The sequence below is a fragment of the Cinclus cinclus genome, chromosome 4, assembly GCF_963662255.1.
Source record: "Cinclus cinclus chromosome 4, bCinCin1.1, whole genome shotgun sequence".
NCBI lineage: Eukaryota > Metazoa > Chordata > Aves > Passeriformes > Cinclidae > Cinclus > Cinclus cinclus.
In genome coordinates, this window is record NC_085049.1 from 2,753,414 (window position 1) to 2,897,592 (window position 144,179).

General features: G+C 41.1%; 2 protein-coding genes across 2 annotated transcripts; one reads left to right on the forward strand and one right to left on the reverse strand.

Annotated features, from left to right (window-relative positions):
- Window positions 1-10,826: 10,826 nt before the first annotated feature.
- Window positions 10,827-18,978, forward strand: LOC134043872 (aldo-keto reductase family 1 member B10-like). Its single transcript, XM_062492614.1, has 10 exons — window positions 10,827-10,904; window positions 12,277-12,444; window positions 13,471-13,587; window positions 14,241-14,318; window positions 14,784-14,906; window positions 16,202-16,308; window positions 16,499-16,580; window positions 17,559-17,642; window positions 18,528-18,610; window positions 18,936-18,978. Exons 1-10 carry the CDS (start codon window positions 10,836-10,838, stop codon window positions 18,976-18,978), a joined length of 954 nt encoding a protein of 317 aa, XP_062348598.1. The 5' UTR covers window positions 10,827-10,835.
- Window positions 18,979-20,395: 1,417 nt separating this feature from the next.
- CALD1 (caldesmon 1) lies at window positions 20,396-104,449 on the reverse strand. Its single transcript, XM_062492616.1, has 15 exons — window positions 103,607-104,449; window positions 47,892-48,038; window positions 45,962-46,910; window positions 45,263-45,337; window positions 40,543-40,685; window positions 36,546-36,588; window positions 36,339-36,482; window positions 35,055-35,195; window positions 28,503-28,546; window positions 28,263-28,341; window positions 26,800-26,931; window positions 26,031-26,126; window positions 23,512-23,592; window positions 22,894-22,927; window positions 20,396-21,783 (listed from the first exon to the last, which is right to left on the reverse strand). The coding sequence occupies exons 1-15, from the start codon at window positions 103,675-103,677 to the stop codon at window positions 21,755-21,757; spliced, it is 2,208 nt and encodes a 735-aa protein (XP_062348600.1). The 5' UTR covers window positions 103,678-104,449; the 3' UTR covers window positions 20,396-21,754.
- Between the last annotated feature and the right edge of the window lie 39,730 nt (window positions 104,450-144,179).

A 144,179-nucleotide genomic window follows, 5' to 3' on the forward strand; every position in this document is an offset into this window, starting at 1 on the left:
ATAATTGTACATTGAACTTCTCCACTCAGGCCAGGCTTAAAATTCTGGCCTGGAGCTGTACCCAGCTGAGGTGTCAGCATCCCAGCACCTCCCAGAGCAGCTGGCAGGTCCATGCCAGGCTTCTGTGTGCCACCAGCCACCCCACTCACACCTGGGGCACCAAGAAAAGAAAGCCCTGGCTGCTCAGGGAGGTGATTTTCCCATAGCCATGCAGGTAAATAAAGCTAAGGGTTTATTCATCATTTATTCTTCAGGTGCAGCTCTGCCTGGGCTGTGCAGAGGCTCTCTCGTGCACTCTCATGTATTTTGGATTAGTTAACAAGGAAGGCTGCAAAATCATTCCCTGATCCTGAGGTCTCCATCACCCAATGGATTGCAATAATCAGTGTTTCCTCTGCCCCACGCCTTGCCTTGTGAGGAGCTGAACATTTTTACACCTGGGAGCCCTCACCTTTCCCACCCTGCCCAAAGAGCAGGCAGCTACTCACACACCTCTCTGTAAATTATTAAAATATAAATATCACTGCTTTATAGCACAGCTGCAGATGGGTACATAATAGGCCCCAAGCTCTTAATCTTTCATTTGTGAAGAGTGGTGCTTCTCTTCCCTACCAAATTATATAATGATGCTGTGTTCCTGCTTGCAGGTCTAAACCTTGCAATTCTTGGAATCAAAGAAGACAACAAGATTACCATTATGATGTTAATGCAGCTACTGCAATACTGTCCTAATAATATCTTCAAATCCAACAATCTATTTACAATTAATCCTTTTCACCTTAGAAAATTGTGTGCCCAGACTTAATCAGAGTTATTAAAATCTCCAAATACAAATTACACTGCCTAAGCAATTGATTTTGAACATCCTGACCAAAAGACTTGCACTGGGTGGGTATCAGAGGCAAAATGAAATTTTCCTACTGTTTTTCAGCATGATCAGGACAAACCCCAAGGAGGTTTTTCTGTTCTCTCCAGTGTCACCACCATCTACAGCCACAGAGAACATGAGGGTCTGTGCTGAGCCTTGGCATAAGCACAGTCTTGTCTCTTGACATCCTTGGTTGATTTGAATTGATTTGAATTGATTTGAATTGATTTGATTTGAATTGATTTGAATTGATTTGATTTGATTTGATTTGATTTCTTTTGGTTGATTACTTTTTGGTTGTTTTTTTCCCCATCAACCCAAAGATGAGATATAAGCAGATCAATGCAAAAGAAGTTTTTGTTACAGTCAGAAAATTAAAGAGCCCCACAAAGAACTTTGACCAAATACAGAGACCTAGATTTGAGTGCCTATTCATTCCTACACAAAGGCTAATCATGTAAATCCTACCAATCTGAAAGGCTGCTGTACCTCCAGGAATATTGTAATCCAGCCCTTTCTCCATTCATATAAAGACTATGAATTCAAAATAAAACAAAACAGAACAAAACAAAACATAAATGAACAAAAACAAATTGGAAAAAAAAAATCCTTGTTATGAAACAAGAGAAGTCAGACAAGTTTTACCACCACACCCTAAAAACTTTCTCGTCCCTCCCTTTGGTGCTTCGGGTTTTAGCAAGGCATCACCTTGACTGGCATTTTAAGTTTGAGGGCTTATTTCCCTAATAGTACTGCTCTAACTGAGTGGTAGTGAAGCTTCTGTTTTGGTTTGCAGAACAGAATGGCTTTCTTTGAAAGCCGAAAAGCTTTATCCCAGAAACCCTATTGCTGTGACACTTTCTCCCATTGAAGACCTCTGCTAAATTAGTGGAAATAAATGAAGTGAAATCATAATAATGTCTCAGATATTTTATTCTGTTATTCTAGATACTGCTGAAATAATGTGAAAATAAAATGTGTAACCAAAGCCATGTAGTTCATCATTTACCTCCACTGTTTTCACGATATGAAAGAAACCACTTTAAGCTGGAAGCAAGAATTCCATCAGAAACCATTAGCCAGAAAAAATACCCAGATTAAAATCAAACAGAAAGCAGAAGAACAGAGATGATGAAGAGGAAAGCACACTATTATGGAAAGAGAGAAGATGACAACTGACCAAATTTCACTAGGCTCAAGAGAATCACTGAGCACCAGGTTCAGATACTGAAGAATTAAACACTTCTGCAAATTAAATGGCAACAGCCCTAATTGCAGTAATAAATGGTTTTATCTCCTTTTTTTTTGTTACAATGATATTTCTAGTGAGCGTCTTGGTGCCTGTGAAGCGTTGCTACAAGTTACCAGAGAAGCAAAAGATATCAGGAGAATGGAATAATTCTGCTTCTTCTATGCAATGTGGAGGTTTTGCACCCTCTGCAGGTCCAGGAAGAGATAAAGAAGGTAGAAATATACCCATCAAGTATAAATAATTGTATAAAGCAAAAATAAACATGAGCCTTCTTAAGACAATGTTCTTTTCTTCCTTATTGGAAATATTGAATGAAGGGGTTTTAAATGACCCAAGGCTATGGTACACTTAGCCTCAACTAAACATCATGTCCTTGTACTCCACTCTATATTGTCCTTTTTCTTCATGTGCTACTTCAGACTCTTTGTCCTTCTCTGCATGAGACACTTTTGACCACGTGCAGATAGAAAAAACAGCAGCCATCATACAATTATTTGCAGAAACAAAAAGCTTTCAGGTAGAGCACATCTTTTCCCAGTGTCACTTCAGAGAAGAAAATAAGAAAAAAAAAAAGAAAGGGATAATTTTAAAGTTAATATATGTCAGTTTAACCATGTAATGAATGTTTACTGCGTTAAAATCATCTAACCTAATACACCGTCACAAAATATCAATATAAATAGATATAAGAAATTAAATCAATGGACTTTGAACTTTATTTCCTGAAAAGAAAGTAACCCTCTAAAATATGAAAAGAGAAAAACCTTGACAGTGCCTGAGTAAAAAAGGAAAATAAATAACACTGTATTTAAGATGAAAGTGAATTTGATGGATTTGGTAAAGCCAGTTATTTATTACTGTGCTCCCTTATCTGATACAGCTGCTCTAGTACATGTCCCACTGCAGCAAATATAAACAAAGCCAGCCACTGATGATAAACATTTGTGATGAAAAGACACATTGGACTGCTGTCAAGTATATTCCAGGGAAAGACTCTACCACTGTTCCTGATGACTTCAACGTGCATTTGATGCAGACAGCTGCTTTCAATTGCTTTTGAAACCTCCATGGATGTCAATAAGAACACAATGTCAGCAAAAGATCTACGATAAAATGAGAGGAACTTTAAGAACAACTGTGCTTTTGGTTATTTACTTTTAAATATTTTGTTGCTTTCAGTGGGACTCAGATGAAAAACACATTTACATTTAAGAGTATGGCTTCCCTCTTTTTCTTGCCTCTCTCCTTTCTGGATCCCTCATGTCTAATTTCACACCCTGCACCTCCTACACAGAAGCCATTCCTAAGTCTTCCCCTGGTTTCCCCACCAGTTACAATTCCACTTTCCTTCCAATTTACCAAAGATCAGCAATAAATGGGTTCTCTTAAAGCACTGTTATCAGTCTTTATAGATTATCAGTCTAAGGGAGAACAAAGAAAACTTACAAAAGAATATGCACTAGGCTTAAACATTGCAATTTAATTTTCACAATCAAAATATATACAAGTATAATACTTTCTTATTAAAAGTCCCCAGCTGACATCCAGGTAATGATATTATTCTGTGGGGGATCACATAAATACATTAGGAAGGTTGGAACATATCTCCAGCCTTAAGATCAAGAACAACTATGCCAAAATTGAAGGATGAATGGCAGTACACCCTGCCCACAACCTAGGGATAAGTGGGGCCTGACATCTTCATTCTTTTATACCAGCAGACAGTTTTTCAAGCTTTCTTGTACTTCTAACAGTGAAAAGAAGGGGAAAACCCCATTTCCCCCCCTTTTTACTTAAAACATGGTTGTCTGTTTTTCCTAGAGGTATTTGAAAGTTGCACTCCTTGTAACATGATTGTTAGTATAGTCAGGCTTTGTTAAGAATTTGATTTTCTGGATCAAAGAAAATAAAATTGTCATCTTACCTGCCCTGAACTGGTTTCAGCACATAGTTGTCTTCTCTTGCCAAAGAATTTTGTAAAATTCCATTTGGAAGCTGGTGTGCAGACAGTTACATGACCCCACTTTTTTACCCATGTGCACAAACCGTACTGAAAACTCTGCTGTAAGATACAAATCTGTATATAAATGAAATATAAAAAAAAAAAATTAAAACAACATGAACTTGGAGTGTAACAGTGTAATAAAAACAAACAGCTCTGTTTAGATAAATGTGGTTACTCACCATTTCTGCATGTGTGAGTCAGCCCAGGCAGCTGGGACAGCCACAAACTGAACTAAATCACAAAGAGAACATTAATTAATTTCTGTCACTTCACCCAGCATGGGATGCCCGAAGCAGCACCTGGGCAGAGGCACAAGACAAAAAGGCAAAGGCACTGTTAGGCTCTGTCCATGCTGGAGGATCACTGGCCTGCTGTTCACACAGATTTATCAAGAGTTATTCCCAGCTGCAGGGTTACCTGAGCAAATTTACAATCACCTGTCTTCTGCTTTTAATTCATCCCTCCCGCTGATATATTAATAAACCTCTTTCCTGACACAAGAGCATCTATTTTAAAAAGGCCATTAAATAAAAGACTGGCAATTCTCTTGTAGCAGCAATGGCAGCAGTGAACCATCATCCACCCCATTTAAAAATCAACTATTCCCAGTTACTAAATATAAATATCTTCTCAGGTAGTTTGTTGGACACCACCCTGGCTTGTCTGTTTGTTCATGCTCAGAAACAAGGGCCTCTATCAACACTTGAGAGTGCAAAGAGCTGGATTGCTGCCAGGCCAGTACATTTCCTCATCCATCACAGCTCCTACACTCTTCTCCACGAGCAGCCACCTTCCTGTGCATGGCCAGTCTCAGCTGATCTAAGCTGTCAAGGTTCTTATCTGGATCAAAGCTGTTGTCTCAGCTCTTTTCTAAAAAACTTCAATGGAAGAACTCCAAAATTCAGAGGAGGAAAGGAAGAGGGGAAAGGCCCTTAAAGTCTTTTTATATTAATAAAAGGAATAAGCTGCAGTCACAACTGTTGAACTGGACAAAGAACTCACAGGATTTAACTCAAGGCTCTTCAAGTATGTGACAAATGAATGTGTTAGGCTGCTTAAGGATCACTGTCAAAGGTATTAGTGAAAGCAGGTTTTAACATAAATTTGTAAAGATGTAATTTAACAGAGTTCAGTGGCAAGATTGTCTCCATTACTCACTACACAGGTGAAGCACACAAAGGAAAACCAGGTTAGAATCAGTTCAGATTAATTTCTGAATGTGGAGACCAGGGATGAAAAAAAGTAAAGGTGCAAAGGGTAAGGTGCAAAAGGGTAAGGTGCAAAAGGGCTTAGTAGCACTTAATCACTGACCAATTTAATATTTATAAAGTGATTCAATAGGGTTTATTACAATTACCATAGTGACCCAAAAGCAGCATTCAAGATAGCACCATTGCTATTTTACTTGAGAGGGCATTTGAATCCATTCACGTGAATGCACACACAGAGACACAGAGATACCTGTATCTCTCTGTACAAAGGTACCTGGTAAAAATTCCCCCTGAGTGCACTGGGAGACTCACACTGGATGTCTTTGCATCTCTCAGTGGGTGGAGGAATGTGTCATCAGCTTTTGGCAGTAGCATTGCAGGAATCACAGACTTGAGGGCTCATGAGCTCCGAGAGGAATCCCACTTACAGCAAGGTGCTGGCACAGCCCACTGTGGTCCAGGAGAGCTCAAAAAGCCCCCTAGCAGGAATCCCTAAGGTTGTAGAGCAGCCCCAAAGAGAGGGGAGCAAAGGCACCACCACACTGGAGAAACAGAACATCGCTTGGGATTCAGTGGACATAGCTCTGGTGATTTTTTCCAGTGAATTTCTAACCCTGCTCTCAGAGTTTTGGTGAAAACTTTCACTTCAGTGTTACTAAAATTGGTGTCTTTCAACCCCTCCAAAGGCAGCTGCTGCAGAGAAATTATTTCAGTATGTACTGAAAATCCACAACTTGATCATAATTTTGAGTACTGTCCATTGCACTCATGGAGAGGGGATTCAATCAAAGCATTCTACAATTCTCACTTGAAAAATTTCTTCACTGCTGATGTACCACTTCCTACTGACATTGTCAGATCCATGGACATGATATTGTGCAAATAAGGCTGACAGAAGGAGTTCTGTCTCGGTAAGAGTAGACCTTTCCTGGTCTAAGTTACTGGGGCTTGTTTACTTTTGCTTTTAGAAACAGGCTGAGAGTATGCAGCACTTCAGAAACACACTGAAGACTGTGACAGGATACAGCCCAAAAGGGAAAAATTTGGGTGTGCTGACTGCCACAGGCATCCTCCAGGAAGGTCCCCTGCACGATGGTCACCTGCTGCACAGTGCCAGCCACACTTGGCACAGCACTGCCACATTTACCCTGCAGTTTGGGGGTGCACAGGGCTGGGTGCCCTGCCAGGACTGCCAGGCTGCCCCAAGGTGTGACAGGGAGGTGATCCAGCCAAAGCACAGGGATTAAATAAATTAATTATTAAGTGATTAAATCATCTCTCCTGTTAGGAGAGACTGAGAGATCTGAGGACCTGGAGATGAGAAGGTTCAATGGGGGTCTTGTCAATGTGCATCAATACCTGAAGGGAAGGTGCAAAGAGGACAGAGCCAGGCTCTTTTCAGTGGTGCCCAGTGCCAGGACCAGTGTAGAGGAGACAGATTCCTCTGCAGATCCCCCTTTGAGGCCCCCTTGGTATTCTCTTTGAGATAAGAAAAACTACTTGCTTAGAATGACTAATGCTAGAAAAAACGTTAGAACCCTTGATATCTTTTTAGAACATGGTTGGTTAGAACTGATTCTCTGTAACTGGTTATTGTACACAAAGAACTTTAATATAGTTGGACAGTGTTTCAATTTTGTACCCTATTGGTTTACTTTTGATCCCCCCCAAAGCCTATAAAAGTACCTGTAGTAACCCATGGATTTGGACTGCTGCTGGACCTCCCTTCACGGAAGAATAAAGCCTGTGGAAAAAGTCTGAGCTGCCTTCCTGGTCTTTTTCCATCAGCTGAAGAAGGTCCCTGTGAGTGAAGATGAAATCACAAAAGGCTGTCTGCCTAAGATAGGCAGTGCTCACAGACCTTGTGGCTGAAACCTGCCCGAGAAGGGCAGGGAGAAAGCCACAGACCAGAGTCAGTGGGCACAAACTGAAACAGGACCATTACAAAACACTTTTCCACTGCAAAGGTGGCTGAGCACTGGCAGTTTGCCCAGAGATGTTGTGGTGTCTCCCAGCTGGACACAGCTCTCAGCAGCCTGCTCTCAGTGGTCCTGCTTGAGCAGGGAAAGGGTTCAGGATGAATTTCAGAGGTCCATTCCCATCTCACCATTCTGTGATTCTGTGCTGTGTCTCAGTCTTCACCCAGTGCATATTCTGAAAAGGTGCCCAGTATGCTTTTAGACTCACAGGAAAAATAAAACAACCAAGCTTTACTAAAATACAAATAGCAATACTTACCTTCTCAACAGTTTAAAAAAAAATCACATTTGTTGTTTCACTATTTTTGCAATCAATACATTGCAATGTTTTGTCCCCTGTGCAGGAGCAGACACTTAGCTCAGGAAAATAATTTGCATTGTTTGTCCAAGAACCCTAACAGCTGGGTTGACTCATGCTGTGGCTTTCTACCTAAAAACTTTCATCTCTGAAAGTTGGACCTGATGGTCTTGGAGATCTTTTCCAACCTTAATGGTTCGATAATTCTGTCTGGACAAAACACTCCTAATGGCATTGGACTGTCCACGTAAGAGATTTGCATGTTTGTATTTCAGCAAAACGTGATCATGAAGAAGCACAATTACCCTCTAGAAAAGTCATGGGCATGATAACAAGGATATGGACAAGTCACCACCTGTACCTGCAGGCTCTGATTCATGAAACAGCAGGGCAGGGTGCCCCAGGGAGTCGCCAGGCTCTGCAGGGACTGAAATCACCATGACTCAGTTAAAAAGTCAAGGTGAATGGGCCTCAGTCACCACCCGTACTGCATCCAGAAAATAATAGCTGTTAAAAAGAATTAAAGCCTTTTAAACCCTCATAAAGTTTTTTTTTATATGGCTTTGAATGATGAGTTGCCTTCCTCCACACAGATAGATAAATCAGAACAAAAATGCTTGAACAGAAAAGCCTGTACACATGACAGAGTCCTTCCAGCAGTTCTCCTCTGCCAGCCTGTGCTGTGGCTGAATTGCCAAAATCTGTCCCTGCTCCTCCCTGACCTGCAGAAAGTTCACTCTAAAATCCTCAATGTCTTCAAATAAAGATTTACAGGGAGGAAAATTGTTGATGGTTCAGTTAAACAAATGGATAAAGAAAAAAGATAAAAAAGGCAATTATGTGGGCTTTATACCTTCCAGTCCAAGATTTGTTGCAATTAAAAGTCAGTTTAATAGCTCAATCTCAGCATTTCATAGTCTATTCTCTACATAATTTTAGTCAGCTCCTATTCCTGTAGCACCTAAACACTTTTCATAAAAAATTAAGTAATACAGATATGGCATAGTCTTGGTATAAAATCTTTTCAGTGTAATTAGAATTCAGTGTAAGAATAGTGTGGCCCTTTCTGGCCTTGAAAGAAAATGTACCATTACTAAATTTATAAAACCTCAATAGACTTTTCTCTTTTCTTTCTTTTTTTTTTTTTTTTTTAATATGTCTTTCTTTCCTGTCAAGTTCATCACATCTCACATAGTAGCTTTGTCTTTTTTTTTTTTTTTGGATGGGATTGTTTGATCTATGTGTCTTTCTATATTTGTTTTCAATAGAAGACACCTCCTAGTTTGACAATACTGGAGTTATCAGCCTTTTTGAAAACACTGATTGCCTTGTTCTCTGTCTCTACTTCATATCAATTTGTTTTTTTTTTTCCCATTCTGGAATGTGCGATGACATCCAAGGCAATGGAAAGATAACAATGAAGCTTGGTTAAGCCAATGGCTTAGAAACCAGGCCAAGGAGAGCAGGAAGACATTTTGTTTATATTTTAAACTCAGAACATGTATTTGCTAGCCAACTGAAAATGCTGTCCCATAAAAGCAGTTTAAATAATGCAAGGACATATAAATTTTAACAAATCACATCAAACATCACAGTCAGTGGCTCAATAATTCATGGCTGTTTCTATACTTTGATAAGCTAACATTAAAAGTCTAGGCATAAAGTATTTAATTTTTGCTTACTCTGTACAAGTCCCAAGATGACACCAGTGGAACTTCTGCAGCATTTAAACTGGTGTTTGGGGATCAGCAATGAGCAAGAAGGAGTTTATAGCAGTATAAGGAAAAGAAAAAATATACTCAAGCAGCAAAACATCCCTACTGTGATAACACCAAGTCTCTGTGACATGTGGGGTGCCTAAGGTAGGGTACTGAACTTGCATCAGCTTCATGGTGTGAAGCATCTTTTCTTCCAGACAGCTGCCAGCTAAGCAGCCCAGTCCAGGCAGGCTCTGCCTCTTGATTTCTGGGGCACTGCACTTGTACAGAGTCTCCTGGCACTGTCAAATATCACTTTTTACCCTATACAAAAGCAGGGGGGTTATTTGGACTAAAGCACTCTGTGTGAAAAAGTTGTGATCACAAATCCCTTGAGCAGCATCTGACATCCTTCCAGCACTGGCTGAAATTTTAATGGGAGGCCAGGAAGATTCCTTCACACAGAAGGAATGGCCCACCCTTCTGCAAAACAGGAAATACAGAAATCAGCTAAAAGGTGAAGCCACATTCCCCTTTAATGAATTCCTCAGTGAACAACAGGTGAGCCTAATATTTTATATTTTTGAGGAAAGACATGAAAAATTCAGTATAGTTGCCGCCACTGGAGAGTGAGAAAATCCTCCAATGGACACCCATTGCCTCAGGCAGAAAAATAATTACGATGGGAAAAGATTCCAAAGTTGTCGAGTCCAGGTGGTCCCCAGCACCACAGCATCTGCCACCAGCCTTGTCCTCAAGTGCCACATCCATGTCCCCATCCCTGCACCTTCCGAGCTCTCCCAGGGCTGGCGATTTCAGCGCTGCTGAGCCGCTCGCTCTCGGCTTGCTCCTCTCCAAACAAGCACTAAACCCCAACCAGGCTTTAGTGGCACTTAGATCCATTCCTCACCCAGGCTTTAGTGGTACTTAGATCCATTCCTCATCCAGGCTTTAGTGGCACTTGGATCCATTCCTCATCCAGTCTCTAGTGCCACTTAGATCCACTCCTCATCCAGGCTTTAGTGGCACTTAGATCCATTCCTCACCCAGGCTTTAGTGGTACTTAGATCCATTCCTCACCCAGGCTTTAGTGGCACTTAGATCCATTCCTCATCCAGGCTTTAGTGGCACTTGGATCCATTCCTCACCCAGGCTTTAGTGGTACTTAGATCCATTCCTCACCCAGGCTTTAGTGGCACTTAGATCCATTCCTCATCCAGGCTTTAGTGGCACTTGGATCCACTCCTCATCCAGGCTTTAGTGGCACTTGGATCCATTCCTCATCCAGTCTCTAGTGGCACTTAGATCCATTCCTCATCCAGGCTTTAGTGGCACTTGGATCCACTCCTCATCCAGGCTTTAGTGGCACTTGGATCCATTCCGCAGCCTCTCCGTGCCCTCGAGCATCCCGTGTGTGTCGCCTGTGACGAGGCGGGGAGGGACGAGGCGGGGCGGGGGCAGCTCCGCTCCTTATAGCAGCCCTGGGACCGACGGACAGACAGACAGACAGACAGACACCGGCACCATGGCCATCCCCTGCGTGGAGCTCAGCAATAAGATGAAGATCCCCGCTCTGGGGCTGGGCACCTGGCAGGTACCGGCGCAGGAGGAAGGCAGGGAGGGAGGGAGGGAGGGAGGGAGGGTGGGGATCCGAGATGCCGAGATGCGAATTAAAGTTAAGAAGGATAAAAACGGAGAAGGGAGCGCTCCTCTGGAAGCGGGATCCGTGCCCTGCGTGCAGCTCGGAGCGCCCGGTGTGGCCGCTTGTGTAACCGGGCTGGCTGCCAGGCAAGGGGGGGCAAGGGAGCCACGGGCAGCTGGGAAAAGGCAACGAAAATAAATATAAATTCAGGGCTGGAGGAGGTGGAAGGAGGCACAAAGAAGAGGGGAAGACAAAGAGACAGACCGGAAAGGGCGAGCGGCCGCGGGATGGGGTCGCGGTCCGAGGGGAGAGCCGGGCACGGACCCGTTCTCCAGGGAGGATTTGGGGAAGGTGAAGTGGCGAAGCTCCTTGGGCAACACAGGGAGCAAAGAGGGGAAATGAGAGCGGATATCGTGATGCTGGCAGCGGCAGAGCTGATAGTCTTACATAAACAAGCTCCGCTCTGCTCTGTGCCGCTTCCTGCAGAATTGCTGCTTTGCCGTCGGATTTCAGTCAAATGTGATGAGAGAACTCCAGGAGGAAAAAAAGGTGTCAGGATCCGCTAATACAGGCGGGGGTCGTGATGGTTGGTTTGATCTCGGGGTACAAAAGACACAGCAGGGAACTACTGTATGCTTCAGTATACTAACAGCAGAGCACTTTTATTTGGTGCTAACAACTCAGCTATGTGACAGAGGGGAAAGGTAAAGGAAACGAAGTAAATAGAGAGAGGAAAGAGGAGGTGGGGAATAGCTACCAACAGATGGGACCACGTCCTTGTAGTCTTCTGCCAATAGACGTGTCTTCCTTCCGTGGGGAGATCCCAAAAGGTTTCTCCGAAGAGTCACCTCTTACAGTCCTCTTCCCAAAGCGAGTGGTGTCTGGCCAAGAGGCAGGGAGAGTTATTGACACTGTGAGGTGCTCTGAGAAGCAGGTGCAGCACACTGTTCTTCAGCCAGTACCTGCACACGAGCAGGGTCCTGTAGCACAGCAAGCACCTGCAAACACTGGTAAGCATCCAGCTCTGACCGGGACAGAACCCCTGTCCAAAGCCAACTGGGATAGAACTCCTGTCCAAAGCTGACCAGGACAGAACCCCTGTCCAAAGCCAACTGGGATAGAACTCCTGTCCAAAGCTGACCAGGACAGAACTCCTGTCTGAAGCAAGTGGGGTCCAGCGGGGTCTTCTTGCGAAGGTCCTGAGGTAAATGAGGGAAACTTTGGACCTTCTTTTACAAAAGGGGAACTGTGTGCAGCTGCCGCAGCACTGAGCCCTGCCAGGGGGACATGGCAGAGCTCATGGTTGGCTTCTGTTCACTTCCAGGCTCCCCCAGGAAAGGTGGAAGAGGTGGTGAAGTTTGCTATTGATGCTGGCTACCGCCACTTCGACTGTGCCTATTTCTACCAGAATGAAAATGAAATAGGGAACGCGGTCCAGCAGAAGATCAAGGAGGGAGTTGTGAAACGGGAAGACCTCTTCATTGTCACAAAGGTACAAGGATGCAAGAATGCTGGGGCATTTAGCTTTTCTTGTAGAGAAACCCTTGTTGTACCTGCAAAGCAACGTAGGGACCTATTCCCCTTCTGGCATTCACTTCATGGTTTTCTGGTTGTGTCTTAAAAGTCCCATCCTTGTATAATACATCCTTGTATTGTCCTGTATTTGCAATTTGGACCTGGTTTTATCGGGAACTGCTGATAACTTAGGAAAAATATCACAGCTATTACTGAACTAATCATTTCCTCACATCGATTAAGTCAATTGTAATGGATGTTCACTTGGACACACCCAAGAAAGATATGGAAAAAAAAAAGACAGTTGTTTGTTGTCTGGATTCATCAGTGCTAAGCAAGACATTTGAAAACTGTCATGTACAAATGGTCCTGAAAGGGAACAGAAATAAAAGTATTTTATGTGTGTTTTCTTCATTCCTTTATCTCATCCACTTCTCCCAGAAGTGCTTCTTACCAAAAAGAACAGCTCAATTAATAAATTTATCACTTCAGATTTTCACCAGCAAAACAGGGAAACTTTGAGTACAACTACAATTTTCCACATTAAGCTCTATTTGTGTTGACGAACATGGTTTCATTTAATAATAATTATTCTTCTATTTAAACAACTCGAATTTTGATTTCAAAAATGAAGTAAACTGTTCTCAGTGTGGACAGTTAAAAGGGATAGAAAGAAGGAATCTATGAGCTGCTCAATATTCAAAACTTAGGTTGAAAAAAATAATTGCAATGCTAACAGATTTGCTGTGTCAGGTGCACTTTGCAGAGTAGCACATTTCTAACTGAGAATATCTTCTCCTGAGTGGGAACCCTGACTCCACCTTCATGACAGCAGGCTTTCTGGCATGCTTGTCCTGCCTTAACAGTGAAATGTTGCATCCTCATCTTCAGCATGTCCTGACTTAAGTGGGGAGGGAGTTTTCCTCCCAGACCTCCAAGTGAGAAGCTCCTGTCCCCTGTGGGAGCTGTAAAGTGGCATTTTGGGCTTGGTCTCTTCCCACAGCTATGGAACACATTCCATGAGAAGTCCATGGTTAAGGTAGGATTCAAGAAGAGCCTTGCTGCACTGCAACTGGACTACCTCGACCTCTACCTGATGCACTTCCCGATGGGATTCAAGGTAGTCCTGCTCTCCACACCTTCCCTCCTTACCTGCCCATGGCCAGGGTGCATTCTCTCATCTTTGCTGTCACCATCTTCATTAAACAGCATTTGGGGCTCGTTTGGCTCTTCCCTGATCCCACAGGGATCAAGAATTTGGTCACTGAAGTAGTGGTGAGTTTTAGCACAGGGCTCTGGCTTTTCGTGCCTTTTGGGATGAGATGTAGGTGTGAGCTCCTTGGTAACCAGCACAGGGTGGTGGTTACAGCATGGACATCTAGGTTTTTGGGGATGTTGGCTTGATCTGAAGTAACCAGTAGTGAAAAATAAGCCTAGCACAGAAGGAATGTGTTTCTTCCCCCAGTCTACATCTGTGATAAGTAAATAAGAAACTAGAATAAAGGGCCTGGGGGTGTCTGTTCCCTTCTCTCCAGATCTGCTAAAGTTACATTACTATTACTAATCCCCACGCTGTTTGCATGCAGGGACTGATTTTGTGAGATATGGCCCTCATCCAAAAGGGAATACCAATGGACACACATCATTTTTTGTTATGCAATATGTTTAAACAACCTGCTACCTTGCTGCCTGTAAATGCAGTCCAAAGTGCTAGTACACTGTAGGAAATTCAACACTTAAAAAGTGTGTGTATTATCTGCCTTGATTGAACAGGCTGGTGAAGAGCTGCATCCTCTGGATGATAAAGGTCACAGTATTCCCAGTGACACTGATTTTCTGGACACATGGGAGGTAAGTCAATATTTGCTCTTCAGAGCAGGATCAGCTCTAAAGATGGAGCAGAGATCTGTGTGCAAAATTAAATTGAGGGATGTGTTTGGGTATGAAGGACAGGCACACAAGACTGTGTTTCAACCAGATAGTTGCTTATATCTCATTTGGGGAGAAAGAAGGGGATGTTTTTAGCACAACTAAAGAGAAAGAAGCCATCAGCACTGTAGGTGCTGTTCCCAAAGTATTTGGATATACACAGTGGTAGAACCAACCCTTTAGATTAATCAAGATGTGGCTGTTTATTTACTGGGTGTTCATACAGTTAGGATTCTATTTTATTTTATTAACTGAAATACTTTTATGTAATCTAATCTAGCATGAGTTGCTTGTTCATTTGCCACAAGCTCGAGAGAAATAAAATAATGTCGTTTGATACTAATACCATCAACTCATTCTCACACCTTGCTTGTCCTTATTCATTAGGCCATGGAAGAGCTGGTGGATGCTGGTCTGGTAAAAGCCATTGGTGTCTCCAACTTTAATCATGAGCAGATTGAAAGAATCTTGAACAAGCCTGGACTGAAGCACAGGCCTGTAATGAACCAGGTGAGAATTTTGTTTCCATTCTTCCTCAGCTAACCTTGCAGTCTGGAATCACAGAATGGATTAGAATTGGAAGGTACTTTAAGGATTATCTAGATCCAATCCCTTTCCATGAGGCTGCAGCCTTCCACTTAGAAGTATTCCTAAATATATTTAGAATGTGTATATATATATATATATATATATATATATATATATATAGTATATATATATATATATATGTAATTAGAGTATACCTAAATTCATATAATATTAAAATATAACATACAGGTCCTATATAATTAATATATAATTTATATAGTATATATTTAAAGTAATATATCCAGCAAATACATATAATATATAAACATATAATTTAAATATATCCAGCAAAACCCTCACTGGGAGTTTCTGCATCAGCATGGAACTATACAGGGATGCACAGGACTTAGTCGTTTTTCAACATAGAATAAAACACTCAACTTCATCACAGAAAGGAGGTTGAAGAGTACAATTACATAACAAATTCTCACCACATAACTCAAGAATGTGAACACAGGATGGCAGCAGCTTAGGCACCTTCTGATGTTCTTCCCCTTCTTTGCACACAGCTGAGGGCGCTGAATGCCCACCTCTTCCAGATGGGGAATATCCAGGGAAATCCTCACACTAGCTCAGATGGAAGTTAACTTCTGTGCACATTTTTCATGTCACCATGCCTGACAGCAAAGCTCTAGAGCTCACAAAAAGCTGGGTACGTGCACAGGGCCAGGTGGAGCAGCACAGACACAGCCCTGTGGTCATGCCATAGACTCTGGCAGCTGAGCAGCATCCCCATGGAGCTCCTGCTGCTTTCAGGATACCATCTCACCCAAACATCTATTTGCAACATGAACCTGCCTCCTTAGGTTAGCTCAGATCATCCCCCCCAAGCTTCTTCAAAGGCTCTTTGAGGCAGGGAGATGTTGGGTGCATCAGGGTAGAAAATACACTTGAGCCATTCTGAGCTGCCCCTCTGACAGTGCAGACTTGCCCTGCAGCAGTCCAGGAATCTCGTTTCCCAGATTCCACACAGATAACACTTTCCCTCTTATCTATTTTTTGCTTTCTGTGGTAATATAATGTAGCATGAGAAAGCAATTCCCTGCTAGGCCTCTAGATACTGCTATGACATTAATAAGTTTTTCATAAGATAGACCTGAATTGTGGTACCGGGAGTCAAGCCTTCACATTTTCTGCCACCTGAAAGGATTTAAAATGTAATGCTCTGCAGCTCAGTGAAGTCTGCCCCTTTATCAACCATCTTTCTGTGCTTGCAGGTGGAATGCCATCCCTACCTGACCCAGGAGAAGTTGGTCAAGTACTGTAAATCCAAAGGGCTGGCTGTGACTGCGTACAGCCCCCTGGGCTCTCCTAACCGCCCCTGGTAAGAGAGCACTGCAGCTCAGCTATGGAAATCATTATTATTAGAAATCATTATTATTAGAACGTTAGGTAAAAGATGCAGGTAGAACGAGAAAAGTTCTGTTTTCTTGATGCAGATTATGTCACATGAGGTAAGGCTCCTGCAGGGAAGCTATCACCTTTCTACTAGCACCATCTCTGTTTTTTAACAGGGCTAAGCCAGGGGAACCCACGCTTATGGACGATCCCAAGATTAAAGACATTGCAGCTAGACATCATAAAAGCCCTGCCCAGGTAAGTTGTCAGAGAAAATTATTCCTCCTCCTCAGATGTTTTACAAGCCCATCCTAGCAGATGCTGCCTTCTCTAGGAATGCATTATAATGGGGTTGAACTTGACTCTTCATTCTGCCCCAGTTCTTAACTGCATTCATAAAAATTATCAGGTATTTTCAAGGAGATCTTGAGTGCCAAGTTTTGGGGTGGACTGATCAGAAATGGTACATGCCTTCCTCAGGTGTTCACCTTCCTAAATTTTTGTTCCTTTTTTCCAGCTAAGTTATTCTTCTGAACAGTCCTGCAGTTTGGAGACATATTTGATTGCCTCCAAACTGCTCGTGTTCACAAAGAACTATTGAAAGCTGCTTGATTATTTAAGATTTCTTCTTTTCTCTCTTAGTTTTGCAAGTCACACAAATGAGTGGTTGCCTGGGGTGTGCAGAACCTGTACTTCAGACAAAGCCACATGCTCACATGCAATCAAAGACAATCATATTTTAATACAGGCAGAGCAGGACTAAAACATTTTATGCAACAGTTCTTTCTTGGGGAGGGGATGACTTTAAAATTCTATAAATATGTTTTTCCTTTTATGGACTTCCAAAAGCTGAACCTTTTTTTAGGTACTTACCTGTGAGACCAAAATGATCTGTAGTATCATTATGCCCATGGGTCTGAGCACTCATATAATACAAGCCAGAGCATCGTCATTTTTTTCCCCCCGCTACTACCCCAAATAAAGCCAAAACAAATCCTGGTAAAGCCACAATGTACAAACAACAAAGGCCAGAAACAATTGCAGTTTGCTAGTGCATGGGCAAATTCTGGCATATCAAGCTCCTGTGTGCAAACTGGTACGCTTCCAAAGAGTGAATATGGTTGTAGAAGAATAAATTGGAGATTAAAAAAAAAAATAAAAAAATAAATCCACAAAATGTGTTTGAATAGATTTTTTGGGACCCCAGTGTTCATGCTCCTCCTTGTTTTTTCCTAGGTGCTGATCCGCTTTCTGATCCAAAGAGACATCATTGTCATTCCCAAGTCAGACAAACCACACCGTGTGGAGGAGAACATGAAGGTGAGCCATTTGGAAATGCTGCTACCTGGCTTTGTGCAGGACAGACACCCACACCCATAGCCCCTCTGTGTTTCCAAGCAGCACCTGAGTCACTGGCAGGGGGGTACAGAGCACTGGGGCTCAGCACTACCAAAACTTCTGGGGTGAAGAATTTTGTTCCTGTTAGGAGAGCAGTGGGTTACACCAGGGTTGTCTGAGCTCTGCTGCTGCAGAAAGGGAGCCCCAGGTTCGGACTTGACCTTGGGAAAATGCTTAGCAAGTCCTTAGGGTGTAAAGGAACAAGCTGTGAACGCCAGACCTGTTAGAGTTTGGCTCACTTTGAGGCTGTGGCTCCCCTTGGCAGTGAAGTTTTAGCTGGATGTTTGCTCATAAGGTGTCACATTTTATATAATACCTCTGTGTTGCTTTCAATCCATGGTGAGAGGGTTTGGAGTTATTTCTCCTGTGCAAGAACTCTTAGATGATACCCAGATGATGCCCTCTCTCCTAGCAGAAAATAGATGATACCCAGATGATGCCCTCTCTCCTAGCAGAAAATAGATGATACCCAGATGATGCCCTCTCTCCTAGCAGAAAATGCATCTCTAGTTCCAGTATTTCTGACACATCCTGAGCACCTAAAGTCTTCTCTGTGTGCACTACACCACCAAGTGCAGTGGTGTTGGCATTGAGCCACCCAGAAATGTAAGACCTTGCTATGAATAGCACCTCAGAAAGAAAAGGACTGTCTTGGTGACTTCAAGGGTTGTTATTTGCCTGAGCAATAAGAGGATTGCTTAACTATGCTTAATGCATTCCTACATCAACTCCTAAGTGCATGAAGCACACTTAGTAGCTATCTACTCATGAACCTGACTAAAAAGAGTTTTTCTCTTTTCCTGCTAGGTGTTTGACTTTGAGCTGTCTAAAAAGGAGATGGATGTCATCCTGAGCTTTAACAGGAACTGGAGGGCAGTTCCAGTGGTCCAGTATGTTCCTTATTATTCTTACTTGTCCTATTTCTGTCTCTGTTTTCATCCCCCCTATCTTGAAAGCATACATGACCAAAACCAGGGAGAGCTCCTGCTTTAAACTTTTAATGAGGCACATCCTGGAAGTCGAGGAGGGAGATTCATTTGGAGTGTTCCCTCCAGCACGTTGGTGTTCCAGGGGCTTTCTCACAAGCCTGTGTTCAATTTAATGACAGCTTCAGAACTTGAGCACACTGGCAGTGGGGAAGGGAGACTGCAATAAGGAAATGCTGTTCAAGATATTTTCTGCACTACTTGAATAACAATGTCTTTCTCTTTTCAGAGCTGCCAACCACAAGGACTACCCATTCAAAGCAGAGTATTAAATACATGACCTCCATTTAACTCCTTCCAGATTAGATGTACTCTGCAGCTTGATCTTTGTTTCTTCTTCATTGTGAGCAGTCACTTTTCCCTCCTTTTTTTATTTTTTTTGAGGAGGAGACCACTAACTAGTGTAAGAATGCAGTTGTAAGGGTTGGGTTTTTGTAAAGATGCTTAGGAGAAATATGATTTTGATTACTAGCAAAAAAGACAAAGTCTTTTCATTTCCTTTTTTTCTGGTGTTCCTTAATTAGAGACATGTTTAACAAAAAAACTAGTGACTTCCATGGGGTTTTTTATATGTTACTCCCAGTGTGGTCAGTCATGAGTCACTGTCAAAGAATGCTCTAATTGCATTGTTTTTTATATATCTGTGATTTTTATAGAGTGTATTTCTAATGTTTTAAAATTTTATATGAATAAAACTTTATTAACAACAAAAGTCGATCAGCGTAGTCCTTAAATTGTTTTATATAATTTGGCATGTTTTTCTAAAGTCTGGGGTTTTACAATTCTTCATACAGATAGAAATAAGTTTCTATAATTCCTGTACAAGGTCAGGGCATACAGATCACCTTGTGGCTTATTCTGCAAAACAGGATTGTGCTCTAGCTAAGACCTAAAGAACAAAGGTGCAATTTTTGCCTCACACAGCTCTCCCTCTGATACCTAGAAACTGAACTCCTGGGTGATCAGTGGGGAAAGCTGATGACAGCATCATGGGCAGGGATAATTCACAGTAAAACCCAGCCCTGCCTCCAACACCCGACTGGGAGTCTCAAATAGAAACTTAGATTTTTGCAACTCTGCTGTCAGCATCCAGATTATTATAGTCAGACACAGGCTGGCTTTACCTAAGGAAAACATGGAAAAAACTCTTCTTCAAAATCACCAAAGCAAACCCTGAGACAGTTAACACAGTTAACTGACAGCCTCACAGTTAATAGCTTTAAAATATTTTCAGATAGATTTTGCTAGGCCTAAGCCAAGCTGGTTTGTGGCATTCAGGAGAGGCATCTTAGGGGTTCTTCACCTTATCTCACCTTATCACAATTCCTATCCCACTTACAACAACTGGGCCATTCCTACTCATTAACAAACAGGGGGCTGCTGATGGAAATATTCCATTTATTGCAGATGCAGTTTCAGAATACATTGTTTGAACAAACTGTTTTTATTGCAGCTATCAGATATATTTGAAAGACTCAGAGGAGTGCTTACAAAAACTCCCAAACAGAAAACATGACAACTCACAGACAATGTCAGGCACAGTTTCACCCCCCTACAGACAAGTTCGTGCATCTCTCCATGTAAATAAGATGTTTCAGGCAAGCAGGGGAGCCCAGCTCTGGGTTGAAATATAACATCACACTTCTTTAGGAAGGAGTCAGATGCTGTAAGACATGGAAGTGGTGATAAGGGAGGTCCTGGGGGTTCCAATGCACAGCAGAGCTGTTAACAGCGTGCTCAGGGGCTGCTTGAGTTGCTCAGTTTATGCCACCCATACACTGTAGGATGCAAATGCTAAACTGTATGGCATGTAAATTCAAACCAAGCTGACGTCCTATAGCCAGGTATTTACTATATACAAATGAAAACATCTGTAAATAAGATATTCAGGAGAGAGAAGTAAAAAGAAGCATCATAGAGGTTTAGTTCATTTTGTGTGGACCTGGTGTACAGCACTGATGGATGGCAAGATTTAGTGTACAGTCGTTTGAAACAAGCTCCAACTCTGTTTACTTTTTTTTTTTTTAATTATGGTAGTTTTATATAAATTAAACTGCAACATTTTATACAAGTGACCTATTTTTGACCCTCTATACCCTTACCTTTCCTCTTTTAAAAACTATACTTTCTTTTTAATTACCCACTACTGGGCAAATGACATTTAATTTTTTTTTTAATACTTATCTCACCATACCTCTAATGGCAACTATGAAATCTTACTACAGAAAGGTGTGTGATTTTGTCTTTATTTTTTTTTAAGCTGTGATATTGGCTAATTATGTATGTTTATTGCTAAATATAATACTCTAGCACATATTAAAGCATTCTACCATTAGTAGTGCCTTTAAGCTAAACTTTGTAAAGCTATGTGTGTATATATATTCTAGATTGCATTCAATTACTAGTCACTAACAACAAAAAGAAATACCAGTACCGCTGTCAGCAAACATAATCATCCAAATTTAGGTATTAACTTAAACTAGAATGGAAAAACTGATACTTAAAAAAAGTATAAAACAAAAAAAAAAAAATTAAAACACATTATTGATGCAGTATTTCTCATGACATGGGCAACGTACAGAAAATATTACATTGTCAACTAAAGATATTTCTTCCATGCCTTAGTCTAAAGTGCAGAAAGAAAAAAGATTTCTGTATTACAAAAGTAACCATTGTTTTTATAGGTTTGCTGCACACCTTTCCCAAGCAACTTCACTTTCCATGAGTTTTAGGTTGACCTCTAATGCCAGCTGAAATCACTGTCCAGATACATATTTATGACTATCAGTAGGAGAGTATATATTTCACAGCATGGGTTTCTTTAGGAATAAAGGCTCTTGTGCAAAGGCAGTACTATTCTGATGAATGTCTAGACTGATTATTAAATACAGTGCTAATATACATGGTTTTAACTGGGATAATGCAAAAAAAAAAAAAAAAGACATTTTGGTAAATAAACATAAATATAAAAAGAACAATTTAGCACTTTTTCCTTTCCCACCCCCCCCCCTCCCCTAAACTGATTGGTCCAGCTTCTTTAGTGGTCCTCTATGGTTCTTTCTCAAATTGTCTCAAACCTGCTGAGAAAGAGACAGGTTAAATATGGCTTGAAACAACCCAAACACATCTCTATAACAGAAAAGGCACAGCTCTCTAGGTTAATATTTAAGAAGGCAGGACACGAGCTGGGTGCTGCCCTGCTCATGTACTGAGGTGGTCTCCAGGAGGACAAAAATCAGGATTTTAGCCTCTGAGGAGAGGCTCAGCAGTGCCCAAACCCCTCTGGGATTGTTCCTGTGGGTTTGGGTGGAGAGCACCTTCCGTGTGAGCATGGCTGCATTGACACTGAGCCAGCCCAAAAACCCCTCTCCTGACACTCTGGTTTAAAAAAGGACAAGAGAAGCTAAACAACTCTGCTTTGCACAACTCTAAACCAAAAAGAAAAGTTCACAGGTATGCCACATCACTGACTTTACACAAAACCACTAAAAATGTGCGTGCACATAATAGAGTGTAGAAAAAGAAGAGTTTATTGATATTTGATCATTTCACTCTTAGTAAAGAATCAAGGATTCGTTAAAGCATCCTTAAAGCTATTAAATTGGTCTGTGAATTTCCATTCCTCCCCGCTGGCTCTTAGCCAATTTGTTTCATTGACTTTATTTGGAGTGCTTTAGGTTAAAATAAAAATAAAAAGCTAAGAGGGCTATTTTGCTGATTCTTTTCTGTAAAACTAGGTTGTGTTTCACTAACCAGTGGTTTCAAAATGGCAATAGCATAACTACTTTTTGCCTTGAACAAACACCAGTGTTCAGCTCCAGCAAAAGCAGTTTCTCAACCATTCATATTTCAATGATATTGTAATGGAGTTTTCAAAAGGCAAAGGCATAAAGGGAGTTTTTTGGCATCAACGTGATGCCAAAATTTTAAATTCTAATATTTAAAACACAGGTACACCTATGCAAAAATGGGGCAATTTTTACATATAATAATAGGTGTTACAATATTTGCATAGTATTGTTATATGTACATCATCAAATATTGTATATATTATTTTATTAAGCATACATAAAAGAGTGTATATAAACATTATATGTATAATATGATTATATTCCATATATATATATGGAATAGTATGTATTAAACTATAGACACAAGTGCAATGCATGCATTAAGGCATTACTTACCATTAGTCTCTGATTTTTTCCCCATAGCTGATACCTGTTTGAAAAAGCAAAAAAAGCCATTATTAGAATCCCATATAGGAGAACACTGCTATTTACAACAGGGAAAAAAACCCCAAAACTCTGTGCAGAGGATATATGTTGACACATAACACAGCTCTGCCAAACAGGAATATAAAAAGCATAAATTTTATATATCTTATATCTGTATTATATATCTATATCTGTATATATCTATCTATCTCTATATCTATATCTATCTATCTCTATCTCTATCTCTATCTCTATCTCTATCTCTATCTCTATACCTATACCTATACCTATATCTATATCTATCTATATCATCTATGTCTATATATTTATATATATGTGTTTTTATATTCATATTATATACTAGCAAATTATATTTATACATGTTATTATTACAATAATAAATAAAAATGTAATACATATATAGTATAAATATATTTCTATATTTTATATTTATATATTTATTTTATATTTATATTAATTTTTATATGTATATATATTTCTGAACCTCATTGTGCTTTCTTTGATGGAGAAAAAGGTGGGTTAGTAAGAGAATATTATTCTCTAAACACTGTCCAGAAGTGTTTTTACCTTAGAGGAAGCAGCTGGCTTCTCCACTGACTGCTTCTCCCAGAGATTACGTTTGCCAGATACATCTCCTGGTCTTAAATCCTGTATTTTTAATGTCATAGAATAGAAACAAACATTAGTTCAGATTTATTTTCACTTGTAAAAGAAAAAGTTAGAATGCAATTTCCTCACAAGAGAAACTGAGGGGCATCCACCAGAGGTAAATATTACATTGTCCAGCATTATAAAGAATTATATTTCACTAAATAACTCCACACATATCCATGTTTTAAGAAAAAAAAAGAAAAACAGAACAATCCTGGTGCATCTATTCCATATGGCACAGACTGGTCTTAACTCAGTATGTTCAGCTTAGGGAGTACAGTGAAGAGTTACTGCACCATCAGATTTTTACAAAAAAACAAATCCAATTTTTGCAGGAAAAAAACCCCACTTTTTTTCAGGGACAGTATTTCTGCTAGGGAGGAATTCCAAAGTAGTTTTTCTTGGTTATTTTAGATCAAAATCAAAATATTTTATTAAGAAATGTGTAAAAAAACCAGAGTTGGAGTTTTAATGTAACAGAAAAGCAGATCCTACTCTGCATCCTTAAATACACACTTCAGCACTTCTCACTGTAGTCCTTCATAACCATTTTAATTTCCATTGCATCATTTGCAACCTTAGAATGTGCCAATCACTAGCCTGACAGAAAAAAAAAAATCCAAACAAAAACAAACACCAAAACAAATGAGGTAAAGTCATTAAAGAATAGCAGTTTTCTCTGAAAATAAGTGTATTATGGAGACTTTTATCAAAACTCCCTAAAATATCAATTTTTAGCTTCTTGGGAAAAAGGAGGGCTGCAAATGAAAATGACATCTGCTAGGCACATGGATTGATATCTACCCCTCTGCACGGCAAACAAGGGACTCCAAAAATTTTGGACATAAGGAATCTCCTTTTCAAGAAGTATTCAAGTCCTGCATGGCTTCCAGGATTTTGTGCTGGCCATCCATAGGGAGGTAGATTTTCTGCACGTGAGAATTTCTGCCTGTAAAAAGCTCAGTGATGAATGGAAATGGGATTCCTGCAAGGGTTATTTGCACCCAGCAGAGACCCTCTAGAACGGATCATAATTTTCAGCCACACAAGGTTGCTGATGATTAAAACTTGGAGGCAATTCTGCACTTTAAAAAGGGAGTTCAGTGGTAACAGAGGAAGGAAGAAAATAAGCAACTTCGATCTTATTGTGAAGCCACTTGCAGTGGACATAATCACACAAATCCTTTTCCACAGTCCTGGAATAATTTGGGATCTGTGATTTCAATTCTCCACAAAACTGAAATATTTGCACTGCCTTGAATTCAATGTTCTTCCAAAACCCACAAGAATCTTGATGGTCACAAAAACTTTTCTTTACTTTAGTGGAAGGTGATGGGGGTGAGAAGTTATTTGCTAAATAAGAAATTCTAGGCTTCCCTTCAATTTATCCTGACTAAAAAAAAAAAAAAAAAAAAGTAAAAACCACACATTATAGATGAATATAAACCTTCATAGTCAATTATAAACAGGTTTACCTGACCAACTTAGCAAACAGACCCCCAAAGAAGGAGAATAGGAGGAGGGCGTGTTCCTTCAAGCAGAGACATTGAAAGAAGAAAGAACAATCTATTGAGAAAGAGGGAAATTAAGACATAGATAGAAACAGCTGGCTGAGGGAAAAACAAGGGATTAGTTTTACATTATCTAAAAGATGCAACTTAAAAGAAAGAGAGAAAAATCTGGAGGTAGATTCTACATTGGACAATGCTGCAAATTTCAAACTCCTCTTTAGAACACATAGGAGTGTGAATTGAGAAAGTGTTTTTCAGGCTGCACTTTCTACAAAGGGCAGGTGAGCTGGCATAAAACACGAGGATACAGGAAGAAGCCAGTTCTTTAACAAAATCCTGAAGTTTAATCATTAACAGCACAAACGATTCTCCAATATGAACATTTAACTTCCAGTTCCTCATCCTTACCCTTCCCACCCCACAGTTAACCTCTTCCTGCTCCTTCACACACTGCTGCTTCCCACATTCCCACTTTATTACCTCAAAAGCATTTTCTGACTCTTGCTGAACTAATGGGTAGGCTAGAGGGCCTTCATTAGGAGTTATATTTAGGCTCATAAAGAACTAAATTATTTCAGTTTTGTTTTAAAATATACTTGGAAGATTTTTACCTTGCAAGGGCCAAACTCCAAGTGTGTGTAAGTGTGCAATCTGTGCTCTGTGGCTGATACTTTCTAAACTAATGGTAAGCCTTTTACAGGTGGTAAATTAGAATTATCCTCTACCAGAGAAGTGCTTCTCTGATCTTTAAGGTGAGAACTTCCCTGCTTCCTCTCCCCATTTTCTGACTACCAAGAAGTCAGCAGGCAGAGGGCTCTGTGATCTTCTGAGAGGACAAAAAGCAGAGTTCCTCCAAAGGCCATCACCCTCTGCCCCAGGAGAGAGGCCACCTACTGAAGAGATGGTTGTTCCAGCTTTACTTACAGAAGGTTTTGGAGCAGGAGATTTGTTGCTCTCTGGGGTCTTGGTCAACCACTCGTTGATACGACTGGAGACGCCAACCTTCAGTCCTGCAGTTTCCTGCAAAATGATCAAATCCAATCAGAAGACTTTCAGGATGGCTTTTGCTCTGTTTGCCACAGTTTAGATTTAAAAGCAAAGACAAAAAAAGTACACAATAGAGAAGGGGCCTAAAATTTTAAGCATTACATCTTTAAAAGGCTAGAACAAATTACTAAAATTTAACTATCTGTAATAGCCCACTTCAATCCATGGCTCACCTTTTTGCCTGTGATAAATGCTCAGCAACTCACATCAACTTATAGAAAGAAAATGTTGCCTTAAGGATTTACATAGAAAAGATAAAGGTCTCAAAAATACTTCTATGAATTATCTAGAAAACACTATCACTATCCTGCCTATTTCAAATCTCTTCTGCTCCCCAAAAGAATTTTGCCCTATTCAAAGAATTTCTTTGTACTCTGCTTGAATGACCCAGATGTGTTTTTCTAAGATATCTGATGGGGCTCTGGAATGTCTCATAACTGAGCTCAGTAGGTCACTAAATTCTTCCATTATACTCAATATTGCAGCCACACCATCTTGTGGATTTCTGAGGTCTTCAGGATCCTTTGGGATATTCTTCACCAGTGAAGTCAACAGGGGCAGACAGGCTGACTCAGAGGAACACGAGCAGCAAGGTCAGGTCCAGAGCACAATTCTTTATAATCACTAGGCTAAATTAAACACATACCTTATTTGGTGTTCCTGCCCCAGAAGGTGATGAGAAAACATTCCCTTTCTCCCACATGCTCTTGATATTACGGACACCCTCAGCTGGAACGTGAAGGTCAGAAGCTTTAGCTGGTCTTGAAGCCTTTGTGCCCTGGGGAAAAATGTGGGCCAGTTGGTGTTTGGCATTAAGAGCTGGGTTTGCAGGGTGCTTTGACTCCAGGGAATACAGAATTTCCATGTGGTTCTAGCACTGATCATGCACAGATGAGGAGGAGCACCCTGCTCCAGAAGTGCCACTGAGACTCTCTCCCCTTTTCCATTTGCAGCTGCACCCTTGATACAGTCAGCTGTGAAAATGGCACTCACTTCTTTTTGTGTTTGTTACCTTTCTAAAATCCATGGCAAACCACAGCTCTGCATAAAACTGCTCCAAGGCTTTAAAATCTTAGTGCTTGGATCCTGGAAGCCTGGCTCTTTTAGGGACCGAGCTTGGGAAATACTTTTTGCAGAGGCAGGGGGAAAAGCTGTTCTGTCATTCAGCATCAAATTGCTCCATCTCTCCCAGACTACTGAACCTCAGCATTCTAGGGGTAAACCTCAGCAGCTACAGTGTGTTTAAAACAAGGTGTTCTTTCAAAAAGTGGAGAATTGGGCGTGAGGTTTTTTTGGGGAAATGTGTCTTTTGCATGGTTACTAAAAACCCCAGGCCAAATTCTTCCTCTTTCTTCTTTCAAAAATTCTTGCCCATTTTGCATATCATAGATTTGATGAGAATAAGAACCTGTAAGAATGATGCTTTGCCTCTCTAATTGCAAAACAGGTCAGATTTGGCAACTTGTGGACAAATCAGAAACTCAGCAGAAGTGATATTTCAAGTCAGATGGCAGCTGGATACATTGGTGCCCAACTCCCAGTTTACCTTGGGCTATGGACAGAAAAGGCCCTCAGTTCTGGCTCTTAGGCACAGCTGTCAAAACCACCTAGGGTCAAATTCTACGCTTCAATGTGATTTTGATTTCCCTTTTGTCACTCTTTAACTAATTCTGTGCAGAGCGTGTCTTTGCCAAGGAATTTCACTGTGAGGTGGCAGCCAGCAGCACACAGCCAGCTCCTTGCTCTCCTAAATAAGATGCTAGGACAGCTTTGCTCAGGATGACCATCAGCTCTGTGCTAACAGGTCTCTCATCAGCCAAGCAGAGGATGTGACTCACTCAAGATGCTGACTGAACCCTCCAAAACTCCTGCAACCTTACAAAACAGAGCAAACTGCAGCATGGCAGGGAAGACACGAATCTGAGGTTTTCTTTAGATACATCTCTAGATGTTGGTTACAGATGTGCCTCAAGCATTTTGTTCTTCAAGTCACCTTAAAGAAGAGTTAGTGATCAAAAAAAATCCTGAAATTCTTGAACAGCAAAACAAAGGCTGATTAAAGCCCCCAAAGCCATTAGTAATTAGATCTATTTACTGGAATTAACTTACCTCAATTGCACTAGTGTATTGCTCAAGTCTACTGTCAATCTTTGAGACAACTGCTGTTGTCTGGGTGGGCTTCATACCACTATAGGAAGTAGGAAAAAAAACAAAACAAAACAAAACAAAACAAAACAAAAAAAAAAAAAAAAAAAAAAACAAAAACAAAAAACAAAACAAAACAATAATTATTATTCCCTCCATTTAAACACTGCTCTTTGAACTGAACTTACTGTTTATTTGCTTTACCTCTTTTGAGCAGATTTGTTCAAAAATTCTGTTCGCTCCTCTATCTAGAAAAGAGAGGAACAACAAAAGCTTTAAGTTTAAAGTTAATTAAGAGTCAGCCTGTACAAGGCCAGCCTGAAATGTCATTTCAAATGCCAGAAAAGTCAGCCTGACACAGATACATTCCGACAAGAATTTCATAGACACACACAAAGGTTTTATAAATAGGAGCCTATTATGCTACAGATTCAGAAAAGTGGATATATTTTCTGCATGAATGTTTGCATCCTACACATTTCTTCAGTGCCTCATGCAACAAGAGGATAAATGAACACAGAAAGAAGGAAAGGGAAGAATTCTATCTCATGGAAGGGAGTGACATGCATAAAAACCTATGTCATCCTCATATCTCCCACACAAGATCAAGTATGCATCTCTTGAGACAGACAGCAAATTTAATAAAGTTTTTCTGAGCTGAGACACCAGACTAGGCCAGGTTTGGAGCTCAGCCACAAAGCCTCCCTTACACATGTTTTTTGGAGGACACTAACAATTTAAATTTGAGCTCCAAAAATCCTATCAGTATAAACCCTGCTCATGTTCGGGCAGGGTGTCTGCTGAATCAGTATCTACCAGCTGTTATTATGCAAACTGGTATCTGACATTTCATCGTTATTTTCTACTCTTTAAATAGGAAAATATTTGTGAAATTTCCAGGGAGGAAGAGTCATGAAAACCCCATATGACTTCTGTCAAATCTCTTAATACTTCAAAACAAAAATCTCTATGCCTGAATAAAGTTTTAAAACATTTAACGTTGGAGGGTGGGGGAATGGTGACTATGTGCATCTATTTGTATTCTGGGTCAAGAAATATTTTCATCAAACCTCCTCAAGTCTTATCCACATCTCATTGTTCCACTTCTCATCCCAGGCTCTACAGTTTCACTTAAAAGTAAAATACAAGCAAGCAGCTCCAAGGGATTGAAATGATTAATAGTCAGCCTGGCTGGACTCCTGGGGACTCCCCAGCCTCAGCAGGGGCTCTCCACTTTCAATTTACTTTAACCTGACTGCTCTGGTGCTCGTGCCTTTAAAATAAGGCAATGACAGCCGTTCTCTTCAGTGCCTTTAGCATCCAGGGATATCCCAGAATACTATGTCCCACAGCAATCCCATCAAAGGGCATGCACAGTTTATTTCTCAAGCCCTTGCAAAGCAAAAACCCGGGCAGTTCACTTGAGTGCAGGATTTGCCAAACAAGCTCACTGGAGCAACTCCAGCTGCCACCCATCCAGCTCAAAGCACCTCTGAAGCTCTAAAATACACATACAACTTACAGAGTCATTTCCATCACCAGTTTCAGCTGCCAAAACACGAGCTAAAAGCAGTCCCGAGGGCAAAGGAGAAATCCCCAATTTCACTGGAGTGATGTCACAAGGTGGCAGCAAAAGACCAGCAGGAGCAGGAGCTCTGCACAGCCACAGAACGGGTTACAGACCTTTCACCCAGGGATGCAGCCAGCAATGCCACAAAACGAGCAAGTCCATGGATCAAAAGGGACCAGACAGAACAAGGATGGTCACTGAAAACACATCACCTCACATCTGCTATGGTACAGCAGAAGTTTCCCCCATTGCTGATTTCTGGGTAATAACCAGCAATGATTCAAGATGAGAAGTTATTCCAGCAAGAGCCTCTGGCTTGTCCCCAGTCTGTGCCCAGCTGCATCAGTGAAACCCTGCTGGGCAGCAAGGACAAATAATATGGACAATCTCAAAGAACCAGGACTCAAGGCATCCGCCCAATAATTCATTTACACACTCCTACGTGCACAGCCATAAAAACCAGAGTAGGCACTGGTAGAAGAGGAGGACAGGTGGGAGGGAAGATGGACATGATTCTTGTGGTTGTAGTAAAGACCACAGGAGTGGTCTTGTAAAATCTTTTTTAAAGATTCTTTACCCACTAGTAACAGCGGTTCTCAGAGCACCAGCTGTGGGATCAGGAAAAGGACAGGGGATGTTCAGAAGAGGAGACTGAAAAAGCAAAACCAGAAAATAAACAGGAAAGAGTCAGGAAGAAACTCTCAGAGCTGAGCTTATCTGGCTGGGGAAGCAGGTGCCTTGCATGGAGGGATAAAATATCTTCTGCACATTTCTGTGTGGATTTATTCTGGAATATCCTCCTCAAAACACAGCAGAAGCAGACAGGGAATACACCTAGACCAAACAAACCTGTACACACGTGAATACAGCATATAAGTCAAATACATTTAGACTGCACAGCAACATCTAAAGGTCATTTAACCACTGCACAGCACACAAACTCCATGCAAAGAATTTAAAACGTCTGGCACATACAGTAAACAGTATGACAAAATAGATCTGTAAAAGAAACAGGCAAAGCAAGGTGGTTAACATAAAATGCAAGATGTTTTCTTGGTTTCAGACCAGGTAATAAGAATAATCTTAACAGGATCTTGTCAAATAGCTTGGGCTATGTTTTGTCACCATGGAATACTTTCAGAACACAGACATATTTTAAAAAGTCAACCTGCCAGCTTCTAATTGAATTATGACCAGAAGGAATGAGTTAACACACAATATGTGACCACAACTTGGAAAACAAAAAAAACATTGGCTATTCCCAGTAAAATTTGTTTCCCAGAAAGGTATTACATGATTCTTAGGAGTTTTAAACTGTGTACTAGATATTATGCAACAGAAACTTGTAAATGGATCTATAGAAAACTCTTCTCAAAAAAACGTGTGGAGGAGGAAGGTGCATAAAAAACGAACGCAGAAAACAGAAAAAGAAAACACAAAACCCTGTATTTTAATTTGGCCTCATATCTAGCATGTGGAAGGACCTAGTGGTAATCCACTGGAGCAGGAGTCTCTGGGAGAGGCTTCTCCTTACCCTCCCTGAGTGGCTAACACAATCTCTTGCTTCATTAAGCACAGTTATGCTTTTTCCTGCTGTCAGCAGCATCTGAGCAGAGTGTGCCAGTTTAGCTCAGTTTACCTGCCAGACTTTGAGTGCTGCCACCAGCATCAAAGATGGGCAAAAAAAAAATCACACGTCCTGTTCTTACCATTCTATTTTCCCTCCGCCACAAGAATAGGAATTAGAATAGGAACAGGTTCTTCCTTCATCTAGGAAGAACTGATTCTGTGGAGTCTACTTCTTTCCAGTCACTGCCCCAGCTGTCAGGTATTGAGAGCAATAATGAGACAAGACAGATTTTTAAAGAAAAAAATGCCTCTGAAAAGTCCTATTTTCTGTCTTAGCTGTCAGTAATGCCTTGCAGAGAGTGCTGGCTGCCACATCAGCCCCTGTTTCCCAGGAGACATTTTCTCCAAAGACAGGGATATCCCAGCCTCCTGCCATTGCTCCCTCCCCTCAACTCCTAACTGCTTTTGCATTTCTCTAGTGGTGGTCCTCATCCCCAAGAGCAGACTTACTACTGAAATATCCTGTTCTCTCATGATTAACCTGGAGAATAGAATGCAAGGACTTAGTAACCTTTCTTTGCAAAGAAACATGAGGAATGAACTTGTCTAAAAAGCAAAATGATCAACGATTTTCCAGGAAATTTCATTCTTTGAATGTGTTGTATTTTACATGGACTAAATTAGGGAAAGGACAAGCTAGAGGCAAATGGGAGAGCAGCAGAGGTTGTTCCAGGCTTTGTCCTTATTTAAAAAAAAAACAAGATACAGGACAGAGGTTGAACAGAAGTTTGGTACCACTGCAGCCCACAGGGCGTCCACCCAGCCCTGAGAATTCCAAGCTGCTTCTGTCCCTGAGCTAGTGATGAACTTGGCCTGTATTCACTTGGCACATTTTCTTTTCACTGTCCCCTCAGACAGAACCAACCCTCAGGCTGTCACTGCAAGGACTCCATGCTGTGCTAGTTCTGCTGAAGCAGTGTTTCAGGTTTGAGGCAAACACTGCCATTTACCAGTTAAAACAACAGGAGTGGTCAACACTGTGATTTTTGGAGGCCAGACTAGACAATCACAGCAGGTTTTTTGAAACATAAGCACACCTATGTGTATTTTATCCATGTTTGTATATGTACATTTACATTTGGGCATCCATGAGCTGTGTCATACATGGAGAGGACTTGCACATCTTTGTCTCCCAGTTCTGAGTCTGCATGCCATGCTAGTCCATGGCCTGCCTGATGGACAGATGCAGCATCCATAGGATGGCAGTATGCCACTCTGCTGCTCAGTTCATCTCCCTTCTTTCCTTCGTTCTTGCAGTTCCCTTGGCAATCTGCACACCCTGCTTTCCTCATACTAGCCACTCCTATGAACTTCTTTTTCTTCCCAAAAGCTTATCCCATCAGGAAGGACAGGGAAAGAGTACAAAGGTGCTTTGCCAAATGGTGACCCAGGAGAAGTCAGAATGTGCACATGTATCATACATTATTTTCATACTGAGCCTCCTTTTTTTCAGTATGAATTCCAACCACCCACCCACAACCGTGCATTTGGGATTCTCACATGACTCATGGCACATCTAATGAGATGATACATCCATCAAGGGAGAAAACCCGTGCCAGATGCTTTGCAAATCAAGAGATAACTTGGGTAGTGCAGAGCAGACAGTGAGAAAGCTGCGTGCCAACCAGGTGAGAGCAGCCTGAGAAGTCAATCCAAATTAAAGGTAACAAAGCAGACTGTCTTCTAATAACTGGATTTTGACATCAAGTTTCACATCAGGTTAATAAACTGAGATTACTATCCCCTCAGCTCTTGACCACAGAATGCCAAGAAACAGTTTAGGGTGTGAACTTCTACAGCATTACATATCTACACTGGCCACCCACAGACACTGGACTGGAATCTCTAGAGTATCACCAATTTCTCAGAGAGAGAAACAGAGAAAGAGGAAAAAATGCGTTGACTTGCATATATCAGGTTTTTGTTATAACAAACAACTTCTACCTAATAAAACACAAAACCTAGCATAAAAAAAAAAGAAATTGTACCTTGGATGCTCAACAGCATTTTAAAAATTTCAGCTTTCCTCTGAAAATACACTTAGAAAGTGTAGCATCAGTATACAAATGGCATCTGGAAGCTTTTCACCTCCTGCCAAGTCCAGTGTTTTATCACACTTTCCCCAAAATTAGGATCTATAGCCTTTTTAATTTGTGTTTTCAAGCACAATTTCCTCCATTCTGAGCCTTCTCTAAATTAAAGCTCCAAATGTATGTCATAAAAGGCATCTCAATAAACAGGAGAAAAGGAAGCCCTCCCAGGAGGACTGGGAAGAAGTTGGATTTATAGTGTCTGTTACAGACATCATCTTTAGCAACCAAAATGGCAAGACCAGGTTTAACTAATCAAAGCAAGTCGTGAAGCTTTGCAATTTTTGTTTACAACTGTGTGCATTCAGTTCCAGTATTTCAGGTTCAAATGTATCTTAGAAGCAAAAGTCGAGTCCATTCAAAAACATTTGGACTCTGCATTTGCTAGAACTGGACCCAAAACAGACCTGAATCCCCAGACTGGATCAAAGTGCAGCTCTCTGTGAGTGGAAAACTGATTTTGTCCAAATGAAGTTCTTCACTCAACAGTTATAGTTCTAATCTCATGGAGATCCAATTCATGGTTCAATGAGCTGCTACCTGGTTCTTTTCTCTCCTAGGTCCCACTAAGTGTCCCTTTTTGTCAAACATTTTGGATTCTTAAATGATTAATAACTCAAAATGAAAAAAAAAAAAGAAAGAAAATATCTTTGAAAACATTAATAGACTGCAGTCTGAGCTTGAGCTGAGAAAGCAACTGGACTGAATTCCAAAACATTCCTCCCAATAATTTCAGTGGGGCCAGGATTCTTCTTTCATGCTGAAAGATCATTTAATTGATTTATCACACTTCTAATATAATATAGGCCACAAAAGACCATTTAGAAACCCTGCAGCAACTGAAGGGTGAGGTATTTCTTGTTATGTAAGAAAATGAAATCCAGCCCAGTACCTCTAGATGTTATTTTTAGGGGGATTAGACATAAGCTAGAATTCCCATAGAGGTCAGTTACAATTAATGATGATTAGGCTGAAAATGCTTAAGGACAAAGTAATCTGGCAAACAAGAAAATAACTGTGGATGTGGAAGGAGTGAGAGAACATTTGTGACTTAATGGCCTTAAGAGATCTTTTCCAACCCAAATGATTCTATGATTCTACTCCAGTTCACAAAGCACTCCTGTAATATATTTTAAAAACCACAGCAATACAGCTCCAGGTTTCAAAAATCATTTTCTCTCGGAGGTGAAGATCCTTTTTGAAGATTCTTCATCAAGAAGAGACAGCTGCCAGTTTAGTCTTTATTTTTAGGAAGGAACTCTAATTTTCAATCATCTCAATGAATGAAGTCTTTCAGCTAGAGGGATCAGGCTAAGTCCATCAAAGCATTTTCCTAGGTCTGATTACAACTATTTCAACATTGCTTTTGATGTTGGACTGTTGGTTTGGACTACAAACCCCATTACTTTTTATGTCCTGTACAGATGCTTATGCAAGATATTTAGATTACAGATGAAAGGAGGTTACCTTGAGAGATGAACCTTTAGGACTGAAACATTTAAATGGCTTCTTGTCTTCAGATACACCATCCTCTGGCATCTTCTGGCGTTTTTCAGCAGCTTCAGCCCTTCTTCTTTCTATTTCTTCCTTCATCCTTCTCTTTTCCTCCTTAAAAAAATGAATCTTTACTCGTTCTTTCAGAAACTACACCACCATCACAAGGCTGTGCAGCCCTGCAAACATTCACCAGATTTTCTAAAAACAGCTATTTCTGCCAGTCAGAAAAGTTCACTGATCTGCCTGAAATGCATAAAGGTGTTAGTGCCAATCCATCACAGTGTTAAGGATGCCAGGAAGATAATTAGTGTGTGCTGCTCTAGTGTCTCCTCACACTGAAGTCACCAAATTTATTGTCATATAGTTCCACTTAAACAGAGAAAAAGACTCAAGCTCAGTTTCTCTGTATTCTCGTGTATCATACTGGCATTGTTCTTCTGCCCCTCTACTCTGACACTTACTGTGCCAAGGTTAATATTTAACATGGAAAAATCAATAGGTGGCCAAGAAACCCAAGATTAAATGCTTGCAGATCTCCCTCCAGAGATGAGTTTTGTTTCACGAGCTACACGTCAAACCTGAAGCCCTCAAAGCAGCACCACTGTGAGCACTGGTCCAGCAAGGTGTTGTGCAATCTTGGCATCTACTGAGTTCTGTTGTAAAGAGCTCAGTACGTTGAAGGAATTGGCATTCAGCTGCCAGATACCATCATTATTATTCATTTACCATTTGTTTTCCAAACAACTAGGATTCCTAAATGATGCACCAGAGACTTGGAAATCCTATTTGTAGAGTCCCTTGGCAGAGGAAGTACAAGAAAACAGATGTGTTGTCAGATGTCAATATTTAAATAGACAAGAATATCTCCCTAATGAGATCTAGCCTATTGCAACTATATACAACATTAGCATTCCAGCCCATCTGCAGCAGATAAATTTGGACATGCACTTTGTAATTCAAACTCTATAATGTTGAAAAAAAATCTGTGGCTAGAGCACTGCCCCAAGATTTTGAATCCCCATGAAGATAAGAGCTATCACAGATGAAATCCTGACTTGTGAAAACAGATATTAGAGCCCTGTCTTTCCTGAGGCTAGAACTAGAACATTTTTTCCTACCCTGGATGCTGCAAGTTTTACCTCGGGTCTTCACTAGGCAATGATGAAAAGACTTGTCAGCTAATGTGAGGAGAGTGGAAGTAAAGCAGTAAAAATGGAATAAACCCAGCTCCAACACTCCATACTTCGCCCTTACCTCCTCTCTGATTTTTCTCTCAGCCTCCTCCTGCTTCTTCTTCTGCTCCTCTTCCTCCAGGATTTTCCTGCGCTCCTCCCTCCTCTTCTTCAGCTCATCCAGCTCTGCTGCTGCCTCCTGCTGCTTCTCCTTCAGCTTCTCCAGCTCCTCGCTCTCGTTCTCGCCCCGGCGGCGCCGCTGATCTTCCAACCTCTTCAGAGCCTCCACGCCCGGCTTCGCCTCCTCCGCGCTCCCCTTCAAACTGGAGCGCCTGCAAGGCAACAAATGGGAAAATGGTGCCATGGGTTTTCCCTTCCTGGCCAGCAGCAGCACCAGAGCCAGGCTCTCCAAGGTGCTGCCTTCCAAGACCTTCTGCTGCTTACAAGCTATGGCTGGCCCAAAGCATTTCCATCAGGAGTTGTTAAGTTGGGATGTTACAAGAAGCGCCTCTCCCATCGACGCCAGTGAGGAAGGATTCTCTCCCACATGCAACACTGTGCCTGAGAGCTTCTGCCACCCCTGTTTTATGCTCTGGATGCACTAATACTCTGCTTTCAAAGGCAAATATTTTTTACAAACCCTCTAGAAAAAGACAGGCATCTTTGGGGACGGAACAATTTACTTGACTCGGGGGAAACAGGAGGAAATAAGAGAGGAGAGGGAAATCTTCCAGTTTCAATTTTTTTTTTTTTTAAACCTAGTAAGATTCCTATCTCAGCTGCAACACCCATCATTTACTCCACCAGCATGTATGAAAAGAAAAGTTCACCAGGTCTTTTGCTTACATTTTCTAGGGAAAATATGACTGGAAATTATTAATGGTAACTTTCCACAGGAGAAAAACAGGAGTTTTCCAAGCAGCTGTAATACATGAGATGTAAAGAATGCCAAAAAAATCCCCCAAACCAGAAGAATTTACACAGGTGAAGTGCATGCTTCCAACAGAGTCAGATAGCATCATCTTGTTAAATAATTACCTCATCAGTGTTTAGACAAATGTCTGCTCCTTAACTGTGTTTAATTTACTGCTGACAAGGAGATAGGTACCTAAGATTTCTAAGTGTGCTATTGACAAAAAGACAGAAGATGAATGTGTTTATGGAATTTTTTAAAAAACTTTCTGTATTGTTGGCATCTAAAAAAACCTGAATATAAATGACTTCATTAATGCAACCATATTGTTGCAGGGCATGATACCAAAATACACTATCAATCAAAGATTCCAACAGCAATTGTTAGAGATGACAATACAAAAACAGATTCCATATAAATTTGCAATCCAGTCAATCACACCCAATCCTGCAAAGATGCTCTTCATTCAGACAGATGTCTCATGCAGATGGAGTCAGCCATATAAAAAAAGGCTGTAGGACCAGAGCTAAATTATTTGCTGTTTCAATATCATAATAAAATCTACCAACACCGAGTTCTCTTCCCCTACATGATCTTACCAAATTGAACGAAATTTGGTTGTAGCACAAAATTAGGAATTGTATCACTAAAAAAACATAGGATGAGTTAATTTAAGTGGCTGCAAATAAGGGCTTGCAGCAGGTAGTGATGCCAAATTACAGAAAGGAACTCTTGCTTTTTTAAAATGAAAAATACATATACAATTGACCGAGTATTGTGAGAATACATTGGAAATTTAATTTCAAATTTCATTCAGTCCTTTCAAAAACAAAGTGAAGAGCAATATCTGAGGTGTGATTTTGAGTGGGTGTCCAGCCTGGAATACCTCTTGTTCAGTTTGCAGAAGTACTGAGAACCCAAAATATTCCACAGGCTTCTAAAGGCACTATGCAATTTCCAAAGATCCAATGTACCTAATGCTGCACAAGACAAAAGAATTCCCTGGCTAGCTTAAAGCTTTCCTGCTTCATTGCAAGGTTGTAGCTCCTCGAGCAACAAAAACACAGGAACCTCAATATTTTTTCCCTTTTTTGTCTTGGTCTCTAGGTCTGTGTTGCCAACTCACCAAGACCTGCAAGCTTTGGGCCCAAAGAAGATGGAAGAGATCACTTCAAACAGACAAAATGATCCCCCAGCAAGGCCAAACATTTGGCCTTCAGAATTAAGTGAATGAAGAATGAAGAATGTTTGGCCAAGATTTTCCTAAGAAAGAGCCACTCTGTTCTCCATCAGCACAGAAGAAAGGTTAGCCCCCAGTAGCCTCAATTAAATTAGCAGCTACTTAGCTTTCAGCTGATTTAGCCAGTGGCAGAATCTAGTCTGAACATTCTTGTTTGCAGACCTTGGGTGATTGTTTTGGCCTCCTTACAAAGAGAGATATTTAAAGTTTTGAACTGACTTTATTCTCATGCTGCTCGCAGGTCTCCCCTGACTGGTTCTGCATAATCCAAAATAGCAAACAATGCACTGGCAGTCATTATCCTTATTTTCCTCCACTTCCATTTCCTCTGTTTTCAACAGATTCTGAGAAATCTCTGTTCTCTGCTGTCGACATTGGAAATTAGTATTGAGGTGCCGGGTGGAGGAAGAGTTTTGTAAGCACCTCTTTGGTATTGAGAAATGAAGTTGGTTGCCAGCTTTCAGACAAGGAGGAAAAGGAAAGAAGTGGCTTATGGGAGCCAAAAATGTCATAACAATGTGAAAAAAAAAACATGTTACATCATATTTAGGACTTTTGCAGTCCTGTATGAGAATAGGAAGGAAGGCAGGTGGGAGGGGAGATGGGAAGGGGAAGCCATAAAATGGGATTTTATTCTGTATTTCTCTTACTGACTGACGTAGGCAAAAAGAGATAACATTTTTCTTTAGCCTCCATTACTGTATTTTGTTCTCAGTTCTCACCACTGAAAGTTAGCCATGTTATATTCTTTCTAAAGAGCATCTGATGTGTGAATTTAAAAAAAAAATAAGGAACAAAGGACAGTTCCAGACAAAGCCCAAGTCTGCAGGGGCAGTTCAGAAGAAAAGAGGCCAGGAGCCCCAGTTCATACCTAACAACACAACAAACACTGGCACCTCTGCTGATGTTGCCAACCCAAATCTTCTCCTCAGCAGACAAAAGGTTGTTGAACAGGCTCCTTCACACTTTCATGAAACAGTAGAAGAAAAACAGAAAAAAAAAAAAAGGAGTGGAAACTCAAATCTACAGTTTATCACTAATGACTGCCTCCCTCAGGAAGTAAAGTAAATGAAAGCACAACAAAAATATTTTTAGAAAATCATTCTCATGTTATTGATGATGTGACCCAAGTTTTGAGCAAGGCCAATTTCCTGCTGTTCCATCTCCATTGCTGTCTTTTGGCCTTAGGTCAGGGTGTCTCCAGGGTCTTTTGAACTGCATTTTATTTTGAGAAAGTTTGTTTTTCCCGGAAGAATCATAAGGGGAATGCTGAGATACAATAGCAAATCTCATCTGCCATACTCAGATTCTTCAAAGTGCCTGGAGAGCTCAACCTTTCCTTTGCCTGGGTCAATGTAAAAGAGGAAGAAAGATGCAGAAGGAGAAAAATTTAGATTTCCTACTTACTCATTCCTAGTTTCCTGCTAAAAGGAAGAACTTAATTTCTATTTCATGTATCCCATGCTTTTAGCAGGCAGGATCCTTCTAAATAAAATTTTCACTAGAAAATTTTTCCCTTTTTGAATTTCCCAATATAACCACAAGCCAAATATTTCCTTAAAAAGAAAAATAAAAATCAAACTGTGACATAGCTTATAAAAAGGAAGGGGAAAAAATATATTATTTTGGCTAGGAGAGGTTTTTACGTAATTGGAGAAACACTTTTCTACATAAGCCATTAATTTCAGTGTTGGCCTTGAAATAAAGAGAGAAGCTCTTTTCAGAGTTACCAACTGGATTGTGCTTTATTCTGCTAATTAAAGAAAAATAGGCTACTACAGTAAAAGTTGAGATCTGACTAAAAAAACCCTAGAACACAAAATCTAAGGTTTTGTCATTATTGGCCTCTGTGTAGATATTAGAAATAAGTAAGGAAGCAAAGCCCCAGCAAAGCAAAACCAAGCCTCGTGTCCCCATTTCCACCTGCTTTTCTGGACTTTCGTGTTGTTACTGCAGCAGAGTGGGGACAGCTTGGGAAGGGCAGAACTGCACCCCAGTGGACACCTGAGCTCGTGTTGCCAGCCCAGTTCCTCCACTCAGCTTCCACGAGCAGAGACCCCTGATGCAGATGAGGAGCAGATGCCCCCTGATCTGCTGTAGCACAAACAGGCCCAGTTCTTACTTGGTACTTACCCAAAAGCATTCTCAGTAGGTTTAAGTTTGGAGGCAGGGAGTTCACGTTCTCCATTCTGTGCCTTTTGCTCAGGAATGCCCTTCTTACGATCCCAGACACTTTTCATTTCCTCTTTGGGTGCTTTACCTTTGTCATCTTTTGCCTGTTCAGAACACAGCACAAATCACAGAACAAAACACAAAAAGCACACAGACACACAGACACAAAAAAAGTCAGAACGAGGCATTCTAAATAACAGATGAGAAACACAAATTTCTTGGCGAGATTGGGAACTGTCTTCCAACTGTTTATGTGCTATAGGACAGAAGTAGTCTGCAAAGCTCTAAACTGTGATCAGCTATCACTCTGCTGTCCTGACCAGAATTCCAGGTCAAAGCATCTTGAAAATAATATTATTAGTCTTCTGTGAAAGTTTACCGTGGCCAGGGGACTATGCCACCACATTGCTTCACTCTGCAATTGCACCACCACTCTTCCCTCCCACTGCAGCATCATTCACCTGTTGCTTCTTAAGGTCATGGGTTGCAAACTCTCTGGGACTTGCCAACACATTTTTGGTACCAGGTTTAGGGCACTGGTGGGCTAAAAATAACACATAACCTCCAACAAATATCAAGCTTGTTTGACAAAGTTCACATTCTTTTTACTGTCATAGCAGAGGGATATTTCTTTATTGCAAGAATAATGTCCAGAACACAAAATCATCTTGATATCAGAGCAAAACTTACTCTGACAAAAAACACAGTCCTGCCTGGGGCTGGTCATGGATAGCATTATCAGATATGAATATTTAAACCTATGAAGAAGGAAATGCTCTGGAAAACATAAGTAAAATTCCCTTTATCTTTAAAATGTTTTGTCTTACGATTCTTAATAATAATCAAGAATATTTAATGCAGAAATGTCATTCTCCAGTATTTCTTCAGTTATAAGTTTGGAGTATTTATCAATACCACAGATGGCCTGACCCCAGCATGCTGAGTCATGGCTAGGTGCTGGTAAAAGAAGAAAGTGAACTGATTTAAGTTATGGATCCTCAGGTAGAAATATTCTCTGTCGGCTAAGATTACCAGCCAAAACAAACTTTGAACAGCAGCAGATGAAAGAGTTACCTCCAAGGTATTTATTGGCTTTCCCCAGCTCTGTGCTGAAGGAAGGCTCTAGCTGGCAAGCAAGAAATACCTTCTGTGTAGAATTCAAATGGAGACCTTTAGAAAATAAATACTTCGGAAGCCTGTTTCAATCCCATCTGCTAACCAGAAAAATAAAGAACTTCTGTAAGAATCCTGTCTGCAACACAGCTGCTCTTAAGATGCACCTTGAAATAAGAAAGTAGTACAAAGTACAAATCAAAATAAATTTCTGTTCTTCCTCATCGAAGAGTAACTCCTGGGGAAGCAAAATCTTTACCTACAAAGGATGAGTTCACAGTCCTCAAAGCCAAGGTCTCCTAAAATTAACCTGGTGCAGAGTGAAGCCCCAGAATCAGTGCCTGACTCTACCTGAGGCCACTTTGCTGCTCAGAGAAGCTGAAGGGATGGACACCACTGTGGTAGCACACGTTTTAAGTGACTACAGGATGGTTAAACCACTTGAGCAAAATTGCTGCTCGTGGGGGATGCTGGACACAGCCAACAGGGGCATTTGCTCTGCTCTGAGAGCAGGCAGCAGCAGTACAGACTTTTCCCACCCTCTCCTTCCAGCAAGACCTGGCAGCAGCTCCCAGAGGGACAAGAGGGGAGTTCAGCTTCCCTGGCCATGCATTCTTGGGCCATGGTGCTGCAGCTGCTACAAGCCACTAGCCTCAAGGAATGGCTTTCTGTTTTCTAGGAGCTGGGCTGGGACAAGCAAGGCTATTCTTTTATCCTGACAGATGCCATCAGACAGCATCATCTTCCAGCTGCTCCCAAATCAGGGTGAGCTAGGGATCATGTTCACTGCAGGCATCTCTGCTGCCTGTGAGCAATCTCCCAGCCCTTCAGCCCCAGTCAGGGTGATGCTGAAACAGGCTGTGTTGATTGGTGCAAGATTTCTTGTGCCAGGATGTCTGTCCTGGGATTTCGAGAGCATAAGATTTCCTTTGCTGAGATTGTCATCAAGACCTTCCTAAGTCTTATTTAAAAAGCCAACACTTCCAGCTGCCTTATGTATTCAGGTCCACTGGGGAGGGTAGTATCTCTTACATCTTAATTGAAATGACTGAGAAAACTAATATGAAAACAATATAGTTTAAAAATTAATCGGTTAGGAAATAGCATTTCAGAAACCAGTAGGATTTATGGTAATATGTCTGCGTTTGAGAAAACCATTAACACAGCTTGGCCTCTTTATTAAAAAAGATGGTAAAACAAGATACTACAGAAACATTTCACATCTCTTGGCCTCAATCCTTCTCCTACTAATTTTAATACCAAAGCAGAGTTTGATTAGCAAAGAAGCAGAAACCCTTGTATCTCATTCCAATGGTAGGCAACAGAATAAATTCTTTCCCTTGTCTCATTGCTTCCCTAAATTACAGACTAATTCAGCTTCTGCTGAATTCAAAAAGGACTCCCCTTGGAGAAGACAGGTAATATTACCTGAACTGAAATAGTTCACATGTTCTCACAAATCTTCATACCAAGCTAGAACACAACCAAAGGTGTGGTTAACAGATCTCCAGCTTTATTTATTTACATTTCATTCTCTTTCTATACCACCTCTCTTCTGTTAAGATTTTTATGCTATTATTTGAGAGCTGAGATTTCTGAAGCTTGAGTTTGAACACCTTCAGATGAAGCAAATCTGTTGCTGAGGTTGGAGCCCATCTGGTAGATTTGATTCCTTATTTGGGCTCATTTATTTGATGAGTTAAAAACTGTGGGCATCTGGTTCTAGGGCTTCCCTGTAGAGTCTACTGCCATCCCCAAATACCATGAGAAAAGCAACTGCTGCAGCATGTCTTGCCAAACTGGAAGCAGGAAATACCAGGAGTCTCACATCATGAGAAAGCTTGTTCTTATGAACTTCTCGGGTCACTTTAACAACCAAAAACTGTGCAGAAGTTCAGAAAGAGAGACGAATTTTTTCTTGCCAAATTAATCAGAACCTGAACTTTGAGGTCAAGAGCAAAACCTGATTATGTAGATAGACTCTATTCCCTCCAGGTCTGTTCATGAAACGCTGGCATCCTCTTAGCTGCATGCACATTCAGAAAGAGACCTCACTGAATTTTTATGTCCCTGGAAAGGGAGAGGTGGAGATGGGAGCATGATCTTGCCTGAGCATCAATTTTTGTTCACAAGTAAAAAATCAACAACTGAGATTTTTCAGGACATTTTGAATGCTCAGGATGGGTATTCAGCATTGCAATACAAGGGGGATTCTATTAAGTTGTCTCAGCTTCAGCATCCAAAGATGGAAACACTAAAATCACAAGTAACTTTTATAAGTCTTGCCAATTTCCTGGAATAATCTAGCCCAGTGAGTGGGTTTTAAAAGCATGATGAGAGCTCCAGGGAGAGCTGGCCGAGCTCTATATAAGAACAAGCAGGACAACTGTGTCTCAAGTTCCCCACAAATCAAAGTTTGTGGTCAGTTACAGACTCCTCTTTACATTTACTCGTAGTATTCAAAGTTTGCATGCAAAATTGAATAGTGGAAACTGGTTCTGTCTTCTTAATACAATCCATCCCTTTTTCTTTCTTTTTTTTTTTTCTTTTCTTCTTTTTTTTTTTTTTTTTTTTTGGTGCAGCTATTTCCTCACTGCTTTCTGAGGGTGAGCTAAGCATCTACAGCATGTTCCAAGCTCATCTGCTAATTAAGGACCCTGGAGTGGACCCTCTACAACCCTCAATGATTCCAATCCACTGGACAGGCAGCAATCTGTGCTGTGGCTCCCTTTAAGCCACACAGACCTGGCTGAACCCAAATGGGTCCAAACTTCCAAGGTTCTGACCAATCTCTGACCCGTCTCCCCTAATCAGAATGAGGGACTGTTTTGAGACCTGCTGTACTGAACCAAAACCACTGCACTGAGCATGGTTCCCCATGTACCCCAAAGAGTAAATGGTCCCCAAATCTTATTTACTTACCATACAGTAAAACACCATGGCACCAGCTCCTGTGTTTACAGTGGAAATGCAATGCAGTAAATTTGGCAGATTTTCTCTTCAAAACAAAAAAAGAATCTTGGGTATGCAGAGTTTATATCATGGGGTATTGCAGCTTGGAGGGGAATTATTAGTTAAGGCAATCAGGTGGCCAAGGGGCCTAGATTATTATTATCATGTTGATGATTATTATTAATTATCATTATGTCGACGATGATGATGATTATCATTATTATTAGAGTAGGTTTTGTTTCATAGGGAAAAAGTTCACAGTAAAGTGAGAGGAAACCAGGAAAGGATGATTAGTGGATACTGTCCTGAAAAATTCATCCCTAGAGGGAAACCATACTTGTGCTGTTGACTGAACTGAGTTTCCTGAAATATTTGTTTTAAGACAAACAGGAATTGGTCCCAAAGTCCCAAAAGAACAAACTACTTAAGACTTTACTTCATTTTAAGGACTTAAGGAGCTTCATCCCTATTTATTTCAGCGGGATTACCCATGTTCTTGAAGTGAAGCACAAGCTTAAGTACTTTGCTGAAGAAGCAACTTTCACTTATGGGTGCCTTATCTGTTTTCATGTCTCAAGTTTCCCTATCACATCTAATTCAGTGTTTTATGAGTTACCTGATCTTTTATGGAGGTAGCTTGGAGCTTCTCTTCTGGCAGATTTTCCTTTTTAGCTTCCACTTTTTCTTCCTCCTTTGTTTTTGGGTTTTCAATAATTTTATTCTTTTTTTTTTTTTTTTTAAACAGAAAAAACACCGCACCCGTTTGCACTTTTTGTTTCTCCACGCTGTGTTCACGCAACAATCCAGTGTGCAGCCACAACTCCATCATGTGCTGCTGTGCCCCCTCCACCCTCTCCAAAAATCCTCCCATTCCCCCCATCTGGGCCTTTCTCCCTTGCATGGCATCATGCTCATGCCTCCCTTTCTCATGATTTCCTTTAGCACACAGCATTCCTCACACAGTTTGACATGTGCTCATAATGTTTTCTGCCAAGATGTGCCTGCCTCCACTTCATGTGTTACTGCATTAGGCCAGTTTACAGCAGCTGAGGGGGGGAAAAGGCAGCAAAAGCACATGCAGAGGTCTGAACATGCAAGGTTTTCTTTGAACAATGGAGTGAGGTCAGGCCTGTTGTGCACTGAATTATTGGGAAGTAGGAAGGGATTTATTTTTAAAAACAGGGAGTGACAGCACAGGTATTAGTAACTGCAGCACAGGACTAGAGCTGTGAGGAAATTCCAATTCAATCTTTTCTTGCATTACATTTCACACAAACCACAGGTGTCTTATTTTGGTGCAAAATGTTTACTGTACCTGTTTTTTCAAGAAAGCTGCTTGAGGTTTTTCATCTTCTACTTTCTTCTCGTTTACCTGTTTATCTTCCATTTTCTGTTCTTCCATCTTTTGTTTTTCTTTTAATTTCTCTGCTTCTAGTTTAGCCTTTTCCTCAGCTGCCCTCTTTTCCTCTTCTGCCTTTGCCCTCTCCTCTGCTGCCCTCTTTTCCTCCTCTGCTTTCTGTTTTTCCTCAGCTGCCCTCCTCTCCTCTTCTGCTTTAGCCCTCTCCCTTTCCTCAGCTGCCCTCTTCTCCTCTTCTGCCTTTGCCCTCTCCTCAGCTGCCCTCTTCTCTTCCTCTGCTTTCTGTTTTTCCTCAGCTGCCCTCTTTTCTTCCTCTGCTTTTAACCTCTCCCTTTCTTCTGCTTCCTTCCTTTCTTCCTCAGCCTTTTCCTCATCCCGAAGCTTCTCTTTATCTACATCATCAGTCACACTTTGCATCCCTCCTGGCACAGCATTTGTATCATTCTCTGCTTTGTGCTCCTCTGCATTTACAGTTACTGCCTCTTCTTTATCTGTGGCTTTTTCTGCTGTCACATCTACCTGATTTTCCTCTACAGGGAGCTCCTTTGGTTTCTCCTCCTGCACCTCCTCCTTGTCTTTTTCTTCTTTCTTTTCCTCTTCTTCCCCATCTTGCCTCCAGTTGTTCCTTTGGTACGATTTGGTAACTGTTTCTGTCTCTTCAATCTCATAGCCAGCTCGGCGTTTTTCAGCCTTTTCCTCTTTCCCTGAGGACTCATTTTCCTCCACATTGTTTACTTCTCTCCTGCTGGGCACTGACAAGCTCCCATCTGTGATCGTGGGGTCGAATTCCTTTTGACGTTCCAGGGCTTCCTGCAGACGTTTTTGGCGTCTCTCCTCCCGTCTTGCCAGCCTCTCCAACAATGCAGCCTCATCATCTGTAGAACGCTTGCTTTCCTCCCCTGCCACACTGTGCAAAAAGGACAGGTTTACATTAACGAAAAAACAAACAAACAAAAAAAAGCTTTCTAACAACACATGCTCTTCACTGTTTCTAGGAAAAAAGCTTGCTATAACATAATTTCATGGTTGGAAAACACAACAGGTTACACACTTCAAAATTTAGCTGCTGTTTTGCTATCTATATCCATTCTCCTTGCCTTAAATAAATTACTTCTGCTCAGTATCTACTAGCACTTGCCATCACAATTCTGGTTTCTTCCATCAATCGTGTCATGGCCACTGGAAATCTGGGTATATTATTTGTGACTATGTGAAACTAAACAAATGAGATGGACAGGAAGGCCACTCTGGACGGACAGGAAGGCCACTCAGCCTGTGACAAGTCGAGTGTGACATGAGTGATATGGTGTAATGGTTTAGGGGCTACAGGGGCACTGCTGGGTTGATGGCTGGACTTGATGATCTTAAAGGCATCTTCCAACTTTGATGATTCCATGATTTGAAGTGTCACCTGCTTCCATAAAGAGCTTTTCTGCTCTTTATACCAGTGTGACACTGACAATGCCAGGTGAGGGCTGTGCTCTAGAGCTCACACCCAGCACCTTGCAGGCATCTGGCAGCCACAGCTTGAGGGCTGGGTGCCACCCAGTGCTTTGGCCCCACGATGCCATGACCCCTGTTAGCGGAACAAAAGATGCGGTGGTTTGTGAGGCCAGATGCACCCATGCCTGAGAGAATCTGAATTACCCCACAGACAGCCTCGAGGATACCTGGATATGTGCCCTGAGCATGGCCTCAGGCCCAGAGTCAGTGATGCTCCCACCCTACCACATAGACACAGCCAGGGTGATCCTCACAGTTCTTCAGTTTAAGGATGGCCAAAACGAGCACTTCAAACTCAAGCACCAAAGCAAACCTCTTCCAGACACTTCTCTACTCTGAACAAAAATTACCATTGGCTCGTCACTAAACAGCACCAGACACGTACCTGTTTTGAGCATTAGCCTCGGATTTCTCTGTTACTTCTCCTGAGAGATCTCCTTCTTCCTTTTGCCGCAGCCTCTCCTGCCGAGCCCGCCGGCGACGTTCCCTGGCAGCTTCCTCATCATCGTCATCGTTCCTCTGGTAGGACAGCCTGCAACAGGGAGAGGGAAACATTGCTCCTATAGCATTCTGGACACTGAACAAAACATCACAAAAAGCAGTTTTCTAGAGTGCAGTTGACATGGCTACGGTGGCTGCTCCACATGCCGTTGTGAAAATACGCTGTGAAATTGAGATCAGTAATTTCAAACCCTGGTTTGCTTTTGTTTTTCAGAAGTGAACTTGAGAAAATAGTCCCTGTGAAGGCAGCAGCCACACCACACTGTTAGCTGGCTCCTAGAAAACACCAAAATCCATAAAAGCCCAGCTCTGTAGCAGAGCAAACATCCTCCTAGGCTGCCCCATGGTCCTGTCGGAGCACTCACAGCAGCATTTGAGCAGACTGCTGCTCAGGCCCAGGTAACTGCAATTGGACTCAGCAAAGCAGCTTTTCATTAGTCTCCTCTAAATATCACACACTGAAAATGGTGGCAGTATTCTACATTTTAAAGACTAGAAAGCAGGGAGGCACAAGTATGACAACATCTCTCAGTGGTCGGTTCTCAGTGCCAAATATCTGACACCCACAAAATTTTTTGTGAGCCCGGAGCTCTGCCAGGCCAAATCACACAAGATCACTGCTGTGATGAAAGCCTACAGCTGAGAACCCATTGTATTCATCTAACCCAACAGATGATTACATTTAGTTTCATCCTACTTGAAAAGGAAAGCAAGACCTTGAAATCCTAATAATCCTGTGTCCCATTCAAATCTTTGCTGAGGTTATTACTGTGTGAGATAAAGGGAGAGGCCTGCATTCCTCTTATCTTTTTGAGCAGGGAAAGTGAATTAGGAAGCTCACATGTGCCAGACCTAGTCAGGACATTCATTCTCTTTGCTTCTGGCAGTGGTTTGATACATCATGGTTCAGAAGTCTCCTGTTTTTAAATAGTCACACATTTAACTTAGCAGTGTAGCCATGAATATAGAAGAAAAAAAACCAAACAAAAACACAGAGTTCTGCACTGACTGAAACCAAGTACAGATAATGTTTTTATTGAAAATATTTTAACATTAAAAGCAGCTAAACTGATTTGATTTAGACTCTTTGGGGACAAAACTCTCCCATCGCCATGTTTTGATACTACTTCTCTCCTTTGCTGGAAGAAGGGTGAAAGTATAGGTTCAGCAGGGATTCAGGTACCCCAGGTTTTCTTTAAGAATTTAAGGAAGTGTAAAACATAGCTGAGCCATTTGCCAGATCTAGAACAGCATTTTCATTCTCAGTGCACTCAAGAATTTAATTTGCTGCTTTCACACTCTGCTTCGAGAGATTGCAACCTTTTTCTTTACAGAAACAACTCTTCTCAAAGAGAGTGCAAACCATGAGCAGCATGGCCATAAGGGATCACAGTGGGGGATGAGGAAGAAAGGAAGGAGCTGAATTAAAAGCACTAAAGGTGACACAGGGAAGGTAAGGAAAAACACTTCCTGCCATTTGTAAACAACTTCCAGGAATATTAACATTTCATTTAGGTCTAGAACAGAAAGGATATTAATACAATAATAAACCAATGGGGTCTTTAATTTCCACAAGAAAGAGACTCTGGTATAAAACTGGATTAATAAACTGACCACAGACACCCTCCATCAGTAAGATGTTCTGGCTAAAAGAAGCCTGTGATCTTTTCAACTCTGAAGTCCACCTGCAAGGACACAGGAGAGGACACACTGTCCCTAGCCTGTGGCAGCTGGACAATGGCCACAACTCAGTCAATACCCAGCACCTACAGCTCAGGATTTGTCTTTGCAGTGACACCACACAAAGATGAAGAAGTTTATTCCAGCCTCTGCATCCACACAGAACCCCCCTACACAGCAACGAGAACAACTGCTCTTAAAAGCCTCTTTAAAATGCCTTTTTTAAACCACCAGTTGCTCAGAAAACTAAAAAAGGAAATGCAAAGAATACCCTAAGCAAAAAATTCCCACAAGATCTTATCCATTAAAGAGATATGTACTTCCTGTCCTTGGACACTTATCACATAGATCATCTGTTAAGAAAGCTGAAAATGTCTCTTAATATGATTCTAAACACATCTATTGCCTTACTACAGATCACAGCAGTTTCCTGCAGCAAGCAAATATACCACGTACGGGCTCCATCCATGAGAATCACCTTGAGTAGTCATTTCTGTTCACCAGCATTCATGCAATCTGCTCAGTAATCTGGAAACAGTCACGGGAACAACCAGTTGCAGTTTTTTAAGAGATATGCTTCTTGTTTTCCTTACCATTATATTAATACTGCTTTCAGTGTGAAGAGTGACCCCCATTCTCCCACTGTTACAGATCTCTGTAGCAGCCCATCAAGAGAAAAATCAATTTGGGAGCTCTTCAGAGTTTATCTTCCACTTTCCTACATCTTTTGACATTCTTCAGACTAAGAGTAAAATACTAAAAAGTATGTCTCCAAGATTTCGACTCTCTTTATCAGGCAGATGGAAATCTGATGATCCACATTGGCCTGTGTTTTTCTCTACCCTTGGAGAGCAGCCTTGCTGCCCAGCACATACCCCAGCAACTAAATTAAACTAAATTTATATCCATTTGTCACCTTCCACATAGCTTTGCAGGCAAGCGTCTCTCCACAATCAGCTGTTCCAGCTGTCTCAGGCAACAAGACCACAGCATGATCACAAAGAGATGTGCCAAGCCTGCTGATACAACAGCTCTTGTTGAATATTCAGAACACAGAATATTCTGAGTTGGAAGGGACCCACAAGGATCATCAAGTGCAACTCTCAAGGACTGAAATGTCAGACCTGATGAAGAACTCAACAACAAATCTCATTATTATTTGAGTAAGTCTATAAATGTTGCCCTCAGATTGAATGGGGGGAACTTTGAGTGGAAAATAAATCTGCTGGATTGGTAATACAGGACATGTGGCCATCTGCTTCAGACCTTTTTCACAGAAATACACAACTCTGTATTCTACACCAAACACTGAATTTATGTAAAGTTATAACCCAGCAAGAAATGTGGTAATAGCTGGGATGATTATGGGCTGAAACCATTTTCATACAATCCAGCTTTAACTGGTTTCCACTTGTAACCATAGATCAGCCTGAGCATTATCTAAGGCACTTTGGGTTTGGAGTTCCTTGCCCAGTACTAGTACATTATTATTATTATTGTCTGAATTATGACAGCACTGAAATTTCCTGATCAAGCTCATGGGCTTGCTACAGTAGGCAATTTATGAAGATAGGGTAAGACATGGTCCCCATTCTATAGAGTGTGTATTCTGATTAAGGAGAAACCTTATAATTTGCAGCACAATCTGACCTCAGTGAGTCATAAGTAAACCTGATGAATCTAAATTCTTTTTTTCATTTTTCACAGGAGTAGAAAAAACCTGCCTGGTTTGAGCTGGATCACACTACTCCATTTTCGAGGAGACAGGAAGAAAGAACTGCTGTGGATCTGAACTCAGACTCCATTTCAAGAGTGTCATAAATACACTAAAAAATTCCAAACAGAACAAAAGACTTCAAGATTTGTAAGCAGACAGCTTATATCTGCCTCTTATTCATTCAAATGCCAGTCTGGTTTCTACACCTTGCGTTCTCAGCAGTGCTCTCACGACATGGACTCAGTTAGACACAATTCAGCAAGCTCTTTCCCACACGACTTTGTTATCCTGAAGCTTTTACATGTATTACAGATTGATTTTGTCTGTGGTCCTCCCCAAGAAATGAGATCATTCATCCTGTACCAAACTGCTGCACCTCCATCTTTTCACCTAACCTACTTCTAAGACCTCTGCCCTTTATTACGTAAGAACGCAGCAGTTGGAGTGATATCTGTTGATTCATGTCTCCAAATTTATGTCAGATGGAGGATGTCAGTATAATGTCCTCAATGACAAATTTCACTGCCAGACTCAGTCTATAAAAGTTGAATTTGTTGGCCTTCTGTGCTCTTAGAAAGTCTTTCTATTTACCCAGGCTCTTCCTGAAAGGATGGGTGGGGTGAGGATGGACTTTGTTAAAATACCCAGTGGGGAGTGCTCTCTGTGTCACTGTTGATATTCAGTCCCATTTTATTTATGATCACATATGTTTTTAATCTTTTTATTGTTTGCTTAATTTGTGTTATGATAGGCACACTTCAAAACCTGAATATAAGCAACTGATCAATCTTCACCTAAAAGAAAAAAAAAAAAAAAAACAAAAAACCAAACCATAACAAGTGTACATGCTTCCTCAGAGGACTGTGCCTCTTTCAAGTTTTGCGTGTCAATCTCAGTTGTATTTCACTCAAGTCATATCTAAAAATGTGCTGAATGGTGGGAGGCAGTTGTGGGGAAAACTGTTTTTTCTAATCATTCTTCCATCATTCTGTGAGAGCTGCCAGCATTCTGCTCAGACCTGCTCAAGAAGATTCATCTTTATGAGGGAATGAGCAGAACTTCAGTCCAAAATGCTCACACTTCAAAAGGATGTAGTGAGTGAAAACAGGGGATTATGCTGGAGACAAGCAAACATGCCATCCCAGTTCCCAGTCCAATGTTGTGCATGAATGCTGTTATTAACACCCATATTTTTCACATATTTCTCAATTTGACATGCACCTTTTTTTTTTTTCTTTCAATTTGAAATGTAGGAGAGATAAGTGGATAAAATTAACCAATGGCTGGAAATGAAACCCAGACAAATTAAAACTGGAAATGAAGCACATGTTTTGAACAGAGAGGATAATTACATACACAAGAAATGATGGAACATCCATCTCTTGCATCTCCACATTAAGATGGATGCCTTTTTGGAAGTTATCCTGTAAAAGAATACCAATTTTTGGGTTCACTGTAGATAGCTTGGTGAAATTCCACTAACACGTATGGGAAGTTAGACTTATACGGTGGCACCTGCTGGACTTAAACACTACAGCCTTCTGTTTACAAACAGTACATGTTTCTCATTTTACTCTCAATTTATCTCTGTCTCACAAGTATTTTTATTCTGTTTATCCATCCATTCTCCACAGGGACACAGCCTGTATTTCTGAGAAGGCAAATCACCCAGATCTGCACACAGTTCTCAGGCCACAAACAGAGACAGCACTTTTCAGTGCATTGTGTCCTCATTCACTTCATTTTCATACTGTGTGTCTAATACACTTTCTTCTTTTCCATAGCTCCAAAGATTTCAAGGATTTTTTATTTTTTTTTTCCTGAAGGGTAGCCACTTATAAAATTCATTTTCAGAAGAACATTCTTGTCAGACCTGACATCCTTAATTTCTTGCCATAACTTTAGAAGCATTTCTTCTACCTTAAACCTAGATCTAAAATACCTAAAGGCTAAATATTTTGGCCATTTTAACACCACATTACTATTATTATTATTAGTAGTAGTAGTAGTAGTAGTAGTAATAGTAGTAGTAGTTTTGGGGGTTTGGGGTTTTTTGTTTTGTTTTGGGTTTTTTTTTGTTTTTGTTTTTTTTTTTTTTTTGTTTGTTTGTTTTGTTTTTTGGGGTTTTTTTTGTTTTGTTTCAGCTGAGCAAAACCTTTAGATTATTTACTTTGGTTAAGGACTTGGCTGGAAGATTGTTATTTTGTTTACATGACAAAACAGTGAAGCATGGGAAAGAAAAGACCTTCTGAGAAGTTCCACTTGTGTAATTTTTTTTAATGGTTACTCTTTTTTTTTAATGTTTTTGACATTCAGGGTTTTTTTAACAGGTAAGGAAAGTGTAGAATGTAAAAGCATTCACCCCTCTAACAGTGTGGTTTTGAAATCTAACATGGAATTATCTTCATTGAAGAATGAAGGATAAAAAGTGATATGCCGAGTAAAAACCACAAGGAAAAAGGATTCCACAGTGGCAACAAAAATCCTTGGTGACTACCAAGTAATTAAGGCCAAAACCATCCAGAGCTTTCATTTCCTTGCTGGGCATGGCACTGAAGACTCTAGGAAAGATCCTGCCTTCCCAAATTACTGGTTTCCATTGAAAACGTACATTTCAGTTTTACAGGTGTCCAAGATTTCCCAGTGCCCTCTTTTATTTGGTTTTTTTTTTCCTGCTCATAAGAGCACAGTTGCTTTGGTTTTAGATTCAAGCCCTAAACCTGAGCCTCACAGTCAGACCCAGCCTGTACCATCCCAGCCTGGCTCTGCACAAATGCAGAATGACTCATGCACACGCCTATTTTTCTTTTTTTTCTTTCTTTTTTTTTTTTTTTTCCCCCTTTCCTCACGGCTTAAAACTGATGATCTGTTTCATAATATGAAATGCAAGCAGATTCTCCAACCACAGCCACATAGCTCTGGTAAATCTCCTCTGAGCATCTCAGCATAAATCGAAGGCAGGGCTGCAAACATGAAGGGTAAAAGCCTCCTGCTACTGAAACAATGTCAAATTTGCCTCCAACCTATATTATATTTAGATAAAAGTGCTTGCTGGAAATGTACCAGGGGGAAGTAAGTAATTCTCTCAATATGTGAAGCTTAATGCTCTGCAGTTTTAGTGCATAACAATAGATGTGGCATTGACCTGTCAGTGAACAGAGCAGCCTATCAAATCTGTTCTAATTTAGAAGTTTCATGTGATAAAAAAAGAATAACTGAGCAGAAAATAATAATTGGTCAAGTGCCTTATACCTGATAATTATTACTGTTTTCCTTGAAGGTTGGTGGAGTTCACCCAGATCTCTGTTTCCCTGTCAGGTGGCAAAACATAAAAAACAAGCTTCTTTTTCCAAACGTGAAAAAGTGGGAGCAAAACCCAATCTGTGTGCATACCACTGTGGTTTATGTGGTATTTGTTGACTTTGAAACAAATTGCTTGCTGCCACCACCTCCAGCTTCTATTGCTTTATTGCATAAAAATCCAGAATAATTTATGCCACAGCCTTACCCAGTAAGGAATATTTCAGGCATATGACTTGAGAACAATGGGCATCTTGCCTAGCTGAGGCATAAGTCAGGCTTTACAGGATTTGCCCTAGAATGTACAATCCACAATTTCTGCAAAGACAAATAAGAAGTTTTCTTTTTTGTGGTTTTGGGCTGCTATATTTAATGTGGCTTTCAAGGCACTTTTATACCACAAACTGGTAACTTAGTGATTGCATCCAAAATTAAGACCTAACTCAATGTGCGGTTTAGCTCAGTAGCTGCAGCAGGCAATATTTTTTTTTCAAAATATATAGTCGTAACTTTAAAAAAAAAAATCTAGTGTTATTTTTTTATTATTATTATTATTACTCCAAAGCAGTACGCTGCATCCTCAGAAATCAGCAAACAAGAACAAATTGATGATTTCAGGAAAGCCCAAACTGAAATATAATAAATCATGTATGTATTCCTGACCTGGAAACCCAGCCTTCACTTTCATCTTGCTTATCTACTTTCACGCTGGTTACCAGCTTTGAAGGCTTCTTTAATGCAGCACTCTAGGAAACAGAGAGCCTCTTAACAAACCAGCACTTGCACTTCATTTCCTCCACGAAGATTAATGGGATTGCTGCATTTTAAGAGCAGTGTATTTTAAAAGGAAGTGCAGGACCATGAGGATGAAGTCTCATACACACGAAGCTTCTTTAATCTCAACCTGCTATTGCTCCACTGAATATCACGTAAGGACAAAGACTAAGAAGGTTAACTCAGAGAATCACTTATTTGAGGAATGAAACATTAATATCCAAACCCATCTCAGTCACACACCCTAATCCTCCATCACCATGCCCAACCTACTCACAGTCAAGTTCCAGCACACATTTATTCACCATCCACCCTGACAAAACAAGAAATTAGTGAAACTGGAGATGGAACAAGGCTTTGGTTTTCAGAGACAACAAATTTCTGAGCAGGATTGCCTTTTGCACTCCTGCATTTTCTTCTCTTGCCTGCCAAGCTTTGCAGGGTATAATGAAGAACCATAAATCTGGACTCTACAGTGGGGGAGTGATGAAGGGGAGAAAATTCACAGCATCACATGGATTGACATCAAGGACAATTCCCACCAGTAGTGCTGGACCCACCCTGAAAGGAGTTTTTTCATCTGTTGCTGAAATGCTGCAGCATCTGGGGCAGATCAGTTTGTAACCTTGGATGGTTTCACATCCAAACCAGCAGTCTCTGATTTAGAACTGACCCTGAAATTCATAATGGATTTGAACAGGGTGGGACAGAGACACTAAGTGGGGCAGGAAGGAGGAATGTGGAAGCAGGAATAGCAGAATAGGAACAAGACATCTCCCTGGAGTGTGGGCAGGAAGAGAGGAGACAGACAGCAGCACAGGGATGAGGAGCCTCCATCCCTGCAGAGCACCAGATGGGGGATGGAGGAGCATTGATAGAGAAATACTGGGAGAACAGGGAAAAGGGAAATAGATCCTTCTGGGAATCAGTGAAAGGAGCAGGACTGGGCAAGTGATTGTCACCAACATCCAGCCAGGTTCACAGGGCTGTCCAGGGCCTGGAAAACCAAAACCCTGCATGACTGAGAGAAGGGAAATGGCACATAGCAAGCTGTGACTACCCAGGTTCCACATCACTCAGTAACTTCGACCTAGACTGGAGTGTTCTGTGGCCTGAAACACCTACAAACAGTCAGAACCCAGTATTTTTGTTGCTTGCTCCATTGAAGGTATGGGTGTTAGCATCAATCTCTGCAAAGCATCAAAAGTGTTCTGTCTTTCCCAAGGGATTAGAGATTGTAACTAAATGACTTTTGCTCAGAGCCAGACAGGTCCCTGAGGATATCTGCTGAAGCTTTCAGAAATACAGTGAGCACCGTGATGACAAACAAAGTACAAGGCATGTATTTGCACACAGGGAGTCTGGAAAAGTAATTCTAACCAGATAATTGTTCAGATAATAATAGAATAATCTTTTTTTTTTTTTTATCCACTCTTCCCAGAACAAAATAGGCACTAGGAGGACACAGCCTTAACATACCACAGCAGATTAAATATTGGAGTAAATGCCACAAACAGGATAGCAGATGAAATGCAAGACCAGAACACGCACCAAAACAGAGCAGACTGTGAACCCTTATGATAACTGAAATAAACCATTTGAGGGGGAATATGGCATTACAAATACATCCAGTGCTACAACATGTGGTGAATGAAATAAAAAAAAATGAAAATCAGATGTCTCAACATTTTCTGGTATCGATTCCCCCTACACACAACTCACGGATGCTGTGCAGGTGTGGATTTTGTTTCAAGGGAAATTCGTGGCTGTTTGCTTTCAACATGGACAAGCATCTCTCTCTTTGTGAGGTGTTTAAGAAGCCTACTGTCAGCAGCCAAGGTGATTAGGAGACATTTTGGGTGAGACAGCAGAGGAATTATTAGTGCAGATCCTGTCATTTGCTAACAGGATTAGGGGCAGATACATTCCATGAATCCCTGTGAAAGCTAATCCTGGTGTGTCTTTCACCTTCATGAAAGGTAAAGAACCCTTCCACATAAAACAAGCCCCTGCAGATCTGCAGGGTCACGTACAGCACTTTGAGCAGCACACTAATGTTACAACAATTTGTAGACACCGTATAACAGCACTGTGCAAATTAAACAGCTGGAAGTTTGAAATGCAGCCATTGTAACTACACCCACATAAACACAATAAAATATCCTGGCTTTATCCTTTCAATTAGTTTTCCCTTAGATGTGCTTGTTCTTCTCATACTGCTTCACTGTAATCCTTATTCCAGAGAAGTTACTCATAAGAAATGACCAAACTGAGTATTGGAGATGCTGTCTGGAAAGCTGACTGAGCTCATTAAAGCTGATTAATCACACTGCAAATACAAATCTAAAAGCCACTGTTCTTTAAAAAGAGGAGGGGGTGGGGGAACAACCCTTTCCACAGAACTCTAGCATCCAACAAAAATCTCTTCCATTTCAAAGACTCACTAACAAATTATCCACAATTTATAAACTGTTCACAGAGAGTATCCAGATAAAAACCAGGAATCGGTAGAAAATAACCATTTGCTTGCCCTAAAAATGCCCACTGGAGATTTCCAAAGGAACATAGGCAGCTGTAAAGAGGCACCTAGCACAGAGAGAAACTGCCCTGTGGAGATATAGGGACAGGCTGAGGGGCTTTTCTGCAATATCCAACGTGATTTCAAACCACAGCAGTTATTGGGACACCGTTTTTGTTGCTGTTGCTGATAACTTCAGTTTCATTCTGGAACAGGAGTTCCACAAAGGAAGCCAGGCAGTAATACCTATTGCAAAACCCTTTACACAGGTGGGCATCAAGACAGGAAGGACAGCAAAGAGCTGCTGTGATAAGAAAGCAATAAAGCCAATGGAAACACTGCAAGGGCAGCCAAAAGAGGAGCTGATCCCAAAGGTGAGAGGAGACAAGCCTTGATGAGTTTCCATCACCAAGAAGCAAAGCTGTCTAACAGATTCAACTGACATTTTTACAGAAAGGGTAATTAAAAATTTCATCATTAAATGTACACACCCACAGATATTTAAGACAAGGCTTCTGGTGTAATCCATTACGTTCCAGAAGTGAATGCAGACCAGTGGCTATTTTCCCCTTGTTATTATACTTGTTCTTGGCACCTGTTAAATTCTTTCCATCAAAAGATCTCAACACGTTTTACAAATGTTAAGCAATCCTTGCAACCCTTCTGATTTCTGTGTGGTGGGTATCATGACCACTAAAATGCCAGTTTATAGAATGGAAAAACAGATATATAGATGATTGTTCTACTTTTAGTCTAAACCACAGAGCAGATACAGTTCTCTTTTGGCTGCACTACTTCACACCTGCTCCAAAAACTTGTTGAAGTGACAAGGAGCTCTTCCAGCAACTTCCAAAAGGAGTTGTTGTAGGTATGTGGACTCCTCCCTCCCAGTCCCATCTCCAACAGCTGCACTGTGCTGCCTTCCATTGCTGCTCTTGAAAGCACATGAAAGCCACTGACAGAATTATCCTGAGATGTCTTTTTCTGGCATACTGAACAAAGCTCCCCTGAGCTCTCTCTGATCAAGTGATGGCCTGTCTCTCCTCTACCTTTTAAATAATGCCTTCTGTTGCTAGGCATTTCCAAGTCAGTAGTCTACATTTTTTAAAAAGAGGTGTGCCTGCTGGGAAATAGGAAAGGAAGGGCCAAAAGTGAGCTTGGCCCAGGGGACCTTGTGGCCATGTGACTGGCAAAAGCACCTCGGACTTTGCACAGCAGTCAGCAAGGCTCAGTATAGTCTGGAACCTTTTGAAGCACTGGACTGTGAACTGAGATACACTTAAATGCCTGAAAGTATGAGAAATTTGGCTCAGGGTCATCACCTTACCACTGGGAAACGAGGAGTTCGCTTGCTGCCACACCCTTCTGTTCCTCAAGCTTCAACAGGTACAGAAAGCTCAGCAGGACCTGGTGAGATAGGGCTCCCAGAAGCTGATGGGAGTGAGAAAACCCCAGGTCTACACCAGAGAAGTTTTAGTCCTAGAGAAACTGTAGGAAGTCACATGGAAATGCTTCTGTGCACCACAGCTCCCACTGCTCCCTCTTCAGCCCCACAGTGTCGATGGGAATGACCTGAATGCCAGTCAACCCTTCCAACACTAGCTCTTGAAGGACTTGGCCTTCATTCCAAGACAAAACTTCTCCCCTCTCACCTGGACTGCATGCCAGAATGTTTTGAGGTGTCACTGAGACTCCTACAATGTTTGCACAGTAGAATGATCCTTAGAAATAACACCAGAGAACAGACCTTACACTTGATCCAACCATGCACTGCCCATCCTAACATCCTCTTCACTGCTCATCCCAGTATCCCCTTCCCAGCAATCCACAGCAACCTTTCACAGACACACACCAAGTCCATTTCAAGGGAGATGCATCTCCATTGATGCTTTTATGAAAGTTCTCGCTGAATTTAAGCCATGTAGCCTGAAAGCCACTGGGAGGGGCCAAAAATGAAGCACTGGATAGCAAATTTACATTTAATATACTTCTGAGAAAGTACGACATTTGTAAAGCGAGGATTTAGCAATGTAAAATGACAAATACTTGGCACAACAAAGAATTAGAACAAGCATAAGAGAATTTGAATTCCCACTCACACAGAGTGTGGTCCAACCTGCTACCATTTTTCATGTGAGATTACTGAGTAAACAAGAATATGGTAATTATCTATCTGAAGAAGATAACCTTTAGCAGCTATAAGGTAGTAAAAAGGTCTAGGAACCAGCAATACTGGAAATTGTAAAAATAAGATTGCTCTTAATTCAGACTAACATGCTCAGGGTTATGCTGCTAAATATGGGGTTTCTAAGTCTTCCTTTGGATCCTCTTCTGCTACAGGTTCCTGTGTGAGCTCCTTAAACCCCCTAGTGCTCCAGTTCCCATCTGACTAATGCTCAGGCATGTTCAGTGAAAAAAACCATGCATTTCAGGACCCAGAGGTGCTGCCTACACCAAACACAGGTGTAACTCTCAACCCAAACACTTGCAATCCTCTGCCAAGGTGCTCTTGGATCTACTCTGGGGTTCTTCTGCCAGCTCAAGATGAGCAAGAGACACGCTGCCAGTGTGGATGCATAGCTATAATCATACACAAACAGGCTTTCTGGATGTCTGACCAAAGTTTGACCAAAATACCATCACTCAAAATTGTTCAGGGGCAATGAACATAGGGCTGGCTGGGAGACACTAGCTCATCACTTCACAGGGTGATGGGTGAGTCTGAAAGGCAGAGAAGAATCCAGGAATTCAGGTAAGTAATTAACCCCATGGCTTTCCCAAAATGCCAAAGAACCAAATGCAGCTCTCAGATATGCAGCAGAAAGGAATATTTGTTCTCAGCTGAATGGGCTGCAAACTATCACTAATGCATATGCAGTCAGTGGGAAGGTTCCACAGTCACACAGATAAGGACTATGGGAACACCGAGATAGCTCTGCTGGGCATTAAGAGAGTTTCTTAAGTTTGGGAAGCCTTGAGTAAAAGCTACATTTTTCAGAGAACAACAAAACTGCTTCGCTACAGCCTTTATGGCAAATTTTATAGGAACAAGGAGAAAACTGGCCCTCAGACTTCCATCTTTTTAACTAAAGCAAAAATGTAGCTGGTTTTGGAAACACACGTGGCCTCTGCTAATTAGGCTTTTGGGCTTTTTGTAGCCCTGAGAAAGAAAACTGCTGACATAAAGTGTGTCACCACTCCTGTTCCAGGAGGAGGGAGAGGACTAAGGCCAAGATGCATAACACCATCTTACACACCCAGAGCACATGCCAGTGATTTTCCTCTTGCAGGACAAACAGAATCCTAAAAACCTCAGGCTGCGCAGGGGAAAGATGAGTGTTACACAAAACACACACCCTAATCTAAAACTGGGATTCTTCTTTTACAGACATCAGTGTGCAAGATAGTACAGTAAGGTCAGAACACACTTCATTTGGGCTTTGCAAAATAATCAAATAAAACACTATCAAGGGGAAAAAAACAAAAAAAGGGGGGAAAGGAAACACATGAAAATGGAGAATGTCACTGTAGCTCATGGGGGCTGGAAAGCCAGGAACAACCTAAAAATGACCAAAGAGACTGCAAAGGTTCCACCATGGCCACGTCAGTGTGTGATGATGGTGGCACACATCATCTGTGGATGCTGAAACCCACAGTGCATTGAGCTTGTGAAGTTCACCCATCCCACGATCCTCTTGCACAAACAAGAGAAACAAACTCCAAACTCACAAACAACAACTCAACAAACAAACTCACAAACTCCACTAAATCAGGTATAACAAACAAATTAACAACAACAACAACAACAACAAATAAAATAAAATAAAATTAAAAAAAAACAACCCAAAATAAACCCCAAACAGCAAAAACCCATAGTAAGGAACGAGCCAGGGGAGCAACAGTTGTGATGCTAGAAGGTGCTTCTGTAATGTCATCGCAGCAACTCCAGTGCTGAACGAATTGCAGATGGAATCTGGCAAGCCAAAAACATCCTGTTCAGAAACATGCAATATATTTTTATGGTTAAAAAGGCCTGTGGGCAATTTGGCTTCAGCAAACCAAACAGAAGCCAGGATTTTACATCCTGTACTGTCAAGTGCATTGGTCTCAAGGACACACCTCTAGGACAGGCCTCCACATTTCTACAAGAATCGTGGGAAGGAAAACAAGTGCACATGGATGGATTCCCTCAATTTTTTTAAATACATAGTACACCAGCTAGGAGATATTTCTGAATGATGTTCGGTCTGGAACCAGAATCATCTTTTATTTTTTGTTCCATAATACAGTAACATTTGCCTCAAGGACCCACAGATCCTGCTAAAGAGATGTAAAAAGCAGACTGAAAGTGATCTGAAAAAGCTTCAGAGTTCAGAGTGCAACTTCTTGCAGAGAGTTAATCCTCTGCAGGTGGTATGCCAGGTTCTGCTGGAGTCAGTCTTGCTCACAAGAAACTGAGTATTTCTCACTGTTGCTTAGTCAAGGTTATATGGAAATGTGGTGGATTAAAAAAGAAGACAAAGTTAGCCAAGTCCCTGATCTTCAAGAGGAAGAGTTTGAATACAAACAGACATCTTGTAAAAAAGCCCCAAACCCTACCAATCCCCCAAAAAGGGGTTGTTTATTAAGCCTTTGGGAGTAGTCCACACCTAATGGTGCGTCTGTATATTTTGCTTAATGTGTACATCCAACCCCTGCTACTATAGCTGTTTATTTTCCTTTTCTTCTTTATCATCATCCATTTCTCTTTCACATCCTTTCCCTACAGTAAGCTAACCTCAATAATGGCATGTACTCTAGAATTACCATGGTGGGGAGCAGAGGAAAAGAACTGCTTTACAAGTGATGCCAGCAAATGTACAGTATTCAGAAGAAAATAAGCAAGAGAGCGACAGAGAAAACTGGGTATTAGTGATTAAGTTAACCATTTTTCCTCCTACAATCAAAGAAATACACCAGAGCACCAGGCAGCCTTTACATCAGTTACTTTGCATCAATTTCAGTCTCCTGATGTAGCACAAAGTGAAATTAAGCAGAGCCAAGACTTGGCTTAGTATTTTTTCACCAAGAGATAAACAGAGACTGAGGAACAAAAACCCCAAAATACTGGCTTCTGTCCTCATTTGAAACTTTGTTCACCATAATTCAGCTTAAAAGTCAAGGAACTACACTGACTTTAGATGTGAAGCCTGTACTTAAGCCTGGGATGTGCTGCTCCTCTCTGGAATTCAATATGTGCATCCAAAGCAACTGGAAGGAAAAAACAGATGAGCAACCAACTAAACCTTGTAGCTTTGCTTCAATAGTGGGTTTCAGAGAAGAGAGAAATTGTATTGAAATACCTTGGACTACAGTGTGACTTTTGTGTGTGAACTGCTTAAATGCTTCAGAGGTAAAAATAAAATAAAATAAAATAAAATAAAATAAAAAAAAAGAAAAGGAAAACTTTTCCAACGTGCTCGCTGTTCCCCAAAAAGTGATTACGGTATTGCACTGCTGGACTTGCAAAAATGTCTCATTACCACATCCAGTTCGAGTGTCAGAGTGAGACTTCACAGCAACAGCTGAACACGTGTGAAAAAAGAGAAGGAAGAGGGAAGGGAAAGGCAAAAGGGGGAGTGGGGGAAGCCCTCCCTGTCAGCTCTGCAAAGGATTTGAACCGCAGCAGAGAGGAACCATGTCAGCAAATGCCAAACCAATGTCATACCTGCCAAACCGCACCTTATCCTTCTCAATCAGCAAAAAAAAAATTATCCACTGCCTGATTTCTCTTACCTCACCAATAAAGGGCTGGTTTTCCCCTTATTAGGACAGTCTCCATGCTGTAAAATTCCAGCTCTAATAAGTGCCCTTTAACAATATGTGCTGCACATCAGCACAAAAAGAAAGCAACTAATAAAAGTAAAACACAGAAGGAGAATAAAAGGGCTGAGTCTTAAATTAAAAGGGATGACATCGGCTTAGCTTGGGCTCCAAAATTTGATCGTAGATTTCATGAAATGGAGAATTAAAATTGGAATGGGTAAATGTATGAAGGCTAACGTTATACAGATATATAATTATAAACTTGGCTCTGTGGTCACTTATACATGCAAGCTGCCTTACTGAACTCAAAGGGTTCACTACATTTAAGAGCTTACACCTCCCAAAATATAAATCCAATATCAGTACGTTAAAATAGTGCAAGAAAGGGTTTCTCAAATATTTTGGGTAATTTTTTTGCAAAGTAAAACATGGATAGAGTGAAAAGTTACAGTAAGTTGGGCCTCTATGTTTCAATTATTTCAATGACCGATCTGAGTATTTTTCTTGGTTGCATTTTTAAGCATTTGATTTAATTTACTGGACATAATTGACTTCATCTGCTTTATAGACACATATAAATGGACATATAGACATATATATGAACTGAAAAGCAAAGAGGGCCTAAAGTAACCACCAGAGAATTCCCCTGAGATTTTCCTGTTTTACTCTGCAGTAGGAACAGGGTGCATGGGGAGGGCAGGTTTGGCAGGAAAGGGAAAGGCAGGGGTATGAAGGAGCAGGATAAAGCTCTACCACCCCCACCCGGCACTGGTTGAACACCTATGCCAACAGTGTGGCTGTGCAGGAGCTATCTGGATTTAAGATCTGCACTAACAATGAATTTTCTAGTTTTGCTGAAGCAGAAGCAAAAACCCTTGTCAGAGTGAAGTGATATGGAAAATGTTCAGGGCTGTTTTTTTTCTTTTAATTCAGCCTGGAACAAGAAAGCAAATTCTTCATGTAAGTTTTTTTCTTTTTGCTCTTCTCTTTGAAAGGTAGGAAAATTAGAACCAAAAGATCAAAAAATATAATAATTTTTTATTTACAAAAACTGAAAAGGTGCAACTCAGTAATTTCTTATCTAGAAAGTGTAAAACATGAATTATTAAAAAAAAAAAGCACTTCCTATTTTTTTACTTTAAACAAAGCCAATTTCAGAAACCTGACATGAACTCATAACCAGCTCTGCTCTGAACTGTTCTGAAAGAGTTCTGGCCAAAACTCTCCCACATTTTCTAGGGTTTACTAAATTTACCTTTCATCAGAAGCAGTTCTCACAGCTCATTTCAGGCATTTGGATTCACAGCAAGTTCCTAGCTTGAACCAAGGCTTGCACACAGTGGAGAATTTAGCTCAGAATTTTCATGAAACTCTCCCAAGTTTGTTCTCTGACAAAACTTTAGATGTTTGATGCTCACTGTCTCAGCTTAAGACTGAGGTGGACGCTCAGGACTCCACTCCAGCTTTGTGCTCCCGTGAGCCAAAGCTTTTCTTATGCTGAAAACATCTTTCACTGGGGCAAGAAGGCTGAAAAATCTCAGATGTTTCCCTGTAGAGCTGTCCTTTCTCTGCCACAGAAACTCCCACTCAAAAATGTTTCAGTTCTTCATGTAGACTTGTCACTGTTGGGGAACAGCCACTTTCAGAAATGGAGACTGGGATTCTTTGCTTCCAAAGCAGAAAAATACCCTCACTAAGGACAAACATCTTTGTGTGTCTTGCCTGTAGTTACTTTATGTCCTTCTTGTATTACCTCAGCAACCTAAAAAGGCTTTTACATATTAAGGATTCAGGTCTTTGCCCACCGGGAAACAGGAATGAAGAGCATGGTCAAAAGAAAAGTCCAGAAGGAGCAGATAGCTTCAAATGAAAATTACCAGCATCAATTTTTGGAGCAGAATTAACCAGATAATACAGTGCCACCAACACCACTGCTATCTGTGGAGGAGTCCTCTGAAACCCCTCTCTTCTCCTAAAAAGCTAGGTCATAGTCTTGAACATCCAGCCAAGGAACAGAAAACGGAACCTACAATACAAAGAAAATGCTGCAAAAATATGGAGCTTCCAACAACCAAGCTGAAGTTTGAACAGAAGCTATCATTTGCTGGAAGAAAATACTCTACCTGTTGGCAAAGAGAACTTCTGCTTTCTCTAGGAACTTGCACAGTAAACACTTTTATTGTCCAGCACAGCGAGCCAAGCCAATCCCTATACATTTATTAAACTGACTTCATGTTTTCAGGCCAACCGGAATGATTTCTTGGCTCTGCTGAGAGCTTCTGCTTTTAATTTCTAGTGTATCAAATGCTAACAGGATTATATTCAGCTCTTTAGCAATTACAAAATTTTCTACAAATACCACAAGTCCACTGAAAGCATAGAAAATATCTTTAAACAGCACGGATGAAATGATCATATAAAGGGGCCATTAGAGGACTTTTGCAAGAAGTTAACAATCAAGTTGTACCTCATTCAAAATAATGCAATAATAGCCTCCTCCTTTTCCCTGGAGAGTCTCCAGAGAGTTAACTTATAAGGATTTTAATGCTCCTTTTCTTTTCCACTGCAATCTCCTGAGAAGACAAGAGCACTTGGAATGATTACGTTATGCCTCAGCCTGGGAAGGGCAGTATTTCATCATGTGTTTCTCTGAGCAATGCTTTGAAGAAGCCTTTGTGGGTAATGCTAAAGGTGTCTTCCCTCTTTTGGCCTGAGGTCACAAGATGTTTGCAACAAGGGAATAAATCAGTTTTCAAGTTCTGGCCACACGTTTGATTTTTCTTCAGAGTCCTTGCCAAAGAGAACTTAGCTTTTCTTCCCCAAGCGTGGTGCTGTGAGTCTTGACAAAAGAAACCCATGTCTGGTTTACAAGGTGTGTCTGCTTTTGTTAGAAGCTGTTATAGGACCCAAGACACTCAAGATACAGGAAAACAACACTTCAGCAGCTTATCACACTTGAAGAGAAAATTACTCTTTTCACTAAGACGTAATTTCACTGATTTCAGTGAACTCACTTCACACTCAAGCTAAGGCTTTGCTCCCAGCACTCCCCCAACACATCAGATATGCCAAGTTGCAAAGGCAGCACACTGCTGCTTCCCTCTCCTGCCCAAAAAGGGAGTGGTGGAGAATATCTCCTGCAAGGATATCTAATGGCCTCCAGTATTTTATACAAACCAGCCAGACCCTGACACCTCACTAAACCAGGTCCAGCACAGACTAGAAAGGATCTCAAGGTCACCTGAGAGGTCCAGCCTCCACTCAGGGCCAGCTCCCCACATTAGGTATCAAGAGTCAGTGTTTTCATCACTTATATAATCACCCAAGTGTCTGAATCTGACCCACTCTGCCCCTTCCCCTCGCTTACTTTCCCCCTGCACTGAGAGCAGAGAAATTGGTGCTGCCCCACAGCTGCTCTCTGTTCCCATGCAGAGGCATGGAAGGGCTGGCTACTGTGGCTTGTGACTGTATTTCACAGAACAACACACAAAAAAATGTCATCTGACATGCTCTTAGTTAAATTATTATTTATTGCCCAATTTCTGAAATCACAATGAAGGACTTCAGATTCCTGGAAGGGACTTCTTGGACTTCTGAGTTTCAGAAATCCCTGAGCTCCCTCTCCCTCCAAGAGCACAGGATTTCATGCTGGAACCTCTAAAAAACATGCATAGAAATTCCAGTTGCTCTTCAAAACCTCTCCCAAGCTTTAAACCAAACCCTTATATAAATCACAGCAATTTAGAAACATAGCAGTGTCTTGTTTCCTACCCATCAACTCATAAAGCAGACCAACAAAACAATACAGGACAGGAATAAAGCAGATTATATTACTGGCAATATGACACAGACTAATTGATTTTCTTCTCCTGCTTTCCCTTCTACATTCAGGGATGAATGTGCCGTGAGGACTTTGTTTGATCGGTGAATTAAGCAATCTGAGTTATGCGAACCCTTTAACACAAACTATGAAACTTCTGCAAAAAGAATTCCAACTAGAAGTCAGTTCTCCCAAAATATCCCTCTGCCACTGAAAAAACTGAATTCTGTGATTCAGGTAAGAGAAATGCATGAATACAAAGATTTTAGACAACAGAGCACAATGCATCAAAAAAAAAAAAAAGGAACTCAATCTATATCCATTGCTCATTCCCCAGTTCAACCAGCTTCCCAGCTTGTTACACCATTCTGTTCCCCTTGCCATTTCCCCCATCCCAGCACCTCCTACACAACACCAAAAGGCCAAATCCATACAGATATAATAAACTGGCAACTCACTTGGAAAGGCTTGACAAGTTCTGCCTGCAGTATGATCTGCTGATCATGTCTGCAGCGGATGAATCAGTGCAAACTGCTGGCAGCTCCAGGGAGCAAATGGACGGATGATCAGGGCGTGGAATGAGATAATAAAAATGCCATTATCCTTTCAGGCATGCGAGAATCATTGGATGCTCTTTCCACCCCACAGGTTAACCATTTGGTTGGTCCTGCAGCTCCTGGAATGACACTCTGTATTTGCCTGTTGTCAAGCTCATTATCTATTTTGTATCGCCCTCCCCTCTGCTCTGTGAGCCCATGTTTTTTTGTTTTTTTTTTTTTACTGTATTCTCTCTAATAGACCCTCCTCATCATTGCTGTCACAGAAATTCCTGCAGATTTCTCAGCTGCTCCAGCTGCCTGACAAACTCTTGCTTCCCATTCAACTTTCACATGAAGGGATTCTGTTCAGGCAGCTTGTGTGAGCACTGAGCAGCCTCAGCCCTGCACAGAGGTGCCTTTGAAAGTACTTGCTCACAGGAAACCCACATTCCAGCCTGCTGAGAGATGAGAGGACCCAGATATAAAATAATGGTCCAGGGAACAGTCCTCCCTTTTGATAGTAAATCACTGCCTAAGCATTTTGCAGGCACTTGCATCCAGTCTAACTTGTGAAAGGTCAAGCTGGATCAAAAGCTCAGGACTGAGGGTGATTGCCAAATACAAATCCAAGGAGGTAGGGAGCTGCTGCAAGCTCAACTGCAGTCAAGGTAAAATCATCTTTGGCTTAAAAACAGGATTAAAACCAGGGCTGGAGCTCAGTCCAGCCCAACAGACTGTGCTCAGTGTTCTTCCATGTAATGCAGTGAACGGAGCAGGAAATAGAAATGCAAACAGTGATTTAAATGGAGGCACCATCAGTTACCAGTTTCACATGCTTGGCTCTCACAGCCCTTCCCCTTAAAGCCCAAAAATGTGAGCAAACTGAAACCACTTACTGTGCAGTCCTGCAGCTATTCCACCCCGGGCTGTGATCTGGTTAACCCCCATAAATTACAAGAGTGGGTGTGGATGGATTAGTGCCCCAAAGGGAAACCTCTGCTGTGAGCTCTCCTGTGTGTGGGGAGAAATGTGTGGGTTCAGCAGGTGGCACTCTCACCTTGGAGTGAGCACCCACGGGGACATCCACAAAGCCAGGGACATGCACAAAGCCAGGGACATCCACAAAGCCAGGGACAGATGCTGCATGGCCAGGGAAACATCGCTCCTGAATCTTTTTTCCTTAGAGCTTTCAAGAATCAAACAGCTGTACTTGCTCAGGACACTGATATTAATTTATGCTCTGTTTAAGTCCCATAGGCAATAACTGACCTTTTTTTTTTTTTTTTTTCCTCCCAGAAACTCTCTTTATGCTTTTGATGAGATAGTTTTTTTTTGTGGAAAGGTAACAATCCTTTATAGATAGTTGAACCATTTCCTCGCAAGCACAAGGACTTTTTTACACACACACATACACAGAGAGAAACAGGTCTGCAGTCCTCCACAAAGTTGCTATTTCTTCATGCACACCTTCTGTAGACCCAGCCCTTTGTTCTAAAGCACACTAAACCCCCTATCTTTTGGTGTATAAAATAGTGGAATTCTGGTCTGGAGCAAGGAAAGGCCAGTAGTGATGATTGCCAAGGGAGGAAAACGTGAATTCCACTTCTGTGATTACAGAGAGATCTGCAAATGAGATGAGAGGGCAGCAGACAGGCCATTGCTATATTTTTTTACCCTACCCTTAAAGGAAGGTGAACATGCAAGGTAATGTGAATACACAGGGTCTTTAAAAATGCTGGTGAGAAGGGAGGCATATTTACTCTTCCTGGAAAAGGCATTTCTACTGCTGAGGAATTACAAAACCAGAATTGTTACCTCTGGAAGATCTTTAGTTAAACAGAGATCGTATCATTGTTCTTCCAAAGTGCACATTTTAATCAGATGCCAGATGTAAGCGTTGATATTTATGAAATTCTAAATTGGGCTCCAAGGCAGCCGTACACATTTCTAATACAGGTCTCTATTTACAACTGTGTTACAGAAACTTTTTATTCCAGTTGATTGCTCTACACTCTTTTCAATACACCCCGGAATACATTAGGTAATTGCAGTGCTCACCAACAAAACTGTTTCCATTCGGGATAAAAATAGAAAGAAAATTGACTAGCCTCTAAAACACTACACTCTACATTTTCAAAGAATAGTTTCAGAACTTTAGAAAATCTGCCTGCACTGTCATGCATGACTCTGTTTGTTGGCCATTAGAAACAGGGGAAGCCTCTTCCACTTGTGGTAGACTCCAGCACCATTTTTAAGTAGTCCTCTTTAGGCAGTCACACCAATGACAATTTATTTCTTTCTTCACTTTTCCAAATATTGCTCGGAATATTTCAAAATTCTGGAAAATAATTTCATTCCAGGTGAAACACAATGCTTCACATGGTCAGCCCATTTTTAATTTCAAGACTTTAAGCAACAAATTGTATCTACAGCACTACTGAGGATAGGTTTCATTTGCCTGTAGAATCAGCAATGAACAATGCTGGTCTATCCTCAAGGCATGTGCCACCTTTGCCTGCAAATGAGGAACTGAAGATAAATAAGGTGGGCAAATCCCACCTGCAAACAGTATCAGCATGTGTCTGTAGTGTTATCTGTGACAGACATCCTTGTCAACAACTGCTCAACATGCTCTGCACGACGGCATCCCACAAATTAATTTGTAATTTGATGGCACCGGTGTTGTTAATTCTTTCTTCCACCCAGAAATTGCCACAGCCATGATTTGTCACACTTGCAAAGATCCAACAGGCAATTCTGGATGTGCAGATGTCAACCCAGTGCATCAGGCAAGGAGCACACTGCCATGTGGAGCTGGGTAACCCCCAGGAGCAGCTTGGTGGGTGCCCTGGGAGTGCCCTGGAGTCTCGCCCCAGAGCTGTGTCCATCACTGAAGCCATAAGGTCCATCCAGCTGAGGAATATCACTGTTTTAACACGAGCTACAGGGCCAGTGGATCATCATCAACACAAAGGAGGGCTCAGCCCCCAGCTCAGGGAATCCCTGCAATGCCAGGCATTCCCAAACAGCTGGGTGTGGATCCAGCTGCTCCCCAAGCTTACAGCAGTGCACAGCTAGCTGCCCTGGAAGAAGCTGAAACACACTGTGCCATGCTTCCAGCCCCTTTGAAAAGGAGTGGGAGCAGGATCTGAGGCAGCTATACATCCTTGCACTTCATAATCCCTTTACAATTTGGAAGTCAAATGTTTGTTGTTTACTTCAACAACTTAAGCAGGAGTTACAGGACACTGTGGCCCTGAGGTGAAGATCTTGTATAGGGAGCAGGAAGAGGCAAATCACCTCCCAGATAATCTCAGAAGTTCACATGGTCATCCGAAGCACAGAACATGATGGGGGCAGGAGACAGGTCTCAACCTGCATCCTGATGCTTCAGAGATCTAGGACACCAAAACCCCTGGGGAACACACGAGAAAGAGAAAAAAAGTCTAGCGCAAACAAATGCTAACTACACCAGAGCACTTGTGAAGTGTCCTTCCAGCCAATGAACTCAAGGCAAATGGCTCCAGGAGAGTGTAAGGTTATCTACTGCAACAACAAAAGGACCTGCAGGGCCTTTCCTATTTTCTGAGCATTAAAAGCAGTAAAATGAGAAGGAGGAAGGAGACATGAGAGCTTTCCAAAAGGAAATTATTACTGGGAGGTTCCAAAGTCTACTCATACTAACAATAAGAATGTCCAGAGGTCATCCAGAGAGCCACTTAATATTTTGTTTGTTATTTTTACCTTAACCATTCTTGCAGGCAAGGCAGAATTTTCAGAGAGCTGATCAAAAGAGCCTGTACATTTTTTTATTTTTTTTCTTTTGAAATTATAGTGAATTTAGAACCTGACAAAGGCATTTGAACTGTCCAGACCATGACTTTCCAGGTGTAGCTTATTCCTTTCCATACCCATTTGTCAACAGGGAATTTGCTGTGATGGTCACTGTTCTTGTCCTGTTACTCAAATATCTTCATGTTTCTTTAGTTGTTTAGACCATACTGAGGCAATTTTAAAACAGGTAATTTATAGAAATGTACCTGGTTGGTTTCAGAGACAGTAAACAGCTCTCCCTGCACTGCCCCTTCTCAGTGCCACAAGTCTGAAATAAGCAGGCAGACTTGCAGAGGAGTTTGCAGAGCTACTGGCATTTTGCAAGAGAACTCTGTTTTTTATGAAAAACCATTCTAATGACATTAACATCTGCTCCTTATTTGAAGAATATTTTTAACTGTTCCCACCCTGGGAAAATGAAAGATGCCACGGTCTCTTTCATGTTCTCACGGAGTAGACAAACCCTGTTGGCTTTTTTAAGGTCTGTTCTGAAATGCCCCAATACAGTTCACTGCAGGGAGCTCAGGGGATGCATCTCACAGGGCAAAAAGCATCTGCATTCACCATCCTAGGAGATTTCATTCTAGGACACTGGCATGTGAGTGGGGAATTTATTTCACAGATGAACAACGCTTTGTGTATTAAATCACATGCTGAAGGTAAAGTCTGGCAGCTCATACATAAGCTCTTGGAGTATATCTCTTGAGCACTTATAAAAACAAGGCTATGTACTTTGTCATCAAACAATGCTGAGCTGTCTCTTACTATGTATTTTTTTTTCCAAGTCAAGCTGTAAATATCTCAAGTAACAGAGATTCTGCCATTTCCCAACCGTAAGTTTTCCAAGCTCTTTCAGGGTTCAATACTAAGAATTCATCCTACAGTTCTGATATCTATTCTTCCCTTCATTTTGTAAATCTAGTCCATTTATATAACTACATGGGTGCCCATAAAGCGCAGCAGTGTCAAAAATTTTAATGTGTTCAATGAAACCTGTGAGTACCCAGCTATGTACTGTATGTGGATTTATGTATTAAAATACATACTTAAATTGAAATATGTAAGTTTGGGCATGTGCAAATCACAGAGCCACACACAAGTAGACTTTGCATGTTCACACTGACACATTATCAGGTAGCAAATGCCTTATCAGAAGATAGAACTATTTGCATGGACAAGTTCTGCAGGATTGGGAACACAAGCCTTGTACATTAGAATGTGAGAGCCTGCAGCCCAAAATTATAAACGCTTCCAAAATATGTAGCTCCAGATAAGTCCCATATAGAGTCCATGCAGCATCCAATCCTACCTGATGCCTGCTTTGCTGAGACAGGATGAACTTGGATAGTGCAGGCAGGAGTCCTCAACAGGGAAGAGAATTTCATTTTCTCTGATTGCCCTCAGTTTGTGAGGTAATATTATCCTGCTTTTCACATGGAAAAGTTACTGACCACATGGTTGTAACAGTAAACACAACAAACTCCAAGACAAGTGTTAAAATCCTGTTCTGAGGAGAACTATCACTGAAACTTGATTAGAAAAACATATTTGCTGGTGTTTGCATTCTCTATCAGTCACTTATGGGGAAATCCATAATCCAGGAATAAAGCAGCATAATATTTCCTGGCTGTGAGAGACCATCTCCACCAAAGCATAGCTTTTGTTTTCCATCATGTTTTCACTGCTTTCAAATAAACATGGAGATCCAAATAATAGTCTCCATATAACCACCAGGATACTTTCTGGTCACTGGACGATTGGAATGGAGGAAACTATAAGAGGGGAATAACCACAAAGGTTTTATCACTTCTCCCTGTGCCCTGGCACTGCCACAGGTGAGGAACAGACTGTGGTGCTCTCCTGCTCTGAGCAGGATCCTATTTCTCTCAGCCACCACCAGCAGCAGATGGAAGGGCCATTGTTTCCCCACTCAATTCCACTCAATTTTGTGCTTCATGCATTTCAGGGACACATGCCAATTCTCACAGCAATAAAAAGCAATCTATTCTTTTAGCTTCCAAACTTTAAAATTTTCTGTCTCTCATTTATACCTGAATTATAATGGCTATCAATAAATTACAGCTTTATCAGCGTGAAGGATAACAGTCAAAGCCCAGACTTGTAGGACTTCTGCTCACAGCCATGTGGGATAATACTTGCAGAGCCCACAAAACAGAAAGCTTCATAAAGCTGCCAATAATGTAGATGTAAGTTCACTTCGCCCCAATTTTTTTCTGGCAAAAGGTAATTTCAACGACAGGTTTTATATGAGATTTTTTAATGTTATTTTTAAAATATTGGAGGCATGCTGCAAAGATAACTATTCACTTCAAGCTTGGCCACAAAAGCCAGAAGGAGCCGCAATGGGGTTGGTAGGTGTGATACAAACACAGATGATGGATGCATCTCCAGGGAAAACAGGCTCTGCCTTGATTTTACTGCTGAGAGGGCATGGGTGGAGGCCTCAGCCACAGCTCCTTAAAAGACAGATCAGTAAACAACAAAGAGCTCAGAGTGAAATGTTGGATCTATTTATCCCTGTGTGCCACCACATGCCAGCAAGAGCATCCACTGTCTTTCTCCAGTATGAAGCCAAGCTGTGAGCCCAGGCTTTGGGCTTGATCCTTCACGGCTGGGGTAGTTTAACATAAATGTGTGTGTGCACAGGCACACAGGCACACAGCTCTGGGAGAAGAGCAGCTCCTGCTGGGCTGATTTATGGAGACCTTCCTGTACCAAAAGCTCCTATCTTATGGCACTCTGAATTTTACTGGTGAGCAATATCCAAACCCCAGCCAAACCTCCTTTCACAAACAACCCCATAAAATCAGCTGGCAAAACCATCCCGATTCCACCAAAGGCAGCAACTCTTCAACAGCTGATGCCACTTGAACAGCTCAAAGGTATTCAAAATGCAAACTTGACCAGAAACACTCAGTTTGGACCTTTGTTATCCCTGAGTTGAACCTGGATCCTCAGCGCAGGCGCCTGCTTCGTGCAGGTTCATGTCCAGCTCTGTCCCTGTCTGGCTGAACCATTTTTAATATCTGGTACTGGCCCTTAGGTGTTTTAGAAGCAGCTTTATTTCACTACTGCACAGGGATTACAAGCTAACCGGATGCTCCCAGGAACTTTTGGAGAGCAAACAGTGTCAGTTTATTTAATAACTTTCAAAGTGAAACTAAAATCTTGTCCAAATCATGTTTCTTCTGATTTAATTAAAAGGCACCACACATACTGCACTGCTCTGTTAATCATTAACGCAGTTAATTCAAGACAGAAGATGAGTCTTTTCTTTCCTTCAAAAGCCCCCAGACAGTGGAAAACTTTAAAAAAAAAAAAAAATCCAAAAAGAGACCAGTGCAGTATGATTTTTGTTAGAAAAGACCAGTGCAGTATGATTTTTGTTAGAATGGTCAACACTTCAGTATGCTTTTCCCCTTTCTTCTGTGTTTCTGATTCCTATAGGAATGCATGTTAAAAGAGAGGGGTTGGGTTTTTCTCTTGCTTGGCAAAATACCTTTCCCAAATTTTCTAAATATTGCCTGGTATTTGCGTCAATATGACAGTCATTGGGTTTGACAGGAATCAGATTGCTAAACCCACACAAAAATGCTTTGGAAATGAGGGGCTAGTTATACATTCAGTTTCAATTCATTCAAATCCACTTTAGCAAACTGGCAGAGAGTGGATCTGAACTGTCTCTGTTACCCCTTCACTTCCATGGTTCACAACAGAGGTTTCTTTGGCATGTTCATCTCTGCACTAACTTTGAGACTCACAGCTCCTGCTGGCTGACAAATCACCTTGTGCTCCTACCCCAAACCATTTTCAGTTTCCAAGATGAGCTAGCATCACATCAGACTTGTTCTTCCTGTGCAGCAAGCCTTGCCAATCCTTCCATGGAGGAGCCAAAGGGGACATCAAACTGTGTTAGGAGTGTAAGAAGAAACAGGATACATCTAACATCTATTTTTCCAAGAGTTCTCCTTTCTTGCAGGAGACCAAAACAAAACCACACACACACACAAAAAAAACCACCACCACCACCACCACCAACAACAAAAAGGCTTCTTTACTTTATTCATGTCTGAGGGAAATATAAACCAAAGTCTTCCAGTCTCATCTGCACAATCTAGTGGGATTTCCCTCTTAAAAGCAACAAAGGGCAGAACACTTTCCACAAGGCTTGTCATATAAGATCACGACAGCTCTTCATCAAGGCTGGATTCCTGCCGCCAGTCATGCTTCACACCTAATATTGTAGAGGAAAGCAGTGGGAAAAGAAAAAAAAAAAAAAATGCAAACCCCACTGCACCTGGCCCATGGAGCAAAATTCTCCCTGCACAGCTGAGGCTCTGCCACATACAGGCTTTCAAAAGAAGGAAGTGATTTCTCTCATGGTGATAGACATAAAAGGGAATCAAGAAATTAAAATTGAATCTCCATAGCATAAGACACAGTCTCAAACTGCACCAGGGGAGGTGTAGGATGGACATTGGAGGTAACTTCTTCACAGAAAGGGTGATTTGACATCAGCATGGGCTGCCCAGGGAGCTGGTGCAGCCACCATCCCTGGAGATGTGTAAGAAAAGACTGGATGTGGCACTCAGTACCATGGTCTAGTTCACTGTGGTGTCTGCTCATAGGTTGGGCTCGACCTCAGAAGACATTTCCAAATCAATTGATTCTGTGATAAATGTTCAGTAATTGCATCACATCAAGGGCATATTGTGAGGGCTTCAATTACTCCAGTGTTAGAAAACACCCAACTATTTTCTTTTTTCCCTCTGTTATTTCCCTGCAAACCCAAGTGCTAATACTTATTTCTGCACTGGAGCACTTGGAACCTGTTGTAATGTATGAAAACACCACGTGAACAACTCTTTAAGGTCCTCCATATCTACTCTGGCCATGCCTTACACCATCAGGATAGGACAGGTCTGAGCCAACTCTCAAGCCCATGATTTCTTCCCATCTGCAGTGACAGATGGCACTAGGAAAAGCAACTGTGAGTGTTCACCTGTGTTTAAGGGAAGCTGAAAAATACTAAACTACTTTCTGCTCATGATATTTAAAGCCCAGTAGCTTGACCACTGCCACAAGGATCAGCATCCCTGCACAATTCTCCTAGGTCTCCCATGTCACTGCACAGTGTTCTTGAATATCTGAGGTGTCTATGAAAACAGACCTTTGCCAAACTTGCACTAGCCTGTAGGGGTTCCTGGTGTGCTGCAAGAAAGGGCCTGAACCTCACCTGTTCTTTTGCTCCTCAAAGAACAGGAAAATCCCCTTTGCCACCACTAAACATAAAATAAATCCTTGTCAGCTCTCACTGGCTGTGATGGGTTTGCATTCCCTGCAATCTGCCACTAACCAATATCCTCCCTTTAAGTTCAGCTCCTCATAGAAACTGAAAAAAACCTGGAAAAAACTGACAGCAAGTGGCTGAAGAGAAATGTAGCCTTCCCCAAAATAGCTGACAGACTTGTCTTCAAGGAGATTTAAATGAAATAGCTATCAAGAGTCAGTAGCAGTCCAGTTTGCATGGAGACATATCAGCATCTAGCAACAAAGAAAAATAATTTTCCTTTTCAAATGGCAAACCTTCCCTTCAAGACCTGCCAAGAGCTGCAGCCTGAGTTTCAGAGCTGTGGTTACACTTTCATGGCCTGATGATGTTTTGTGCTGAGATATGGCTTCAGAGTGTCACATTTTATGAATAAACCTCATGGGATGGGAAGGATTCCAGGAACTCCTCCTGCAGGGGCCCTTGCAGGATTTAGAGGTTCAGGAGAGATTAAAGCATACGCAGTATTACAAACTTCCTCCTAAGATTAGCCATTATAACAGGAGCCAACCCTTCCAACCTAAACAACTTACATTCAGAAAGTGAATTTTCTATCATTCCAAAGCACAGGCAGCCTACCTACAACAAACCTGTTCTGAGGGCATCATCTTTGCACCTAGAGAGCTTCTGACATTTCAAGGTTTCCATGGGAATAATTTGAAATATCTCACTAAAATGGCCACTACACATTTTCATTCACTAGAACGCTTCAAAAATATTAAAAAAACGTGTTTCAAATAAACATTTCAGAAAAGTCTGAAAGAAAGAAATCAGAAGCATTTTCAGTAACTTGGCAGGATTTCAAGTACTTCTAATACTTGAGAGCCTTTTCTTTTTCTTTTGGGAAAGGTTTGCAGCTTTTTCCTCAGCGCCCATTTATTTACATTGAGGCTGCTGTGAAATTCTGAACTTAAGACTAAGAAAGGACTTCAGAATGCAAAGAGAGCAGAAAAATGCCTTCAGCTCCAAATGCTGAAGTAGAACCTAAGAGCAGGATGGAAACATTAAACTATCAATTCAAATTCACTTTGGACTGGCAACAAGTGAGCTAACAACCATTGATGTGATGTTCTGTAATTTAACTTACCTTTTTTTTTTTTTAATGTTGAAAATACACAGCTGGGAGGAACACTCGTGGCTGTGTGGGCTCCATGGGCTTGGAGAGCAATTCCCAGTGGAGATGCTTCCACAATGGGAAGGGACCAGCAGCAGGTCCTGCCTCTCTGAACACCACCATGGACAAAGCATCACTTTGCACCTGCATCACTTGGTGCAATTTAAATTAACAACTACAATACTTAGGAACTTATACAAAAACAGCTGTTCTACACCAATTCTGAACCCAAATATTAAGAGGTAGTAGGTATTTTGGGAGTGTGAGAAACTGTACAGAAAAGAAACAAGTGTAGTGTGATCCCTTGCTGGCATTTCATTCCTATCAGCATTATTTCAAATACATTCTTCTTAAATACAGTCTTTTTTTCCAAAACCCAACTTGGTCCACACCCTCCCATTTGAATCCCGGACGCTTTTTTTTTTAAAAGTGTACTTCTTAAAAAACACAAAACTCAGACTATATACTTCTCAAATAACCCAATCAAATTGTGGGATGTTTTCTTTATCCATTCTTCCTTAGTAGGAAAAATATGAATAATAATATTCACTAGACAGGAGACTATTTTTATGTTTACATTTTTATCATTTACAAAAATAAAATAGGGACAATTTTTCAACCATTATAGTATTTTGTTTTATTTTTTCCCTCTAAAATATTCCTGAAAAAGACCTATCTATGATAAGACATGCAGAATTTCAGGGGACACAAAATTCTTTGGAAAAAGTCAAGAGAAATTGATTCAACTGGAAAGATAAGCCCTGATCCTTAGCTGTAACTTAGTTACTCCTGATGCACATAACAAGGCTTAAGAGGTTAAACGTGGTGGTGAGGTTTTTTTGTTTTCAGAAACTCCACATTTAATTGAAACTGGAGATAAAGAAAATGATCCTTTGATGAACGATGAGCAGGGTCTGGCTTTAGGCATTTTCTTATCAAGATGGACATGTTGAGAACCCACCCACCAACATACCAGAAACCACAGTTGGCAAATGCTAGAGCAGAGGCATTTCCTGCCTTCCGACTTTCTAGCTGAGGGCCAGATGCTTCACAATCCTCCCTTAAAAGCACAGCTAAAGGAGTGGGAGTTCAGAGCCTTGCCCAGCCTTGCCTGGTGCATGGAATCAGCATCCCAGCCATACACTCAGCATCAAACAGAGTTTCTTCCCTGATTCTCAGTTCCCTGTCCTAGTGGGACAATGAGCCAAAGGACTATTTTTTTCCTACTCCATCACCTCATAAGTTAGAGTTTACAATTTAAACCTGCTGAATTAAGTGGTAATTAACGTGGTCCCCATCCATGTGATGTGCCAAAACACCACAAAGAAAGGAAGAGCAAACATTATTAAAAAGAGGTAAACATCAGCTGAAGCCTAAAGAGAAGGCTGTGGCTTACTTCAACCTACAGCTTGTTCTGCCTACACCACTTCCAACGAGCTCCTTTCAGCTTTCTCTCCTATTATCTTCAATATATAATACAATAATTTACTTATGTGAAATTATCCAGAAGCACTTACCACACTTAGAAGTGAAACACTTCCAAAAGTAGGAGTTAAAACCTTGGAAAAAGGTTTTCTGACCAAAAATTACCACAGAGATTCTGTAAGTTATAAAAAGTATTCAGTTCTTGCCCAAAAAAAGCAACCAAAACAAGGCTGTTTGTACACAAGCTGATAATTTCAAGCCTGCAAATACTGACTAAAGAAGAGAAGCTTTTATCCAGAGGTGAAGAACACAAAGCTGAAGTGCCATTTTTATGTGCAGCTCCCAGACATATCAGAAATAACTGCAGTGTGTCTGGCTAGAGACACTAGCAGCTCATTCCATGTACACACACAAGATCCATGCTGACAATGATAAAATCCATATTATTTTGTGACAGTGCCATCGGATGTGACTGTCTACTCAAATCAAAAACAAAGCAAAGGAGTAAAACCTCTCACAGGGAGAACATACCTTCCTGCATGCCAAAACCAGATTGCCAGAGCATCCCTAATTCTGCAGGCTTGGCCCCGTGTGTTACAGTCCTTTGCTACCTGATGAACCCAAACGTGTGCAGCATGATGGATTGGGAAAATCAGTGATAAGGGAAAACCACGGCTGCAGACACGATTCCTCTATGCTTTGTCTTCCTGTGGCAGTGCCATTTGGGGCACTTCTTTTGCACTTTTACACTCAAAGCAATAGCTTTTTTCCTATTGACTTTCATATAGCTGGGATCAGAAATTAATGCACTTTAAACTGAGGCAGAAAGATCTAGAAACCAAATGGGGAACACCTGCCAAATTCTTTAACAATACAATTAAACTTCAGGTAAGGAAACTAGGAACTCTGCATGAAAGAAAACTGATTATTTCCCATCATTTGAATGCATCTAAACACCAAGATTGTGTTTAAAACCAAGCAGAGGATTCTAAGGGAACTGCCTGAAATGAAGAGGTCAATCATTACTCAAGTGTCTTCAGTAGTAGGAATTGTGCTACTGAAACAGGATTAAAGGAGACAGAGCCAAGGTCTAAACACTAAGCATAATCTCTGCTACATTATGCTGCACCACTCCACTTGCTTTCCCACAGGAGGCTTAGAGAGGTCATGGAAATTAAGAAAACATCCATTATTTAAAGTGATTTAAAACATTTCTTGATATTCTGCTTAATCTTTCTTCATTTTTTGACCAGGTGGCCCACAAACACAGGTGGGAAGAGAGACTGCTTGGCTGAATCAACACAAATGACCAGCTGCACCCTTCCATGTGCTGTGATTCTTCCCCAAAATATGGATAATGGCATTTCCAATCCCGCTCTCCATAAAACCACAATAATATCAGATGCTGTGCCTTGTTTCTATATGTTTACTACTGCTGCTGTATCTGATGAGAGCCCCCTTCAAGGAAAACATAGCCTAGCAATTAGCAAATGAATAATGCACTTCACAATTTCACACAGAGTGTTTGTTTGCACCACTGATTTGCCAGCTGAATCAACCTATGACACTAAAGGGTTTTGTCCCAGTGAGTCCCAGAGCTCATGAGTCCCAGAGCCACTGCCCATTCTGCAGACTCTGAGCTCTAAGAATAGGAGTCAGGATTCTCTTGGCATTTGCAGCAGGAGGAGTGATCAATGCTGGCAGGTGCTGCAAAAGAAAGCAGAGGGATGGCCTCATCATCCACTAATGTGTGCATCAGCTCAGATGCTACCAGCAATGGGATGGCTGAGAGCAGTCCCAGTGGATCAAGTTCTGGTTTGGGTGACATGTTCCTACCTTCCCAACAGCCAGCCCAAAAACACACACAAAGAATTTTATTAACTCTGTAACTTGCCTTTATTCCACCAGAGGCAGCAGCTGCTCTCGGTGAGTTTTCAGAAGGTGTTGTTGCTGGAGAGGAGCACCACTGTAGTCCCTCCAGTTTGGTCTCTATTCCACACCAACTGATGTCAGATGATCTCACAGTTAAGAGGTGCTCCAGCCCTTGACTGTGGCTCTCTTTGAGCCTCTTTACACCAAATGTGCTCCTCTATTTATCCAGGCAACCAGATGTAGTCCACAAGCCCAGCACACATGGCTGCCACCTCCAAATGATGTTCTCAGGAACAAACATCACCTGGTGTTTCTTTATTATTTTTTTTCCTGAAGGATGACAAATGTCCCCAAAGGAAATACGGTGAGAAGTGAACCCAAAGCTGAGATCAAATTGCCCTCTTGTATCTGCTGAGGAAAGAAAATTATCCTTTCCTCTTCTTGCTTTGGCTCTTTTTTTTTTTAATTTTTAGCTAAAGTATTAAGTGAGCAAAGAGAGCAGGTTATGATGGACAAGCAGATATTATTATATTATTATTGGGTTTTGGCCACATTTGCCCTGTACTGATCTTGGCTCCAGCCATATTATAGCTACATTAAAAAGAAAAGGGAAAAAAAAAAAAGGAAGCAAGAGTTAAACAAAGAGTCCTTAAGTACTAGCAAAACATTCAGATTCAGGCTTCGTTCATGTCCTTTAAAGCCATTATTTTAAAAAATGTTTATGCAGCAGGGGCATTTCTCCTACACATAAAAATTCTTGAGAAACAGGAAAAGGAAATTAATGCTTCCTTCGAAATTAACAACATTTGGCACAGTCCTGGGTCTCTTACTGTGATACTCTATGGTGCCCTTACCTTTGTCCATATTTACAAGAGCCTATGTTTATTTTGAAGTTAAGATCTGAATATTTTTACTGCTGTTAAATGCTTTTTCAAAACTATTTTTTAAATTACCATCAAAATCACACGAGCACTATAAACAAACTATCGTAGTATCAGAATTAAACAGAGAATTCAAAGAAATCTGCAATGTCTCACCAAGGCCATAGGATGACACAGTCAGGCATCACTTCAACACAGACCAGTTAGCAAAATTTCTTGCTCTGGCAGTGTTGTTTTTTCTTTTCCTCTAGCAATTTCCATCCACTGCACAGCACACTGTCACCTTGCTGCATTATTGGGAAGACTCCGCACACCTCAGGTGACCTCTAGCACACCTGTTCACTTCCAGAAATCACATGCCCTCCATAAGTTCATTGGTGGAATTAAACAGGGCCCGTTTTGATGAAAACACGCTGAGCTGACTAAAACTTGAATCTAATCCTCTGCAGATTTCCTGCAGAAATGCAAGGGGGCACTTCTAAACCATTCAGGCTGCAACACAGAAAAGCTCTTCAAAACTTCCTTAAGTCCTGCTGACAGCAGTGAGTGTGTACAAATCCAAGTGTTGTAGCCCACACAGATGGACTAGAAGCCACCACATACATTTTGAATGCATCCTTACCCAGGGAAAAAAATGGCAATGATACAGATATTTTGTGACAGACTGCAGCCCAAGGAGGCACACACCTACTTCTGCAATTGAAGCGCTGGCATTTTTCACAGCAGTCGAAGGCTCAATCTGGATTAACAGCAGCACTGAAAAGCTTCTAGCAGATTTCTAGGCTGTGCTGAAGGGAGCACCTGCCACGCTGGCAATGGGAGCACAAAGGATTGCAGAGATAACCACTCAAGCTATTGCAGCTCATCCTAAAGAGATAACACTAACCAAGGAAAGGAAACTCTCCCTTGCTCTTCCCCATAGAGACTGGGCACAGAAGAATGTCTACAGCACAAATTCTCACCACTTAAGTGTTGCATCAAGCATTACCAGGTCTAACTGCTTTGGAAGACTTTGACCAAAGGGTTGATCAAGCAGTGGCTGTGTTTCAGCAGTGGCGGTGTGTCTGCTGAAGGCACCTTTGGCAAGGAGCTGTGCTAGACTGCTCCTGACCAAGATCAAGCCAAACTCAGCCTTAGTGCAGCTTCAGTGATGACAGGGCCCCCAGGCAATCACATCCTGTGTTTACTTCATGGAGGGGAGCCCAAAAGCACCAAGTGAGTGGACGCATCTCTTCGTTTACAATAAACTTTTCAATACTCAGGGCTTTGTTGTATTTTCATGTCAGAAGACGCTTGAAGAGGAGATCCCGTTGGCAACAAGTTCTTCTTTCAGTGAAATTTGCATCAATTTTTTTTTGTCCTGACATCCTCTGAAAATTACCACATATGGCCTCAGAGTTTTCAAAGATCAAATACATTCCCAGCCATCTGGGATAGAGGAAAATGAATATCAGAAATAGACAGATGTGAATGAAGGAAATGGCATGAGTTTTACAGCTGGTCAGCTTCCCCCTGGGTCACCAATCCTCTACCCACAATGAAATCACCAAAGGCACATTAGAGCTTTTCCTGTGACATGAATAGTTCCTGTGAGGATGATTCTGAGCTAGTGGTGGAGGACTGTGGTGCTGAGAAGACAACAGGGAGGACACTGAGGTAACCCAAGAAATAATAACACAAAAGGGCTCTGGGAAGACCCTGTACATCTATAAACATGATGATTGTTAATCATATTACACTTTGGATTCAAAGCTACTTAGTGTGCATGCAACAGCAATATCTAAAAATTCTGTAGTTAGAATGTTTTTCTTTCCTTAGGCTCTGGGAGAAGCCCAAAGGCCTTTTACTTCTACCTCACAACTAAAAAATTTGGGATACTAAACAGCTCAATGCAATAGACCTAAAAATGGCATCATCTTTTATGGATCAAGTCTCATGAATTATGTGTGCAGTTGCAAAATCCTGAAAAAGAAGAAAAAAACATGCTGGGGCATTTTCATTTCCATGGCCACCAGTCCTAATAAGTGAGGTAGAGTCTGTTATGATTACTGAAACCTTGAATATTATATAACTACAGTCTGGGAGAGATTTTACTGTTGAAAAAAGCTTCATGTAAAAACAAAATAAAAACTACTAATGGTCATGACAGAAGGGAGAAATTTGATCTAGTCTCATTCTAGACAACAGAGAAAAAGGAGAAAAATATCACTGAGTAAAGCCACATTTTCACCAGATAAGAAAGGCAAGGTAGCAGTGATAGAAATCATTTGACTGTATCCCATAAACTGGGAATGTAAGAAACTTGGAGGTCTGCAGCCAGGTTTTAGTGGACTCACTGTACCTGGCGCCCTTGCAAGCCAACTCAGCAAAGCCACCTCTGAGTCAAGGCTGTGGCACATGCAGGAAACTTCCATTTGGAACACACCCTGCCATCCTTGGCTTGGGAGCCAAGACATCCCTGTGGCTGCACTCCATCACCTTTTTTCTTGCTGACCCCCCATGGTTTCTGGCCTCCCTGCAGGAATGCCATGGCCAGTACTGACTCTGCAGCAGGGCACACCACCAAGCCCTGCTTCCATCTGGTTGTTGCTTTCTCTCCTGGGTTTTGCTTCCCCTGAGTAGCTGAGCCTACTGCTTATTTGGTACTGCATTTCCCAGGGTTCTTATCTGGGTGGGTTCTTGATGGTTTTCAGCAAAGACCTTCCCAGACTACCAAAAACTGCCTGGGGTGGGTCATCAGCTCCCTTTGGGCAGAAGGTCCCAACCCTTCTGCTGGTTTGTTTGGCATAGCCACAGCTTCCTCAGAGAGGTATCTGAGCACTCAACCTCCCTGCACTCACCAAGCTCCCTTGTCTAACATTTACATAGCCTGGAAGTTCAAATTTTCTGTTCAACAGTCATGTTTAATAACCCCTGATCTTCAGGCAAACAACATTATCGATGGGAAATTAATGATCTTTGTGATCATGACACTGCTCACTCAGCAGGCAAAACAGAGGTGCAGTCTGCAGTGAAGGCTTTTTCTTTGTTTGTTTGTTTTTGTTGGTTTTTTTATTATTTTATTTTTAATTTTCCTGTCCTCACAATTCATTTTCTTTAACCATTAGTGCAGCAAATGAGCTGTGTGGCCACCAGCCCTTGCCTCCAGCACAGCAGCATTTCAGAACTGCAGGGTATGTGTGCACATCTACCTACATAATTATGTGGCAAACACAAATTAAATAGCCAAATGAACAGTAACACAAGCTGTCAGAAGCACAAATGCAGTTCCCATGAAGTCAACAGAACTGCTTTACAAACATGGGCAGGTAGGTTACACGCTACAAATCCTTAATAACTGTGCAGAGAAAGAAAGGCTTGAAATATCTTTCATCATCTATAAAACCACCATCCCCTCATACAGGCTACAAGATGCTCCAGGGCTGCTGGCAGTAGCATGGAGCTTGGGTGAGGTTTTCAAGAGCACACAGACTGTCTTTTGTGCAGCCCCATGAGATCAAAAGAGATTTCAAAGGCAAATCTCAAGAGGTATTGAAATACCTTTTAAAATCTGACTCCGTGTACAGGACAGAGCTCACATATTTTTTTGCTGTCAAATAATCCTTCATACTGACAATCTAGGCTTCCCCTGTCTGGAAGGTACCTAATTCCCATTAATTGTTAGGCTTTGCATGTGTCAGTCTCTTTTAAGACTAAAGAGAACTGTGAAAAAAAAAGAAGGTCTGACTAGACTGCATCACAGGTAAACAGTGGACTTCTCTCAAAGGCTGCATTTCAAATTGTGTCAAATTATACCTGCTTTTCATCTGACCAAAGTCTGCACCTTGCTTTCAGTTTAACACATATTTGATTATTTTTTAGATTGAAATTATTCATTGGCTTGCATTAGAACAAGCTCTGCTATGAACCACATTTTTAAGTGGCAAGTATAATTCAGCACAATGCCTTTATTGATTTTTTTTATTTTCCTGGTCCAGCATTAAGTATTGTTACAAGTAGCAACTCTCACAAACTTGCCAAAAAAAAGTGGAATACTTTCTGTGGGAGTATAAAATAGATTGGCCACTGTTATTCTAACAAGCACATGAGCTCCATGCAGGAGAAAAATAAAGTGCTCATTCATTACCCAATTTACAGGGACAGCCTGGTGAGATATCTCGTTTACATTCTGATAGCTCCATGAAATGAACTGAATTCCCACACAGTCACAAAAGGCCAAAGTTAGCATTTTCCTTTAAAAAAATAATAAACTCAAGTCTGCCTCTGGAGTGGATTGGCTGCAACCTTGAACCTTAAAGGAAATGAGAGGGAGAAAGAGCAAGCAAGGCGCACATCATAGGAGGGGGTGGGGAAAAGCTAATGGCACTGGGAATGGAAAATGTGGGCATTAAAAGAATTTCCTACTCTAAACAATGTGCAAAGTTAAAAATATCTCCTCCTGAGATTATCCTCAGCATACTCACGACAGCTATTTATAGCTGTCTGGTAGCCTCCAACAAAGATTTTTATTCCAACAAAGGAGCTATATACAAATGCAGGACCTGTTTAAAGAGCTATTAAAATGGAAAATAAACCACTCTTGCATCAGCTAGCCTTATTGTACCTGTTTCCAACTCAGTCTAAACATGGCTTTCCTGAATGCTGACAATGGAGCTTTAAGGACTCAAGGGAGGGAAGAAAAAACCCCTTGGTCCATTTGCCACAGGTCAAATACCCATTGTCATAAAGGCCCACACCTGAGCACTGCAAGAAGAGCTGAAATAAAGAGCGTGCAAATTTCTCAGCCCAACTTTGATTGCCCAGGAGCTCTCTCACAGCAAGAGTCTGGAGCCAGGATTGCCTGGGAAAATTCAGGAGAGCCATGGATGTGATCCTGCACCACTGGGGAACCACCTGTGGCAGAGCCATCAACTCAACTCCTGAGAGAAGCTTTAAAAGTTTACTCTTCCTAATGTGTTCTTCCTCCTTTAAATCTTTCAACTAGCATTGGTCTGATCGCTCCCAGTACCTGCCAAAATAGATTCTTATTGTTTTGGTTGCCTTCAGCCTTGAACAAGGAAAAATAAAATTGCTTGTAAATATATTTTTAAAATCCATGGGAGGCCTCATTTAGACAACTCACGGTAGTGCATAGCAGGCACTGCTGGTAGGCTTTTCTTTAGGACAAGGTATACCTGTGATCCAAGTGGAGTAAGGGATCCCCACACCTGTACAGGACAAAGGACATGTATCCCATTAGATGGCTCTAACAGGGTCACAAATGCCCCACCTTAACTCCCACAAGGACCTGTGCCCTTCCTTTTTATCTCAGGTAAGCAGTAACATCTTGGAGTGTAGAAGTAGGTGAGAGATTTTGCTTTGTTCCTTTTCAGGTTTTCCTATAAAACTTGTTTTTCAGTGCAATCCCTGTGTCTGGGTCACACTCATCTTTACTTTGCCAACAGCTCCACTGTCAAGCTGATGAGTCCTGACCACAATTTGTGTTATCTGCAATTGCCTGACTGTATGTTCTGCCATTTCATTGTCAATCAGCTGTGTACACCCTGTGTTAATTAAGACAGCAAGAATTTCAGAGCAGAGGTCTTTCCCTTCACTGCACATGTGGAAGCAACTCTGCAGTACAGCTCTGCTCATAAAAGTTCAACTAATGTATACTTTTCAGTTCAGCTTTGGTTTGGTTTCAGTTTGGCTCTTTCAATTCAAGTTAATGTTTGAATTTTAAAAAGACTTTTTAAAGTCATTATTGGGACTGAATTGCTGTTCAGGAAAAGAATAACAGCTTAAACAAGTTGCAAGTTCACATTTAGTTTAAGTTTTTGATGTTGGTTTCCAATCTGTGACTCCAAAAGGTACTGAAAGACACTGATTTGAAGTTAAATACACCTAGTAAAATGTGTTATGACTGCCTAAGCTAAAACACTGATTTAAAATACAGCAAAAGAAGAATTACTAAGCACAATTTAGGGACACCAGGTCACAGCTCAGTGAAGGAAAGACGTCTACCCTTATTTCTTAATGGAGCAATCATCAGAGAATGTTCTCTGTCTGGAGAAAACCAGAGCTGCTCATTGGCACCTTGCAGGAAATGTAGAATTTGTCCCCCTCCCCCTTCAATTTCATGCATGAAAAAGGGTTTGGGGTAAGCATTCCCAGTTTTCAGCACTCTTTCCTACCTCCCCATCAGCCATCCAGGTTTTCATGAAAAACAAGCCTACAAGCATCTCATCCAGTTTTTGTAATGAAGTCCCATCAGGATTTTGCTGACAGTAGGAACAGCAAACACACACCTTGGAGTGCATGAATTATAAGACTCTCTTCACTTGCATGCAACTCCCAGTGGAAGCAGAGCAAAGTCTGTGCAGCAAAATAAGCTGTTTTGAGACATGGAATTTTTATGGCAGTTTAATCTATCGTGCACACTTTAGCAACGTAATGAGAAGCCTGTAAACCACACAAGTGCTCCAGACTGACATCCACATTTCACTCATACTGTGTGGTTTTAGACACAGCAACAACCTCAGCTGGATAGTACAGTACATTCTCTTCTACCAATGGCAACTCAGCAGCATCATCTACATCTGACTCTCATTCTTTCTGGTATCCGTATTACAGCTTTTGGAACAGGATAGCAACTATTACCCCACAACCTCCCCCTCCCCAATTTCGTGGTCAACAGCTCACTACTCTCAGCATATTTAATTGATAAATAATGGGGAACGAGGCTAGGGAGGAGGAAGTCCAACAAATGGAGTTGGGCTACACAAGCAACCTTTCTTGTTTCACCCCTAAGAGTCTTAATTTATTATCTGTTCTCAACATTCACTAAATGCACAGGATCAGCTGCCACATTCCCCTCTTCTGCCTAAACAAGGCTGCAGGCAGTTCTGTGCCTTTTGAGACTCAGACTGCTCTTTGTTACAAGGTGAAGTTGCATTTGCCCCAACTTATGAGAGACCCAAAATACAGCTGGCAAGCAAACTGCAGGGCAGGCTGCTCTGTAAGAAAGCTCCCAGCCTTGGAGAGGTGATGTGGTCCTGTGGTTGAGACACGGCTTCTATTCCCAGGTCTGCCACTAAGTGATTAAAGATGAAGCTTGAGGTAAAATGTGTTATGACAGCCTAAACCTGTGATGACAAATGCACATTTACAAGAAACAGGGTCAAGGTTCTGGTTTAGAGAAAAAAAAATATTAAAAAAATAAAAAAATTCTATCTGATATGGCCATAGCTGCTGTCCCAGATGATGAATCCAGTCCATAATGGCAGAAGAGTGAGTACCTTAAGTCAAAGGGTCTGGTATTTCTCCTGCACTATTTTCTGATTGCTTTCCCAAAAATGCAGCATCATGTTTGTTAGTTTTGGACAGAGTAAGTCTCCAGATGTCTCCCACATCCTCCTCTCACACACGTGCTCAGCAACATTAAAGTGCCCTGACCACTGACCATCCAAGATCTGACTCCAAAGCTCTCACAGGCATTTGAAAGACCCTTCAGTCTCCTCAAACAAAATCTGCAGAGGTAAAATCACCAAAAAATCCAAAAGTAGTCAGGGATTACAAGGAGGTGTTGCTCCTCTCCAGCTTCTGGAAAGGTTCATTAAGAGCACAGCTGCTCCATAAAAGCCCTGCAGCCCATGCAAATCACCTCATGCCATCTCAGAGCCAACTACCCAGCAGCCACTAAGTCGAGCATTATCAAGCTATCCACCTTCTCACCCTCCCTTGGCAGCAGAAGTCATCAGCAGACACACTGCAATATCTCCCTATCAACATCCAGGAGCCAAGAGTGCATGACAGAGATAAGCAAAGGCTCCACATGCAATTTTCCCTGCAATAAAACATACACAGAGCCCTTATTAAATGGAACAGAGGTGGGCCAGCCTCCAAAGACCTTAAAACTTATGGAAAATGATTCCTGAAATCTAAAGCTGCTTTTCATGGCTTCTCCTTCTGAAGGTGGCCTGTACCGAAGTACAGGTGCTAAAAACTGTGGGCCTGGGTGATTTGCACATCATTCCCCAAATTCTGCACCCTGGAGAAGATCTGATAAGCAGAGAGGCAAGCAAAAAGCATTGATACATCTCCTCTGATAGGTTTGTGGCTGAGTCCCTCCTCACTCCCCATTTGGAAAGCTAGAGGAACGGCAGCACCCTGCTAAAAGGATATATACGTCTTATAATAATTGACAAAATGCCAGATGCTATGGAGCATCTATCTCCTATAGAGATGTACAGAGCAGCTTCCATCAGGAGAGGCACTACAGTGTTAAAAGGAGGAGTAAAAGCAGTAAAAAATGGCATTGCTATTCCCAACAGAAGGAATCACTTTCAGCTACATTTCAAGCAGCCCTGGACAGTTTTATTCAGGTTTATGCTTACAGCCTTACTTCATCTAATTAAGCATTTAAGCTTTAAAGAGTCTAAATTCTAACTAGCAAAGAGGTTGACCTATTAGGAAAGTCTCAATTTTAAATCCATTCTGCAACTCTGTCTACCCCGTGCTGCAGAAGAACAACTTGAAGGCACTACAGAACACAGGCCATGAATACAGAAACCTTTTCCTTGTGAAAGGTGACAATTCACATGATAACAGAAGCACAGCTCACATTTACAGAAGCATCTTTGGTATCAAAAGTGTTTTACAAACTATGGAGACACATATTTCTAGCAGAATGCAATTACTGGCTGGGTAAAAGGTGGCAGCCTACAAAATCATGCACTCCAGCCAGACAAGGAAACATTTTTAGCCAAGAACACTCCATGTTGCCCATTAAAATGGCACATTCTTTACCTCAGAGGACTGAAGACCTCAACATTTACCATATGCAAGCCAAATAAAGACAACATCCAGAATATTTTTATTAAAAACAATTGTCTGGAATACAAATGGTCGAATTTACAATGTGCTGGGTTGCTGCCGGATGTCAATAGAAAATGAACACATGCTGTAAATTCAGTGCTGGGTAATTAGGAAAATGTGTATGTTTCCCAAGTCTGCTTCTCTGTAGGTAGGACTAAAGGGCAACATTATGTCATTTCCCTTTGCGCAGGACTCCCTATTGACTTCCATAAAGAATTTGGCTTAAAAACTGATGACAGGGTACAGCCCAAATTGAGGGAAGAACAACCAATAAATAAATGAAGATAGGCTGGTGGCGGAAAAGTTGTTCCTAGTCACCAAGACATCTTACCAGAATTTCTTCCAGCAGTATAATGAGGATGGTACAGAGGATCCTTGCTCTCAGTCACTCCAATCCCTCAAATCCAGAGTAATTACTAAACATGGACAACCACCAACAACAGGCTTCAGACTGAAATGAGGGCAAGCCTTGAAACACAGAATGCAATTCTTAACACGGAATAGCTCTGAATGTATGACATGGCCTATTAAATGGGTCCCCTGAGTTCAACTGGCAGCCAACCCTTTCCTCCTAGATCTACCCTGCTTTAAAACATATTCATTGATATTCGCTTGAATTTCAGAATTCTTCTGTTATCCTCAAGCAAGGACAGGAGTTTAAAAGCTTTCATCAACTAAACTGTATGTTTTGTGGTCTTTGCTCCACTTCTGTGCATTTATGCCTTTATCTCCTCAAAGCAAGATATTATATCCAGCAAAACCATGCAGCCAACAAACTGAGAAATCACATTTCCTCCAAAGTCAGCATAACCACAAGCATGCAAGACCTAGGATGATATCAAAGGCAGTACATCAGGATCTCATTGTAAGTATGATGTGAGCACGATAGGTGAAATGGGGATGGAGCCAGCAAAGCAACAGGGAAACAGATGAAGAAAGTTAGACTCTCAAGATATGAGTCACCAAAACAACACCTTCAAGCACTTCTCTTTACTCAAACAGTGTCAGAGCTGGTGACACAGCTGAAGTCTTTCATTATCTTCATAATGTATTAGGTACTGTATTAGTCCATCTGATAATAATCAGTAAATGAAAAATTAGATTATAAGTCCATTGAATTTGCCTAAACATTTCAGGTTTGCCTTAGAGATATATTTACTTCGTTCAGTTTATGTATATCCTGCACTTATATTCAGGCCTGAAAAAACACGATGATATTTTCATTACTTAGTAGGAGATTTTCTCATATTTATTCAATCACCAATATATTCCTTCTCGTTAGAATATTGAAATGACTCACCCATTCCATGAAAAATTTGGGTGAGAAATGAGACTATAGCCCTGAAGGAACTTACTCAATCCTCCAGTCTAAGATGATTACATGCTAATGAGAGAAAACACTCCAGCTTGTACCAGAGAAAAGGGGAAGGAGGGGAGGAATTAAACCCTTTCCTTAAACAAATTCATCTTGTGGCATTCCTGCACAGACAAACCCTCCAGCTATCATAACTCACTGGTTTGAAAAGGTCATTAGCACTCTATCTCATTTTGCTGGGAGAAGGAAGAACCAAATTCATGGCCATGACATGAAAATTTGCCTTTGGTATTGCTGTGGGATGACCTGGTCCCTGAAGTCCTCCGGAGGAGATTCTCAGGGGCATTTTTTTTTTTGTGAAATATCAGCACATGCACATTCTCCACATGACAATCACAAATCCATCCTGCAGCCCCAGTGAGGGCAGCAATAGCATCAATACAAAATGCACAGACCTTCGGGCCCTGCTTTTGTCCTTCTTTCTACACTTCCCTACCCAATTATTTCTTTCTCCTTCTCAGAACAGCCTGGCTATGTGGCACCAGACACATGATGCCTGCACTCAAAAAATAAACTGCAGCGGGAAGCACTTTGTCATCCGTGTCTCTGACCTTCAGAGGAATACCCCACTGTGCAAGCTGGACCATAAAAGGAATCCATGTGTGGCCCGTGTTTAGAAAATCCATCTCCTTGTCTTTCCCAGCTCTGGTACTGCCTTATTAAGACACTGAAGTAGTAGCTTCTGGGGAATGATCTGAGCAACAGTGCCCAGAACAAGCTTGTCATTTTGTGTAGGCTGAAAATGAACTTGAAAAAGCTGTGAGGACTGTTCTGCTTGGTGATCACAGGCTAGTAAAAGAAACCTATTCTAAAGAAACTACAGTCATCCTATTCCTGTGAAAACAATGCACGATTTTTTTTTTTTTCATTTCTAACCAATCAAACATTTTCTATGTGGGAAAAAGGGACAAAACAGACTGCAGGTTGAGGATTTCATCATGAGGGATGGCATGATGTAACATGCCAATACAATGGTGTAATCATCTCATGAGGAGGGACAAGGACAAAAAAAAACCCTTCTGTATATGGATTATGAAAAGGGCTTTCCCCTCCAGTCTCTGCTGCACTCTGGTCCTCTGAGGAGATGGCACACACTAAAAATGGGAGGAATAGAGGCAGAATTTTGTGGTGGCCCACGTCCCCGCTGTAAACATTTCTGTGAAAAACTGATGGCTAAGTCTTGATTAACAGTTCTGGAATTCAGGTGCAGATCAGAAACAAATTTGTGATGTTTGCTGCTTGCTGTTTCCTCCCCCCCCCCCCCCCCCCCCCCCCCCGCCCCAAAAGGTCCATTTCATTTAAAGTCATTTACTGCCTTATTTGTTTTCTCTGCTAAGAAACACAGATGGAAAAAAAGTTTGATTCTTTATAGTAAGTAAGCATTCTGCTCTGGAGTCAACTTCAGCCCTGTATCTTTCTCACCAGTATAATTATAACACTGCCTTTCAGAAATTCCCAGGATTGATACACTGAGTATCTGATCTTTTCTCTATCACTACAGGGCTGACAGTGTTATAAATGAAACCAGCTTGTTCCTGTTAACACTGTCTGCTCATTGGAATTCTGCTCAAAATCATCCCCCAACCCCAAAAGAGATATTTCTCTGAATTAAGCTATTACAAATAGGATCCTGTCTCGTGGGAGGAAGATGTCTTGTGAACACATATCTTACAGATACTACACGTAACTGTAACACAATCATACATAACTGTGATGGTTCTCAGTGACTTCTGCAGTGACTTGAGAAATGCATCACAGCTGCAGAGCCCTTGCTTGTGCACACAAATAGCAGAAAATCACCCCAAAACTGGTTTGAAACCAAGTGCATTAAATCTGTGCAAACCTCCCAGTGCAAATGTGACTGGGCTGACCCTCCCATGCTGTTTCACAATAAGACCTGACTTGTGAGCTGCTCAGCTGACAAGCAGTAAATCCAGTCATGGTGATTTGGTTTCTTTCCACTCTGTGCATTTAATTGACTTTTAAATTTGCCATGATATGTCTTGCATCAGCTTTAGACCATGCAAAGAGTGCTCATTAAGAAGGGAGTACTTGCTCAGTTCAATCAATCCCTATATTAAAATATTGTCTCAAGCTGGAAGAGGGAGGTAGAGTATGGAAAAGTAACTTAACCAAACCTTTGCAGAAACCCTGCTTTTGTGTTCTAATTTAGAGCACCTCTTCTGGTCTCAGCACAAGTACACAGTCCACCTAGAAGACAACCTTTGCTAGAGCAGTCCTTGCTGTTTGCTTAAATTATGTCTGAATTGAAAATGGGTCACAGCCCACCTTAAAGGGAACTGAGGCACATTTTCAGAAAAATGGCAGAGGAAAAAACCCCCAAAAACAAAAATCCCAACCCAAAAGACAGTCACAACTCACTGCTGAGTTGCAGCCTTCCCTTGGTTTTCTTTGTCAGCATGACAAACTTGCTGGCATTTTATTAAGGACTACCTAGAAAAGACTATTCATAAGCAAGTTTATTTGGACCAACCAACAAGTTTTGACATTAAAAGGAGCAAAACAGCATCTATTTACATTTCCTTAATGTCAGCCAAGATGAAGCTAACCTTTAACTGTCACATAGACTGCCCACTGGTTTATACTTTCCCATAAACAAAAAGAAATGCATCCTGCTTACTTCTAACCTCTTGCTGTTTGTTTTCACCAAACTTCTTTCCAAAGGTGTAGTTGCCCACTGACCTTATTTCTGGCCCGAAATATATCTTGAGCTGTGTGCTGATGAATTAATTTGCTCAAGAAGCACAGCCACCTGATGACTTCCTTTGTGCTATGACAGACTTTGATCATGCAAGGACAGTCTGCTGATTTTCCTTGTTTAGCACGAGCTAATGAGGAGGTTACGATGAGAGAAATAAAGCCTCTTATAAACATTTATCTTCAGTAATTAAAAGCTTGTTTAAAGGCACAAAGCCAAAAATGCAGAAGCTAATTGACCAAATGAGATGCTTCTGCAAGTTGAAATCAGCTTGGGGTTTCACTTGCAAATCACATTTTTCCTCTGTGGTTCTTTGAACAGAGCTGTGAAAGGATGTGCTGCCAGCAATCTGATAGCGTTTACATAACTCTACTTACTAGTGTGCAAAACTTGGTAAGAGTTTGACTTCATTTCATCTATTATCCCTGCAAACCAACTGGCCTCAGATTTTAAAGGGAAATCTCATCTCCTGATTATCTGGTTCAATTTCAGGTATTAGATCATAAAGACATTAATAAAATGCAAACTCACACTGAGAAGCAGATGCTCCTAGAAACACTCTGGATAAATTTATTTTCATGTCATTTCAGTCCTTAAAGAGTCTTACAGCTCAGTAATAACTGCAATTTCACTCATGTCTAAATAACTTCTACCATTCTGAGCCCAGGCCCTGAAGAACAGTAACAATTAAGCAATAAGTTCAACAATGTTCTTGTTCTCTTAGAAGAAGGCATTTAAATGTAATAACTAAGAGATACCATTCCAAGTCTGCAAATTTGCAGTTTTAAAGGCTGCTGTTAGTTCTTCTGTCCAGACCCTTGCAACACACATATGCAGCCTACAGAACATGTTACTGCAGGTAAATATATCAAATACATTTGCCTGAAGAGTATCCTTTGAAACCTTTCCTAAGACACAGGGATATTCAACCATCAGCTTCTTTTGTATGGGAACAACACAGTATTCCCTTTGCCTTTCTTTAAACTAAATGAAATTTGTTGCTCAGCATTACTATTAAACATAAGTTATTAGTTTAGTCAAATGAAGGGTTAATGTGGATTTTTCAGCCAACACATTTGTAAGCATATGCATTTCTGTGATGAGGTAAACGTAATCCTATGGAGTGAGAACACTTTATATAATTAATTAAATTAACTCTGCCACGTGCACTAGTTGTGGGTATCAAGCACATGGAAAGGACTAAGCAGCTGAAAGCTCAGTTGCATACTTACTGTCTGGGAAGAAATACAGAAATATTGGGATTTCCCTGCCTAAGAGTCTAACAAAAGCAGACCAGGGACCAAGAACAGAACCCCTTTTATTCTGACTGAGTTTAGAACAAAGTCTTTGGTCTCTGTTATGTGAAGTTAAAAGAAGTTAAGCTATTAGCCCTGCTGTGAATGGCACAGGAATACTGAAAGTTCTGTGCCTTTACAGCCTTAGGCCAAAGTTCACTTAAGGAAGACTTTTTTGCATTTCAGGTATCTGAAGTCTTTTGTATGAGAAAATTCTGGTGGCAGATATGACTTACACTGTTTGAAGGTGCAATGACAAATGTGCAGGAGTGCTGCAGTCTGCCAATTTGCATCTAAGTTATTAACTAGATGTAATTTTTCAACATAAACATGGCAGGAAAACCACTGACACTTACTTGTACTGTATCAGCTACATTTCTTCAGACTCATGATTTTCTTTGTGCAGTACCTCTGTTTTGGTCTAATTCTGAAAATCATGATAAAGTTCCATGTTATATCGCTCCTCACATGGTGCTTTTTTAAGCAGGCACGCTTGTCAGAATTATCAATAATAAGTGCAAAAATCTGTATCTCCATGAGTATATTTATTAGATATTTAAGTAAGATAACAGCTCATGAGGGATGTCAGTGCAGTAAAAGCTAATTTATTTATAGTAGAAAACAAAAGGCAAGTTTTCCATTGGCAGTAGGTAGGTTACCCAATTATAGGATTGCAGGGGACTCTTTTCACCCAGTAATTTCCAAAATTCCTTGGTGTTTCCAGGAGATTTTGCCACTTGTCTGGGTGCTAGCTTGGAGCTGTCCTGCAAGCCTGGCTGGTATAGTGCACGTGGTACACAGATTATAGGGTGATTTTAACATGCTATCAACTATAACCTGGATTCTCATTAAATATGATTTCTGTATTAAATACTAAGGCTCTGACCAGTGAAGTTTTTACTCTGGATGTTTAGCTCTTGAGAAGAACAAAGCTGCTTTTATGAAACATTTCTCCGTAACGACTTTATAGAAAATGTAAACTGAAAAACACAAAAATTAGCTGCTAAATTCTACCGAGCTCCCCCTACATTTGGTTATCTCCTGCAGGGCATTTGAAATGCTACAATAGCAAAGATTTGTTTGGTATCCTCTCTCACTTGAGAGTGACTGCAGTAGAGAAGGTTTTAATGAGCCACTGGGTCATGCTTTTCTGCCTGGGTTAAGAATGACCCCCAAAAGTTGCACAACAGAGATTCAGTGTGAAGGGTCAGACCCACCTCAGCAATCCAAATATGTCCTGTCAGTCCTGGAATTCCAGGCAGCTGTGAAGACAGGTGAACAGCTGGAGCACTATGCTTCAATTTGTTCTCAGCTCTCACGCATCTCTAATCTTATTTATTGAGTGTCTTGATATTTGACTCCTGGACAAAAGATGTCATATCTCAGCTCTAGTTAAAAGTGATCATTTTGCAGAAAGACAAACAGAAATTCCCAAAATATTTGCAACTTCAGGATATATGAAGTTCGTGGAGAGACAAGGTTTTTTCCTAGTAGCAAAAGAGGCTTGGAATAGACAGCAGCATAGCCATAAGGGGGACAAAGACATGATTTGTGGGGAAATGCAGTTCTGAAATAAAACATGAACACTGGGAAATGACATGGAACACACATGCAGCCAGCTTCTCTTATGTTCAAATATGCACTCACTGAAAACTTGTGTTAAGATCACATTATCCTTTCCTCAACACAAACCTGAATTGAAGCAGAGTCTCTGAAAAATCTTAATTAAAACATAACCAGACACTTGAGAACAAGAAATGGGCAGCTCCTAGTGTTTCATGAGAAAGGAAACCAGAAAGGAACCACTTTTGTAATTCCTAAACTCTCACTTCTGTTTAACATTTCTCACTAATGTACATCCCATACCAGGGATTACTTCACTGCAGGAATGAAAAACAGCTTCAGAAGTTATTTGTGGTCATTCAACATTGATCTTACATGGACACACGCTTACCCTCACTGTCCTGGAGTGAGGAGAAGGAGAAGGACATTTTTACTTTCTGTGGCTGGCAATGATGACACTTCCTTGCTCTCCAGAAGCATTAAGATGCTCTGGAAACAAATATGTCCAGTCAACATCTCCAGAAGATAAGAAACATGCTCCTCATTGTCCTGCAAAGATGTTCCCTGCTGGTTTGGCCTTCTTAATTTGGTGAATCAGTCTTTGTATGCTACCAGAACTACAACAGGCTCAACAGGAGCAGTAAAAAGCATGTGAAATGTCTTTCTGTTTCTCTACACACCTTCAAAGATCCAAACTGAAATTCACTGACTTCTTTTTCAGTTGTACCAAGTTGGGATTAACCATGTGTCTTGTTTTAGCTGAAGTTGCATTAAGCAGTTTACTACCCCAGGACACTTTTAGCTTCCTGAAGGCCGCTGCCATCTCTGACCTGTAGGATCTTTAAAAAAAAAAAAAAAATCTTTAAAAGAAATCTTAAACTACTGCCTTTAGAAACTAACGCTATCAGGAACCATACAGCTTTGTGGCAGCCTTTTTTCTCTGTGTCCTAATCACACACCCTTTTTTAGGGTGAATTTAGTAATATCTAATTGATCTGGATAACCCCTTCTCTTTGCCATATTTTCACAACAGGATGACCAAGACCTCTCCTTCCCCAGGACATGATCTGCAATTCCTTAAGGAAGGGCAATACTCTGGTTCATATTCAAAGTTAAGCTTCAGCTAAATGGAGGCCAGCCTGACAATGAGCCTAAGACCTTCCTGAAGTCTGCAGTAGTGGTGATGTGACAATGGAGCAAATTGGATCAAGTTTTTAGTGCAATTTAAAAAACAAACAAACAAAGAACCCAAATACAAACAAAACAACAACTACAAAGCAGAAGTGAAAATTCATTGCTGGTACAATGGCAAGTGAGCCACGTGTAAAACTGAGGCTTCAGTGCTAAACAGATTAATCTGAGAAATATTCTTTAGAGAGTTCAGGGGGCTTATTTTTGCTCTCAGTTATGCTGAAGTCAAGGAATTAGGTCCATTGCCATTTTAAGAAGTATTTCACCTCATTTTTTTTTTTTTTTAGTGCAGCTGCAGCAGACTGAAGTGGACCAGCAAGATCCTCTGAAAGCACAACCTCTCCAGACACATAAACTCTACCCAGCTCCAGGCTAAATTCTTCCAGTGTCAGTTACATCAAAAAGACAAAACCTGATGGTTTTGCTCAAGAGAACATCTTTTTCTGCCTAGGAAGAGGCACAAAGCAGCAGGTGGTATTTGTTTTTTCCCCTGCTGAAAGAAGGCAGTCCCCTGTGCTCCAGTTCCACATGGGATTCTTCGTGTCACTTCCGTGCAGCTCACTGCTGTGACAGCCCTGACACTGCAGCACAGAATGTACCCTGTGGCTGGGAAGGCAAAGTGCTCATCCAGCTCCTTCAGGGCTGCCTCAAAAATCAGCTGGCTGGAATAACTCAGGTAGGGCTTATTCCAAATGCCACTGAAATCACTGCAAAGCTTCCCACTGACTTCAGCCAGCTCCACACTGGTTCTTCAGGGCTTAATAAAACCAAGAGTCCCTCTGCCCCTGGGGAGCAGGACAAAGCCTTGGCTTTGCCACAGAACAGTTGAAGATGTAGTACATCCCATCCATCACCCCAACAGCTGAAAGCTTTCCTTTTTTTTCTTTTTTTGCCTGACCTCACACCTGATCAGTCCAAACCAGATACAGAATGCCGTATCTGCACAAGTTAATACTGCCACACTTTGTCCCGGGTCTCCCAGCCAGAAAAGTTCTCCTTCCCCCCTGAGGTACCCGAACTGCTGGGTCCTTGCCAGGCTGAGCACATGTAATAAATCTGACAGCCTGGGAGAAAGCTGGACTAAGTCTCATATGTCTGCTGTTGGAAACTTGCCCCCTAGACAGGTCTGCAGTGCTGCTCCAAACACGTTGATAGGCCTCCAGAGATCCAGACAAATATAAATAGTTAAAAAAAAGAATCTGGCTGGACAAAATTTCTGGGTGGGCGCAGTGATCCTGTGCGGGGAATCCAGAATGTCTGGAATACCTTGAAATTATAAGAACTTAAAATGCAAAAACTCCTCCATTTTGTCTCTGAGTTGGTGTCATTTTTTTTATTTGAGTTGCCAGAGCATGAACCACTAGCCACAGCATATAGCAGGGATGAAGTAAAATGTTGGTCTTCAAAAGGCAAAATGAGTTCTCAGGATCAGTCCTAAGCATAAGAACCTGGAGGGCCAGGGCACAACTATTATTTCCAACAGATTCCTAATGGAAAAAAAAAAAAAAAAAAAAAAAAAAAAACAAAAAAAAAAAAACCCACAAAGCCTAACACCAGACCACAAGGACTGGAGTTACACTAAGCTTCTCCACAGATTAAACAGCTGGATGTCAGTGGCTCCAGCATCACAGATACCTGGGAATCTGACAGCACATGTATCCTTACCAGCCCTAACACAGCCTCTGGCTCTGATGAAGGCATGATAACATCAAGTCACTCTCTCTACATTTTCACCCCTCAGTCTTGCTTGGGCACAGGCATCCCAAGAAAGAAAGATGGGCTTCCAATGTACATTTGTCCCTGGAAAAGCAATATGCATCAAGGCAACTGGGTGAGGTACAAGCACTGCTGATGGCTGCTTGCATTTCTGGGATTAGTGTTCTACTCAAAGAAGCCTAAACAGTATCTGGGACACCTGGCAAGCATGTCACAGCCTACACAGACATCCATCTCTGTCTCCCAGCGGAAATGCTTGCAATCAGTGCTGGATTCCCCACAGCAAGGCTACAGCCCACTGATGGTAGGGATGGGAAAGAAAAAGAAAAATCTGCTCAGAACTTACGGAGGAGCACTTCCAACCTCCATGCTGCACTTCAGGACTGCACAGCTCACTTCATAAAACACCTACAAGTGTTCAGAGGCAAGTCTGGCAAACAGATTTTTGCAGCTTATGACATGAGAACATGTTGTGGTTGTATTATTAAAGGTGAAGATGATCCCCAAATTCCTAAAAATCTGAATTCACCAAAACGAATGCAGCATCACACATTCACTTGTTATTAACTGCCCCAGGGCTGCTGCCCTTCCCTCTGTGTGGACACTGCAATGGGGCAGATGCTCAGCTCAGTTCCTGCCCCACATTGCCCTCATTGGGATTTGGGAGGTCCCAGCAGGGAGGATTTGGGAGGTCCCAGCTCCCAGAGTCACATCCGAACTTGAGAATCAGACTCTGTTATTGTTAAGGCAAACCAAAAATAAAAAGGCCAGACTAAATTATTTTTAAGATCCTAAGATTTTTAAAGCAGTCTTGTGACTTTTAAGGGGTCTGACTCATTGTGCTTGAATGCTTGAGGTTGGCAGCAGCAAAGGGAGTACAGCAAGATTTAGTGTACAGTAATTTATTGTTGAAAGCCTTCAAATGTGTGGGAAAGGGCATGGAGCACATCTGCAGTGATTAGTGAGAAAAAGGGACACAGGCCCAAGCCCTTCTCCTCTGGCCAGGCTGCCACCAAGCCACCCTCCCCTATGAAAGCACCACACTAAACCCCAACAAAGCACCCCAGACATGGAAAAATCACTTCCCATTATCAGGATGGGATACACATGGCAGCCTGGATTTCAGCTCCAGTGATGGCAAGGGCAGAGCTCACCATCCCCAACCCCTGTGGCTGTCCCTGCCTGCCCAGAGCAGCCACACCACATGGCTGATGCCCAGGTCACCCTGGAGCCTCTGCATGCTCAGCAAGAGCCTGGAGGTCTTCAGAGAGAAGTCAAGTGGCATTTTTCTAGAAACTCCCAAACTACAGCCCCTAACATCCTCCACAGACCACCCAAGGCCTCTATTCCCAACAAACCCTAAGGTCTCAGACTTTCCTGTAACAGCTTGGCTTAAAGAAGAAGAAACTAAAATGAAGTTCCTATTCAGAATTAAATACAAAATGAGAATTAAATGTTCTTAAACCTAGCTTTTTTAAAAAAAACAATCAGTGTGGTGTTATTAAACTAAATCAAAATTTTTTATGACAAAAATTAATTGAATCTTTCTCCCTGCTTACACCAGTGTAAATCATGAAATTTCACTGAAGCAAGCAGAACTCTAGAGGTGTAAAATGGGTCTTGTTAATGAAATGTCATTCCCAGTATTTTCATGGTATTTCTTTCATAAATTGATATCATCATACCCACATCAAATTGTACTCTCATTTCACCGAAGTAAATCTGCAACAACTTACAGCAAATGCTGCTCGTTGCCCACACAAAGTGACTGTGAATGAATAAAAAGCAAGAGGCAGTACAAACACAACAGCAACTGCACTAAATGGCAGACAATTCCCACATATGCCATAGTGCATATACCAAGTGTACCCCAGCTTTTCATTTATATCTTACAACTTTCTCTTTCATACATCTATAAATATCTGGCAAACACAATCCCTTCTGCACAGCACTCACACAGCATCTGAGGGTGAGCTTTCCTTTCTGTGATTTCATGTTCCACCTTTGCTGTTTGCATTTATTCATGCAGCAAAACAACTCGAAGCCAGACTTTTACAGCAGTCTAAGGAAATTGGACAACACACACCCCTCATCTCTCCCACAACATCAGCTAAAGCAATTTTTTTTTTTTTTTTTTTTTTTTTGTGTATTTATGGTTAGCACAAGGACTGTTTGGGATTTAAGGCAGAAATTCTCATAGCCACTGCTAATCAAAGGCCAGCCACCAGCACCATTTTCCAGATGTGGTAACTCACCTCTCTGCTTCCAGGCGCATTTCCTCACGCTTTTGCCTCCTGAGCTCTCTGCGGCGTTCAAAGTCATCCATGGTGAGTGTTTAAGTGTTCCAAGCTCTGGAAAGGTCCAAATCTAAAAGGGAGATGGTCACTTAGATGAGAGTGAAAACACAAGGGATGCATTTAACCAAATGAGTCAGTTTAGTTCTGTTTTGCTGTCTTAAATTTGCTGTAACTATTTTCTTTTTCCATCAAAAAAAAACTTCCTCAGTATTGTTGAGATAAACAAGATTAATGAAATGCCTTGTATGATAAACATAGCCTGTGCCTGCATTTAGTTTCCTAGTAAAAATTGAATCAACATGCTTCAAGTAAGGACTGTACACATCTGCTGGCCACAGACTAGCTATTTGTAACGTCACAGGTCTTTTCCACTAACAAAAGCAACAATTCAGCAGGATTTTTAACTTTAAGCTTCCAATTTTTCACCGCAGGTAGTAAAAGCACTGCACGAGAGAGTTCTTATTTTCTTTGGTAGCACAGATAATCAGAAGTTCTACAAAAGTACAAGTTAGTCCCCGGCTGTTTGGCTGTTCCCACCCCCACCTTCAGAAATGCACTAAAAAAAAAGAAAGTGAAGAGAAAATGAGAAAAGAAAGAGAAGGAAAAGGGAAAAGAGGGAGAGGAAGAAAAAAGAGAAACAAGAAAAATAAGTCACCGCTTTTAAATACCACACAGGGAAGTCAAACTATGTACAAATCCTGCTCAAGGAGCGAAAAGTAGCAATATATTTTTTTTTTGGTAGTTTAATCCGCGTGTTTTGCCTGTGCCCTACCTTCTTGTTTATGATTTAGTCCATGAAGTATTTTCCCCTTTACAGTTCTTCATATACAAAGCCTTCCCAGCCTCGGTTTATATCCCATCAAGCCGACTATTACAGAATTCCCCTGCAGCCCCCAAACCAAAAATGACTACCAGAAAAGGGAAAGCTGTTCTCTTTTTGTCCCTGCTTTGTTTACAGAGCTGTCAGTGGTTAGTTAAACTCTGCCTGGAATCTGGCATTTAAGGCTTGCTCTAAGATTGCTTCCTGTGCAGGGCTGGAGGCCTCAGCTTCCTCTGCAATCCCAGCCCCGGCGCTGCACTCCCAGGATTTCCACCCCCCAAAATCCGCCTTTTCCCAGCCCGTCACCCCCCAGGCAAAGCCACCGTGCTAAGACTTCCAAAGGTGGCTCAGGAGCTGCTGAAGCTGAAGGGAAACAAAGCCAAAGCGCATTTGGACATTATTTTTGAAGCGTTCCCTTTGCAGATGGAGCAAAGTTTTGTGGCTTTATATTCCAGTGGCCAAGTGCCCTCCCCATGAAATCACTGGCACCAGCAAAGCCTTGCGTGGCTTCAGGGAATCTGTGGCTTTTTCTGCCCCCTTTTTTGGATTAAAACACTGCTGAGGGCAGGGGTTTTGTGGAGGTTATTTTATTAGTTTACTTTCCCCAGGGTTATTTTTCTTTCTGATTTGTTCCCAGATTGAGGGATTTAAATTTTTGTTATTGATGTGATTTTCCTCGCATTTGTCTGGGGTTGTTTTGTGGAGATTCAAAGGAAATGCTAATTTTGTGAATCTGATAGACACACTACCATTGCTGCTGCTTACCTATTCTTTTTGTTTTTTCTTTTAAAAATTTATTTAGACCATATATCTAAAAAGCAAGTTCTAACAAGCTTTTTTTGCCAATCTTGTGCTTACTCTTAGCACTGGGTACTCCTTGAAGAACCCAGAACAGCAAATCTTCAGTTTTCTCCCTAGAAGTGTTTCCATCTCAGCCCACATGTGCAGCTGAATCTGGCCCCAGTTTCCTTGCTGGAGGACTTGTGAGTTGCAGGAGTGATGTGGTTCCCCCTGGCTGGGACACAAGGATCAAGGGAGGAATGGTGCCCTACAGAACAAGCTGGGTTTCTGTGTAATAAGTGTCCTCAGGAATCAGGACTGTACCAGAATTTAGTCTGTGGAGCACAGTCACCATCAGGGATTTAAACAGAGTTGGCTGTTAGGATGCTAGAAACAAGAATCCCAAAGCTTTTTCCTGCTTTACCTCCCCAAAGCAGACATGATTCGACACCTGATTTATGTGCACCTTCATCACCTCCTACCCAGACAGGCACATCCCTCTCTCCACTTCTCAAGGCACAGTCTTTCCTTCTGGTCCGCTCAGGCTCTGTGCACCAACATTACCCCTCCAAATGTCCCTCTCCAAACGTCCCAGCCCATCCTCCATCCCTCTCCTTTCTGCATGGTCCCCAGCACCACCTCTCATCTCCAAAAGCTCAAGCTTTTCCTCATCAGGAAGTCTGAGGAGGATAACAACAACCCAGAACTATTTCTGTTCTTCCTCCCCTCTTTCCCTTCCCAGGAGCACTGAGGAGATTGCCCAGCAGTGATAAGGAGCTCCCTGATGCAGCAGATTTTCCCCATCCTCAGAGTACTTTTGTGTCGTGAAACGAGGATCAGATGGAGCCTTGGGAGGATGTCAAGGATTTATTCCAGTCTATTCCAGTTTATTCCAGTGTGGTGTCTCCTCACTGCATGACATTCAGGAGGCTTTCAATCCAGATCTCTCTTTGAAAAATCAGGAGGCCACTTGGGGAATGGAGTTCAGGTCAACAGTCTGACCTTTAGCTAGCAAAGCCATACTAGTGCAAGAAAAGGAGTCGTCAGCCAGAAGGTTCACCTGTAGAAGTCAACTCTTCAGTGCTGTTCACTGTCTTCCCAAAAATGACAAGCTGTCATTCAGCCTCTGAGAGCCACTAGACAATAACATCAATCTATCTAAAACTTCTTCCTACTGCCACAAAAATATATAACATATGTATAATATAATGCATACTTTTTTATACATACTATAAAGTCTAAGATTCTCAGAAGAGTCAAAAATTGCTTTATTATTGATGTAGGTACCAACTATTAGAAGCGCTTCTGAGTAGACCTCTGATCAGATCTTTGAACAGAAATGTCTTTCAAGAGCTCCCAGTCACCTTTCCATTACACTGCACGATGGACACTGCACCATTTACAGCCCACAAGTGACTTTTAGCATTGGCATTCACAAGCCTTAATGAGCAACTACTGATATCTACTGATATATTGGCTTTAATTCCCACAAATCGCATTATAATAGCTGCTACCAAGTTGAAGAATTCCTCTGCACAACTAGAAGTTCTCAGCCTTAGACAGTGGGTACCTGTTGCAACCTGCTAATTTCTTTTTTACCTTAATTCTTAATTTTTTAAATTTTTTCCCTTGAAATTTGCAGTAAAAAAACAGTAAATGAAAATGGTCATTTATCCACATAGAACACATTTGCTTACACCACCCATGGGTGATGGATTACGAATTCCTATCAAATTAACCTTCCCATACACCCAGCCAGATGTTATAGTCACCCAGCCAGGTCAGTTAGGGACTGTGATGTTTAGGCTGAACTTCTACACCAGCTTCAACCTGGTTGAGCCAAGAAATTTCAAACGAAAGCAAATTTCCTGAGATAACACAGCCGTGTGTTGCATGAGGCTCTGTGCTGGCCATGCCTTGGTGACTGCATCACACAAGAACATTCCATCCTACTTCCCTCTTAGTACAACGACTGATTTCCCAATTTCCTCACTCACCTGAAGGGAAGCAAGGGGATTTGGCCCAAGTTTCTTTGTAAGAAGAGAAATATTCTGCTGAATTTCCCATTGTATCTAAAGACGTCTTCACACTGTGCCTCAGGTGTGTCCCCTTCCTTTCTGAGCCCCACAAGCCTCTCAGGCTGGTGAATAAAGTGGGTTACCAGCACAGGCCCATCCTGCACTGCTGCAGAATTCCAGTTCTGCATGAGCTGGTAGAAATTTCACAACCCTTCCAAGTCTAGCTACAAAAAGGTCTCCCACGTGCTTGCAACTAAACATTTGATTGTCCTCAGACCTGTCCTCATTGCAGAATCAGGTGGTGACAGAAGACCTAAGTTATTGCTGTCATTGCTCACTTTTTTTTTTCTTAAAACTACCACCAAAACCACCAAATTTCTCATCAAATTTTGACTTAAACCAAGACTGCATTCAACTTTGTGACTTGTACCCCATTAATCCAAGTGTCCCATTTTCCCATTTGTGTCCACCTCAGGTGGCTCAAAGCCTAGATATCCAAAGCTTTCAAATGTCAGCAAAGGACTGGTCAGTGAGAAGCATAAAGGATCTTTTACATTAGCTGGCTAAATGCCATGACATCTACTGTATCCCTAAGACTACCATGGTCCTTTCTTTCTACCTCCTCCACCTCAGAAGTGAAAACATAACCTCTTCACTGCCCCTTTTGAAGCTAAAAGCAACTCAGCAAGCAACACTCATTGTGAAAATGTGCCTTGTTTAATCTGGCACCTGTGAAATGCAGGTATGACAAGCATTCTACTGCAATATCTGGGAGAATTAGAGTTCCCTAATCTGTCTTCAGTCAAAATAAATAAATGTGTCTTTTACTAAAATCTGTCAGAAAACACTTGGAAATTATTTTCCTTGCTCCCCTCTTAATTCTGCTTCAGAAGAATTCAGTGCCACTCAGGTCTTTTAGAAACAGGGATTACTTCATCGAAATCAAAAGGTGGAGTTCAAAGGATTGATTTCTCCTTTGTCACACCTGATGAGTGCCCCTCCTTTAGTCCGAGATGTTAGATATCACTGCAATCATATATTGCCAACATTAAGGCTCCATAAATTCATATTCAATGTTCCTTTCATGCAAAACCACATCTGCAATTGTTTCTGTAAACTTGGCCAAGTATTCATGTTGAGTGCAGAAAATAAACTCTTGTACATATACGTATATACACACATACACACAAACCTGCATCGAGCAGCTTTATTCCTTCCCAAACAGAATAGCTCATTTGGGACTTGAGGCAAAATAAATATACTAGCTCATATGAACACAGTTTTATTCCAATGTAGCAGTTCCTTGTTTCATCTGACCATGCTTCTTAGGACATCCAAGGGAAATTCATCAATGGCAAACCAACCTTAGCATAAGAAAATCAAACTTTGGAGACTTCTCAAGGTCCCAGTTTCAGTTCTTCAAACATTTCACTTCCAGCTACATGCATATTTCCAACCAACCAAGACTTTGTGAGGAGAAGGCAGTGAATTACAAAGAATTTCAACACAGAAATCAAACACACCCCCCCAATCTGTAAAAGTCTCTGCTTTTGGTATGAAGTACATTTTCCATCTTGTTTTTCATGGGAGTGAAAAAAGCTCATGTACATTGGTGGAGCATCTGCAAACCTAATGAATAGAGAACAGAGATTCCCAGCTGGAGCTTTGCAAACTACTGATGGCCCCCAGGACCAGACCTTGGTCCAGGCCCTCAATTCCAGTAGGAGCTGAACAGGTTTCACCCAGCCTGCCTCCAGCACAGGTTACCAAAATGTATGTCACAATTGTTCTTGAAGGTTCCAGGTGCTGTGACAGCTCCTGCTGCTGCAGAACCACATGAAAATGTTGTCAGGCAGCTTTTAATAGCAATTTGTTCCTGCCAGAGTTCATTCCTTGGCTGGATGCTTTATGGGGACTACCTAAGACAGAAGCTAGACATAATTAAGGGACTAAAAAGTGGTTATATTTATTGAAGGGCCTTCAGGTACACTTAGGGCAGTCGAAGCCCACCCAGGGGCTACACCCAAAAATGGACCACAGGTCATGGGTCTTCATACTTTTATAAGTTTGTTTGCTGGGGGTTAATCTCCCAATTACAGCTGCAGGTAATGAAGGCATTTACCCCAAGTTTGCTCCCCCAATCACTTTTGTTTCCATTTCTTGGGGCCTGAGGCAGTGAGGTGTCCTTAATTCCCAGCTGGGAGAGGAATTGTTGTGTGTGCCCAAAATGGGAGAGCAGCAGCTCACATTGGATATGGAGTTTAGAGTTACACACTAAAGAATTGCAGGGTTACAAATGCATGAAAAACATAAAAGCTAAAGTCCTAAGGCATCAGGGTCTGCGACTAAAGGATCCATGGCTGGAGCATTTCTTGTATCCATGATCTAATTCAGCTCTGGGGCAGAGCCCCTCTGTCCCAGAGGTGTCAGCAAACATTGGTTCTGCTGCAGCAGCAGGAGCTCTCATCTCAGAGCCAGTCAGCTGCAGTGGAAAGTCCCCATTTATCCTTATTCCCTTAGGCAGGCTGACTGCCATTTTCACTCCTCCTACTTCCTTCCTCTCCTTTCTTCTACTGCACCATTGACTATGGGCCAGGCAGAGCTTCTCCTGACATTTAGATTTGCATGTACTGGTCCCACCCCTGGTTTCTGTGACATTTGTCCATCATTTCCCATTAGCAAACAAAAGAAGAAACAAGATATGGCGGGAAGCTGCTGGCACAGCCACTGGTTCTCATGGCAGAAGGATCGACCCTTGACTCTCCCCTTCAAGTGTCCTCCGAAGTATTTCAAATATGCTGTCCCCAAAGATCAGAAGATACTGAAATATTATTCGTATACAAACTAGAGTTGAAATCTTGGTCCTGTTGGAATCCTTGGCACAATTCCCAGAGACTTCAATCAGGACTGGATTCCACCCTGATGGGCCAGATTCATCTAATACACACAAAGAAAGTTCAATGGGCATACCCTGCACGCCAGAAACTGGAACTGGTGTCATCTCAGATTTTGCCAATATAGGCTGCTTCATCCTCTTGTACCTTTGTGCATACACATGCAAAAGGCAGAATTGCTTTTACTCTTGCAATCCTTACTTGTGGGAAACAAGTTATCTTTACGTGTGCCATTATCACTGAGGAAACACTTTGCCTTTGCTGTAGATAAAAAGTGCAGTAAAAGCTTCGTTGCCCTTTACCAATGTTTAACCATAAGTGAGAACATCCCAGGTAATGACCATGGCAAAACACACAGAAATAGAAGGGATTTTGTAGTCCACAAAACCATTTGTAAAAGTGCTTAATCCCCAAATGAGTTCTGACTAGAATTCACTTTTTCCTGCAATCAAATGCTGGGAAGCAAGCTCATGGGATATCATTCACTAGTCACCCTTGCCTTGTACCTGCTTCTACCAGCAAAGACTTTCATCTTAATTTGGTTAATTTAATCACAAGGATGCCCATGCCATGCACTCAGTCCTCCTGCATGCTTTTTCCCAAATCTGAGGTGATGCCCCAGCTGTTGGCCAGCTTCATCTCCCAAAATCCAAGAGAATAAAAACATCACCCAGGCCAACAGCTTCCAGCCAGGAGCTCTTTGATCTTAAGAATAGGAAAGAACAACTAGCTCAGATGACCAAGACATATTACAGAGGAGAACGCAGTCCTTGCCCTTTTAAATGACAATGCTGATTTCCCACTCATTTCTATTAAAAAAAATAAAATAATAATAATAAAAAAGAAAAAAAAAATACCACAACAGAGAATTGAAAAGAGCATCTCACAGGCAGAAGCAGCTGCACAACTGTGGAAAAGCTTCACCAGTACATTTCCTGAATGTATTTGTTTCCAAACAGGTTTTACAAATGTTTTAGAACTCTGTTTACACACTTTCTCTGCATCTCTCTGGTCTTGAATTAAAAGGCTAAGGCAATGCCATTAAAAATAATGAAATATTTGAGCAAATCTTAAGGTAAGGTTCCAACAGCAATATTCACTCAGCCAGGCTTCAAACTCCACAAGTTTTCTGGAACGTGTTTCAAAATACAAAATCATGATACATTAAGCTACTTAGTCAGTCATAAAACAGTAATAGAAAATTATATGAAGGCACAATGCTGCCAGCTTACTGTGGCTTCAGCATTGTGTTTTCAACCCTTTTTGTTTTTACACTAAAACATGCAGCTCTAAGAACCAGCTCTGCCCAGTGCTGAACGTCATCAACTCTAATGAGAGTTGAGGTGGTCTCTGTTGCTTGCTCTGCTGAGCCAACAATTCTAGGTTTTAGACATCATTCCTACATTTTTAAAGAAAAAATAAATATGACCAGAAGACCTATCACACCTCAAGTTCTCTGTTTTGCTGATGTTACTAGTTTTGCCCTAAGAGACACTGAGTATTTTGAATCCAACCAGTTCCTTGGAAGAAATGAATGATAAATTTTCAAGGTGTTGCCAATTGCTTTTAAACTTTAACTCATCTTCTCTCTCAGTATCTTTACTCTTACACTGAAACAGCACATGTCAGCATGATAGATACATTGCAGCTGAAAGGCCACTTATTCAGTGGCAGAACATCATGGAAATCTGTGAAAATCCACCTGGAATGGGTTCAGCTGCAAAAATTTCTGCTGGCCTTTTCCAGCTCACACTTCTGGTCATCTTTAAAAATGAAATTCAGATTGTTTCCAGCCAAGTAGTTCTATCAATTTTCTATTAATGTGACAAAAGAAAGTTACATTTGAGCACTGCATAAAGCAAATACATTTTTTAATTTTTCTATTTATTTAGGAACAGTACCTCAGATATCCAGAGTGGTCCAGAGGGGGGAAAAAAATTGCCATTGAAAGAATAGGTGGGGAAAAAATAATTTCTGTACTAAATGTTACCTACTAGCATTCCCTAAATCCTTTTCCTTAAGGATCCAAAAACTCCTATGAGCTCTCCTTCAGCCTCCCTTGTTGCCACATAATTCCACCCAGCTCAGGCTGAGACACAGAGCACACATGACTGGCCACAGTATTTTATCTATATCATCTATATCTATATCTAATCTTCTGGGCACCAAAGGCACATGAAGCCCCTTTTTCACAGCCACAGGGTACAGCTGGATGTGTACAGAGAATAATCAAACCAAAGTCCCACATGATAATGCTTGCAAACTTGGAGGAGTCTTACAATCCATGCCCCAGACTGAAACCTACCTCCACCCCACTCCCCCCCCCCCCAAAAAAAAAACCAAACAACAAAAACAAACAAACAAACAAACAAAAACCCCTGAAAATAGCTTGCACCCTTAAGGAGAACAAAGAAAAAAGAAAATAAAAGCCATATCTGAAAATAATTTTTCAATGCTTACCTGAACCAAATAAAACCTTTTCAGCTTGCAAATGCTGACAAATGTCACTCCAGATGCTGTTAAAGGAGTCCCTAAACATAAAGGACAGGTTGCTCTCTAGTTAAATCCTTTCTCCCTTGCTTTTCCAGTGCTGAAGGTAATTGAAAACAGAAGACTTGCATCTTGGTGCAGCCTAACTTTTCAGGAACAGAAAGTGTAAGTGCAATTATATCCATCAAGCCAATTAAAATCCAAAAGCATCAACACTTAGAGTAATATAAAATAGATGTAAACTATACCCTAGAGAACCTATTAGGTGATACCACTTGCAAGACACCCCTAATAAAATCCACATAAAGATAGCACCACTTTTCTTAGCCAGAGAGTGCTGCAGAGGACACAAATTCATCATGTGCAAACTGATAATGGTACTTCAAAGAAAATGGTGTCACAAACAACAATATAAAAACACTGCTCAAAGCACAGTGCTGCACAGGGAATACACGTGATTTCAAAGTCTGAAGGATGTGCACGTTCTTCAAAGAGGGCACACACAGGGAACAAATCTGAATTTTTATTATCTTCGCTACCTCTTTAGGTCCATACTATTTTGGTATTTATATTAAAAAGGAGACAGAAATATCTTTGCAGATGACTAAGCAGTTTCTTGATTTCTATTAAGCACCAAAAAGCAGCCTTGCCAATTTATCCATATTTAACTTTATACAACTTAATATAAACTCACTTCCAAGAACTACATAGGTCTTCTTAAAGTATGTGCAGCAAGAAGTCAGTGCTGTGCCAGCTGGCAGATTAAACAAGCCATTAAATAGGCTCCTACTGAATTTAAAGGATTGTTTTTCATCTTTTTCCTCTCTTCTCCTCCACAACCAGATTTATTATTTATGGAATATTTTCCAGTACTGATAGAAAAAGTAAAAGAAATGCCCATGGCACATAATGAGTTTTTCCTCCAATGTGGTCTCCTGCTGTGCTTGGAATTTATTCCATTACTGGATGGCTTGCAATGGTCCCAAAATACCTCTGACTGTGTGAAAAGATGGGGAAAATGTGTTTGAGGTAGGCATGGCTTCATTTGAAAGTCTGGGGTGATGATTTCACTCTGACCATCACTAACAAACTAAATAACATTATTTCAGATAAAAAATTGCCCATATTAAAGTTTTCCGGATAAAACCTCCCAAAAGATCCAAGCTGTATCTGCTCCCTGTGGCTTGACTGCAACTACAGGCAACTGAAGGAGTAGCAGTGGCTTCTGAAATGCCTGGAAAATAATTTTACAAACACTGAAATTTCTAAGTCTCTCTCAGTATTTTAATTCCCAAGTAGTAAAAATGAGATCAGTCCATAAACTTGCTACTGAGCAAGAAAACCAAGAAGGCCTTAAAACAAAGTACAGGCACACAGGCAGGGGCTGAGATAGCCAGCACTGCAACTTGTCCATGGCTTGGAGCATCTCCTTTCCCAGGGGCAGGAAGCCCCTCCAGGCTGGTCCCACAAGGACACTGGAGCCCTTTGCTTCCAGCCAGACCCAGAGAACAGCCTGGCCCATGCAATGACTTCAGAATTTGGCTCAAGCAGGGTGTGATTTGCCAGAATTGTTCTGGGGGTCACAAACATTCCCTGCTCCCTTCTTGAGGGGTAGTTTGGTTATTAATTGCAAAGGCTGAAGTGTAAAAACCTGTGTTTTGCATGTATTCTTTGTTTCTAATCCCCAGCATCCGTAAGGGGACTCCCTTACTTGGCCAGCAGTCGGGATTCATTAGACCTTTTATGATGATTCTTTCTGTTGTGCAGATATATGATGAATCTCAGATGTTTAAATAGCATATAACAGTGCTCCATTGACCTTGCTGAGTACAGTTGGAGGGAAAAAAAGGTAATTTTCCTCAAAGAAATGTTAAAAATGTGTCTCCACTATAGCACAGATGCAGAGGATAAAGAAACTCCAGAGGGATTAAAATATTTTAGATTAATTTGGAAGAAGGCCACATTGTGTAAAGCCTGGTTAGTTTGGGCCTTTCCAATTCCACGCTGTATAAACAAACCCATTTAAACTGCATTTGTTAGAAGGAATGTTTTAGGGAAAAAAAAAAAGTCCCCCAAAGCAGTTGTAACTCAAATGACCTCCAGTTCTGTATTCTCTCCTTACTGCCTAAAGAACAAACATATGTACAATATATTCCAGCCAGAGCTTGTGCAGTTGCTGCATGATTCATACTGCTTGAAAATTAAATGATTTAAGTAAAGGGATTCTGGCACCCTCAAGCAAGGTTTTAAAGCTGAAGCAAGGTTGGTTTTGGAGCTGGCTTCCATACTTTGAACAAGACCATTGCTTATAGATTTTTCTTTGGGCTTGGTGGAAGAAATTAAAACATGAAAGAGCTGGAAAGAGAGAGAAAAGGGGGGAAAGAGAAGAACCTGTAAGATCAATACAACTATTTAAGAAAGAACCTAATGTTCACCCTGTCACTGTCTGGCAGAAGCAAGTCCTTAAATGTTTGCTCACTTTCAAGGTCAAATTTTGCCCATTTTCCTCCTACAGAAGAGAGTTTTTGCTTGTGCAGTCTCCCAAAGGGACAAATCAGAGTGTGATTTTAAATAACCATAAGAAATAAGGATTTGCTGACCCTCACAAATTAATCAAGTTGAGACTCAAATGAACATGAGGGTAGGGGTGCACCAGCCCAGAGGGGTAACAAAATTAAACTCACACACTTAAGTCATTTTGCACTCTTAGCATCTGCAAAGCAGTGGGGACTGAAAATAAAGGGATTTTGCTTATCATCAACCATAAATCCCAGAGTAACTCAACATTAGGAATAACCTCTCTGCCATGTGGATCAAGAGGCTTCTCCAGGAGCCCCAGGCTCCTCATGTTGTTGAAACAACACCCAAGTGCTTAACTGTTACTCAGTCACAGCACAAATTCCTTGTCCCCGAGGATGGGAGGCAACTAGCACATGAGTACAAAATGTTGTTTTCCCTCCCCCAAACACCCAAAAGAGCCAATATCATCTCACCACTCAATGTCAGCATCTTGGAGAGGGATATGGCAACTTGACTGAAGTGCAGAACAATACAACTCAATAATTTAGAACTCAAAATGGGGGGCGGGGGGGGAAGTTGTTTTCATTAAAATGAATGAATTTTCAGATAATAAAAAGATTAATTTAAATTCTGGAATTTGACAGCTACCATCCCTTCTCATAACTTACATCATGGCCATAAAACTCAACTGGCATGATGGCATCTGCACCCATCACATATTTGATAGCACATAATTTTCTTGCTAAAATGCTGCCTGTATAAGTTTTCCATGTCATTTTTCCTCTTGGTTGTTTCTTCACATTTGTGATTAACACTTTTCTCTCCCATCTCACTGGTTCTTTTCACTTGTACTGCATCTATAGGCAGCCCTGTGCTCCCATTCTCAGCCTGCTCGCCTGGATGGAAGAGATACATTGAGCTCTCCTTGGAGATACTCCAAATTCGCAGGGATATAACCATAAGGAGAAAGCTGGCTAAGAGAACTTTTACATCAACAAAAAATTAATACAGAATGTGGAACTCCTTGTGGTTGGGTCTTGCTCTTCAAATGTCATGTATGGACCTCTGTGTGTTGACACACCACTCTACACACTCATGAAAACAAGATGTTCTCCTGTCACTCGGACTATCATGGTAAGACATTTAAAATAAATACTTCACATAATTTCACAAACAGATGTTAGACAGTAAAACTGGATGTTTGCAATATAAATGGCCAAGTCCTATCCAGTAGTGCTTGGAATTTTCTGTTATGCTTCATATTATCACCAGAAATGCATGAAAACTCAACAGCAATTACATCCTCAACTTTTCTTTTGAAATGTACTTATCTTTAAAATTTACTCCAGTAAGTTTACAAGTAGAAATGAATATTTTTTCAACACACTTGACTCTGCCTTTTCATTCAAATGCCTGCTACAATTCTACATCCATGTATTTTTTATTTTCTGCATCTCCAGTAGGAGGTGGGTTTGTTTGCTCTACCATCTCTCACAGTGGCTAAGAAAGTGTGAAAGATACTCAGCATAAATTTTGTTTCTCTGGACAGTTCTATCCTCAAGTCCTAGTTAAGTATTACTGTACTAATAACATAACTCCAGCATTAATATTGATTCAGATGGAGTCAGTCTGGTACCTGTAGCAATACATTTTGAAAACTTACTGGCTCTTAGTCCAGTGGCAGAAGTAAGATTAATTTGACTTCTTCATAAATCCCATTTTTGTCAGTTTATTTGCATGCTACAGCCAACATTTTTGCCTGAGTTAGGCAGGGTTGGTTAGTGTGGTGTTAAGGCCAGAGATGCACAGCAGGGACACAGATGTACAGTGACATCCCAGTTAATACTCACTGTTACTTTTTTAATGACTACATAGACTTTTTATGGAATGAAATTACCTGAAAAGTCTAGTAAGGTCAAAAAAAAAGAGAATAATTAATTAAAAAAAAACTAATTCAATGACATTTTACATTGGGATGAGTAGACTTCTCAGGTTTTGCCATTCGGGATTTTCTTTATGCTTCTAAGGAAAATAGCTCCTGGATTATCCTCACTTTTAACACAAGGGAAAAACATGACAGAGATTTGTCTCTGAGTGATAAAACTAGCCAAAAATAGAACACTTACGATAACCCTGACTTTGAAAAACATCAGTAAAAATCCCCCTGAGCTCCATGAACATGTTGCAGACTGCACATGTCACATAACTATGGACTACGATTTTTTTTTTTGCCTGAGGCTCCCACATTTACCATAGGGAAACACTGCTTTCAACAAAAGATGCTATTCTAGTTAAGTGCCCTTTTACCCTGTCAGAGAAACAGCTGGTATCATAAAGTCACAGCTAATTTGTATCATGTCTGCACCAACAGTCAGATTTAGTTTGTATCAAACTTTCAAAGTTGGACTTAATACCAGTTGATGGATGACAGCTTTTCTTGCCTCCCCCTTTCTGAAAACATATTTAAACGTTGCCTCCCACATAAAAAAAAAAGGCCCTCCCAATATTCAAAATACAACCACAATCTTTAACATGTTTACATAAAATAACATAATTATTTTTACATAAAAATGTGTTAAGTATAAATTGTTGAAACTAGCAAATTAAAAAAAAATCCTAAAGAAGGGTGAGGATACTATGCCAGCAATCCTGAAGTTCAGTGACAAATAAATAGTGTTTTAAGACAGACATGTTGGTACCAAGTATAATGGTAAAGAATTTTCTCCTAAAAAGAAGAGCAGAAAAAACCCCAACCCTGCTTCAGGTAATCTTTTGAAGTTTGGGGTTATCTGTTCCACTGAAAAAAATTCCAGCCTGCCTGCAGAGACTGTAAGGGTTTTTTCAAGGTCAGCAGTCAAGAATTTAGGAAAGACCAATTTCACTTATTTTTTTAGGGCACCTATTTCTCATTTAAGCTATTAAGTGTCATCTACTTTCATTTTAAGACCCCTGTAGCAGAATGCCTTAACTGTGTAAAGGAACTCTAGTGAAAGTGAGAGTCAGGCCAAAGACTTAACAGCTCCAAGCCCACAGCACTCACGTGAGAAAAAGTTGCAAAAAACCAGGCTCTTGTTGGAAAACAGGCATGGGGAACCTCCAGAGACTGGGAGTTCTTATCAACATCTAACAATTCTGGTGTGCCTCTGAGGCTGCCCCACCACCACACCTGAGTTTACAGCATGAGCTGGTGACAAGATACTCTTAAATCAGCCACTGCTCACTTCCACATTTTATAGAGATATTGGGCCAAGGCTCTTGCATACCACGTTCTGAAAGCGTCACCAAACTGCAGGCAAGGAAAATCTGCGTAATGCTGCACAGTGTAATTATTATGGGGGATCTGAGCAATTGGCCCCATTTATCAGAGAGACACTGGTCTGCTCTGAGAAGTCACACACACCAAGCCAACAATGGCCCTGGGAAGTTCAAAGCAGCAGCAACAGAAATGCAGTTTTGAAGTGACAGGAGAGTTTATTGTGATGGAGCTGAGGAAGAGCAGCTGTCAGTGAAGACTGAAGAGCCCCAGCTCCCTCAGCACATGCATTTCCTGACTTAGAAGGGCACTACTGCACAGAGGACAGACACAGCTTGTGCTGTGCCTGGCACTGCTCTCTGCTGGACCCTGCCCGTGAGCAGAGCCCAGGTGCAGCAGGGTCCTGGAGCTCCTCTCCAGAGAGCTCTGTCTGCTCCCTTCCTACTGAGACCATGCACATCATCAACTCCACCCCCTTCACTCCAAGCACAGCAGTGATTCTGCCCTTACATGTGATCTTTCTACTTGTTCAGGATATTTTAATAACTTTTTTCAAATGTTATTAAACCTCTGTCTGACAAGGCATGGTTTATCAGAAGCAGATTTCTCTTCAGCTATTCAGTGTGTCCGTTTTAAAATTCCTAGGTGCTGTAATTTCTGGGGGGGAAAAAAAAAAAAAAAAGTGTTCTTCATCCAAACCTTGGGATGAGCCACAACAGGTTTACTTGTTTGGGTTCACCCCTATAATCTAAATGATGCTCTGGCTTTGTTTACAGCCACTCCAAAAAGTTGTAATACCTCTTCAGTGACCCAGTGCAACACAAAACCCACCAGGCTCTCATCTCTCACAAAAGAGCTTTTCCCAAAAAGGCCCAGCTGCACAGAGGTTGCTAGAGGTCCCAGAATTTACAAGGAAACTTGGGCATGATTTAGTTCTGCCCCTTCTTTTCCAAGTAGCAGAGGGGATGGATGAGAGAAAGAGGACCCAGTGTTCATCTAATTTTACTTTTATCACAGTAAGGCCATAGAAAACATCGTCAGAGACTACAGAAATGCTTTCAGGCTTGATTATTTAGGACAAAAGCTGACCAAACCCATTCTTACACAATGTTTCCTAATGGCAAACATCTTTCAATAAAACAAACATTTCCAAGGGAAAACAACAGTTATCCCTATCCAGTGACTCTGAACCTTAACCTTTGAGAGTAGCATTTATTCCTGATAGTAATTCATATAAGCATGGCAGACTGCCTTCCAAAGTCAGGTTTGACTGTATTCAAGAACTAAGAGAAGACTTACTAGGACTGTCATGATCATAAGAAGCTGCTCCTGCCTTTTATAGTCAGATAAAGAGATGTGCCTCGTTTCCAGTACAGAGATAATGCTGTTTTTTTTTTTTTCCTTTCCAAATGAGTGTATTGGTCCACAACATTTGCTTTAATGATTTTCTAAAGGCAATTAATGGCTACTTCATGGTATTTTTATTCACATCTCGTAAAACCCATCCTCCTCTTCAGCCAGCTTTGCCACGTGAAAATTGAGGTTAAGTATGGAAAATATGATCAGACTTTGCCTTTACTACTTGGTGACAGGATTGTTTTGTCACCTTGACAAGTGCTGGGCAAGCACCAGAGGGACTTCAGCATGAGAGAGGGGGCACTTACCCTGCATCCTGCACTTGGAGATGGCTGAGTCCCTGGAGGATGGATTTTCAGATGGAATTTATGAACCAAAATAAGGAACAGCTCAGCCTCACTTTTGAGGGACTGAAGTGACTTCTTTCACCACCACAGCCTGGGTGCTGAGACCTGTCTACAAATACAGCTCCAACTGCTGAGGTATCAAACACCCTGGAGGGCAGTCACTGCTCTCTTTGAATATCCAATCCTTAGCACAGGGGAAAAGGACTTACACTTATGATCCCACTTGCTTTTGGACAGTGTGTCCTTCTTTGCCTGGATTCATATTTTTAAGGAATTTAAATACCTCATAAACACACTACTCGTGAAAACATGTGGGAACTTAAAGCTAGACATCTCATGGGAAGAAGCAAAGAAGCATTCCATGGGAAATTTTAGAAAATTTTGGCTGGTTCTGAATTAAAAAAAAAAAAAAAAAAAAAAAAATCCTGATTTTGAAACATCAGCATTTCCTACAACTGGAAATACCAGATTGCATCTGGCTTCAGTTTTAAATACTCCCCCCCAACAAAGGCTGGAAAGTAACACAGAACTGCAGAACACCAACCAGGGCAGGGAACAGCCTGCAACGATTATCAGCCCATTCAGCACTGCACAAACCTCCTCAGAAGTGTAGACAAAGTGAAATTTGCTTCCCCAAGGATGATGACAAAACCAGCTGAAATGGGACCCGACCCAGCAAAGCTCACTGTACCCTGAACTGACTGATGATGATGGCATTTAAGGGAGCTGACTCAATGCTGGGGCAATATTTGTGACCCATCATTCTGCTGTCACAGGCGCTGCTTAAACTTAGAGCCACTCCACAGTTTGTCTCCGGGCTGGAATTTCCATATATTGAGGGGCTAAACTTTACACACATTATAAACACTTCCTTTAAATGGTCTGTGAGCCCTCACTTGTTCTGGCAGTGAAAAAACAATGTTTGTTTAAAAAAAAAAAAAATAGTCTAAGTGTTCCACGTTGTAAATAGTCAGTAAACACAGTTACTTGGTCTCTCACACACTTCTCAGAGCCTGCTTGCTCTAAAAAGAAGACACAACAGGATAGCAGCACACCAGCATATGATAACACAAGTAAATACGATTCAAGACTCTCACTGCAAGGAAAAAACTTGCTAAAATCCAGAGAAGCAGAACTTTTAAAAGAATGGCCATACACTGACAAAATGATTACTGTAAAACACAATGATTTTGAGTTGAAGGCAAAATTCCACATGAAATGCTTTAAATCTGCTATCAATTCTGAAAAAGTAATCACTGGTGTCAGTGACCCAGAGGGACTGGAGCCAAGGGTCTGCTGCCGGGCTCTCCACTGATTTTCAGAGGAATTTGGATCAGCCTCCAAAGAAATAAGAAAACACTCAAGAAAAAAAAAAAAAAAAGCCTCAAATAAACCCCCCAGCTTCTGAATACCACAGAAAAGGAAGTCTGAGGTAACTTCTTTGATCATACTCACAGGAATGCAATCAGAGGAAATATCCTGAGCTTTTCAGTAACAAACCAGCTGCTTGATGAATCAAAATGACGACTCCAAAAAGAAACAAGGTGATCTCTAGACAAAAATAGAAAATAAAGAACCTTATTTAGCGTAATTACTCTGCATTCTTCATTTTTCTTTGATAAAGTCTTTAATGACACACCTAGAAAGTTGTTGTTTGTTGGGGTTTTTTTTAAATATGGAATAAAACTCAAAAAGTTTTAAGACACCAACAAAACCCACTGTCAAAAGCTCTAGAAATTAGAATTTGACAAAGGAGATTTTGATTTCCCAAGATCTCTTAACAAAGTCAGTCACTAAAACATCTTTAAGAAGTGAAGCTGATACAGACTGTTGTTATTAGAACAAGATGAAACATACTGTCTGACACCAGCAGTGAATTTTCACAGCAGAGCCAGGCTTCCAGCACACCCTCCTAAGGATATAGGATATTCCCTGCAGTACAAAACACGTTCAAAAAAGTACTCTGCAAAAGCAGACAAACAGTAAGATGACAGTCTGTATCTGATATGAAAATATTCAGTTTAATAAAACTTAAAAGTCAGTAGTACAAACTAGGGAAAGAGTTCATAGCAATGAATTTATACAGGCAAACTGAATTCATTTTTCAGAAGTAGAGGTAGAAGAGAAAGAAAAAAACCAACAACTTTAGATCTTTATATACACAGCAATCAACTCTAAACAAGCCAATGACACTCAGAAACTTCTTGGGGTCTGAGGGAGAGTCCTGTGAGAATATGAGCTGGCTCACTACAAGGGTTGTCATGCTCTGGAATGGGCTCCTCACCCTGAACAATTCCTGGGAAGAAGCCCACAGTGGACACCAGGAAATGCAGGAAGAGCAAGCTTCAGGGAGCTGGGGTATTAACCCCAAAGACAGGCTCTGCATCCAGCTACCCCTTGGTTTACACCAGAGTAAAAATCAAAACTGCAGGCTTTCTTCAGAGAGCCTCTCGTGGTCCATTCTCTTTAGAGCCCAGGACCTGCATGTTGAACATCCTGCTGCAAACAGAGGAAATTGATTTTGAAATAATCAACCTATTTTCCGTTAGTTTAAGATAATAGAGCAGGGTTGGTCCTTGCATTCATTTCTGGTTATTCACTGGAAACTCAGACTTTTGAGGACTCAATACAAATGATTGTTCTGTAATTTCAACAACTATTTTACAGTCTGGTCTCTAGGTTTTAAGACACCTGTCACTGATTCACATTATTGCAAATACTGGGGTGGCCAAAGCCAAGAATTTGATCCAATGTATTAGGAGTTTCAGTATTAGATTCAAGAGATGCCAACCCCCATTTGATGCTGAGCACTACTGTGCATATATTATATAAGAAAAAAGAACAATGTAAGAAGACATCCCTGATTATCAGGGTATGAAAAGAACAACCAAGAGCTTTAAATCTTCTCCCTCTCCCTGGTTACTCCTGCTCACAGCAAGAGCAGCCCAGGCTCTATCAGTCCAGAGCTTCAGCTCATGAATAACAAGGCCCTTCCAGGTCACTGAATTAATTCCAACTTTTCCACTGAATTGAAAAATCTTACTTTGTTCATTTCTATTTTTTGGTGTGCCCCACTTGACTCTCTGCAGGAATAACTTTAAGACATTCAGAACATGCTTTTGGAGGGTCCTGGGTCCAAAAGCCCTTTTCTGCTTCAGACCATTTGTTCTCTTTCAGTCTCTTGAAGATTTCTAAAACAGAGACAGCCCCCAAAAATATTTTCATTTTCTTTCCAACAGTTGTGAAGACATTATCTGCTGTTCCCCTTGTATTTGCTCTGTTCTAAAGCACACTTTTCTGAATCAAATTCAACATGATTCGTGATATCAATAAAATGACTGAAATATTCTCTCCCAGTGTTTGCCTTCCAAAAGAGCTTCTATCTCACCACAATTTCATCATAATCTTACTATGAAGGGTTATGAACAATTTAACAAACAGGTAATTTCCACATAACTTAAGCTTGAAGGAAGTTCAGGCCCAGGTCAAAAAAACAGATTCCCTAAACCCAAACCCTCCAATCCAACAAACACCACTCAGGTCTGGACACACTTTGGGCTGTAATCTTCAGTTGTAAAATTGGCACCATTGTTACTGAGTCTTCAGTCCTCTGAATTTCCCTGACCATAAACTTTGGGTTCATGTTCTGCTCTCATTTGTTCAATGGCATTAACAGCATCCCAGACCTTGGCATGCACCCAGCACTGCACAATCAACACTCAATTTCCAGCTAACATGAGCACCAGATTCCCAGAAAACACAGGACAGTAGCCATTAAATACAATTTTAGCTAGAGAAATACTTTTATCGGAAGTTCTTAAAAATGCTCGATCAGAAGTACTTTATGGCTTAAGAATTTCAGGAGCTGCTGCTCTCTTGATTATAGAAACTGGGGAAATGAAATCACATTCAAGGTCATTCAGCAGTTGACCTGTGACATTTAATGTGGGTTGGGGAGGGTTATTAAAAGTATATGCATGCACACACAAAGAAAAGCACTCCCCTCTGCTCTGTTAATGAATTTGGTTCCATTATACCTTTATACCTGGTAGCTTTGAATGGAAATAAAGTTATGGAGCCCAGTTATCAAACTCTGTGTTGCAGGTATTCCATTTTATCCAAGGGATCCCAGCAGTGATCAATATCAGATGTTTAGAGTAGAACATAAGGACGGGGAAAATATATAATGATGCTTCCCACAAATACTCGACAGCAGCTTGTGACTCCCAGAATGCCTGAGTCAAAGGTGGAATCCATATATTTACTGGTCTCCATGGCAGCTTTTTTCCATTAGGTTCAGCAGCTGCTAACACTGAACAAAAATCCCGTGACAGAATCCTCACTCACCTAATGCACTGTTAGCTCTGGTATGCACACAGAAAGTATTCAGCACTGCATCCCATACAATGGAGCAATTCCCAAACCTGGCAGCAGTGTGCTTTAAAAGCTGTCTTGGAAATAGCACGCCTGGGTTTCAGTCCCACTTACATATACAATCACTTGGGAAAATGAAATTGCATCAGTAGGAGAGAGTGGGAACATAAATAATAGTTGAAAAGTGCATTTGAGTGCTCTTTGTGACAAAGGAGGAAACCCAGTCTACCTACTGCACTCTGAGTTAGCAACTTATCAGATAAAAGGACTCATCCTCTAGTCTGCAAAAACAGCAAGTATTTCACAGAATCACAGAACAGTTCAGGTTAGATGACACCTCTGGAGATCACCTCATCCAATTCCCTGCTCCAAGCAGGCTGCCCCAGCACCATGTTAGTTAGGGTTTGACTATTTCCAAGGGTGGAGACACCACAGCCTCCCTGGAAATCTGTTCCAGTGTTGATCTCTCACAGTAATGAAGTTATTCCCTCATTTAAATGGACTTTTTTTTTTTTTTTTTTAGTCTCTGTCCCTTTCCTCCTGTCCTTTCACTGGCACCTTGAAGAAGACTCTGGTTTGGTTGTTTTTATTGCCATCTGTCCCCACCTCCATGGTGGCAGAGTCACAGGGTGTGACAGCCGTAGAGTGGCTGTTAAGCTTGAATCTCATCCTAGTGACAGCTAGGAATGTTTAAATTTTTATCCATAGATTTCAATACTGGATGCTGTACAAATTATTTCTTTTCACTTGATTCATGAAAATGACAGCAGGAAACCACCTTTTTTAAAAAAAAATAGTCCAGGTGAAGTATTTCTTTGAATACCCACTTCTTCCAGAACTACTTTTCTCCTTCTGACTTTTATGTTGTCACTGTTGTCATATAGTTTATTTACTTGGGAAGATATTTCAGAGGGAGCACTTAAAACTTTTGGTTGGACGTGCTATGGGCAAGAAGGATTTTCAATACAGGATTTGGGAAACAAGTGTTGCCAGCAGGAGAGGGCACAAGAAGCCTCAAACTCATCCATCACTAGGATAACCAAACCAGGTGCCCAAGGAATTTGTTTTCTGCATGGAATTTGCCTCTCTAGCATGACCTAGAAAGGGGAGGTGTGTTGACACCTGTGAGCTGCTCACCCAGACATACATACACAGCTTGTCTGTATAAAACAACAGTTCAAAGTAATTAAAAACACCACACGCAGCAATATACTTGAGTTAAATTTAAAATCTATAGTCAAATCCCACTGGCTTCAGGCTAAACACACATTCCCATGTTCTGCTGAACATGGTTTGCTGTACCTGACTCAACCTCCCAGAGGGGTGCAGCCACCTCCTGGGGGAAATATCTTGTGAAGGTGAAACATCTTCCCTCTCCCTTCTGTCACTCCGCTGAGATCTTAATGAGGAACTCATCTGACCTCCAAAGTTTCAGAAAAAGATGAACTTCCCCTCTACAACTGTAATATGCCTGATATCCTTACATTGACTTGAGCAGCAGGACATCCAGATATTCTGGAGGAAAGTCACTCCTCTCACATTCACAATGTTACTCTCTCAATAAAAGTGAATATTTTTCAGATACAACTGCAGAATGAAACCTCACGGGGTTTCATTCTGCACATCCTGGCATGGAACAGGAAAGAAAGCAAAGTGCTTCCTTCCTAAGGTTAAACACAACCAAAAGGAGGACTCGGTACAGCTCATGCTGAGTGAAAGTAGATGGAGAGATCTTTGCATGGCAATTTCTGAAAGTAGAGGCTAACAAATAAGCAAAGTATGAGTGCAGCTGAGCAGATGTGGGCTGGAACAGCATCCTTGGCCATGCAAATACAGCACTTGCTTCCTTCTTTGGCCACATTTGTGCTACTAAGCAGAAACCATTTGCTAACCACGCAGCAGTGGCATTCACATCAGCAGAAAACCAGACTCCTCATCTCTTCCTGCTTTGATCAGCAGTTACTGACCACAGGAATAAACAGAGGGCTGTGCTCCTCAGCTGCTCCACGCAGGATCTGCTGTTCTCACAGGGACAGCAGTGACAGCAGGAACAGGACAAGCCTGTTCCAGAGGAGCCCTTTGTCCTCACGTAAACCTCGCTCGCCGACAGAGGAGCGACACGCACAGCGAGGACAAGACAGCTGAAGGAGAGTATTCCCCTCTCAAATCGTGTGCTTGAAGAGCAAACATTTTAAAATTTAAAACTGAAAAGCCAAAGCTTGCCATATCCCTGTTTTTAATCTGGAAATCGAACACGAGCTCCCCTACATCACTGGCCGTGGATACAGGCGTGTCTGCTACAGCACGTGCTTCTGAGGGGAACTATTTACTGCTAATAAAAAGTCCCAAATTCCTTGCAAAATTGCTGTCCCTTCCAGAAAAGTGTTCTCCAGAAAGCTTAGAGCTCTAATCCAAATTGTTAATAATCCATAAAGTGTATCACATAATTCAGAAAATAGTCTCCTCCAACAGACAGTAAACTGCCTGCTTTAAAGCATATTTTGACAGCTGCTAGTATCATTCAGCATTTCAAATAAAAGAATCTGCTCAAAAGAAACAGAGTAAGTAAGCTAAAAAATTTGAAGCAACAAAAATGTCTCTTGTGAAAGCTCTGATTTTCTCCTCTTCCGTGTTGTCCTCAGCTACTGAATGGAAACACAGCAGAGGGATGGGTGTTGGAAGAGAGGGGCTGCAGGGAAAATTCTGTGAGCTCTGTCCTTTTCAGGGAAGTGCAATTAATGGCATTTCTGAGAAGAATTCTGATTGACAGGATTAGTGACAGCATTAAGTTATTATTTGTGGATCCTGGAGCTCACAGCTCCCATAAAAATAAAACAGTTCAGAAAATAGCTTTGTGCAAATGAAGGCATGCCCTCAGCAGCAAAGGTTCACATGAACCTCTTCCGTGGCTTCCCTTCACATGGGTTGTTCTTTGGAGATAGGAGAGCAAAAAGTTCCTGGAGAACACCCTTCCCATGAGGCAAAACATTTGATTCCATTTTCTATCTTAGTCCTTGGGGAAGGTTTCTAAAAGGAGTCAAAATTAAAGCCTAAAAATGAGCGTTCCCAAATTTTGTGGAGGGAAGCATTTGGTTCCACTTCCTTTTCTTTTGGATTTATTTCAGCTTTTAGTTCAGATGAACTTTTAGTTTCAAATTCCAACCTCCTTCCTACAAAGAAAATCTAGTATTTCCCTAGTAACACTCAGCTCAAAAGATTTAAATTCTCTAATCGCCTGTAAATGCTTGGGACAAATGATTAAGTTGACCACAAGCATTGTATTTTATTTGATTATTGTCAAATCTTTAAGTACTATCTCAAATAAACCATCTTTACAAGGGGTAATGCATAACATGCCAAAGCAAGAAACTGGAAATGAGCCAATGCTGCTCCACTACCAAAAAAAAAAAAAAAAAAAAAAAAAAAGGGAAGGACATAGCATTCCAGTTCCCACAGGAAGTACACACCAGTTTGCTGAACCATCCTCCAGAAAGTTTGAAATGGAAGAAGAAGAAGAAGAAGAAAAAAATCAGATTCTTTTCACTTTCTACATCCTTTCTTTATCAACTTCCTCACAGGATAACCTAGTCCAAAGCCACTTTTTCTTCCCCAGAAGTTTTCATTCATCTTACTTGCATCACATGTTGATGGTTTTGCCCTATTTTTATCTCTGCTCTTCTCCTGCTCTTCCTCACTGTCCTGTCCTCCAGCTTATCTGCTGTTCACACTCCTATACCAAACGTGAACCAATGTCTTGGCCCAGATCCTCTTCCTCCTACTCCTTATTTTTATTGTCCTGATATCTCCTACCTCTGATCCTATCAGTTTTGGGGGTTATTCCCATCAATCTCCAATCTCTCCCTTTTTGTGCCTTAAAAATGCTTGGATAATGTAATTTCTTCAAGTTATAAGCATTCGTATGCATTTGGGCTTGCCTTTATGCCTTTTGACTGAGGCAACATGAACAGAGCTAAACTTCCACAGAGAAAAGTACCACAGAGCACGAGAATGCTGCGACTTATTCAGGAATGCAAAAAAAAAAAAACATGCAAAAAACTTTTTTTGAAGTGGCTTTATTAGGTATGGAAAGCTTGCAAATCAGGCATCACAAAGAGTGTCCCAGGAGCTGCATTGTTGGTGATTAATAGATTTATCTTCTTCCACAGCCTGTTTCCAGTGGCCTGGAAAAAAAAAAATAAAAAACAAAAAAAACCCCACTACTTTTATTCCGGCTACTGTCCGGGAGCAGATGGAGGTTTGGTGCTTTCAGCTCCCACTGCTGCTGGCAGTGTTTGATGGAGATGACTGGTACACAAACCTGTAAGGCTACAAAATTGCTATCTCCACTTTAATTAGCTTAAAAATGCCTGCAGGAACGAGCAGTTATGCATGAATACTCAAGGGCCTCTAGATGTCTACACAAATACTGAAATTTTAGTCTGCTCAGGAAAGCAGACTAATACAGATGGGCACCATCAGCCCCACTACATCAGTAATCAGCTTTGTCACCACGTGCTGAAAAATGGATCGTCACCCTGACTTCTTCCTGCTCTGCCCCATAGATGGAGGAAAGGGAGCTGCAGGAGAAGGCATGGCAGGCATGTCTATTTTTTAACTTTTCACTCAATGTGCAGACACAAAGCCTGGCAGTCCGCAATCCATCATCTGGAGGAAAACCACCGAGGCTGCTTGTCAGCCTTCAAACACTACCTGTGTGCTCAGTGATACCTGAGCTCTGCCAAACCCACTCCATTTATTTTAATGAGCTACAACTGGTAACTTCAAAATGCAGTTTTAAATTTCTCCTCGCTTGGCAGCCATATAAACAGCAAGGAACGTGCACTTGAAAAAAAGTTATCCTGGTCACACCTATAACTTTTCCAAAAGGAAGGGCATGCTCAGGTACTGCAGATGAGAATCAAGATAACTGAGCCCCAGCTACTTGTTTAGACTGTTAGTCTTGCTTTCAGTGGTAGGAAATATTACATAAAATCCATGTAACACATACAAGCTAAGTGCAAATGATGATAGAAATCAGCAAGGGAAAAGAGGCCAGAAAGCTGTTGTGAAGGAGGAATTGCAGCTGGGAAAACTGAAGTCAACCCAGCTATGTTATTTTTTAATTAAAAATAAACATAGCCTTTGTTGCCAAGGGATTGGTTAGCATTCCATTTTAAAAGGAAAAAAAAAAGGAATTTTGTTTTACTTCATTCTCATTCCCCTCCTAACCTCCCTCCCCTCTCTGTTCCCGCCTTCCCTCCCAAAAAAAGTATTTATATATTTTGCAAAAAAAAAAAAAGAACACTGTCATAAAATTCAGTTCAGTCTGCAGCACCACACAGAACCACCTATTTCTAAGGCATTCCCTTTCTCTCACACCAATGCCTCTTTGATTGAAAACAGCCAGACTACAATTTTAATTTTGTTAATTATTTTGTCTTCTGCTGAGGTCCATGCTAGCTGTACAAATCTGTGTGACTAAAGTGCACGTGTGTGAAGGATAACAACCCTGTTTGAACAGCCCCTTTAATTCAGCAGAGCCATGGCAATCCTTCCGAGTTCAGCCTTGCTTCTCTTCGACCCTAAAACAGCTTTTGCTCACATCTGGTTACGGGTTTGCCCTAGTTTTTATGAAATTTGCTTGTGTCCAAGACCAGTGAAGGTCTTACATTTTTTCTTTGCAGTCCTCACGTCACAAACGGGACTGTGGAGTCACTCAGCAGAGGAAAAAACCAAAGAATGCAAAGACTCAGTTCAGGACTTTCACACATTCCAAGGACTCAAAGGTTAACTATTTTTAAAGGCTGACTACCTCATTAGCCTCTTTACCCATAGCTTTTCATTCATTCTTCTTACACATTTATTGTGTGCTTTTATTATGCCTGACCTCAGAGAAGGTTTCTGCTACCGAGATCTTCTCTACACAGCTTCAACATCACATTTCAAAATCTTATTGGGCATAATCAACTTCTATTTTCTCACTCACCATCTGCTTTGCTAGTTACACATTTTATTTAAGATGTTTTAGGCCATTAGTTATATGAACTACATTTCCAGAGGCAGTGGCAACTGTTGTGATAAAATATGTAGGAGCTGATGGGGCAAACCTCCCCAAACCAGATCGATGAAATGGATGTTTTCTGTAGAAATATCCATCTTCAGCTGAGCAAATATATCAATTCTAGTTGAATCAAAGAAAGATCTATCTAATAATTAGGCATTAAGGTAAGTGGTGAGAAAAGAGAATTAAGGTGAAGTAAAGATATTTGTATGTGCATTCTGCATTTCATGTAAGTACCATTGTGTCATCAGCCTAAAGGGCGTTCAGGAGTGGCATTGTTTGCTACCTGGACTATCTGGAATCACTCCAGATTACACTAAAAGAAAAAGGGAAAATAATTATTTAATCATTCATTCGGTGCAGACCAACTATAAAGAGGGTCATGACCAGTAATGGCACAGTACAGTATGGCAAATGCACCCAAGTTTTCACAAGAAAAGCTGCAGAGAGTGGCATTTCAACCTTCAATCTTGAAAGGAGGTCTGAAAATAGATTACAGTGAAAGTGTATCTCTTTCTGCTTTTCTACTTAACACACTCCTTCTATGCATCCCAATGAATTTGCAGAAATATTTTGAATTCATGAATATTTAAAGACAGAAATAGCTTTTTTTTTTCCACCCAGCTCTGGTCATTATCTGCTTACTCACATCCAGATTCCTCTAGTATTTGAATCTTCAATTGACTCCAGAGAAAATTTGTGGCTGACCACAGAGCAAAAGCTTAGCTAACTAAATACCATAATGCATATTATTTGCCATGCAACAGTAAACACAGGAGAAAGAAGATACGGGTTGCAAAACGTTTTTCTTTATGCTTTGCATATTTTTTGGAATAGCTAAGATAACCACATTAGGCAAAGCAATGTGTTTGTTTTGTCTCAAGGACATTGGCTCACAAATAAATGTTACTGCAACTAGTCAGAGTTCAAGTCATTGTTGTCCAAACTATAAAAGGAAAAAAAAAAAGAATTAAAAAGACAAAGCCTTTGGAAATCAAATGTTATTCCTCATCCCAACAAAATATAAATAACTTAACAAGTTTAGGGACCAGCGGTACACAACAGAATGAGTTCTGGGTATCTAAGCATCAAAGCACGATGCTGAAACATTCTACGAACATTAACTCTGTTTTGTGGCAACACAAAATTGGATTAGAAAATAAGAGCAAGGCAGTGAGATTAATAACTTAACTAGGGTCTGCACTGGCAGACCCTAGGCATGCTAAGCTTCAGCCTCCTTGGGGTTTACACCAATTTCTCTGTCAGCATAAATTTTAGTTGAATTAAACATGATTGAAGGGAAGGTTTTATTGTTCAGATGGTCACCTGCTGCCAAAATCTTAGGGTTACATGAACACAGAGAAGTCAGAGAGGCTTCTCAGTTCAACTTTCTTTTCCAGGTAGGGTAACTGTTTGACTACCAAATTAGAAACTTCCCAATTCTTACTGCTGAGGAGGATTCTGTTATCCTTCTTACAGCGCTTTTGCTTTTCTTCTAGATCTGCAACAACTCAGTCTAAAAACCAAACTCAATCAAAATCTTTGTTTTGCTCAAAAGTGCAAGGGGAAGACGGAATATCCTGTCCAGAGGGAAAGTGTTGTAATAAACTAAGACATGCCATTGGTCTTTCTATTCAGAAGAACAGTCACAGCAGCAATAAAAGTGATTTTGCTGTTTTAAAATGCTGGGAGGCTTCTCTCACCATGTAACAGGACTATTTTGTCTCTCACATCCCAGACAAGCAGCTAAGCCACTGAAAATGCAAGCATGTGCCAAAATGGGCAAAACATTCAAGACCATCCACATGTCCCATCTTCATCTGGCAAACAGAAAGTGCAATGCTATTTACAGCCCTTTGATATTTCTTTGTTTCTCATGGGAAACTAGTTGATGTTGTCTATTGCCAGCTCTCATTGTTAGCAACACTCATGGAGAGTGTTTTATTAAAAAAAAAAAAAAAAGTATTACTTTTATGTCTTGATGCCATTTGTCCAAAGCAACCTTTCTAAAAGTGTCACATTGGATTAATAAACAACAAAAGTATCATATAGGCATCAGGACTCATTCACCATGTTGAATTCAAGAAGACTGATGCTTAAATTTTAGGTATTCCTTATTTAAAAACAGAACCCTCTTGTCAGACCTCAGGATTTCCTTGATCTTTAAGCTGTAGAAATATACAAAACTAAGCAATAGTCACCCCCACCACAAATTCCTCCTATCCTGTAAGATACAAAAACACAGTCCAAAGAACATCTCTATTTGAATATGCCCCACCTTCCTTCTCCAGTCCTCTTGAAAAATCTGTGAATGAAGCAATTCACATGTGAAATGCTGCCTATATTCATCCAGGTGCCAAATTAAGTTAATCCTACTTCTCCCAGGTGAGAACACAACTATTTTATCTGGAGCGGCCGAGCCCTGTTCCAGCAGAATTTCCATGTTATGACAACGACATGAAGTTACCACCAGTGTAGGTTCATTTTTTTGGTGTAAGTCAGAGAGAGGATCTCTGGTCTCTACAGCCCCCAATGCTTTTAAATTTATTAGGCCACACTACCAGCTTACATGTCTTTTATGAGTACTTAAAATAACATTACCACTTGTAGTTGGGTAAAGAAACAGCTGTCAGGAGGAATAGCTGTAGAAACAAATCCGCACTGCGCTTCAGATAAAAACACACCCAGAACACACAACACAAAGGGCAAAAGAGGACCTGGAAAAATTAAAGCAACAGGAAAGCCCATGTTAAAAACAAAGAGAAGCAGTGATACAAAGGCATCAAAGATGAAAAATATGGGCAGAAGAGTTGGCACAAAGGGAATGAGACAGGTTTAGCAACAGGCTTGGACAGGTCCATTACACCAGAGGCCCAAAGCAGCTCTTACAGCTGCATGGTGTCACTTCAAGGCATTATGACACTATTCCTTTATATTTAGGATACATATTTAGTATCTATAGTATCCTCAGCGCTGCTCATCCCCTCTTCAGTCACCAGAAAGACAGATGATCTGCACTGCATGATTTTGTGTCTATTAAAGTGGCCCACACACCAGCAGAGAAGGAATCCGTGTCAACTGTGAGACGGGAGTGCACAGAAAGCCTTATGATAGCAAATAGTTCGTACAACAGGGCTTGTTCTACCTGTGTGTCCAGAAACAGGAGATTAGAAATAGATAATCAAAGAACGGGGGGTGAGAGAGAAGACTGAGTGTTTGAGAAGTTAAATGGCTGGTGCTGTAGCTCTGAGTTTAATCTACAGAACAGCTTTTGTCAAAACAATTAGATTGCTCTCCTCTGAGCCATTCATCATCTCAGACGTTTTCTAATTTTGACTTCTGCCACTAGAGATCAGAAACCTTATAAAATAATTATCATCTAGGGATTCCTCTGCTGGAATTTGGACTAGCCTACATAATTCCTCCAGACAGTGCTCCTTGACTTTTTCCCATAGACCTCCCTATGGCAGCACAATTCCTGGAATGCAGCTCCAGAAATTGGGCAGAGAACTGGTGAGAGCAGTGGCAGCCCACTTAGACACAGGGTGACTTCCAGTTCATGTCTGGAAACTTGGAATTTTCCATCCAGGCTGCCAGAACTGGACAGTAGCTTGAGTGATCCTTTCAGTGGTGAATTCCCAATCCCAGTCATGGCTTTGCCCTCTGCCTATCTGTGGGAAATTAAAAGAGATGCATTCCAGCATGAGGAAAACACAACTGAAACTCTACACAGACAAGGCTTCAAGTACTATCTCTTCACCTGGCTAAATCTCTATGGTTTCTTGCAATGCACAAGCATAAATATGTATCTCCTCACTTTTAGTCAACATTCAATCACATTGAAGTTTTGGTTTCTGTCTGTGGTATGCACAGGATTTACACTGCAACAATGAGTGATTCAAAGTTTTCACTCTCACGACAAACCTGTGAAGGAAGGAGTCATTTCTGCATTTTACAAAAGGCTCGTTATGAAAGAAAGAAAATAACTTGCACAGCCACAGATATGTTCTGGGAATGAAGACCTTACACGGGGGCCTCCCAGCGTGTCAAACAGTGAAACAGCTTTTTTATTACTATTATTTGGTTTTCTTTACAGGGAAAGAGAGGTAAAAAAAAAGGCCACTTTCTCTGAAAGAAACAAATTATTCATTTCCTAGAAACACAAAACTGGTTTCTGTCAAATTCTTTCAGTGGTATGCTCGGAAAAGGGAGAGAGGGCAGTGACAAATGTGGCAGAAGATGAGAAACTACTGCCTACTCCAGAAATAGTGATTCTATTGCTGTCAGCTTCCTTGCTTGAGCCAGAACTAAAGCACACATTTTACACAGATTGAAGGGCTTCTTTACACAACCATAAATGACATCTAAATCAATTAAAATAATGGAGGGGAGATGAGGATGTAGAAAAGAGGAAGCTTCAGACAAGTCCCCAGTATTGTCTTGCTCTAAGCCTACAGAACAGCAGCAATATCTTCAGTGTCCCTTTAGAATGGCAGCAGGATCACCTGTGCTTCACCAAACATCTCTGAACATAGCACGTGGAAATCTCCATGCAGTTAATGTAAACACAGGGATTTCTCAGCTGCCAAACAGTGTGGCATTCTTCCATCTTCAAGCCAGATCTAATAGAATTTCAGACAGACATTCATGAGAAAGCTGTCTATAATAAATTTTTCCTTATGGGAGAGATTTCTCTCCATTTTTAAATGCCTGCCTCAATACAAAAACTGGCTGGTTGTACATAGTGGTGGGCTGGTTTGCCCTCTCTGGTACCATGCACACAACCTCCTAAGCGACATGTCCACAGCCAAGCAATAATGGATCACATCATCAATGTAAACTTTATTGCTAGAGCGGGAAAAGTTGGAAAAAAAAGAAAATAAAAGAAACAAACCAAAAACCCTAAACCGAAAACCTCACACGTGCCATTTCACCAGTTCAATCTTGCCTTTACAACTGCAGCCTTTGGCTAATACACAAACAGCTTCTTCTAGGAAGAAAAGGTTGAACTACTTCAATGAGAAGTACAATTCTGAACAGATGCAGCTAAGCCCTGACAAATCCCTGGGTAGACATAGTTATTTCAGTTTGAGAGCTCAGAGTGTGACTGGAAATCCAAACACTTTGAAGATGACATAAATCAAAGTAGCCTCTCCTTCAATATGGTGTTTCCTCTGCTTGGAGTCCCTTCCACTTTGAGAGAATGGATCTAAACTAGTCTCTCAAAGCAATACATACTGTTCACCAGGCTTATGTGAAGTACTTTTTTTAAGGAGAGAAAAATCAGCTTTTTTTCCCTCACATCTGCTTATACAGCTTAAAAACTTGTTATAATGGCATGGTGCTGGGTGACTACTTTGACTGTAGAACAATGACAGAAAATCAGCTTTTCTCCAACTTAAATGCAGAAGGAAATCTCAGTACCATGGCATGAGAGAAGTGTGGTGACAAGGGACAAATACTCTTGTAGTCACAAGCTTGTGCCAATGCTATGTTTTTGAGAATAGGACTACAGGCTATAGGATTCATGGCAGATTAATGATCACCAGGATCATTAGGGCAACCAGATAATTAGTTCTGCTTCCTTTGGGATGTCTTTAGATGTCCCATGTGAAAGCAGCCAGCTCAGTTACCAGAAGTCATTTCAGGAGTGTGAGCAGTGAGATTCAGCTGAAGAACTTTTCACTATTAACAATAGAAACTACCACAGCTGTGCAGCTGGTCCGCCAGAAGCAAAAACCCTGGGCTCACTCCGTACCAGAGAGCAACCAAACTACAGGGTTATTATGCCTGCTCAGCTGGTCTGAAGGGTGAGAACACCTTCTGTACCTTGTTCTTGCAACAGTTTTCCCTGCTCTTTCTTCTGGTATGAGGAAACACCACACAGACAATGCAACATGAAGCTTTCCACATGCTTTGCACAATCCAAAGACTGATTTCCAGCCTCCAGACTATAATTTGCCCACAAGACATAAGCTGAAATTCATTTATGTACTAGCATCCCCACTGGGGGTATGGTGCTCCATGTATTACCATATTCACTTTAATAACTCCAGAGAAAAATCCTTATTTAGACCTAGAGATGGTTACATCAAAAAGACTTTTATATGCACATACATACAGTGATATATCTTGCAACAGATATAGCATAAAAATAGTATGCAAACATCCATGCCATACCATCTTCCATATTTTAAATAAACTACAGCAGGACACTTCCTCAGGTAGGAAATTTTCTGGAGAAACCAGCCTTAACGAGGTCAGGAAAAATACACATGAGTAAGGTTTTCCTCTAAAGAATAAGTTTCAATGGTACACTGATAAAAATGCATCTACTGGAAAAAATTATCTCTAAAATCTCAGCATCCTACAAGGGACTGTTCTAATTGCTGCCTTAATCAACATCATAACTTATAATGCAACTTGCCATTAACATATGGAAAATAGCATCTGCCAATTAGACTGTCATGTGCACTGTACATCTGATTCCTGTTTTCACTGGAATGCAGCTATTAGTGCTGGAACTTGTCCAGGGTCTCTGCTTTGGCCTCTAAAGCTCTGTAGATGAGAACCCTCAACTTTATGCAGCAGTTAAAAGGAAGACAAGATTCCTGCACATATGAATTAGGTCATAGATATGGACTTTGAAAGGACATTCATTAGTCATTTTTAGAGCTCCACTACTTTAAAGTAGAAGAAAATAAATCACAGAATACATCCACTTCATCACTGCATAGTGTCATCATAGACAGCAAAGTTAAAACTGTATTAATCACACATATCCCACCATTTCTCCCTGTGCTGCCTGACCATCCTTTCCCTTTTCTTCCTTTTTCTTTGTTAAACTTCATAGACTGGACAAAAACTACAGCCATTTTATTTTATGTAATTATTCAAGATCTAATCTCTGCTGTTGTCAAGTGCCTTCTATGGATGGCTAAGGATTCACAATTTCCAAGACCACCTAAATTTGCTCAGCATCTGTAAGGACAGTTTTGCACAGGGAACCCTCATTTTTTGCCCCTGATGAAGCTACAATACTCAAACACACAGTGCTTAGCAAGTCATAGAGGTAGGATATGTGAAGCCCCCTAAACTTCTTGCACATTAAAAAAATGCACAAGACAATGAGGGATTCTAAATAACAGCATGATCAAAGGATGAAGAAAAAACAGAGTTATCTTAAAACTTCCTCAAGTGTGGCTTCAACTTCCTGAAACCAAAATCATTCAAAGGGGAATGCTCCAAATTAAAAAAATACTACTACTACTACTAATAATAATAATAATAGTAATGAACCATGGAAAGTCTATACTTTTATCTGCCTTGGTAACTCATTCTAGAGTGGCAAAACAACCTTTACAGAAAGGATTCCACAACTGGTGGAGGTGCCAATTTTTTTCAGGGTTCCAGAGATAAAGCATGCTGGGGAGAAAACCACTGTCACAATTATCAGTCAAAGCCTATGAAAGACATCCTTTTACCAGCCAGAGAAAGCTGTGACCTAGGACTCAAGATGAGACTTCTCTGCCTAACTCTCTCACGTGGTTTTGGGGTGAGACTGGGGACAGGGGGTTACCTCAATGCTGCTTCTTCCCCTCCTGCCCCTTTGATTCTCATCTGATCAGATTTTAAGTCTTTGAGGCCTTGGAATGCTTTTCAACATAAACAGTGCTTAAGCTCCCCCTAAGTGTGGTATAAAACTATTAATTCAGAAAATAGAAAGTGTTTTGGTTTCTTCTCCCTGGGATAGAAAGAATACCAATAGAAAGTCAAAGGAAGCATGCAAAATTTTCCACACTAATCTGTTGACTGCATGCTGCAGAGTCAAGGTCCATTAGGAGCAATGTAGGTCTTGCTTCAGCCTGAAAGCCAAAGCTCAGTTGTCATTTCAGTCTGTGCAGTGTGCATAGCAAAGGTTTATGTGCACCATTCCATCATGTGCTCCTGCTGCTGTCAAATGCAGAAAGGCAAGAAAATGAAAGCATGAACCAATGAAGCAATTCTCTTTCCCACATACAGCCTCAGGCTGAGATGGTTCCAGGTTTCACAAGCAAAACAAGTTTGAATGACAGCAACGTTTGAGAGGAGAAAATCCAAAGGAAACCTGTATTGATGGAAAAGTGCTTCTGCTGATTCGACAGGCAGCATCCTTACTGCAAAGTCAGAAAGGAATCAAGACTGTGTGTGATACATGGGTGACACTTGGGCTTTCAGAGAATGGGGGGAAATTGCCTAAAGGCTGTTCTCTCTCTATGCCAAACAATTCCTGAAGGGAATAAAAGACTGGTTACCTTTACTCTCAATATATTCAACATCCTGCTGAACCATAAAAATCATATTAGTCTAGTAAATGCTGTAATTTCTGAGAGTTCCCAATCATCTCTTCTATATTATGAATCATTCTCAAATAAATGTAAAGAAGAAAACCAGGTGCCTTTGATTCTCTTACCGGAATAAAAATGGGAAGGGTGGACATGGTCGGAAGGGGCAGTCATGCTGCATTGTGCCACTTTAGGTGCTGCTCCTTCCAGGGAATTTCTCTGCAGGATAGCTGTGGTTGGGCTGCATCCTTTTCCAGGTGCCAAAGGGGACAAGTCTTGGACTGAGAACACAACCCTCAGTCTTGATCTTTAGTCACTGCTGAAAGTCACACCGCAATTTTTACAAGAGTAGTAGAAGGGCTTGGGAGAATTATAGTATGAGGGGAACTGAACTGATCTCCTCTGTCGATTCCGATGCATGAATACTCTGCCTAGACTTATTAGATCCTGCATACCAGGATTCATCTGGCTGTATCAAAACTTAGTTCTGCTGCCTTCCTCTTACCTCCTCATAACCAAGCAGGCTTTAGCAAAAACAGAGAACAGAGAGGGCAAAACAATCAAGTGGAAACTGCTTTCCCCACATTTCACTCCTCTCGCTCCTGGCTTGCTGCTAATTTCACATGTCCTGCTATTCAGGACAGTAGCCTCAAATTTGAAAAGGATGAGGGAAAAACTGACCCTTTTTTTTCTCCCCTTACATATGACTTTCTAGAAAGACAGGTGAGGAAGGTACATGACACTTTAGCTGATGTATTAGTGACTCCTGTCATTTTGGGGTAACCTTAGACTTGGAAAAAAATGCAGCAAGCTTGAATCACATTAAAGCCCTGATTTAGAAAAGTACTCTGAAACACATGCTAATAGTTAAGCATGTGCCTAAATGCTTTGCTGAATTAGGACCTATGTTGGTAAAAGGGGCAATTGATTAATGGCTTCTGACAACCACCAGAAACTAATGAGCCACAGACCTCTGTTTTTTTCCTCCAAATGACTGTACTTAAACCCGAAGGAAATTTCATTATGGAAACAGAAAACACTTACAAATAAATCATACGTGTCTCTTTTGCAAATATTAATTTTTATCTGCAATTAGTGGTAAACCCAAACTTCCTTTCTTGATAATCAGACAGTGCCATTTGCCCTATGAAGCCTGTTATTCTTCCAAACCCGTACATTTCTCTCTAGAACTCCACAGTTTACAGAAAGCTCTGTGAACCCAGCTAAGTCAACCATGAAATATGCAGGATCCAACAGATGAACCAAAAGTTTGCCTGAGACAAACTTCAGGTGCCAGCACTGTAGAACCCACCTAAAACCAAGAGCCCGGGAACACAACAGGCTGAAATCTGCTTCATGCTGCTCCCCACTGAGATACAAACACCAGGGGATTCACATATTTGCTAGCTCCTACATTTGAGGTGGAAAAGCTAGAGAGCTTTCAACATTCAAGCCTAATGTCAGCCTTACCTATATTTAGTTAAACAACTCACCTTGTCTTTCCTAGCAGCATCACTGCAGCACAACACTGACACCACTCCCAGCAGGATGAAAGGGATCCCTTTTTTAACCTCGATCTAACAGATACCATCTTAAAGTTTCTAGGTGCAAGTTCCAAAACAGGGACAGTAATATCTGAGGTCTTGTTGTTATCATTCATAAGGTATGTAAAAACATTCTCCCTTTTTTTCCATTGGCATTTTAATAATCTAAATCAGATTTCAAGAGTAGGTATACGCTACATAATGAAAACATGAGAAACACAAAACTGTTGCAATGCAAGACTTTAATGGGTGTTTACAGAGGTTCCAGGGCAGAGATGGAAGTGGCTTTCATGCAACATAACTGTGAGCAGGTGATTTCCTTCATTCACACTCTCCTTCTTGAAAGAGCACTAGTTCACCTGTAGTTCTAAGGATAACCAACCATGAGCCCTCATGGACAATTTGTCACTGAACCATGACCTACTGATGAGATGGAGACTTCAGCTGTCAGAGTTTTATTTAAATGTTTCTTGAATATTCATTATGGCTTTTGTAACAGAAATGAACACTTAAAGACAGAAAAGTGACATCACTAACATTCCTGAGCCTAGGGGAAATGACCAAACCCAGGTTTTTTGGGTTTTTTTAATGATTTTTTTAATCCAGAAAAAAAAAAAAAAGTTTACATTTCCTAGGTTTGGATCAGATCTTTATGGATCAGACAGATTTTAACAATGCCCCAGAGGAAAGGGTGGGGAGGGAAAAGGAAAACACTTTAATTTTTTTCCACAAATCTACAAAAATAAGGTATTACATTCCTAAGTAAATGCTCAGTGTTTACACTTCTGTTTCACTGTGAAGAGGAAAACAAATACCTACCTTTGCACAAGTGACTTGTCAATATGTTCACTGTAATTCAGACCCCGGCTCTAAACATACTTAAAAGTCTATTTCATGTTTCTATGGATTTCAACCACCATTTTGTAAATGCACAAACAGAATTTTATAAACAATAACTGGTAGCCAGCTAAGGTCTACATATTCACCACAGTACCATGCAAAAGCAATCCTGGGTTCAGAGAGAAAACTTCCAGCAGTTTCAAAAGGAACACAAGGTGATGAGTTTAAAAACACATGTCCGTATCCATGCAGTGCATGGGAAAGTTTGAAACAGCAGGTATTTCCTTTTCCTAGCACTGTGAAAATCCACAGTGTATCAGCTATCACCCTAAGAGGTAAGCTTGGATATTTCTGAAGTGAGTGCTGTGGCTGGGAAGTCACAATACCACAATAAAGCTCATCCCTTTAGGAAGTTTCTCCTGAGAATATTGGCCAGATTCAGCTTTGCCCCCCACTGAACTCATAGATTCACACCACTAATATTATCTGGCCCCATCCATCACACCCACACCTGGGCAAATTATATAAAAAAAGCTTGTATTCTTCAGGGGATTTGAGCTTTTCCTCTGCTTCATTATAGTAACAGATACCTTGTGAATTTTTACCATTATGCTTCATGACAGTAGGAGTCAAATTTTATATTTCCTAGGCCTTTTATTGCCAAAGCTGTTTCCTGTACTGCATAGTTCCACTGACAGGCACTCTTTTTCATTCCTCCTCTCAGTGGAAATAGCTGGCTTGAACTGAACAGCTCAGTGGCATTAAGGGACAGTGATGAAGCATTCCCTCTAAATCTGCTCTTCTGATTTCAGTATGCTCCAACTGGGGCGATCAGGTGCTAGGAACTGACAATCTCTTTGCTACGCCAATGTAGGTGTTCTCAATTTACTTCTTTAGGGAATTTATGTGTTCTCTTCATTAACAATCATCTCAGCAACAATCATCACTAAATCACTGGGGAAACCTCTGGGAAGAGAGGCTAGAGGAGATCAGGATGAGTCTCCCATTGCTATGGGAAATTTACTCTAAAGTCTTTAAGTTGTGGTGTTGCAAGGAGGATGAGAGGAGCAAGCACCTTGCTTTAAGCTGTCCCTCCTACATGGAAGGAGGTGCTTTCCATTCTAATAACCTGGTATCTTCCACAGGACTCACTCCACTTTCAACAAATTATGTTTGTTCTTTTGTAATGGCATCACCTCAACTTTCTCAAGATTTCTAAAAGTAGATATTAAAAATTAATATGAAGAACACCCATAGGTGTTGAAGAAACTTGGCTCCAGACACATCCTGCTCTCCCAAAGTGTTTCTCTAATTGCTTTTCTAAGCACTTGCAGGAACCTCACTGAAGCATTTCACACATGCATTTTCATTTCTCTCATTGCTCTAGGGCTTGTCTCCCTCTTTCAGTGTTTTTCCCTGTTTCATTTTGTTTTTCAGCCTGACCTGTCCTGTGAAACCAGAATGTGGCTGAATATATCAGTCAGCCCAAGCCATTGACCAGAGAGATCACTGACAGCATTCACTGACACCAACTTTGATATTAATAGCATATAAAAAAGCCATGAAAGTTAAGAATTACAAGTGAAGGGACATGTAGCCAGAACATACAAAATCAGGCCATTTTCAGCTTTGAGTATTCTCAACTTGTGGGTTAAATCTCTTCAAAAAAATACAATAGTGGTTTGGTAACTGCTTTCACAAACACTAGATGATATTTTACTGAGGCAGTAATTGACAGATTAAAAAAAAAAAAAAAGAGTAAAAAAACTAAAGCTCAGGGCTGGTGGCAAATAACACTCATGTCCTATGTTAGGAAACACAGCAGCTGCAAACAGCACTCCTTCCCTCTGGAGCACTGGTCAGTGCCTGGCTTGAAATCTGAGTATATTCACAAGTACACATGGCTTCAGGAAACAGGGGAATTATTGGAAGGGAGCAATCAAAGTTTCCAGAGCTCTAGGAAAGATGGTGTCCATGGAGAATTTGGAAGGGTCAGCCTTGCCAAGCCTAAAAAACAGTAATTTTCACACATGTATTAGAGAATGATAAACCATTCACATCCCCTGAGGGCAGGAGAAGATGTAATGTGCTTAAAATGAACAACAGAGACTGATTTTTTCCCTTGACACCAGTAATTTCCCTACCAATTAAGAACCTTAGGAAAACTGTGTAAAGGGAAGAATAATTAAGCAGTGTTACAGGTCAAGTGAGACAAAGTTCTGCATGAGACACTTCCAGAACAAAATACACCACTCAAAAATCACTTTAAATAGTAAACTCTGCTTTGGGCCAGTAGAATGGATTAGAAGCCAATCATTTTTTCTAGTCCATCTTCTATATTATTTAATGCAATTTCCAATACTACCTGCCAGTTTCAGCCGAAGTGCTACTAGTGTGTGTTCAGCAGGAAGAGCAGGAAGCCAGAGCTCCTCACAAGACCACAGGAGGGAGAAGTGCATGGTCATCACCTTCTCCACAGAAGCACTGGCAGACAAAGGTTCCTAAGGAGTCAACTGGCAAGACAGCAAGTCCTCATAACCAGAAGCTGTCAGAAATCAATGACAGATGTAACAAAGCCAGAACCCAAGATACTTTGACTATGGACACGGTTAACCATAGATAACAATCAATCCACCATACAAATCCCCATCTAAAGCCAGACTGGGATGGTTCTATAACAAACTCAAGATTCAGATTTTTTTTTTTTTTTTTTTGCCAAGCCTACAGTTTTAAAGTCCGTTAATTCCATTCCTTTTCTTTAAAGTAAAATAATCTGAATAATTTTAAGAAATTCAATGGACAGATACCAGCTTTGACTTCCACTGAGTCCCCATTTCCTGTCCTTGAAATTCTCTCCTTAACCACTACTGTTTTAATTTGAATTTCACTTGAATATTTAATTTGTTTATG

Excerpts from the sequence above, each read along its gene's own strand:
- LOC134043872 (XM_062492614.1), top strand. The coding sequence starts at position 10,836 with ATGGCCATCCCCTGCGTGGAGCTCAGCAATAAGATGAAGATCCCCGCT. Across the intron at positions 16,309-16,498 it reads GGCTCTCCTAACCGCCCCTG|GGCTAAGCCAGGGGAACCCA; the intron begins GTAAGAGAGCAC and ends GTTTTTTAACAG. Across the intron at positions 17,643-18,527 it reads GTGTGGAGGAGAACATGAAG|GTGTTTGACTTTGAGCTGTC; the intron begins GTGAGCCATTTG and ends TTTTCCTGCTAG.
- CALD1 (XM_062492616.1), bottom strand. The coding sequence starts at position 103,677 with ATGGATGACTTTGAACGCCGCAGAGAGCTCAGGAGGCAAAAGCGTGAG. Across the intron at positions 40,686-45,262 it reads CTACCTCCATAAAAGATCAG|GCAAAAGATGACAAAGGTAA; the intron begins GTAACTCATAAA and ends TGTTCTGAACAG. Across the intron at positions 23,593-26,030 it reads CTCCTGCTCCAAAACCTTCT|GATTTAAGACCAGGAGATGT; the intron begins GTAAGTAAAGCT and ends TTAAAAATACAG.